Below are 109,596 nucleotides of genomic sequence, written 5' to 3'. Positions count from 1 at the left end.
CTATCTTTGCCTTCGACTTCACCTATTTCCAGCGGCCGCGCCGCCGAGTCCTACGCCTTTCGCTGAGTGCCGGACGTCCTACGCGCTTTCTCGCGAGCGCGACACACCTGCGCGCCACGCCGCGGGCGCAAAAAGCTTGGCCGAGAGCAGAATGAAGTTATTGAGTGTCGGAGGCGCGAGCGAGTGGCAGAGGAGAAGCGTTGGCGGGCCAAGAATAAGAAGAAAGAAAAACAACTGGCTGGTGGGTTGCCGCCGTCGCCGTCGCCGCCGCCGGTGTCACGAGACCGGAAGTAGTTTACCCCTTCCACGCGGCCGCAGCCGCCTGCTCTTCAGTGCCATCCGCGGTCGTCGCCACAGCTGCTCTCCGCGCACGGTTTCCCGCGAGCGTGCTCGAGAACGAGGCGACGACGATCAGCCCGCGAGATTGGGGAAGTGGGTCGCGCGACGCCGCCCCTTATCGCTGCGCGATCGCGGTATCTACGGCGCTGCGCAGACTGGAGCGCGAGGCGGCCGGACGAGCATGTGAATTGGCCGATGACGTCGCACGGGCCTTATCAAGCCAGTCTCGGGCCTTTATCGTAGACTTTCTCCGCCGGCGTGTCGTGCACAACATATTTCCAAATAGGCGCTTCATCCCAAAATGCGCGCGGCGATACAGCGAGAGTGTATGGCGCGGTTACTCAATCGGCCAAGAGCGAGTCGCTCGGTATCTCCGCGGCAGCTCACCAGCGCCCGGCGCAATCGGCCGCGGCGCGTCGCGGTGCGTCGCGTCGCGCGAGGAAGTGTCGGCGTCCGCAATGGCCGAGCGCCGCGCCGATGGCCTTGCCACGCCCGTTATCAGGGGTCAGCTTCCTCGCGGCGACGCGAGCCGATCATCGGCCGGATAGCGGCCGACGGCGAGCCAGCGAGCGGCCTATCTCCGGTCACAAGTCCGCGGTGAGGAGCCGCGGTATCGCGCTGGTGGAGCGCGCCGAGCCGATGTTTTCGCCTCGTGCTCTCCGCCGCGCGCGCGTCTCTCGCTCGCTCCGTCTCTAACCGGCGGCGCGCTCGCGTTCTATATTAAACCCGGCGAAGAACCAAACAGTCGGCCGATTGCGAAACCAGCGCTGATATTTTCGTGCGCCGCCACCGCTACCCGAGACAGCGCCGCTCGCTCGCGCTCGCCGCTCGCACGCGCGCGAATATATATATAACGCGCCTAGAGAGACGCCCCGACTAACTGCTTCCGGTCCGATGCGCGGAAACTCCGCGAGCCATGTGCGAGGCGGGCGCACGGACGCCGCGCTCGCGGCTCTCTCTCTCTCTCTCTCTCTCTCTGCTCTCGCTCGCTGCCGTTCGTAGACCAAGCCAGTGACGCAGCCTCGCGCCGACGATTCCATGCTTCACGGCGCCGCCCCGACAGCCCGTTCAGCCGCTGTGTTGCCGCCAGTCCAACTCGATCGCGCGTTGAACGGATGAAAAAATGCGGAAAAGGCGGGTCGTTATTCTGGAAATTGGGAATTTATCAGCGCCAACTCCGCATAGGTACCGCTTTCCTCGGTGAGTTTGAGAAGTCGACGATTTCGCCGGCAAATAGTCAGCGAGCACTGGAAATTCGCATGAACGTTTACTCAAGACTTCAGACAGTATACGCGTCGTCGCTAGAGAAGAACAATCTCCATTCAGCATTATTACATCTTTTTCTCTCTTTTTCCCAGCTCTCTCTCTCTCTCTCTCTCTCTCCTCTCTCCACCGAGAAAGGTCATCAAAGTGTGCACAATTTGCGCTTCGTATATTGATCCAGCCGCATCTGGATCACTGCTTGGTGGTGTCTCTAGATGCGTCTCGGGAGCGGAGTCTTTAACTCATGCGCTCGTTATATTTTTGGCGTTAGCAGGGCTGAGCACATCATCCCCTACAGGAAGCAGCTAGCTAGGTTGGCTTCGCTCTGACTCTCGCAACAGCATATTTCGTTGCCCCGCTGATGTGCGAAATAATTCGTACGAGAGAGCCTAAGTATTTAGCAGAGTTCTCTGCGCGCAAACCCGGCTTCTCTGGCAGAGGGGGAACGGCCGGAGCTCAACATTCCCAATGTGAGAACTGAGACTGGATCTAGTTCCTTTCAAGTCTCTGGTACTCGCCTATGCAGCTCTCTCCCTTCCTCTCCTCGGCATCTGCCATCGCTTGCTACTTTCAAGGATGGGGTGCGAAAATACTTCTTGCCCTGGACCCTTAAGTCTGACTATTGAGAACGGCCCGCTCTCCTTGTTCTTATTGCGTGTTACGCGTGTATTTATTTATTTTATATTGTTAATGATTGCACAACTGGTCTCTATTTCAAGCAAATCATACTAGTTTTGCTCAACTGTCATAGAGTACCTAGTCTTCATTTTCTCCGTTTTTGTCTTCGCGACTTTTTAATTAACTTACTGACTGACGAAATCACTACGCAATACTTTAATTTTTTATGTGACATGTCCTTCACCAAAATTTTATTTTATTACGTACACGTATCTATTTTGCCGTAAAGTAAATCAATCGTCAATCGATCGATCGATCTCACACGTTGTCCGGGCAACGATGATGCATCAAAGTCTCCTTTTATAACCATCTGCGACACGAATCAATCGTTATTCACAAAATTGACAAAAAACATTTGCGCTTCCGTTCTTTCGAGGAAAAAGCCTCTAATACACTCATTCGTCATCTCCGCGCATGTTAAACGACTTGTTTACTTATCATTCAATATATCTCTTTTCCTCTCCTTAACAAAATTGTTCATTCTTTTTTTAAATCGCTACTTCCGGTTTCCGCCCCCCCCCCCTCTGTTTTCTCCCGCGACGATGCCGAGATGAGCTTATCTCTTCCTTTTCTCTATTACGCTTTTGAAAGCGGCTCGTTCAACGTCTCTGTCTTTTTTCTCTCTGCACGTCCGATTTATCGCTGCGCAAGGCTTTCGATTAGCGATTTTTAGAGACGTGCAAAGAAGACTAATCTCGGGAAATCGTACAGCCAGTGAAAATAGGAAAGAAATAAAAATTAAAACAAAAAACTGTGCATTAAACGATGGGATACGCCGATTCGCGGAAATTCATTTCTCGCGCCGAGCACTCGTTTTTTCGTTCATACTGAGCAGTCAGCTTGGTCTCGATGCTCGTAAAACTAGCAAAACAATCGAAGAAAAAAAATAAAAAACAGAAAAAAAAATATGGCTGACAGAGCGCTGGAAGCACAGAATTTTATCTGCAAGCTGAACTAGTTCGTGCAAATGGCTTCTAAAATCGTCGAAAGATTTACATGCGTAGGCCAAATTCCGCTGACTTGCGATCTTGCGCGAGCGTCGACGAGCGCACGGGGTGGGGTGGGTAGAGGCAATTTTTGAGCTTTTTTTCGTCCGACCACACGTGCTTCGCGTCCACTCGTACTCCCGCAACAACAATGTCGTCGGACACGCATACGCGTTGAAAAGGAAAAAGTCGGTCGTTATGCAATTCGGTTTTATTTTTTTTTGTTTGTTGTGCCTCGTAGGCGTGGTGGACGTATCTCGCACAATTATTTATACAGTAGCGATAATTTTCGAAACGTACCTCCGTGTTTCAATATTCAAAGGAAGTATAAAAGTTACAACAGCTTCTCTCTCTCTCTCTCTCTCTCTTTCATTCAGTATCCGTCAGAAGGCAAGTTTATGCTAATAATCTTGCGCGGTGGAATTGGGGGGGGGGGGGGGGGGTCGTTGCACAAACGCCAGTGTATTCGCGCGCAGAATTTTCCTTTCCTCGCGCGCTCAACGTAGCCCACACTCCACCGGAAATACGTGTTCGCACGCACACCCACTCGCCCAATAACCGTTTAAGCGCGCAAGCGACAAATCCATTCCAAAAAATCTCGAACGCGCGTTCTCGATGCGGATACGTGCCGCGTGGGCGTCACGATCACGAGTTGTAGCTTTTTTGGAAACTCCGCGCATCCAGATAACGCTTTAGCTATGAGAAATATCGCTGGCCTCTCTCTCTCTCTCTCTCTCTCTCTCTCTCTCTCTCTCTCTCTCTCTCTCTCTCTCATTGCTAATTTATCAAAAGTGTGTTGACAAAAGGGGAAAAAAAATATTTAACGATAGTGCGCGAGAGCGATTATGATTATTTCTTTTTTTTATTGACGGACCGATAAAAACGTATGATGTGCGCTCGAGACGAGATGCGAAAGGAGGAAAAAAAAATTAGTTTGTAGATATACGATTGATTTGGAATCCGTCAAACATTTCTTCATTTCGTTTATTCGTTAGCAAACGTATTTTCGGATTCTCGGCGTCGTTCGTGCGCGCGAGGATCTCGCTGGCGAAATGCCGCCTCTGCGGCGCGTCTGCGCTTCGACTGCACTCGGACTTGTCAGAAGCTCCGAGCGCGAATCAGATTATTCGGAAATGAAATCCAGCAGCACGTGTAGCTCGTTATGAAACCGCAACAAAGTCGAGGAAAAAGAAGGGGGAAAAAAAAAAGACTCGAGGAATTCAATCTTGACGACTCGTTTACAGAATGATCAATCTTTAACACTATCTGCGCGTCGATATATAGCGCGTCTCGTCTAAATTTAGTCGGACAAAGCTTCTTTTAACAAACAGATAAACGGCGTATTTGCACACAGTCGAAAATCAATCTCTCGGATTCGACCGCGGCGCGTTTCGAGCAATTGTTCGCGCGCAGCGGACGCCATCGGCAGACGAGTCTTCCGGGCGGACGACGACGGCGGCGGTGGCGGCGCTACGGAGGAAGGGAGCAGACCGCGGCGCCGCGAACGATCGGCGTGGCGCGCGAAGCTCCTCTCCGGCTGCTGCGTCCGTCCGCGGGTGCACATTGCTATTCCGCGCCAGGCGCTGGCCTTCAAGACGGCCTCGCGCCGTGTTCCGCGTGAGGATTTTCCCGCCTGAATAAAACATCCTCCGGCGATGGAATACGCGAATATTCGCATTCCGCGCGAGCGCCCGCGGAGGATGTTGGGATACCGTTAGTCGCGATCGCCAATTTTTTTTTTTTTTTTTTTTTTGACGCCGCTTTCGCTTAATATTGCCCGCTTGGCGCCGCAAACTAAACGCCAAAGAGAGAGAGAGAGAGAGAGAGAGAGAGAGAGAGAGAGAGAGAGAGAGAGAGAGAGAGAGAGAGAGAGAGAGAGAGAGAGAGAGAGAGAGAGAGAGAGAGAGAGAGAGAGAGAGTAAGGAGGAGGCGCTGCACCTACGCTGGCGCGTCGCAGGAAATCGTAGGCGAGCTTTTATAACGCTATCGCGCGCCGCGTAGGTGCGCTCGCGATTGTTTTCCCGAGAAAACCAGTTTCACCCGGCCACGACTTCTTCGCGGAGAGATGCGCCTCGTTCGTCGGTGCCTCGACTCGGTATCTCCCTGGCCTTTCGGCCGCTTTATTGCTCGAAACTCCATTGTCGATCCTGAACGAAACCGCGTCGTGGCGGAAATAACGTGCATTTTTAATCCCCACAACCATATGTATGCCCCCCCCCCCCTCGCGCCGACGTAGAGTCTTGAAAGCCTTGCGCGCAGAGAGTGAGAGGAGAGTCGTCGTTGCTTCGCGGCGTGCCAAGAAGCCAGGAATTCCAATTCCGGTCTGCCGTGCAGCGAACGCGCAGACTCAACGCAATGCCCTCATCTCGTCTCTCTCTCTCTCTCTCTCTCTCTCTCTCTCTCTCTCGCAGACGCGCTTCGCGCGAGAAATGCAAGCGCGCGTTGTCGCGAGCCCTGTTTGCTGGAGGCCGAGGCAGAGGTCGCGGAGAGTTTGACAAGCGAAAGTCGAGGGACCGGGGACAGCTGACGATATCGATCACCAAGTCGGTGACGCAAAGGCCCCCTTGTTGACGCGCGCCCGGACAACCCGCGTTTTTGCGTGGCGGGCCGTCGCGACGCGAGCGCAGGGCTGAGACGACGAGGCGACGCTATTCGCCAACGAGGTTTTCGCTCGTCGCGCGCGCTTGGCTTCCGCCTTGTTGCTGCCTCGACACAAGTGTGCTTCCTCACGCGGTAACGCGGAAATAGAGATAAAGAGAGAGAGAGAGAGAGGCGCGTTGCTAGGGCCGAAGATGTCACGTATCCGGCCAAGTGGCCTGGGTGAACACGCCCGCGATACGGGGGATCAGCAGCGCTCGACGAGATCATCGGCGAGGCCACAGAGCCCCCGACAATGGTCCTCGTTCAGCCGAGCCAGACGCGAAAAAAGAAAGGGCCGCAAGCTCGCGAGAAAGTTGTGCAAGCGGTGCGGGGCAGACCGGGCGCGAGTCGCACTGAATAATGCTCTTTGAGCGGGGGGGGGGGGGGGGGTGCGGAGACGCAGATTTGAATCGCATTCTCGGAGATGAGATGCACCGCGCCGAGGCGAGCGGCAGCAACAACCGACGTGGTCGGCCGTAAGTAGTCTGCGTTCCCATTTCTTTCTCTCGGGAGGCGCGCTTTTTTCCTCTCTCTCTCTCTCTCTCTCCCTCGCTTTGCGCGCAACGCACTGGAGACGCGCGAGACCTCGTCTCTCTCTACGTCTGTCTCTTTCCTCGTCATTTGCATCTCCGACGGCCGATTTTTTCCTTTGGCGAAAAATTCAAACGAGCAGGCTTCCTCGAGACCATTAAAAATCTCGGATTACACCAAGTCGGACACGTCCCGGCGGATAATATATTTGGATGTTAACGATTTCTTTTGAAGAGAAACACTGCATAATGGCTTTATGGCTGTTCGATGATAATCGCGCGTCCGCGCATAATCGACGAATAAATAAGGCGCGAGGGAGAGCGAACGAGCCGAAAGTGGCAAAATAATTAACTTATGATCGGCTCGCCTATTTGTTATTCTCTGCGAGAGTTATATATAGACTGTCTCGCGCGCGGAGACGCCGCGGATAATTATCAGTTTCCGGTTTCGGACGCCACACTCGCCACGGGGAAAATCAGTCCGAACGCTCTCGGCTGGCAGAGGATGAGTTATCCGATAGTTTACGTACGCACCGCGCGCCGACGTTTGAAGTCAGTGAACTTCGCCTGCAGTGTAATACAAAACGACCATTCCTCGTCTTCCTTTTTCGCCACCTCCCGGTGGCCACGGTATGATGTTTCCGATGTTTATTATTGCCGTGCTGCTTGCGCGACAGAGCGGATTGCAATTACATCGAAGACACCAAGTACGCGGAAGACTGGCGTGGCAGCGATGGAAATTAGCTGTCCCTTTGCTCCTGATCGCAGCGCGAAAACTGCTGTGTGGCTTCGCGCGAACTGCGCCCGTAGTCGTCGACAACGATTTGCCACTTTGCTCGGCCAGCGAAAAGAAAAGCATTCGTCCAGTCGCCAGCCCTTTCCCAAAACAATCAAACGGCCAAGCGGGTCGCGAGAGTGGAGAAAAAAGAAGCCACATCCTCCTAAGAAAAATCAAACTTCCCATCTGCCATGAAAGGCTTCTGCGCCTTTTGGTCTCCGAGGCGCGACGGTTTCCTGGGCAATTTTTTTTCTCCTCTTTCTTTGCCTCCTTCCTCTCTCTCTCTCTCTCTCTCTCTCTCCCCACTCTCTCTCTCTCTCTCTACCTGAGTTCCCCGACGTATAACCTTGGCAAGGTCAGCCTTTAAGAACAATGCCCAGGTGCAACAAACTTTGCCCGGCGCACACACGCGCTAATGCGTCCTCCTTGCTGCTGCTAATCGGAGCCTCCTTCTTTTTACCTTTCTCTCTCTTTGAATTTCGATGCTGGTGTGCGCCTGCTTGCCTTCTCTTAATTTATGCTCGTCGAATGCCTGCCTACGGTGTCTTCTAAACAACTGAAAGAATCGGCGTAAGGTGCCCGACGAGATTTTCTTTTCGACCGGTGGCTGGGACTTTTTACGACTTTCGTTATACCTTTGTGTGGCTCGACAGGCTCGCGAGTTTACGCGGATGGAACTGCACGGCCCGTTGCCGTGCTCGCACACTGAAATCCCAATCGAACGGCACTTTTTTTTTAACAACGCCGAACGTTCTGGAAATGGACGCGCGAACGCGCACTTCCAACTTTCCGAGCGATCGTCAAGAGTTCTGTCTGAAGGAAAAAAAAATAAATAAAAGGAGCCAGCGGAATAACTCGCGGAACGGAACGAGTCCTGGAACTAAAATCAAAGGCAAACACAATTTTTGCGAGTGGTCCTTTTTAGCCCGTCCTACGCGCGCTCGTCCTATCTGACGCATCTCTCAACTCCTTCACTTTCTTTTTTATTGCTTGTTCGTTGACTTCTTTTCGTCTTTTTTCTTTCCCCCCCGGGCCTTCTCCCCAGGCCGCGAACGCGACCGAGGCGGTTGCAACTTCTTATATTTATTTTTCTCCAGTCGCTCACTCGCTCGCTCTCTCTCTCTCTCTCTCTCTCTTGCGCGCGCGCGCGCGCGCGGGTCATAGAAAGGCCGCCTTCAGTGCTTCGCCCTCGAGACTAATTTGTTTAGAAGCTTTTGCCGACGCCTGGAGTTTATAGCTACGACGAAACCGAAAAACTTTCCAAGCAACAAAACCACGGGCTACTTTGGCTTTTGAAAATCATTAATGATATCACACCGTTGGCGTTATCTTGCAATTGAAATGTACAATTTGAGACGCCGACCGACTCAATCGCTTGCAAATGATCGCTCAAATATCGCTCGCTGCATTTGCCATTCTCTTTGTTCGCTGAATTAGCAGAACGACGGTAGCTATTTTTTTCGAAAACGAATATTTCAGTCCGACGCACGTGTTACGATGCTCGACAAAACTCATGACACTTGTATTATTTGAATGCTGCTTCATCAGTTTTTATTATTTTTTTTTATAAATAGACTGATCGTAATTCTTTCGGAAATAGACGGAAAAAGATAATGATAAATCTTTTTTTCGTCGAATTCGAACGGACGGGTTTCGATCGATATAATTATCAATTTCCCAGTAAACGTTTGGCAACGCACATTTAAATTTATCAAAAAGTTGTAATCGAGCAAATTAAACATAGAAGCCTGAAAGTTTGTTACAACAGTGACCAATGCCTGCTCGAAAAAAAGTAATAATGATTTTCATAAGCATTATAATGTTGAAGCCCACGTGACAGGCGACTTCTGTGGTAATAAGGCTGATGAGATTTTTAAAATATCAATGAATTAGTTCAGTGATACGTTTTTCCTGACAGCTGGTGTTCCTCCTTTTTATCGTAGATTTTTACCAGTATTTGAGCTTAATGCCGGCAGCGTATTGTGTAAATAGTGACAAGTGAGCGAAATGCTATTCGATGGGAAAAAAAATCACGAGCCGAAACTCAATGTTGAAAAGCGGAAGTCTAAAAATGAATAAATATCACGCCGAACGGACAAAAGTCTTGAGAGTCATCGGCAGTAAGTTTTCAAGTCTCGACAGCGAAGTCACTCGACGAGCAGCCCAGTTGCGAGAGCCGACGAGAATCGCGAGCTCGTTGATCGCACGTACAAGTCAATAACTGCAGAGCGGCTGCAAACTTTCTCCCCGGGGAGAAAGAAAAAAAGAAAGAAGAAAAAAGAAAATCCGCACCGCGTGCTCTATCGCGGTATCAGTGTGTACGCGCGTTGCATAAGTCGAGCTCGCGAACGGCGAACGAGAGAAAGGGAAACGAAGACGGGATCGATCTGGAGCCGAGGCGCACCACGCGAGCGGCAACGAGAAGAGGCGCTCTCGAGGTGGATTATTTTCTGCGCGGCTCTATTAATATTTGTTTGGGCTTGGGATGTGCGAGCGCGGCGCGGCGGCTCGCGCGCGAGCGAGCTCGTTATCATCGCGCCGGCCGTCCGTTACATATCGAGGCGATCTTTTATGTAAGAAACGGGAGTAAGCGACGATAACCTTGAGCGGCCCGCGCGACAAAGTGTGAATGGAACCGCTCGGCGCGCGCGGCGCTCGCGTCGTAAGCGCGCTCATCGATTTATGCGCTCGCGGCCGCTCCTCGCTCGTACATGGCGACGCGGGCCTTTGATTTTCCGGTGATCGCGCGTCGGCGTTCGTCGAAAGCTACTTCTTAGCGAGAGCGAAGCAACAGAAAGTTGAAATGAAGAAAAAACCAACGGCGCTTCGACGATTTTCACGCCGCGCGCAACGACTTTCCGCGAAAAGCAAATCACTTTTTACGAGCTTCAATTCTCGCTGCTTCTAACTGATGATTCGTCAAGTTCTTCGTGTTCGAGAGTGCAATTGCCCGTGGACGCGTGTCAACGTACGGCCAATCGTCATCAATTCCCGTGAAAATTAAGCTAATGCGCCAAGTGGACGCGAGGAAAAGTCACCGACACAGAAATCCTCGTTGAGATTCAGTCTCGATGCCATTTGCGATCTACGTTCGGAAAAGCAAAAGGAAAGCTCCAAAACTGTATCACGCCGTTACACGTACAGCGCATAATAGACTTGCTCTCTGGCTCTGGCAGTGGAGAGGATGTGGCATAAATGGCGCGGATCGCGTGCTCCTATGAATGACCAGCAGATGTTTAATGAATGAACGAGCGAGTGAGAGAGAGATTGCGTGCGATTTTATTTAATTAGCATGCGCTCGGGCGTGAGCTCGTTATTCAGACGTAGAAGCAGAGGAGGAGTCGAGAAGGGAGCAGCGCGAGAGCGACGAAAACAACATCGCTCCCGCGGAAGGTTACGCAGCCTGCGTCGTCCGCCTATTGTGCGCCTCGCTGTCGACCGAGCGAGCGACTCGCGCGAGCTTTCGATCGAAGCTCGTTGCGCGAGGCCGAGCGAGCGAAGTGTGCGCGCAACGTCGACGAGCTGCGCCGAGAGGCAGCTCGCCCCGGCTCGAGTGAAAAAAAGATGCTGTGCATTCGATAAGGCGGAAGAAATAACGGGAGCCGTTCCACGTATAGGCCACGCATACGAAACGACACGTACACGAATACCTACATGTGCTACACACGTGCGAACTCCGCGAGACAGAGAGAGAGAGAGAGAGAGAGCGCGCACACGCTCGAAAAATGTAGAGGACGCGCGAGCCTATTTACAGTTCACTTTCGGGGACAGTCTGCGAGATCGACACGCAGAATTTCCCAAATGAAATCGCGCGCCGCCCGGACGTCGCGAACGGGCTGTCGCTAGAGCGTGGCGGGCGTGCTCTTCGATCGAGAGCTTGCGCAACTGCGCGCAGCTTTGGCTTTCTTCGGCGTGTGAAAGGGACGAAACGCGGGCGAGATCGGCCGATCGGCGCGAAAAGCCGGCCGGCGCAAGGCGCGCGATTAGCATATTCGTCCGCGGAGGCGCCCACGTCGTCGATGGAGGGAAGGTTGCTCAAGCCATTCCAACGACCACGCGCTTTCGCGGACGGCAGGAGAGAGCCCGCGGACCGGAAATCGCGCCCCCGCGCGCGCCATGTGGGCCCGCGTCGCCGGACGGAAGCGATTTCGTTTTCGCGCGAGCTCTCGTACCTCTTCCGCTTTCGGAGCTGGTTTCGCCACCTGGATGAGCATTCCTTTGTGCGTCCGAGATGGCAAGCGGGCTCGAAAGTCAACTTCACGCTTGCCTCTTGCGCCTCCGATTTGTCCTCTGCAAGTGCTCAATGGTTGTTACTCGGGCGCTGGATCGGCCGCTGCGCAGTGATTACAATCTGGCGAGATTGCATTCTGCAGGAATTAACGACGTTTCAGTGGCTCGTACAATCCGCAACTTGTAAAACCGCTGCGTGCCATCGCCACAAATCTAAAGCTCACTCGTTTGGCATTCGTAATTGACCGAAACTGCAGATAACAACTTGAAGTTGGTGTGGAAAACGATCAAGAGATTTGCGATATTAGCCTTCGCTTCGTTCGAAAAAGAAAGAAAGATCTCTCGCTGGCACATTCGACGGGGAATAAAAAGAAGAAAAAAGAAAATGTCATCGCAACGGCAATCTTCGGTACCCGAGGGCCGCCGAATGACGCAAAAATAGCCGGAGAGTATAAAGAGCGCATCGCGAGTGCACAGGACAATCAGCGCGCAGCAAGAAAAAGAAGAGAGCTGCCAGCATTGAAAAGATCAAGCCCTTTATGGTCTCGCGCGAGCACACGTAAACTTCCTTTTTAACGCTCATCACCGCGCCGTCGTGCCAGCAACACTTCCTTATCACAGCCAACTTTCGCCTCGCCATTATTCCTGCGTCGCTCTCTTTTTGTTATTTCCCTCCGCTATTGACCGCTTCGCCCGCGATCTCCATCGGATCGACGCTCTCTCGCTCCCAATCGTAATTCCGACGCGAAAACAACCAAACTACTGGCTCGACTCTCGCTCGTAGTCTCGGTCGCCTTGCCGGCCTCTGTAATACGCAATATTTCTCCGGTATCGTCGTCGCAGTAGTACAGGCGACGTATTGTGCGCGCGCGTGCGAGGCATGAGTGCAGCCAATTGTTGATGCGATGCGCTACCTCGGTCGCGCAAGATATTTCATTATTGCGCTCGATAGCGCGCGAAACTCTTCTTCCCCGTCCTCTTCCTCGTTCGTCGAGGCGAGTGATTGCGCGCGTGCTCTTGCTTTACCGCGGCTAATAACCAGACGATTCGCGCGCAAGGCGGAATCAAGGGATAAAGGAGAAACAGAAACAAGCGAAAAATATCGCCTCCGAAAATCGAATCCAAGCCGCCAAGTTTCAACGCGGCATTCCGATCTTTAATCCTTCCATCGCGAGCGCTTCAATGCCTCGTTACTTGTCCTATTCTCTAGCGCGTACGAAACACATGTGCACGCGCGCGACTTGACGAAAATTCTTCGGACTTGGGAAGAAGAAAAAGAAGGAAAAAAAAAGTAACTCGTTTGTAAAAACCTGTTTCGCCGGCTACCGGAATTTTATCCCATTAAACGCGATCGATGAAAAATTGTTTTATTATACCCGCGCGCATACGTACAAGAGTGAAAAAAAAAAAACAAAATTGGCTTTGTGAAATAACGCGAAATTCAGTCTTATCAAAGAAATGGCTTTTTCTTTTTCGCTCGCGTCCTTTCGCCGTCGCGCGCGATCATCGTTTATAACTCGTCGGCGGCTTTTAACGCGTTCGCGGAAAAAAAAACACCTGAGTCGACGATTAAAGAGACTCTCCGTCACAGCCATGGAATTGCTGCTGCTGCTATCGTCGAATGTCTGAAAAGCTTGGGATTCTAATAGCACTTGCTCACGCGCAAAATGAAGTGGAATGAAATAAAATAAATAAAAGGTGACAGGTGCGAGTGTTGGCGAGGAAGACTTGCGCGCGAAAAAAAACTTAGTCGGCGGGCAGTGTGACCTGGAAAAGAATGGAAAAGCGACGAGGATGGACAATATAATTGACTCGAAGATAAGCTCGAAGCCAGAGCCATTCGTGTGGTACGCGTGAAAATGTTTCGGCCGACGGTCCTACGAAGCGCGATGCCTCGTCTCTTCTTCTCTTCCCAATGTGCCCCACCCGAAACCGCACGTCCTCGGCGCGGAGCCTCTCTCGCTCTGTGCGTAACACAAGCAGCATCCAGCAGCTTCGCGCGCGTGTGATCCCGCCTCTCTGTGTGCGTGCGCGTGCACGCGCGGACGCTGTCGCTTGCTCGCGATGCCCGCAGATGCGCCACTCTCTTCGGGGATAGATTTGGCTTTGTTTTCCTCGCCTACATCATTCAGCTTGGAATTTCGCTTTTGGGCGCGAGGCGAACGCTTAAATGCTTGGCCGCGTTACGCGTCCTATACGTATGATGGGACGTCGCTTTTCCTCGCTGCGGAATATTTATCAACGATCGCGCGATTTTAAATCGTTTCGCAATCCGATTGCAATTGCAAAGGATGCGTAATACGTGACAATATTTTCGCTCAGGTGAACGGAATAAAACGCACGCGAGACTTTAATTAGTGAATTCTTATGGACAAAGAAATCGTCGTTGATTAGTCGCGACCGATGAATCAGTTTTTTAGTGGAATAATTGTACGATTCCAGAAATCCAGGAAATTAATTGTGATATCATACCACATAATGTAAAAAAGACACAGGGTCTGACGGATATTGACATAATCTGTTTTCAGTTTTTAGAATCACAGTTATAAAAATAACCGGTTATTAGTATCGGATGAGTTTTATAACATGCGTAACAACTTGAATTACCTATGTGTAAAGCACCATGAATCTTTAATAAACAGTTCAGATCCCAATTTTGACTAGGAAATCGTCATTAAAACATATTTTTGCCATACAACTGATTTATACTTTAAATTACAAACTGTTTTTGAAGAATGATTTTTGAAAAATGAAACCAAAAAGACGTGGAATGCAAAATTGTCGAGTAGCACCGTGTTAATTAACAAAAGTATATTAATTTTTTTGCGAAAATATATCTTTATCCTTTACATTCCACTACGAATAAGTAAATAGATTAAAATCCAATCGTAGTAATACACATTACGATAAAAAACAAATGTTTAATTCTAAAGCTGAAAATTTCTAATATGTACTAGTATTGTTAGTTCATCTACGCGTTTTATTAGTATGAAAGTGTATGAAATAATTGTTGAAACGAAAAAATAATTCAACCTTACCGTTGAATAACTTTTAATTTCCCGCTTTACATCCACGACTACCTTCTCGTGGCGTCTACGAAATATCCGGAGATATCGGAGCATGCGCATGTTTCGAAAATCTTACAGTCTTTCACGCTTGAACCAAGATGGTGAGTCTCCGGCATGTAATTTCTTTCTTGCGAAAATCCATTAAATTACCGGTCATCTTAATTTTAATCACGTGAAAAATGATTTCTCGACGTTCATTTAGTATGTCAAATGAATTTCCACGAATGATTTTTCGCATTTTCCTCGTAATAACGGTGGTGACAGTATTTGTTTTCCTAACCTCTAAGCAGATTTACTGTTTATTGTACATCAAATAACGTTTCCGATCGTGTTCGCTCAAATTTTTATTATATCTTGTAAGTTTGATTTCACGGTGTGTCGAGTATCAGCCGAAATAAATCTACAATTTCACAACATCGTTTACTTTTTTTTTTCACATTTGAGGTTAGATACTTATAGTTTATAATTTCTTTTTAATTTTTACACAGTCCACACATAAGAAGAAGACAAGGAAGCTCCGTGGACATGTGAGCCATGGACATGGACGTATTGGTAAGCATTTTACAATTTTTCTAAAGCCTTCTATTTAATTTTTTACCTTTAAGTCTGCATGTTTTATGTCAAATTACTGTATGGTTTTCTTTCTACATAAAAATTGAAATCATTAATGACATTGTTTATCAACAGTATTGCTCAGTACGAATTTTTACAATAATGATGATTATGTTATTTTACAGGCAAACACAGAAAGCATCCTGGTGGTCGTGGTAACGCTGGTGGTATGCACCACCATCGTATCAACTTTGACAAATACCATCCTGGTTACTTTGGAAAAGTAAAAACTAATTTTATATATATAGATATTTAATAAGTGAAGTAGATTTTGATCAAACAATTTTATATTGATAGGATGAGATAAAATGCTTTCACCGGCGAGCTGAATTATAATTGAATGCATTATTTATTAATCTGATAATTATTACTTTAAATATTATAGGTTGAGTTAATTTATATACTTATATAATAAATATAATATTTTACAGCTTGGTATGAGGAATTACCATTTACGCAGGAATAGCAAGTGGTGTCCAACCCTCAACCTCGACAAACTTTGGACCTTGGTTTCAGAGCAAACTAGGCTAAAATACAAAGATGCCAAGCCTGATGCTAAAGTACCAGTCATCGATCTTGTTAAGGCTGTGAGTATGTTTTATAATATTACACACTAGTCTCATTGTTATAATAAATAATTTCCTTAAGCTATAAACTAACATATGCTTGAGTAACTTAATATAGTTTCTACAAAGTCATTATACTTAATACATAATTACTTTTTCAGGGATACTACAAGCTTTTGGGTAAAGGGAGGTTACCGAAGCAACCAGTTATTGTTAAGGCCAAGTTCTTTAGCAAATCAGCAGAAGACAAGATCAAGGCTGTTGGTGGAACTTGTGTGTTGAGCGCATAAATATTTAGGTATGTATCTTTATTAATGATTTCAAATAAAATTAATATTTTTAAATGTGATGATATTGAACGGGCGGACTGAAGAGTACGTACAATACTCTTTTTCCCTTGTTGAATGTTCATTCTGATGAAATATATTCTTTCTTTTGATGTTGTTTACATTTTTCTAATGTCATTTAAAAAAATTTATTTTTGTTTGTTGCAGGTAATTTTTATTGCTGTTTTATTTTGTATACGTATTTGTAGAGAATAAATTTGATCAAATATAGTTTTCAAAATTTGGTCTCTAAAAGTTTATTTTATGTGATGATATAGAACGGGCGGACTTAATAGTGCGTACAACACTTCAAACCGTGTAGATTGTTCTTTTCTGATAATCCATTTATTACATTTTTTATTATTATGAAAAGATTTACTTAAAGTTAAAACAAATGATTTTCATTTCTTTTCAGAGAACTATATCTTTCCCAAGCTGGATGTACAAACAATACCACTGTACAATTTTTAATAATAAAAAGGACGAAAAAAATCTCAAACTGCATACAAGTTACTTGTTTTCCTTTTATTAAGTATCAAACTTGATAGTAGATAAAATTGCTAGAGTTACAAAATTGAACACTTTCTTGATTCATTTAAGATATATAAATATACAAATTATAAGCTCTAGTGCATATTTTTGTAAAAATGAAGTAGCATAGGACATTTTTTTTTAAATCAAAATATTTGCAATATTTTTTTGTCGAGAATCATTAAAATAATCAAAAATATTAATAAAACTTTTATAAATGTACATATATTGATTTAATTTTATGCAAGATGTTATCTTGTATTGGAAGTAATTGTATTATACTAATATATTTTTACATTTATAAAACTAATAAATAATAAACCAATTTGAATCTAATAATAAATAATCAAATTTGAATCTTCGTTAATTTATTATGTTTTTTCACACATATTAAATAAATCATTTAATTAAAAAGTAGTCATTTTTATAACTTTAAAATTTAATGGATTTGAGGAGGAGGGGGAGGGATAGGCATTCCAGGTGCTATAATTGGGGGTGGTGGTGGTACTGGATTGAACATCGGCGGTCTTGGAGGTGGTGGAGGTACGGGCATCATTGTTGGAGGTAATCCTGGTCGAATAAGCGGGACTGGTGGAGGTGGAACTTTGCCAATAGATGGTTTCTCGTTTTTGAACGCAAATTGAAGGAAAAATTGTTTTGTGTCCTTATTCCAATGTGTCCAGAACTTTCCTTCTGCTTTTTCTACCTCTCTACTTGGTACCTGAAAAATAGATATATATTTAATTTACATCGAAAATTGATAGAACTTTACTAATTTTTAAAAAAATAAAAGGAATATACCTTGAAAGCTATAGTTTCATAAGGCTCAGCAGCAAATAACAAATACTGCCATTTACGGTCAGGAGGTTCAACTCTCTGCTCGTAAGCAGACATGAATCTATGTCGTGGAATAACATTATCTGCAACTTCTGGGTAATCTACTTGAAAGAGTAAACTCTGTTGACCAGTTTCAGGATCCCTCTGTTTAGTTACTCTGTAGCCAGGACGACCAATCTTGACAAATTTCTTAGGCTCTACTTTGGGTTTTTCTGGTGCTAATGTCTGTGGAGCTTCTTTAGCTTCCTTAGCTGCTCGCCTAGCTAAATTAGCTTGATGTTTCTTACCCTGCGTATGAGCAAGATAACTCCCTTCATTGTTGTGTAGAGTTAGGCACAATTTACACTCGTAAGAACCCAAATGATTTTTCATAAAATAAGGATCTTTGTTTAGATCGATAGTTTCCAGAGCCAACTGTCGAAGACGCTCTCTTCTATCTTTGTTGCTCTCTGACCAAGAGGCTACACCTCCACCTCCAGTCTTTCCTCCAGGTCGATTTTGGTAATCCATCTTTGTCTTTGATTATTCTACAAAGAAATAAAGAAACAATGTTGAATTAATAGACAGTTTTAAATAACTAAAATTTTGTTTACAATAATCATAAACTCTTTCACTTTAAAAAACTTTCTAAATGAAGTATAACTTAATTTTAAATTCAGCTCTTGCAATACTCAATATTTGTAGCGTTTAATAACAATAGATTCAATTTGTTACTGTTACAATCGTGTTCCGATATTCGCTTCAAATTTTAGTCAATTAATATCGTTTCCCTTGTAATCTAACTACAGTACATGCAATTTTAACTGTTAACTAAACATATAAAATAGATCATTTTATTAATCAAACACAACACAATTGAAGATTGCACTACAGTAAAATTAATAATAAAAACTATCTAATTAAAAAAGAAAGTAAAAGAGGTTATGCGATTTAAAAAACTCACCGGTAAGTTTTGTTTCCGTATTGCCCAAATTGCGTTTTATTTACGCATAATATTGAATACTATCAAGCTCTAGGATCTACTTAATAAAAATTGCAATAAAAATTCTTGATTTTCCAGCAATAAACAACTTATCACGTCAATAACAAGTTATCACGTCAAGATGCGTCCAGCATCACAATACAACTAGTCTACAGTGGACGTTACTTAATTCGCGACGCGGGAAATTTAAAATTGGAAATAAGCTACGTCGTTTGAGCACCACTGTACCCGACCGAGGTTAGATCACAGTTTTTACCTATGAAGATGCAAGGTTTATGCTTCAAGTATAAATGGCTATTCACGAGTTTTGGTTGGCAAGAATTAAGACAAATTTGGCGCATAGATTAAAAGAGAAGCAGCAGACAGTGCAGGGCAGCAAAGGACCAAAGAAGAATTCAACAGTTAGATAAGTATCATTAATTCACATTATTACAAAGTTTCCAAATAAGATAAATTTACTTTGTGTAACTTTGCAGGTCTCGAACGGAGAGAGTATTTAGAAAATATAGAGCACTTGGTACCAGCAATTTCTGGCAACAGATCGATTCTCTTATTAAGACTAATCAGAGTCATTCAAGAAAGCCTAGCTATATATCAAAAAACTGTCAGTGGTAGTAGCAGAGAGAGAAGCAAATAATGCAGAAGATAATGAATATTTGTTATAAAAATGTACGACTATATTGTGTGGTTAGTGAAAGTATGAGTGACAAGTTAGTGATAAAAAATGTATCATTTAAATTACGTTATTTATTTCTTAGCTACCTTTTATATGAAATAATAGAATACATTTTGAATGCATGGACAATGAAATCTTGTTACATTTAGAGTGATCTATCTTTGATGTTGTAGAATTCTTGTCCATGCATTCAAAATGAATTCTATTATTTCATATAAAAGGTAGCTAAGAAATAAATAACGTAATTTAAATGATACATTTTTTATCACTAACTTATCACTCATACTTTCACTAACCACACAATATAGTCGTACATTTTTATAACAAATACACTGCATAATAATTATGCTTGACACGAATCCCTCTACAGTCTATGAACAAATTCAATTATTTCTTCTGAAGCACTGCTGTTGTTTAGAAAGTCTTGAAGCACAGCATTCTCCAATGATTCACTGTCTTCTTCATTATCTTCTGCATTATTTGCTTCTCTCTCTGCTACTACCACTGACAGTTTTTTGATATATGGCTAGGCTTTCTTGAATGACTCTGATTAGTCTTAATAAGAGAATCGATCTGTTGCCAGAAATTGCTGGTACCAAGTGCTCTATATTTTCTAAATACTCTCTCCGTTCGAGACCTGCAAAGTTACACAAAGTAAATTTATCTTATTTGGAAACTTTGTAATAATGTGAATTAATGATACTTATTTAACTGTTGAATTCTTCTTTGATCCTTTGCTGCCCTGCACTGTCTGCTGCTTCTCTTTTATTCTATGCGCCAAATTTGTCTTAATTCTTGCCAACCAAAACTCGTGAATAGCCATTTATACTTGAAGCATAAACCTTGCATCTTCATAGGTAAAAACTGTGATCTAACCTCGGTCGGGTACAGTGGTGCTCAAACGACGTAGCTTATTTCCAATTTTAAATTTCCCGCGTCGCGAATTAAGTAACGTCCATGTTGGACGTCTTAGAGGGTGTCTTTCGTGTTTCTAGTGCATTTGTGTAACTTAACCTATTCTGAAATTTTCCTGTCTCTGTCAATACAAGCTACTATCCAAGCCAATCTTCATGATTCCATTATCCAATGACCAATCCAACTGCAGAGTGCATACGGATACGGCTATGCCAATAATTTGCGCGGTCGTTAATTTTGACATTTTTTTCGATTATAAGAACATTACTTTGGTTATTATAATAGTATTTAGGTTGAAGTGCACTATAATGAATAAAAATTTATCTTATTTTCTATTAATAATGCAGGTCGTTTAAATAATTTCTAGATGTGATGAATTTTTATAACAAATGAAATTTCTGTTTAATTCATTGCTGGTGCTCTTGAGAATTCATTAGCATATAGCCAAGTTAGTTTAACAAAAATATATGTAACGTAATATTTTATTCAATAAAAGAAAGAAATAATTATATATTTTCACCGAGGGTACAGCTGTGCTGTCAAGCAACCTGTGCACCATCAGGAATGTTTATTTAGTTAATTTATAATGTTCTAGTGGTTATATTTGCAATTTCAAAAATTCACACAATCGCAAAGAAAAGATCATTTGGCACACACATGGGATCCATCATCATATTGAGGAAAATATATTGGAGTTGCTTAAACAATGATATTCTATGCAATTATGAGCATTTCTTTGTTAGTAAATTTGTTCTATATTCTAAATGATCGTACATTGGTCTTATAATAGAAAACCATACGACTTGAATTGCTTACAAAAACTGTAAGTTTCGTTGCGCGGTTCAATAATTAATGTTAATAATAATTGCGGTGACTGTTCCCAACTCTGTCTTAAAATTCAAAATGAGAATATTAACATATATTAAAAACATCAAAGTGTTTCCATAAACATACATCGGCTAAGGAAATATTTCTGATTCCAAATTTAGTATTTCCGAATTCATTAATTCTTTATTCCATAAAAGACTATATATAAACCTATAAAAGTCCCTAACTTTAAAATGAAATATCTCTATATTTACCATGGTTACAAGGACAAATAATGATATTGTTGGATTCACCACATTTTGATCTATAGAAATAAACTAGGTAATCTCAGAACTATCAGCGCTGGAGTCCCCGTAAATATGTTAAAAAAATTTATAATAACCATTAAATTTTTATTACAAGAAAAGTTTATATGATTTTTACTCAGACCAGTTAAAAAATAAATTATATTTCAGTAAATTCTAAAATAACAATAGTAAAAAGTAAAAATTAAAATGAACTTCAAAGTTTGGATCAGTGTTGCCGCTCGAAAAATTTTTCTTAGGATCCCTAGAAATTATTGCATTATGTTAAATGACATAATTTTTAGGGACCCTGGAAAAAATTTTCCAGCGGCAACGCTGGTTTGGATGATGCACTCTGACGCGGACGTAAGTGCTACCACAATTAGTATTTTGTAAGTCACTTGGAATTGCAGGGACATTTATAATTTCACTGCGATTCGTGAAACTTTTATACTAGCACAACACGTGGTGTGAAAACTTTTACTGATGTAAACGAGCATTAGCCTACATTATATTTTGATTTGAGCAATAAAATGTGCTGTCAGTCTTTGGTAAAATCATTCCATAAACAGGAGGTAACATATGTTATAAAAATTGAGAGAAGGTAAAAATTAGAATTGAGTACGAAATGAATGTACAATTTGTACTATCATTTTTCAAGGCGTAATTGTATGATGAATGTGAAGCCGATTCCACATGGCCATGAGGTTATGTTAAATTTCTTCTGACATAATAGATTGTCCGAGTCTAGATCATTCAAAAAACTACATGTGGCATTAAGCTTTTTGTATATACTTTCAATTAAAAATGACAACTGTCAAGGCAAGTGAATTAGATTTAGATGATCCGCGATTTAGGATCAGACCATATCAACAAATGATTGCTTCCTGCACTGGAGCTCTTGTCACTTCAATCTTTGGTAAGAATATTATTATTTTGTTTTTTTGATCATCTTTGTGTTGACTCATAAGTGAAATATTTTATTTTTCTATAATAAAATAAATTGTTACAGTTACTCCATTGGATGTTGTTAAAATTCGATTACAAGCTCAACAAAAAGCAATGCTGTCCAACAAGTGCTTTTTGTACTGCAATGGATTGATGGATCATATTTGTTGTTGTGCGAATGGAAAAAGTGGAATGAGTCAAGCAGCTTGGATCAAAGCTAATGGTCATTTTAACGGCACACTGGTACAAAAAGAATCTAAATGTATTTCAAATTACCTTTAATTTCAAGTAAAATGTGAGTTATGTAAATAATTTCAGGATGCCATGATTAAAATAAGTCAGAAGGAAGGAATAATATCACTTTGGAGTGGACTGAGTCCTACTCTAATTTTGGCAGTACCTGCTACTATTGCATATTTTGTTTCTTATGAACAACTAAGGATATATTTAAAAGTATATTTATTTCTTTTTTTATTATGATTTATAATGTATGAAAAGTATTAATCTGTGCAAAAGGAATAAGAACAACACCAAAACAACAGATTTTGTACATTTAGTATCAATAAATCTTTTTTTTATAGGATAAATATAACAAAAGAATAAATAATGTTAATCACAAGGAGCAACCTTTTTGGATTCCTATGGTAGCTGGAAGTACAGCTAGGATATGGGCAGCCACTCTTGTTAGTCCGTTAGAGCTCATAAGAACAAAAATGCAATCTCAAAAGCTTAGTTATGCAGGTATGTTCAAAACTAGTAAAAACAATAAAATTAATTATAGAATGGTTAAAGTAATTGAATAATTTTTCAGAAATTACACAAGCATTAAAGACAGTTATAGAACAAAATGGTGCAAGAGGATTGTGGATGGGATTAAGTGCTACATTATTAAGAGATGTACCATTCAGTGCAATTTATTGGTTTAATTATGAAGGTATCAAGAAAATGTTTCCAGAATCTCAGCAAAATTTTGCCTTTAATTTTGTATCAGGAGCTTTATCTGGTTCTGTAAGTTGATTTTTTCTATTAACTATTCAACTTTTTAAGACGATAAACTTATTATTATGAAGTAATCTATTTGAATTACAGATAGCAGCATTTATAACAATTCCATTTGATGTTGTTAAAACTCATAGACAAATTGAGATGGGGGAAAAACAAATTTATTCAGGTAATTTAGAAACACAAAGTTTTAATAATACTTCATTCTTTAAAACACATCAATCAAACAATATCAATGTTCTATTATTTTAGATACTCCAAAAAAAGCAAGTAGCACACTAAGCACTATAAAGAGGATATATAACCAAAGCGGAGTTAAAGGATTATTCACCGGCTTGACACCTAGATTAGTAAAAGTTGCACCAGCCTGTGCAATTATGATATCTACATTCGAGTACGGAAAGCGTTTCTTCCAAAGTCATAATGCCAATCGCGCTGTGATCGAGATGAACAGAGAAATTCAATGGTTAAACCAGAAGCACGATGGCGTTTAACTTTTTTTTCTGTTGTCCGATATCTATATTGTAAATAAATATATTTAAATTCTTACCCATTGTTTATATTGAAAATAAAATGATATTTTAAAAGAAACATTTACACAAAAATTCGGAAATTCAAAGCCCCATGCGCTTTTCTGACGTCACAAATGCCATGCGCAGACGCAAAATACGCTATTCTATGAAGTTATGAATAGAAAGCAAACTGCAAAACTGAAAAAACTCGAGAAGTGGGAGACTGAGGGCCACATTGCGTTAGGTTTGTATTCACTTTCTGGCGTCCGCATCAAAAACTTTCATTTTGACGTCGGACGTGGCATCAGATCGATTATTTGAAAAATTATTTGTCAACATGGAATATTGCGGGAGAAATTATAATCAAGAATATGCAAAAATTAGTTGTCCGTAAAGAAAAAAATAAAATACTGAGGTCGCATTCAAAATACAAGTGTGAGCGTCAAATGCAGTAGCACTCTTGTTGGTTGCACCTCGTTTAGTGTGCATGACAGAGTTCCGCAAGAAGAGAAGAGTGTAGTTGTAGTGGAGACTTGGGTTGCTCCCCCACCGCGCAATGACAATGAAAATTGGCAGTGCCCGTCGTCTCCATGGCCGCGGCAGTAGCAGCAGCATGGCTTGAGTGAGACAGAGAAGGCTGCTGTTGTACGCACGCGAAGCGCAACAATTCGAGTATATTTGTCATTTTTTTCTCTTGGGAGTCTGTAGGCATCAACGACCTCTCGGAAGTATTGGACAACCCATGCGCAGCATACAACACGTATCCATCAAGAGAGTGATAAAAAGAAAGATATAGAGAACGGAGAGAAGAGTTGACCGTCATAAAGAAAGAGTGGGCGTGAGAGTGTGTGCGTGTGTGCGAAAAATTAAATCGAGTCAGACGAAAACTTTATTTTTCATTTTTGACGAGTGTTGATACATAGAGAAGAGACTGATATAGGAGAGAAGGCAAATTAATAACGATGGATGTGGACGAGCTGGACCAGCATTTGCTGCACCAGTTTAGCTGCCTCGGCACCACGGACAAAGATGACCTGGTGAAACAATTGCAAAAAGTCTTGGCTGGTAATCAGCTCAATGAAACTGCAGCAGCATTCTTCCTGGACATGAACAACTGGTAGGTCGTAATGTCCTCGCGGAAGTTTGTGTTGTGTGTGCGCTTTGTTTTTTTTGTCGCGCTCTCTGCTTATGTATGCGTGTTCTAAGTAAGTCAGTGTGAAGCTGACATAACCTACATATTCTCTCGATTTTCTCTTTTGCTCGCCTTTGATGTCTGCACACTCTGTAGAGTGTAGCCTTTTCCCACGACTTTTCTTTGTATTATGACGTGTCTACTAGCCTATCGTTTCGAGAATTGTTTTTCGCGGATACCTCTTTTTTTTTATTCTTTATTGCTGGAAAGCACTATCATTCAGTTTCTGTTATTGTCTATTTTGTTTACATCACTAAGGGTGTCTGAACACTATCTTTAGCATTTTTTTTACAAATCGCAATGTTTGTTAAAGATGCTGCTGCTGTTTTTTTACTTAATTGAGTTATTATATTTGTACTATTTTTTTTATAAACTAAATTTTCTCTGCATGCTTTGATTAGGTTCTTTATTTGGCACTTTTAATGATGAAATAATTGGGATGTTTGATTGATATAATATATAGCAGATTAATTTCATATTATCTAATCAATAAGTTTGCAATAAACAAAATTCTATTTGTTAATATAATAGTTACATGTTAATATTGAAGTAATCTAAAAATTGATTTTTTAAGCAGTTTGATATACTATAAATAATATAAACTTAAAATGCAAACACATGACATAAGAAAAGCAAATCTATTACATTCTAACAACACATTTGCAGCTTTAAATACAATTTTGGTAGCATTAACTAACTGATAATTGTACTTTTTTTGTTGTGTAATAAAGCTATTATTAGTACATTTAGTAGTTGCTTTATATGTTTTGCCATTTTGAGCAAGTTGAAGCTTGCAAGTTGCTATAAACATTGGTGTGATTCATTTCCTTGTTCTTATAGAGTATGAGTATTTAGTTGACGTTTTTCTCTTTCTTCCTGCCCTAGGAATCTACAAGCGGCAATATGTAGTTATTTTGATTTCGAATCAACATACAAACTTCCATGTATGACATTAATATGTGACTCAACAATTGGAGAAGGAGAAGCTGTACCACCCAATACAAAATTTAGAAAATCATGGCGTGTACAAAATAGTGGAACAGAGCCATGGCCTGAAGGTGTTTGCTTAAGTTACACAGGTGGTGTACCAATGGGAGAATGCATAAGAGTGTCTGTGCCCTGTTTGCCACCCAAAGACACGATTGAGCTAAGTGTTGATTTAACAAGTCCTGCGACAACAGGTACCTTCCAGAGTAAATGGAGGATGATGACACAAAATGGTTCCTATTTTGGGGGTAATGCAAACAATATTTTTATTTTATTATTGTGATGGGACACTAGTTCTAAAGGGCTATCACAATTTCTTTCTAATAGGAATTGAAATTAATTTTCAATATTTGTTCCAGACATAATATGGGTGATAATATCAGTAAGTGAAAGTGGTACCTTGGCCCTTACCCAACAGCTCAACCTACTAAGTACTTCACAATCAAATGATGATCAAATGTGCTAGCCTTGGATTTTATAACATGCAGCGTGTCAGAAAACGTCCTTGAATTTCTTTTTCTTTTAGTACTGCATTGAGAAAAAAGATTTTCTTTTGTTTCTCATTAGACACAAATCGTTTTCGTCTATTTGCTCAGCTTTATTATACAAGGATTAATTTTCTCAAAGTGTAACTACATCAAAGAAACCTTTTTTTCTTTTATTTTAAATTATTTAGAGATTTTATAAAGAGTCTATTTTAAGATTGAATAATAGTTGTGAACTATATTGCTACAACAACAAAGAAGCAAATGTGTAAAAAATTATAATTGTTTCATTCTTTTTTTACTACGAAAAGCTTTGATTGAAGCTATAATTTTAGAAGTAAATGTTTGGCCTATAAGTGATGTTTTACTAAAGTTTAGGATTTTCGAATGCGGTAGATGAAACTGATTCTTTTGTAAATTACGCTCACTTGAACCATAAATCGAAGCAGATTTAGGCTATACATGTAGTCAAAATGCAACATCATTGTCATGGTGGAGATTTTTCTTCTGTTTTGTTTGAACGTAAAAATCTCTGTGATGTAATATTTTGACTGCTGGTTTGTAAACAATATTTAAGAAGTCATAAATATAAATAAATATTAAGATATGAGTTTATTAAGAATATAATTTTTATTAGAGAATAAAAGTATAGTTATTACTAGAACATTTCTGCAATGTTTAAGTCTTTTTCCACATTTTGAAATCATCAAATTTTACTTATATTTACTTATGTATAATAATTAATTGGCATGTAAATGTTAGGAACGATAAAAAAAGAAAAACAATTTGCATTCAAGTTTATGAAAAATAACTATTCTTATCAAATAATATAATACACATTTATTACACAAACATTGTTCACAAAATCTTTTAATTTGAGATAAAGTTACACAGCCATGGGCATCTCAATCTTTGGATGTGGTTTGTAACCCTCTAGTTCAAAATCACTTGACTTGAAATCATCAATGTCTTTAACGTCTCTTGTTATTTTAAGATTAGGGAAAGGCTTTGGTGTGCGAGTAATTTGCTCTTTTAAGGCTGGTATGTGATTAAGATACACATGGCAATCACCCATTGAATGAACAAAGTCTCCAGGCTAAAAATATTATAAGAATCCACTCAGTTTTGAATAATTTGCAGTTTATTAAAATAAAATGTATTAAGAATTACCTTCAAATTTGCAATGTGAGCAATCATGTATGTCATTAAAGAATAAGATGCGATATTGAAAGGCACACCTAGTCCCATATCAGCACTTCTTTGGTATAATTGACAGGATAATTCTCCATTGGCAACATAGAATTGTACAAGTGCATGACAAGGAGGAAGAGCCATTATTGGAATGTCCACTGGGTTCCAAGCACACATGATCATCCGTCTGTCGTCAGGCTTATTTTTGATCTTATCAATTACATCTTTTAACTGATCAACCCCTACAAATATTAAAAACGTTTTTAAACCCAACTTTTAAAGTACTTTTAAGCAAAAATATGACTAAATGCATATTTACCTTGGCCAGTATAGTTAGTGTGCATGTCAATATACTTAGCTCCAAAATGCCTCCATTGGAAACCATAAACAGGTCCCAAGTCACCCTCGTCGCGGTCTTTGAATCCACAAGAATCGAGAAATTGACGAGAGCTATTGGCATCCCAAATATGCACATTTTTGTCAGCTAATTCTTTCGCGTTGGTCGAACCCTTGATAAACCATAAAAGTTCTTCAACGACTCCTCTCCAAAATACTCTCTTGGTCGTCAGCAATGGAAAAACTCCTATGAGCACAATGACGAAGTTAACTGCATCGAATCGATGAATTCCAAATAAACAATAAAGCTATTTTCCATACCATCGCGCAAACTGAACCGCATTTGCGTGCCAAAAATAGAGCGAGTTCCAGTGCCGGTGCGATCTGTCTTAACGTTTCCTTTCTCGATGATTCTTTTAATAAGATTCAAGTATTGATACTCTTCATGCTCCTCGTTCTCCGTTGAATAACCATTCTTCAATTTATCCGCACTCTGGTCGTTTTGCACGATACTCGACATGTTGACTAACGAAATAGCAGTGTGGTCAGCAGCAACTTTTTCCCGCCTTCGCTACACTATTACCAGCTGACAGAAGCGCGCGTCGTGCGTTTTTCGTATCGCACGTTTATACTCCAACGAGTGTGCGCGCAGAGGATCATCACACTCCATTTTCTTCTTCTCGCAACTAGCACAACAATGCATTTTGTCGATTCTCGAGTAATTGCTTTTATAATTGCCGTAATCGAGAGGTTCCCACTTCCTTTCGCGTGATGTGCATTATAAATAATAAATGCTGGTCGATGATTAATTTGGAGTTGCTTGCTGTCGAGTTTTTATACTTCTACGGAAATTCCAAATCAGAAATGTAGATGTAAATAAAGACTGTCGTTGATTGTTAACCTTTTATTAAGGAGAGCTTTAACGAAAGCCGAGGAAAGGAATTTTGAGCGAACTGTTATTGAAATATGTCCGCTATAATATTTTTAGCGAAATAAGTAACACGAGAATTTGATATCACAGTCAATTTTTATATTGCTCGCGAACATATAAGCTGGTTCCTCGTGGTATATTTTAACTCGCGTAAGTAATATTGAATGTTGAAACTTGAGAAACATATTTAAGATAAGAATCTGCAATTAAAATACCGATTTTAATCATGGCGTAGCTTCAGGGATCATTATTACGTTGATGAAAAAGTGTCGGCGAAGATAGCATAGATACGCTTTCACAGTCTCACATCTGACCTCGAATAAGTACCATAAGCGTAATGGTCAAATGAAATGCCGAATTTCGACACGATAATCTAGATTGTTTGAATTTTTCTCATTATCATCTGGATAAAATTGTATTTTACAATTCCATTCGTTTCTTTCTCTTAGTATTGGTATTTTGATAGCCACGCAGTACTCGTGCGTGCACCGGTAAAAGTAACGCAAAGTCAAATTATTGTCAAGTAGCTGAAGCTTCGTACAAAGCATTTTTTATTAAACTCTCGGAAGATCAGTATATCTACACTTAGTAAATCTTAGTATATAATCTTAGAAGCTAAACATTGAAAATCACAAAGTGTTTACATTCCAAACGCACGCATGCATACGTCAATTGTCAATGAAAAAAGGTAAGCCTACGAGAACTACAATTTATATACACAGGCGCGATGGAAACCAGCACCCTAATCGAAAGAAAGCTCAAAGTGCCATGGGCATCGAGAGCTTGGGATGTGGGTTGTATCCCTCGAGCATGAAATCGGTGAACTTGAAATCCTCGATGTCGGTCACCCGGCGCACAATTTTCAATTTGGGAAATGGTCGCGGCTCGCGTAATACTTGCTCCCTCACGGCATCCACGTGGTTGCGATAGACGTGCGTGTCGCCCATCGTGTGCACGAAGTCCCCGGGCTGAAACGGAAACGAGTTAATCGTCGACGATCGAGTCTGCCGTTATTTGGACTCTGCGCGGCATCGACAGCGTCTCACCTTCAAATTCGTGACGTGGGCGAGCATGCAGGTGAGCAGAGAGTAGGATGCGATGTTGAAGGGCACGCCCAGGCCCATGTCGCCGGCGCGCTGGTACAGCTGGCACGATAGCTCACCGTCGTGGACGTAAAACTGGGCAAGCGAGTGACAAGGCGGCAGTGCCATCTTGGGTATGTCCACGGGATTCCAGGAGCTCATGATTATTCGCCTGTCGTCCGGATTGTTTCGGATCTTGTGGATGACGTCCATCAGCTGATCGAAGCCTGCTCGGCAAATCGCGCTTGTTGATCATTTCCTCGATTTTTCTTTTAGCCGCAACGACGGTCGATGAGCGACAGCACGCCGCGAGCGCATGGCACCGCTATGCTGCCGCGGATGTGGTTGTGCCACCGACGCCCGTCGAGCCTCGGCCTACCTTTGCCGGTGTAGTCCGCGTGCATGTCCACGTATTCGGCGCCGAAGTGCCTCCACTGGAAGCCGTAGACCGGGCCCAAATCGCCCTCTTCCCGGTCCTTGAAGCCGCAAACGTCGAGGAACTGGCGGGACGCGTTGGCGTCCCATATTTTAATACCTTTGTCGGACAGTTCTTTGGCGTTGGTCGAGCCACGGATGAACCAAAGCAGCTCCTCGACGACCGCGCGCCAGAATACTCGTTTCGTCGTCAGCAGCGGGAAATTGCCTGCGGAAAGCGAGATAAGATTGATCGGTCGAACGACGCCGAGACTTTGGAAGCCGGTTCGTCTTTTCTTTTCTTTCGAGTGGGGAGCTCCCTTGGACTCACCGTCGCGAAGATTGAAGCGCATCTGCGTACCGAAGACCGAGTGGGTGCCGACGCCGGTACGGTCGTTCTTAACGGCACCCTTATCCAGAATCAATTTGATGTAGTTTAGATACTGGTGCTCTTCGTGCTCCTCGCTGTACACTTTGCCATTCTGGAACTTGCTCCTCTCGTTGTTATTGTTGTCGTCGACGCCGCTCTGATACGCTGCCACCTTCGTTGCCATCTTCCGTTGGGCTACTTTCACGCTCGACAATTGTCTAAAGCCACTGTTGCGCTGTGAACAACGGTCGATCGCGACTTTTCGTCATCTATTTTTCGATCGCGCATCGTTTATCGGTTAATTGACCGAGAAAAACGGAACGCAATTTTCGACTTACCAGCAGTGAAAGCTTGGTTCGCATGCGAGTTCGATGCCAACTCGGCGAGGTACGAGAACCTCGGACTCTTATTCTCGAAAGCCAATAAAATTCGCCAAAGCGAACCGAGACCAAGTAACTCGTCCGAGCGCAAGTGATCGAAGAAGATATTGATCGCTTGCGCTTGGGCTTTATATGCAAATCAGCCGAGCGCCCGGGCACGTGGAGTGCAGAGTACTTCACAATATAGCCGACATGTTTCGATGCATACCCGAGCCATTTCCGCTTGAATGTTTTTTTTTATTTTGCCATACGACAAGCTAGGGAGAGGCGCGTTAATTTCCTTCCTTTTTTTTAACGTCGATGCGAACGTAATGCGTAGAAAGTTGTTTATCGTAGGAGACTTTGCTTTTGGCAGATCGGATTCAATTTGCACGGGGTGCGATAGAAGTTTATTATAAATCACTGCAACTGTTCGATTCTTTCGCGAAGCCGAGTGTGCAGCCGTTTATCTCGGATCGGAACTACTTGAAGAAAAATTTTATTCGTATTCCGCAACAGCGCGATGCATATTCAGCTAAATTTCCCATAGATTCCAATCTGTCCAGAATTTTCACGGCAATCTGCGTTTGTGCGTGCCGTGCTATTCGGAAAGTCGAAACTATATAAACCGTCTGTTTACAAACACGAAGAGCATATCAGTGGTACGTCGAGCACGTGGTCGTGCAATAATTAAAAATTCGCACGGCGCTCCGGACCAATCGTTTCGTTCGCAAAGTACGCAGACGATAACTTATTTTGCGAAGGTTAATACGAGCTTCAACAACTAACGACCGGCAAAGTTCAAATAGTTATCGTCTATTGAGAATAGAAAAAAGAAAACGGAAGTGCCGACTTCGCAAAGGTTTCACAAAGCTACTTTTGTTTGACTTGACGGGGAAGGGGGGCGGGGAGGGGGGGGTCGCGATTGCAATTGCGACAAACGCGCATGCATTTACGCTCGGTTCGCTTGTTGTACGAGAGATAGTTACCCTCTGGGATCCACGATTTCAATGTCGAGAATGGCAATCGGGATTTCGATAAAGAACGAAAAATCCAAAGCTTATCAATCGGGACAGGCGCGCAAAACGTGATCGCCTCGTCACAACGCGCTCGCGCGAGTACATCGAGCACGCGTCGTGCGCCGCCCGAGATTCCTCCCTCCATATGCCTCCGATTTTTAATTTTTTTCCCCCAACTTCTGCCGAAAGCAAATCCATTTTTTACGCTTCCCGGGGCTACGTATATACATTCAAACCTATTGGCATCGCCCATTTTTATTGGTTGAATTGCTTCGTTACATTGATGTCGGCATGCAACCGATAAGGCTATACGATAATTTTCAAATCTCAAACTACCATGACTTGGAACGGAAGCCGTGAATGGCATTTAAATTTAGCGCATCACTTAGTGTGTCATTAATATGACTATCGCGCGAATTTAAAAATTTCTTTAAAAATTTAAAAATTTTTCTGAAACCTCCGACGGGTGCTTTGGCAGTTGCAAATGGGTGCGTTCTTGCGAAGGCCTGCTCAAACCGGGATCTCGGTCGGCAGTGACGTCCTTACGAGAAAAATGCAATATGAAAACGTTGCACGCGAGATAAGCAGCTTTTCTGCGCCTCCGGCCTTGCGAAACTCGATCTAAATATACGAGCGCACTCTTTGACAATTTTTCCTTGTTCACGCAAACGATCGCGATCTAGCCGTTAGATACGAACCGCCGCGAGATCAATAGATCTTCCGAGAAATTGCGATGAGGTCAAGTCACACACGGGCAATGTCAGTCGATGGGCATGATCGCGAATCATGATCGGTTCGCTATCGCTGCTCTATTGCAATGCGCTCTGCGCGCGGAAGAAAGTAGCGAGATTGCGTGGCTTTTTTTTTCTCTCTCTCTCTCTCTCTCCCTCTCTCTATCCTTTTTTCCTTCTAATGTCGCGGGTGCAATTGCGAGCTTGGATTTGCGAGTCAGTGCGCTTACTCGGAATTGTCAACAGCTCGGATTCAACTTGATCATTTTTAGCAATACATTTCGCCGTAATATCCTCGGCGCCGATTCGTATGCAAAAGAAATGCCGATGCGATTAGCTTCGGCCGATCGATCCTATCCGTTTCCTCGATTATTTTCTAGATAACGAAGATAGCGAAAGTTAATGACTGCTGATGAAAAAAAAAGAAGTTGTCAGTCGTCATAAATGACGCGCGTAGTTCAGTTTTGCGTAATCGATCGATTCCTTTCGCATCATTGGGTAATTTCGTATTCGTATTTCCATTTTTGATCCACGAATTCTCGGCTTCAAGGTAAAGGTTCAGCCGGCCCTCTTAGCCATTTTCCCTAGCTAGAAAAATACAAAATTAATCAACGGCCGACACGAGGGGAAGCTCCAATTATTATCATTGTTATTTTGGTTCAACAGTGGCTGCGCGGGATGAACGGCCTACTCCAAACAATGACAGTTACAGTCTAGATTCCACGAAAAATGTCTCGCTTAACTTTCAGGACGAGCAGTCGTTCACAAAGAAAGTAAAATACTGATTGCAAGCGCACCGCCGCAGATAAGGCGCTAAGTCTGATGGTTTTTCTAAGAACACGCGGTGCGATGTTCTTTAACAGATAGGTCAGCTCGCGAGAACGCGTCGGTGGGTGGTCGCGATCGCCGATCACTGCCGTATGCTACAGCCGCTGAATTGCAATGCACTCTGCGCCGTGTGCACTGCCAAAAGAAAGTCTTTCAAGTTTACCCCGCTTTTCAATTTATCTGATAAAATCATGGATGTGCAGAATGCATTCGGCTTGGTATTCAGAATTCCGAAAAGCTATTGCTCTGAAAGACATCGCGCTTTTAAATAGCTTAACGATTTTTATCCAACCGCGACGAGCAAACGAAGCTCAATCGACGTACAAGACACTTGATAATTGTTAAAATCTCAATAAAAACGCAATTTTTGTGAAAAATTCTCCGGTTATTTAAGCTCGACTATCCAACATTTAGAGTTTTTCAAATTATTGGCAGCTGGTCCATTCTAAGGCAAATCCATTCATTGGATATATCAGAATATAATAAAATATTCATTCGATGATTTGATTGATCTTATTATCCTATATATTCTACTTCAGATACCGTTTAAATCAATCAAATTAAGACTGTCGGTGAATAAAGTAGCGACTATCATAAAATCACGTAAGTCGTTCCGATTGATATCGATTGAATTTTTATTAAAACGAATACAGCATTAGCGTTGTTCGCTTCGCAATTTCCACGACTAAATCCATTCGAGTTAAAAATAATCGATGATAGAATTAAAATAAATAAAGAGTAATTTTGTTCAGATAAACTTCCCTAATAGCTAAGTACCAAATTAACGTTTTCCGCCAAACTGCCAGTAGACTTGATTGAAAGAAAGCTTATCAACAGAAGATTACTATGAGAAGTACATGAACACTTTCTTTTATGAAAATTTGCAACGTGATCGCTTATACTCGACATTTCAGTTTATCAGCCTTTATATCTGCGAAAAAATTATAGGATAGGTATGATAGAAAAAATGTTATGTTGAAATGAGTTAGAAAAATATTTATTTTCTAGATATTGCCATAGAAAAAAATAATTTTAATTCTAATTTCATTGTCTTTGCTGAAAAATACTTACAACTAAAACTAGACGATAAAAAAACTAGAAATAAAAACAAATTGCATGAAAATAGTTCAACAGTAAACAGAGAAGAATATAACATTGTTTGTTAATATATGTCGTATTAAATAAATAACTCTTCTAAATCTTTCTTTTCAGATATGTCATAAAAGTTAACGTAGTATTAATTCCATATAAACATTAATGATGGACGTAATACCCTACGTATAAACGCTTTACGCATATATAAAGTATTTGGTAAAATATCATTGGTAATAGGTAAATTTTTAAACTATTATTCGGAAAAAGAACTGTCAAATAGCGATTTCATTAACAAATTATTCGATTAATCTATTTTGTATTACATTTTTATAATTACATAGAGGATTTATTTACATTAAAAAATGTGACTTCATTCTCATATCACGAAGCGACTCTTTGCTATTGGAAAGTCTTCAGCTACCAAGTTTTAAACATCGATTAATTGAAATACAGTTTGCAAAGGTTAAAATCACATATTGCTTATTGATGACAAGATTAACGTATAGAATAGATAATAAGTGTTAAAAGGATGTCAGATCTTTACATTCGTATATTTTTTCACATTTTTTTCGATTTAATTGAACATAGAACTTGAAATCAGGGCTTTTCCTATGATAGTAGATTACAATAAAATCGTATGTTTTTCTAAATAACGTTTTGAACATCGTTCAATGTTGCAGGTGTAGCCCTATCTGATAAAATAGCTTATACTCTTCCTGAAACTTTATAGTTTTATCTTAAATTAGCTTGTTCGTATTATACTAAATATGTTAAAAAATATCCCATTCAATGGTTACATTTATTTTAATACATGCTATCCTATACGTTTTATTGTGTTTATATTCGATCTATAATTTCAAGTTTTTTGCATCTTCCATGTTCTATTAAAATTATATTCAATATGACAAATTAATTCAAAATCTCCGACATCCTCATTTAAGTTACAAAAATAACTAAAACTGGCTGAGAGGAATAAAAACTAAGATAAAATAAATAAAATAGTCCACCAACCAAAAATCTCGGTAGCCAAATCGCACGAATCACAATTTATAAAACGAGGTAGACAAGTCTACGCTATAACATCCTTGCTACCACCAGCGGGTGGCTCATTAGTAGTCACTACATCAATGCACTCGCTCGAACTTGAAGTTTCAGCTGCGTAATATCCTGATTGAGCAACCGGCGTACTCTTATCAGGACCCATGGCATCTGGTAATAAAGACGTTCGCTCAGTCACAATACCCCAAGCTCGTTGATAAACGCTACGTCCACGTATACGACGGCTTAGAGATGAGCCGACTACTCCTAGGTGTTCTTTTATATCGTTGTGTACGTCCGAAACGTCCCACATTTGTCTGCAATTGAAATTTTTTCTTAATTGCATTATTGTAGTTAATTTTAATTTAAGGAACATTTATTTTCAGTAGAAAATAAGCAATATTATTAGATGAATCCTTACCTGAATGCATCCCACCAAGCTTGGTTTTGAGCCAAATTAACAAATGGTTTATGACTGAAACAGTAATGATGTGCTACTGCTGCTAGGAACATTTCTATACAAATCAGGAAATCCTGAATCTTAGCCGATATGTGTCTAACATCAGTCGAATTTTCTGTGTCAAATATACTGGATATGATTCCAAAGTATACAAGCATAGCTATCGCTACTCCTTGGCTAAAATAATATTGCATCGATTAAATGCTGATTTTGATTGTACGGTACATTTTATGTACAAGTGCAAAAAATATACTTACAAAAATGAAAAAAATACAACTGCTTTGATGCATAAAAACTTTCCTATTGGTTTCATAGGTTTCAGAGCTTCGGAATTGGCACGATAAAACATGACTAAACAATACATGGCAATAAATTGCGAAAAATTGTTTAGCCCTATAATGTATAGAAATGCTGCATCTCCCCTAAATTCACCTTCTTTATATACATTATTAACTGCACATATACTAAAATAAGAAAATTAATTCATTAAATTAGTCGTTTAATAAAAAATATATTTAGTGAGTAGCATTCATAGAGTACTAACAAAGAGATGAGCGTCGATATAGGTCGCACAACAGTGTATTGCAAAATTCCGTGCTTACACATGTGAATGAAATCGTGACCCATTTCCCAATCAGGAAGGCAACACAGTGGAAATATGTGATGGACTTGAGGCGCAATTTCCAGTCTATGTTCTAACTGATGGTCAGCATTGAGATAGGCAAATAAATACATCATAAAATTGTAAATGACATAGGCTTCATAACATTCTCTTAAACTGTCCACATAAATACTGACTTCTGGGTACACTAGGCCAAGCCACTGTAATGATTAAAATAAAATACAATTGAAATGAGAACAGTAGTTTTTATAAACAAATAGTCTTCAGTCAAGTACTTACTGCATTTACAGCATAAATAGGTACCATCCACAATATCCTAAAATATACAATGCAAAACTATTAAATTGATAACAGTAATAAAATGTTTCAATTATTACATTGTAAATAATATTTGTTTACCTGATAATATATTTCTGTAGTCTTGGTTGGGTGTAATAAATCATATGTTGAACGATTTCATAAAAAGACATAGGAATGGCCAGAAGAACAAATGCCCCTCCAACTAAAGCACCTTGATCTTGCTTTCTGAAGCCATTCTTAATGGAGTTTGATATCAAAATTGGAACAAGAATAATAATAAGAAGTGTATAAAGGCATGTTAATACTGGCAATATCCAAAGACGCCAGTGTCGACAGAAACCACCAGCCATCGTAACTAGATTTTAGTTTTGCCACATTCTTTTGTCTTTTTTAGGTAACTGTATTTTACTGTGGGAAAAATGTTTTAATTAGTTTGCTAACTAAACAAGAATTAAATGGTAAGAAATAAATCACTTTCACATGTTACAGCACAAATGAAAATTATAGTACCAGTGCTTGTAAAAAAGTTTGTTTTGATTTTGAAGATATACATGTAGTAGGGTATGTAAAGACGAAATATTATTTTCCAAACGTTTTAGTTATACATTATTGAATAAAAACTCTTATCAAGTAGTACTTGCACTTTTCATTCTAAAAAAACCGCAGTTACGTGCTGTCACGGTAATTATTGCGGCAATCAATTAATAAAAAGTATTTTCAATAGCAAGAATACTTTTGACCTATGTATTTTCTACGCGTTAAACAAGTTTTCATTTCATCTATATCACTTGAATAAATGTAAGTTATGCTACAAAGAAAATGAAGTATAAGCCGCATAAGAAACCAGAATGAAATATAATAGCACCTTACACAACTATAATCTAACCTATGGTCAAGCAACTACATCGATAACTAATTAGACACTCGAATGAATAATAAAACTGACACTGCGCAATAACAACGTAATTTTTTACACACTAAACTATCCACCCATAAAAACGACAAACTATGAAAATACAACTTTGCAGTGACACACACATAAAAACCAAGGTCTTTTGTAAGATTCACAGTTATTTATTTGTTATTCACGACAGATAAGCTCATTATCGTCAAGGATTTTCGCGCAATGACTCGGTGGTCGTGAATCAGCTGATGATATCGATACAAGATATTTTTCGTGTGTAAATTGAAATTTGGAAGATTCGTTTTACCCATCTGTTATTTCTTCTAGCAAATGTTGCTTAGTGCCATGTCGTTGACGATTTATTGTCGGTCACTACCGACTTTGCTAATTACAAACATGACATGCACACAGATTGAATAAAGCAATTAAAGGCAAATATTGCCGCTACGGATCGGCCATTAGTCGCCGATTTACTCTCTAGGGACAAAACTGCTTTTACTTTGATTGTTTTGACGTTCTTTCGGATCATGCGTTAGAAGTGGGGGCGTAGTACTATATGGATACAGTTTCATTACGATCTTAAGAGCGGATGTTATAGCACTGCGCGCAATGAAAGTCCCTAGATTAGTTTACTAAAAAGATTATCTATGTGATATAAATTATTTTTTCTGTATAATTTCTGTACAATTTAATTTTCTTGATAATTTCATTTACATGAATATTATTACTAATAAAGATAAGTAGAATAAAAATATATCTAATGCACTAAATCATTTCCTTTCAAAAATGAATTGAAATACAGCGCCACTCCAAAAGTTACTAGACACGAAATTCCTTTCATTGCTCTTCAAGTCGCAGTTACTAGTCAGTGGGGCGCATCCGGCTGAATGGCGTCGAGAGTTTCATGCACTGTTGTCACGTTTTGCCGTACAGTGTTTCATCAAGGTGCTTTGTTTATATCTGTTCGAGCCTCGACGACTGCTCAGCTCGGGTGCACCTGAACGGTAAACGCCGGTTCCACCTGAGCAAATAGCCTCATCAGAACGACTTGTAACATCACCTGGAAATCAACGTGAAGCCTCAAGCTGTATGACCTTGGAGCCGCTGTCATCGGGACGATCAGTGTTAACCGGGAAATTTGAATTTCCCTCCGTCTGAGAGGTCAGTATTTTATTGTTATTATTATTTAGAAATATACACTGTCGTTGGCTAGTAATGTATACTTTACTGTGTTCTTACAGATGTATGAACAGTGAAGACTTGCAGTGTTGGTTTGAAAGTTCTGTACATCTGTGTGGATTGGTAAACACAAAGATGGAGGTAACAACAGAAGAAGAAGAAGCTCATTCTGTTCTATTGGAACAAATGAATGGAGCTCAGTACATCACAATACAAAGAAGTGATGGAGATAATATTGGCAAAGGAGTTCCAGTATTTACGTTCCAAGGGGAAATGGGAGAATGGAATGGAGAAAATTTGGTGGTCGATATGATCAGTGGTGTTACAAGTGACTACAGTTCTGGGACACAATATTATGAGACTGATGGATTTGGAAATACTAATATTGACATTTTGAATGAGGTACTTTTTTTGTTAGACACATTTATACTTAATTCTTAATTAGACATTTTTATAAAATAATTTGTATCTTCACAGGAGGATCGAAGACTGGCAGCTGCCCTTGTGGCAGTACAGCTTCAACAACAGCAAAAACAGCTTCAAAATCATCTCAATCATGTAGATGCTTCAACTATACAAGATGTAACACACTTAGAAAGTTTACCTTCAGTCAATTCTTATGCGATAGAAACTATCCAAGAGCCTAATCCACCACCTGTATATGAGTCAGTTCAAGCTTTCAAAAAAGGAAACCAAGTAGTTAAGCCAGAGTTTGTTAATGTTAAGTGTGAGGATGATGTAGATATTTCTGCTGAAAGTAGCGAGGATACAGTGCCCACAACTCCTGGTCTCAAGAGAACACTGCCGCACAAAAAGAGAATACCTAGAAAACTAAAACATCAAAGCAAAAAAAATGTGATTAAAAAAGAAAGTCCTCGTTCTAATCAAAGTGCAACATCAGATACAGTGAACAAAAATCAAATGTTGACATTTAAATGTGAACTTTGCGGTGTTAAATTAAATGGACAATTTAAGTTTTTTGAACATTTGAAGGTAAATATTGCACACATTAATCTAAACCCAATTTTAGTAATGCATTTTTCTTCAACATAAATTTTTCATAATGATAGAATATTAATATATCTATCAATTTGTATTTTTCTTAAAATAATTTTTATTTGTTATTGGAATAAATTAGATAGCAAATAATAGCAATGTTACAAAGCACCTACATTTTTTTATTTCATCTTTTATATTGCAGTCACATTATGAACCTCTGAAGGAAGAAACAAAACTTGTAAATGCAACAATAAGTAAAAGTATCATACCTTTACCCAGCTTGCAAGATTCAACAGGAGTTGAAACAGTGATTGAAGAATTTAGTGAGCCTGAAGATATCATGGAAGGAATAAGGGGTGTTGGTAAGTCTTTAGACGGTAGATCATAATGAAATTTTGCATTAAAAATATTGACAATGTTAATGTACACTGTAGTTGAAGAAACTGGAGCACAAATAGATGATGATGATGAGGATGATGATCAGTTGCCTGATTCAAATACAAGTTCATCAATATGGACAATATCGGAAGTTCCAGAGCCACTTGAACAAGTTGATGTAAACGAACCAATTTCCAGAACTGAAGAAGAAACGATCACCCAAAAACCAAAAGCCAAAGCTGAGCCAACAAAGAAAAAAAAATCAAAATCTAAAAAGTCTAGTAAGGATCTTAATCCTAATTTGTCTAGTGCCAATTTGCAAAGTGATAAACTAATCTAAAATTTTTTTCATTTTAAAGCTGATGAATTAACGTGCCCACAATGTGACCGATCGTTCCATCACAAAAATAGTCTAGTATATCACATGCGCTCTCACAGTGGAGAAAGGCCTCATCAATGCGAAATTTGCGGAAAGAGTTTCTTTGCTGGTAGTGCATTAAAGGTATATTGGTATTCCATTTGATAACTGTTTCCTAATCCTTATGCTTAATCACTTCCAGCTTATTCACAAACCTTCCAAGCTTTTTAATACGTCCTTACAGCATCAAGTATCAAACTAATCTCTCCTAATCCATAAAAACAATCACTTCAATCATGTAAAAGTATATTTCGCTCTAGGTTCACAAACGACTCCATAGCGGTGATAAGCCCTACAAATGCGATGTATGCGGCCGTTCTTTCCGTCAATGGGGTGATCTTAAGTATCATTCGACGAGCCTACACTCAGAACAACGTCAATTCCAATGCGAATACTGTGGCAAAGATTTTGCACGCAAGTACTCGTTGATCGTCCACCGACGTATTCACACTGGAGAAAAAAATTACAAATGCGAATTCTGCAACAAGACCTTCCGTGCCAGTAGTTACTTGCAAAATCATCGTAAAATTCACACAGGAGAGAAACCCCATCGTTGTGACGTATGTGGCAAACCATTCCGTGTGAGAAGTGATATGAAACGACACTTGCTCACTCACTCTAGAAGTGCTAGGCAAGTTACAAAGAATTCACCGGCTCAGAAGACTAATGGTAAGGAGTAGCTGCTATATTGATTTACCAACAATTCATTAGTAACGCGAAATTAATTATTATTGAACCTAATTTTGAAGAAAATGAAGAAAACGCCGAAGAAAGTGATGATAAGTCGACCAGAGCGATCAACGAGATAGTGCACGAGCTGAAATATGAAACTGCAGATCCCAATTCAGCAGTTATTAAGCTAATTAGAGCATCCGACTTAGAAGATGGAAGCAACATTTTGCCGCATGTCAGTGTACAAACATTAGATTATGCTACAGTCACGGCACTGACTGGTGATGGTGCCACTACTGTAGAAGTGGTGAACGACAAAGACCCCCTTGAAAACGTTAGAAACGGCGATAGTTTGTAAGTTACGAAAAGCTTTCGTATTATTAAATCCTCTTGACTATTTTATGACCAATGTTTTGTTATGTTTCAGAAATTTTGCAGATTTACAACTATACCCTATCAACTTGTTAAACCAGTAAGGTCACATATTTTAGCAATAAGCTTACGATTACTTGTTTAAATTCAATGAATCGAGTACTCGTTGACATTTTGTTAATTCTCTGCTATTCCTTTCATATTTGATAAATGAGATATATTTTTTAATTTATAATTATAAAGAAGACTGCTTAGAGCATTAATTAAAAAGATGCTGAAGTAGATTATGTATAAAACATATACGCAGATATCGGTCTAAGTTTTTATATAATATTAATAATCCTAGTGAATTTTAGAGTCGATTTAATTTTTTTAACGAACGTCGAATGATTCGTTTTATTATAATTATTTTTTTTGCATCAATGAATACGCATAAAAAGATATATAATAGTTATTTGTATACAATTTTTACAACCGTATTGTATAAAAAAAATAATAAGTACCGTGTACTGTAAAAAAAATCAGGTTTCTTGCCAACTGTTGCCGTCATGTATTAAAAAAAAAAGGAATCAACAAATTCATCAACTTTTTTCAATTATAAAGTTAACGGTAAAAAAAGTGAAGCATCGCCTATTTCGCACGATCGACTTGTAAATACACTATAATCTCGTATAAATGAATATATATATAAATCTGGTGAGCATATTTTGCGTACGCATCTCAATACAAATAGAAAAAACATTTGCAATTACAGTGTATGTTATTTATGTTTTAGAAAGTGTATATCTATGTAGCAATTTATATGCGCCAAATCAGCGTTAAAAATATATTTTTTATTACATGGAAACGTTTACATAAACATAGTTTATTGTTCTATTGTCTCGTTTCTGATATACCTTACTGTCACAATAACACAGGTACGGAGACAGCGACAGGTTCGGAAATGTCTTTCTGGACGAAAACTTGTTGAATAGTTGATATGTCCATTGAGGCTAATGCGTCTTTTAATTTTTCCGATGCTTGCCTAATTGAAATTCTAAAAACATCAGAATTGTCGTAAGTGATATCATCTATTAAAATTTAATTTTATGTTGTTGATGTACTTTACCTTCGAGAACCTCTAGCACGTTCCCAGTCAACGTACAAATCAATGATGACTGCATGTAATCGTTGTAAAATTTCTGCATCCTTTGTCATTTGCATTCGTAGCTCGGCTTCCTTGCTTATTAATTCCTGATATTCAGTACATAATTCCGCAGGAGTCGCTTTCATTTCCCACGTATCAAGTGCGTCCAAAATCTTGATTTTTTCCATCAATTCATGCGCTTCTTTCAGTCGTGGAAGAATTAACTCGAGTACTCTGGTTATACTTGCCTCGGTAATATCTAACACAATAACTCAATTTAATGAGTTTCATTACTGAACCTTATTTAATGAAAGTAACCTTACCGCAGAATACATCAAGTTTAATTTTACGTTTCGTGGCTTCTTTGGTCAAAATGTCGCGTAAGATGATTATCGTAGAAACGTTTTCACTCATAAATGACGCGCTACCTTTTCTGAAATTAAATTTCAAATTGAGTAATTTAAAATGAAATGACGTTCAATTATACGATTCGAGACCTTTAAAGCTGCCGGATATTTAAAGTCACTTACTTATATTTACATTTTAAAATAGTGCCGATGAAAGTTGAAGTGTAAATCATGCTAGCTTCCGAGTCATTCTCTTGTATTGGTCTTTCAGGTACGTCAGGTAGTGCAAGCGCCAGCCATGCGTGAATCTACAATCAATTACAATAATCGTCGCGTAATCGCTCAACAAAAGGAATGACATAAAGTGCTTTATCGCACCTCAGCCATAGAAAAACTTCCAGTCAGTCGCAGCTCGTTGAACGGACCACCCTTAATCGATTCCTTATCGTCCACGAACAATCTCGTATGGAGTGACAAGGCACAAATCGGCACTCCGATTTTTCGACAACATTTTGGCTGTATCTATAAATAAATGACCTTCATTTCCAGTACTTTTAGGAGGCAGCTCCAAACGTTTACCTGCGAAGTAACGTAAACTTGCAGGGTGCCTGGTTGACCTTCGTTGCTCCTCAGTCTCATCTCTAATCTATTGGTATTATCCTTGAAAACAATTACAGTCGAAGGCATTAAAATTAGCAAGTTGCGTTAGTCGATCAGTCGGATAGAAAGATCATACTATATATTACTTGGCACCGATAAGTCACCAGGGCAAAATTGCCCTCATTAGGATCGCAGCTCGAACGGCTCATCACTGCATTGTTGCCCTCCACGTCGAGCATGTCGATCGGTGTATCCGATTGTATTAAAATATTGTCGATCGATCTGTCCAATTCTATTACTAATGAGTACGAAGCGTCTTCTTTGTTTAGCGTCATCCTACGAGGAGACAAGACGGATCTATGTTGTCGAACAACGCGGAGGGCTAACTCGCGATATTTACCGGTGATTCACCGACAGTATCATCGGCGTCAAGGTATCCCCGGAGAACGGTGTCGTGTATTCCTTCTTGAGCTCCTCCTCGAGTTGTTGTATCTCAGTTTTAAGTTTTAAAATAGCAACATTCCCTTGAGCTGCTTCTAGTAAACCTGGCGGCTTCGTGGTCAATCCAAAAATTTTACCAGAGTAAGTTGACACGAGAAGTTCAGGGTAATCGACCGAGCCTATCGTGCCACCGATCACTGTACTGATACTTTCACCTGCACTCTGTAATTTGTTTGAATTCGGCGTAGCTACGCACTGAGCAAAAAAAGCCAAGGAGAACAAGTCAACTTACGTATTGAAATCTGAGCAATGGCATAGCATCCTCGTCGGGTGGTAAGCTATGGATCTCAACCGAACCATCTTGTCTACCGACGATTAAATCAATGCCCTCGGCGATTTCGAATGTGTCCAAGGATGTGATTTCCGAAGCGGTCTTGTTGAGTAACCAGCTGACGCGTACGTTTTTGTCGCTGTCCAGCATTAATAAACCGACTCTGCCATCCATTGTGCCCATCATAACTCGATCGATCGATTCGACGTATCCTTCCCTATAGTAGATTAAGAAGGATGTATAGATATAGAGTTCCAGCAATCAACGAATGGTACAAACCTGTATGGTACGAGTATCGTTGGAACACTCGCAAGTCTCAATACGGCAGGGCTTTTCGTACCGTAAAGTACTCGAATCTGTAAGACAATATTTCTCCTTTACAAAACCACATATCTTCAATCGGTCATACGGATAAATGAAGCATAACTAACAGCGCAATCTCCGCACGCGAGTACGGCTACTATCGCAGTGGTGCCGACGGGTAAAAGAACCACGTCGAGAAGTCTCTCGCCAGCCAAATACGAATCGGCATCCTTGCAATCGCGGTACCTATGATAAAGATCGCGAGCGCACGCTGCCAAATCCGCTCCCAATACATACCTTTTGAAAATCAAATGAATTTGAAAGAAAAAGAAAGCAGACTTTTTATGGTGACTGATGAAGAAAGATGTACTTACATGGCGGTGATCGGCTCGATTAAACTTGTATCGAACTCGAGGAATAGCTTACCCTTTCTCGTATAACCCATCACGGTATTGCCGTGAGCGAGAAAAATTTTGTCACGTGGTTGAGACGTCGAGCCACCTAGTACCAATTTTTCGATTTTCGGACCAGGGAGAGATTTGAAAAGTACTTGCATCTCGTTCCTCTTGAAACCTGTCGAGTGTTTTTTTTTAATTTGCAAATCAATGATGCCGAGATTTAAGTTATCGATTAATCAATAGAGATTAATAGAATACCACCAGGATAAGAATTTAATGTGCATGTGAAAAGGAAAAGAAATAGTATGCGTAAGTCGTCTTAAAAACGATAAGTTATTGATATATTGGCGTTCGAATTATTGATTAATCGACGAAGATTGACACAAGTAATTAACTGCAATAAAATTATACCCATTTGAAAAAAGAAATAGCATAGAGCGCGCAACAATTACCAAAAATATGTAAAACCCCATCGTGATCGCCAACGGCGAAGCGTTGATATTGTTTAGGCTCTGAAGTAGGTAGAAGCCGCATGGTACTGCGCGACGTGACACCCACACTCGCGTAATCCACTCTCGTTAGTACTAGCGTCATATTCTAATCACGCAAGCACTCTTGTTCTTTATATTTTTTTATCACAATCTTCTTCTTTTTTGCCTTAGCGTCATTATTGAATACCTGAACTCTGTCAGTCGCCTAGCTGAGTGGCACCGATCGATCATTACCCATGGCAACGAGAAATCGTAACAACCCGTCTGGTGATTGCCCACTTTTATTGGAAGGGCGATGAAGTGAAAAAAATGACCAAGCCAAATTAATAGTTTAATTGTATTTATTTTATAAATCCAGCTCTCGATAATATTTTGTTTGCTTTTTTACAACTTAAGTCGTAACTTCTTTATTTTTTGGAATAATTATTACAACTCGTGTGGAAATGATTTTCATTAATTTTTTTACAGAAGCGAGAATATTACATATATTATGCGATGTTAACGTTCATTCACAAGTACATATTTGCATATATATAACTATTCGAAGAGAATGTCTTCACGCTTAACGATAACTTTTTGCAACGAACGAATAGTACGTTTTTTGCCTATGAGATGATTAAAACTTGAATTTTTTTTTTTTGTAAGAAAGGAACTGTGCTATTAATCGGTCAGAATAAAAAAAAATGAAGAAGAAATTCAGTAGATTGTCACGTTTGATACTTCGTGTTCAGCGGATGTATATTATTTTAACAGAAAAAGGAAAGATCATTCAACTGGAGTCATAACATATGCACGCGCGCGTGTACACACACACATACACACATATAACTTTGCAAATACAATTATATACAAAATTCATCAAATATCAATCATTCGAATATCAGAAAGTAGACACCATAAATGCTTTACCATACATTTTTTCTCGATCAGCAAATGTTTCAAATGTATATAATGTGAAGACTAAAATGGCAATTGTGACTTGCACACATTTTTAATTCTCTGATTGGAATATATATTGTGTTTTTTTTCTTTTTACAATAAATTATTATAAACATGAGAAATGTCTGCTCTCTATCGTACAAATGTCGACGTAATGGTAATGCGTTAAAACTTTTTCAACAGTTCAACGTTGTTTTACAAATAAGCCTGATACACATGAACGATTTGAGTTTGATGAGCAGTCAAGTATAAAATATGTGGAAAAATTATGCTGCAACTAGAAAGCATATTCATTACGACATATTTCTAACTGCTTTTTGTCATTGGTCGTTTGAATAGGCGATAAAAATTTTGTAGATCATTTGTTTTATTCGGTATTCGAATCGACTTTCATTTTTGTTTTACGAACGTTAAGTTGTAATTTCTTGGTAAACGCATTTTAAATTAATCTGCTAGAAGTTTTAAGACTTCATCATAATATACAAGAATAAATAAGTAAGTTAGAGAGGATATACGCTTGTCATAATTATCAGTACATATGTGAACGTTTTTTAAGATATAACAGAATTGAGCTAACTACCATACAAATATTCTCTTTAGTACTAGTTGACTTTTTTATAAAATTGTGTAATTATAAAACTGCATATAAGTGGAACTTTTTTAAATTTGAATATTTTAATATATTTTTTTTAATCTCATTGTTGTCCTGTTGCCTCCTGAAGCAACATTCTAGAAACTATTTTCATATTTTTTTCGATGAAGATAAAAAATTGCATTTTCACTCTTAAACACGATTAAATATTTTATACTTATTTGATTTCATACGTAAATATTCTATTTTCATACGTTATATAGCATCAACATCAACCACGACTACGATGACAGCAATCGCAGTGAGCGATAATACAATTCAATACCGTTAACTGTTTCATTTTGTTAATACAAATAATAACAATAGTAAATTAAGGAGGTATTTTATGACTAGCATCAATAGCCACTCGCAGACTTCCATAATACCATTTTCTCGTACAGTTTTCATTTATATATACAGTGTCCGACACGTACTTTTGCCCACCCTGAGGCGAAATTTGCCAAACTTTAAAGTTTTATATCTCAGCGAAAAAGAGTCGTAGAATAAAAAATTTGACGCTAGTTTAAAGGTAATAGCAAAAGCTTTAAGTACCGTGAAGATAATATTGTTTGTACTAGAATTAAGTTTTTTATGCTTAAAAAATGAATATAAAAAATTTCTTTTGTTTGCCCATATACAAATTTATTTATTTGCTACGCAAATCAGCGGATCATTAAAAATCCAAGCAAAATTAAAAGGTGGAATGTTCTTTTTTAAAATAAGAGCGACAGAACTCATTTCTGATTTTTTTTATACAGAGATGTAGCATTTTGGATTAAAAAATCGGTATTTTTTTTTTAGACAAAAGACAAAAGTTGTTTCTTTTTTGGTAAATAATACAAAAATAAAGTGAAAACCAAGATCTGGAACAAATTTTTTTTCATTTTTTTACACTAACCATTTTTTTATTTTTCATATTCTTTATTTTTTTATATTTAATTATGATCAAAAGTCTAAAACAAATTTTCAATAATAAATTTTTAGTTAAGTTTACCAATAAATAAATAAATTAATAAATAATTTCTAGACACTTTTATAAAGTAATACTTACTTATTATTTATTATAATATTATTATTATGTAAATATAATTGAACTTTTTTTTTGTAATAAAACATAATTTTACAAAAATAATATACTTTCAAAGTAACGAAAATATAATATTTTATAACATTAATGGCTAGCGTGCAAAAATGAAAAAAAAAACAAAAAAAAACAATTTGTTCCAGATCTCAGTTTTCACTTTATTTTTGTATTCTCGACCAAAAAAGAAACAACTTTTATCTTTAAAGTTTTTTTATTTAATGCATAGTAATCGAGATATGAGTCGATGAAAAAAACAATTTTTTTTTAATAAATATATATTTATATATTAGCTATATCTCTGTATAAAAAAATCAGAGATGAGTTTTGTCACTCTTATTTAAAATTCCACTTTCTAATTTTACTTGGATTTTTAATGATCCGCTGATTTGCGTAGCAAATAAATAAATTTGTATATGGGCAAAAAAAAGAAATTTTTTATGTTCATTTTTTAAGCATAAAAAACTTAATTCTAGTACAAACAATATTATCTTCACGTTACTTAAAGCTTTTGCTATTACCTTTAAAATGGCTTCAAGTTTTTTTATTCTACGACTCTTTTTCGTTGAGATATAAAACTTTCAAGTTTGGCAAATTTCGGCTCAGGGTGGGTAAAAGTACGTGTCGGGCACTGTATACGTATACATATATATATATATATATATATATATTGTAGAAGGCGTATACTCTTATTTATTTTACCACTTTTTTTATTTTGCAGTGAAATCTGGCCAGTAATTTATGTAATAACGTTGCGTTGAACCTTCAAATAGCCTGTCAAGCCACATTGATAGACCGTCCAGTAATTTGTCCTGATATATCACGTCGCTCTGAATCTGAAACATAAATTTACAGAATTAGTTTTATAACCGTTTGAGTTAAGGAATTTTTTTCAAGGATCTAAATAATTCCACCTCATCCTGTGAAAACTCAGAATCACTTGAATCATCGAAACCAATGAAGGCTCCAGCTTCGGCATCTTCGGGCTGAGATAATCGTTTGGTCATCCTTTCCATACGCTGCGACAGAATACATATAATATATTATTATCTATGATTATACAAACTCGGGGAACAAAATATTTGAAATTATTGCAACACATACTCTGGAACTTTTTCCTTTCTTCGACTCTGGGTGTTTGGCATGGTACATGCAGAAATACTTGCGATGTCCATTCAATGATAAAACGGTGCCAACGCAATTTTTCGCGTTGATATTCAATTCTCTAGGTTCCGGTAAGCTTAGTGTTAAAATCTTCTTATACCACTCAAGTCCTCGTTCCAGTGATAAGTGGCAAAACATTAAAGTTTTGTTTTTCCTACAAATAATAAAATTTATGTAAGCGTTCCATTCAAAATACTATATTTTTAAAATAAGATATTTTATATTTACCTATATGGCCAAACGGCTTTATGGAAAGATGGCAACAATTTCAATTTAGTTTGATTATCGACTAATAGAACGATCGTTCGACATCCTGGCTTGAGAAGTCGAACGAGTCCATTAAATGTCTCGGCTCTCATCTCATGGAGCCGCAGTTGCGGTTGCGGTGAAACAGCCTTTGAATTCTCTTTGAATTGACCGTATTTGGCTTGTACACTAGCCTCCTCTAATTTCCTATAGTTTATATGAAAGGTTTATTTTGGACATGAATTACAATCAACTATATTTGCATTGGTACTTACACTAAATACGACATTCCATAGCCGACTGCTCCGATTAATAACAGCGTGGCAAAGACAGACAATAATGGAAGAATTTGTTCTTTTGTAAGATTCTCAGATAGATAATCGACCGCATTTATCGCTCTATTAATAATCTTTTCAACAGTACTCTGAAAGTATTCATGAAAAAACGTAATGAATGTCTTCCAAAACCATACATCAAAGCAATTAGTAAAAGCTTTTACCAGAGCATGTTCATCCGTCAGGTCTTGTACATTAGCAGCATACGGCAACGCTTCAGAAGAACGTAAAAGTCTTTGTATAGTTTGATCTAAACTTAGACGAGTCTCATTCCACCGATTATCATTGGCCGTTGTATCAGCCCAATTAGCGAAAAACCACTCGTACTTAACATGACTAGAATCTCGCCTCCAAATAATCACAATATGATTTAGCGGGTCTGATGGGCTGGCTTCGCCAGTTAGAAGAGCGGATATGAAATTCGATTGAGCATCTTTGAAGACGTACGTGTATTTAACTTTTTCAGTTCTAAAAAGAGAAATTTTATTATAAATTCCTACAAACAACAGTGTATTCTCAGTTTTAATGACGTACTTGTACGGAGCAACCAAAGCTGCTTGTCTAAACTTATCTCTAACAACATCAGAGTCTGGATTATTTTGCGAAACTAAAATCGCGCACAAACGCTTCTGCAACTTCTGCCACACTTGTGGACATATGGAATCCAGCATGGCTTGATTCGAAAGTCTTGGTAATATTAGAAATTTATGACTTTCAATTAGCTTATGCATCATATCACTTGGAATATCTTGCATGGTCACTCTTGCAACTGGCTTATCAAAGTTTTCATTGAACAATAATAATGTATCCATGTCTTCTGAAACGTTATATCTCGTCGTGATGGCTTCTGTTTCGGGAATGCCAGTCTGAAATAACGTGGAAAATTGATTGGTTCTCAAGAGCTGATAAATTTAGAATAATGTCTTGCAGAGTATCAAATATTACCTGCACAAAGCCAAAAACAACTCTATCTTGGTGATGTAAGGCAACAAGCAAATATCTCAGCCTTGGACTTGCTCTATTTTCAAATATAAGTGCTCTTATTCTATTATCTACCCATCCAGATAGAAAGCTTTCTATATTGTTACTGTTCACATTGTATAGTAATCTATACGGAAATTTACTCCTGAGAAAATCTGAAAGAAGACATTGGAAAGTATAAAAATACTATGCTTTCCAAGGAAAAGCTCACTTATTTTCACTAAAAAAAATACATACCAACTACTTTTTGAACACTTAACATTGATTCTTTATAAATACTGGTCCGACCATCAACAGTAACAGCAAGGCAGGGCAAACTATGGATGCTGAGTTTTCTTGCTAAACCAGATTCTCTTTCAGCATGAACAGTGACTAGATTGACTCCTAGTGGCTCAAGCTCTTCTATTAATCTCCGCCAAATAGGTTCAACTTGCAAGCAAGCAAAACACCAGTCTGAATATACAAGTATTAAATGCGGAGTCTTATGACTCTTCGGTAACACATTATTTTCATAAGCTCTGAAAAGAAATTGTGATTTGTTAGCCATAGTATTCATGATTTCACATGTTTAAGTTAAAAAACTTACCTATACGTTATACTCATTTTGTGGAAAAGAGAAATATCTCTACTCTGGTAATGGAATTGGAAGTTTCCAGAGAAAAATTTATCAGAGGGATCTTTCATATTGAAGTCACTATTATCTCTCCTGTGTCTTGGTAGACCTTCTTCTGTTATTCCATGATTATCAAATCTCCTGCGCCTCTCAGGATCAGACAATAGCTGCAACGATTGAGGCATTATTATTATCTTGTATCAGAAAAATCATGACTGGAAATAGCAATGAAATACCTCATAAGCTCTTGTAATTTCCACAAATTTGGTTTCTGCTGCTGGGTGATCAGTTTTATCCGGATGCCTGTAAAATGTTACAACCTTAAAATTATTCTATAATTTTAAGTATTTTAGTGAATAGAAAGAATCAACAACTTACCATTCTTTAACTAAATTCTTATATGATTTACGTATTTCTTTCAGAGTTGCATGTCGTGAAACTCCTAAAATGTGATATGGATTTCCTAATGGTTCTGATGCATTAGTTGTTGGTATTAATTGTAGAATGAGGAATAGGGACAAGAACACAATACATATTCTGATTGGAAAACTTGTATACATTATATTCAATTTCATATTTTCTTTTTTCTCCTCTCTTGAAAGACTATTAGAAAAGTATTGCAGTAGATTGATGTACAGCCTGGGCACAGTTGAAAATTTGCATATAAAACTTGACAATTTATCTTCAGAATCACCAATGGAGTTGACAGGAAAAATTTGTCTAATTATAGTGGGACTCCATTCTTTTGATTGATAACTCGTAGATATTTGACTACTGTCATCAACACGAATCTGATCCATGTGGTACTTTTCAGCTACAGGCAACTTTGTAGCAGCACCATGATTCAGAAAATTACACACATCACGATGCAAATCATCAAAGCCATCCAAAGTACTCATTTCATTAATCATAAAAACGTGCAACTTTGGATCAGCTCCAAAACAGGTGTCCCATCAGCTTGCAAAACACTCAGCATCCATCTATAATATCTTGAAAACTTTTGCTGTTGCTCTCACATAACTCTTTCAAGAACCACTGCAGTACAACAGCAAGATGAAAAAAATTGACCGATCCACTGGCGACGGCGAGGGTATAACCATTTCACATTGCCTCTCTTGCTCTCTGAAAATGCTCGAGAGGTTAAAAATATCTTGAGATAGTAAATTTTAGCCACGTGTATCGATATTAATCAAAATTCGGTGCGAATAACAGTTGACAATCAGAAGCCCTATTCTTGGCGTATTCGCGAACGAAAATTTCCGAAAAAATAATGCGACCAGCGAACGAGTGAAGAAACTAACGGCGAACGTTTGTAGGTCAGTCACTAGTGATCTAGTAACTTTTTAAGCTCGCGTACGTAACTCGAAAATTCAAATTTGTAAATAAATACGAAATGGGAAAATTATGTTTTATATAAGGCAATGAAACATATTTCTAATGGTGGATTCGGATTAATTTTGTGTAGTATATTTTTTAGCAATATGTACATGAGTATATTCTTTATGATTTTCTGATATATTTATTACAGTATTTCATTATCTGATACGCAACATCAAATATAATGCTTGCATTCATGGAAAATCACACACATTTTGTTCGTAAACAAATAAAAAAATTAAATAGGAATTTGTAGAGTAGATACGTATAAATTTATGTGACAACGCTTATCTCGAAATATAAATTATATTGATCCTGCTATAAAAACTGCAAACCAATGGGAAAACGTAAATATATACAATGTCTTTTTTAACAAATGAATTTTTTGTAAAACATTTTCTAATTATATTCAAGCAATTTATTTAGTTAATACATATACGTGTAATACATTGTAATTTATAATTATTATTTTTTTCAACAGCTCCTTTAATGAATATGCAATTATTCTATGAAAATTCTCTCGAAAGTAAATCTGATTAAAATTCATTATATTACAAAATTTTTGTTATAAATCTGTATGTATCTAAGTTAATATATTTTGTTAAAGGGAAGAATATACAAGCGAGTGTTTGAGGATCGTACCTTTTTAATTAGGAAATATATAAATCTGATAGAGTCTACTTGGGTGCAAATCTAGATGTCCAATTGTAAGATTATTATCATTAGTAAATACATGAATGATTCTTACATAAATTTTGTAGAAATTCTTTTTTAACAACAAAAATAATTTTTTTAACAAATATTCAACTTTTAATTCAACTTTTAAGTCAATTGAGTATTTATTTAATACATATGTACTATTTGAGAACTCGGTGTCTCCATCAAAAGCGATTGAACTAGACTGAGGGCTTTGTACAAGTTTCGTAAGTAGATGAGAGATAAAATTACCGGGTATACAATGTGTTCTGTATGTATACCCGGTTCTTAATCCTTGACTTTGAGAACTGTTTGTCAATACATCATTTTAAGAAAGTCGATATTTAGATCAATGCTCTATTGCTATTAAAAGTGAAACATGAATATTAGATACATACTTTACTTTGAACAGATTTTATTAATTAATGTATTCTTTCAATTATAAGAAATTTAATTATATTTATTTATAACTATAATCACACAGTGGCATTTGTTTAAACAACTTTGTTTGTTGTTTCAAACATATTTTCATTCAATCTTTAATTTTGTTTGTCCTTTACAATCAATCTAAACTATCATTTATTACACTTGTTTAATAATCCGGACTATGGTATTATGGCATCTACCTCTGCAAACCTCGATATACTAAAAGCTACCCTGGAGTAGTTGAGATACATAGCTGCTTACTATGAAGTTAAGGACGATGGCATGACGCTTGCAGATCGGGATCATCTGACACAAAATCCTATGCTGGAAACATACAATTGCACTGGAGAATGGTGGCGTCAGGTATGGCATAGTATTTTTAATTACACTCTTGTCATTGAGTTCAGTTAGCTGGTTTTTAGCACATTTATAAAAGATATTATGTGTATTCTTAAATATATTTTTTTACAGGTATTTGAAATGAAAGTTGCAAAAGCTTTGAAAAAGCATTTTCATTTATTTAAATCTAGGAACGACATTAATTTATCGAAGACTGAAAGGGTTTTAGTTAAAGCGGTACTCGAGAGAAACTGTATAAATTATCCAATCATAATGACGAGGTAGAGCCAAAGCACGATTTTGAAGAAGCTTTTTCTCAATCTATACTACTATTATAGAGGCTTTTTATGTCAGCAACAACATTTACAGAAATTAGTATTTTGGATTAGACGTTTGGCGAAAGGAGAAATAAGGGATGTTTAGGTGCGTAGGGTGAAATAAATAATTATATCACACTGGTAATATATAAATATTACTATAATGTTGAGTTGGAATGGGTGTGCTTTGCGCAGACAAGCACTACAGAGTACCGCGAGTGATGCGCGCGCGTACAAAAAGAGTGTAGCGAGACGAGGAGCTGGCAACGCTCACTCGATGAGACGTTGCGTCCCTCTGGTCATTCGCGGAGGTGCAAGGATGCACCACCGAGCCAGGCTTTTGCTTTTCACTTTCTCCGAGAACACTCATTGCTTTTGCTCGTCGGAGAGGGAAAAGAAAAAGCGAAAATATGATGGAAAAAAGTACGCGCGCGGGCCTGCTACTGAACTGAGAAGTTGATTTACGACTTATCGGAAAAACTGAGAGGAAGGTTGAGGAACATGTGCGGTGCAGATTTTGGAAAAGTCTGCGACCTCATAAGTATTTCAACTAAAGAAAGATGTAACATCCTCCTCAATCCTCTTCTATCTACACTTCTACAATGGTTTTAAAAAATGAATATGCTTGTCCTAACCAAGCTGCTTATTTAGCACCTGTAATCTTAGGCAAACAACCCATTCCTTTAATAACAACTTCAGGCTGTACTGACCCAAAAAAGTCCAGAATGACTGGTGAGCATCACTTCTACAACTACTATTGATGAAAGCATTAAAGTTGAATAATTTGCAAATATCATACAAAATGAAATTCTTTAATTTGTAGGTTTGAAATCACAGCTCAATGGTGTTGAGTCTATACCGGATGGTAATTAGATTATCTCTCTCCTTGTAAACTTGCTTGTGGATTGTTGCCACAAGCACATAGCTTATTTGAAGATTTAACATTGGCTTTAAGAAATAGCTTTGAAAAATTGAATAAAAGGTTGCAGGAACTTGTTGAGTAAGTAAGATTTTCTTTCTTGAATGGACAAATAGAGGATCAAGCATTTGGAGAAAATTAACCTGATGGATCTCATCCTAATCAACAAGCTGAAAGTGATGTAATTATTTATGAAGATGAGTGTCCTATTTTTGAACAGTAATATTATTGTTCTAATTTTTTAATGTTTATTTATTAATATTGTTTTATTTATTATACAAGTTATAAATTCATAATTTAAACTAAAATATATAATTGACAAAATTTTAGTTGATGATATGTACTATTAATTTAAAAATCTTAACTTAATTGCTTCAATAAAGCTTTTTTTATATAATTATGCTAATAAGTTTTAGAATTTTAGTATGAGGTACGCTTGATGCTATAACTGTATTAATATACAAATTGAGTTAATTTCATTTTATTATCCATATAATTAATACAATGTAATTAATAGTACATTACGATACAAGTGCGAGAAAGAGAAACTCTTTCCCGAACATGTGCCGTACCGTATTTTTTGATACGACGTGTGGAAAGTGCGATTTTCAACGCACGTTTTCTGCCGAGCGTGTGGGAAAGACGCACTTTGCTCACGGAGTGTCGAAAAAAATTTTTCAACTTCGATAAAGTGAACATTTTCATAATTTGCATCGTATTTTTTTATAAAAAATATACTACACGAAATTAACCCATCATTAGAAATATATGTTTCTTTGCCTTACTTAAAACATAATTTTCCCATTTCGTATTTATTTACAAATTTGAATTTTCAAGGTTACGCACACGACCTTAAAAAGTTACTAGATCACTAGTAACCGACCTACAAACATTCGCCGTTAGTTTCTTTGCTTGTTCGCTGGTCGCATTATTTTTTCGGAAATTTTCGTTCGCGAATGCGCCAAGAATAGGGCTCCAGGTTATTGTCGCGAAACGGAGCGAAGCTAAAAAGCTAAGGGATAGCAGACGTACCGAAAATAGACTGCGACAGATATCAACACACGCGCATTGTGTCTGTGCAGACATGCACACTACACATACCACTTAGGCCGCGGAAACTAACTTTTTTTTTTCTCGTATAAAGTAGTCAGCTTTCACTCTCTACTTGCTCTGTAAAAATGTTTCCATCCCCGCCAATTGATGACTTGATAGGGAAATAAGCGATAAACTTTCACGGAGAGCCCTCGAGTAACAGCAGTAGTAGCCTCATAGTGCAAGGCTGACTTTTCTTATTTATTCTTTCTCGCCCCAAAGAGAGAGAGAGAGAGAGAGAGAGAGAGAGAGAGAGAGAGAGAGAGAGAGAGAGAGAGAGAGACTAACACAGGATTGCTCAGCCACACGTTCCACCCACATTCGAAGCTTGTGAAATGTGTGTAGTAGTATGCGCGCGCGCACAGAGCTGCAAAGCACAAGGGAACTTCTCGCAGTGTTCTATACAAGAAATGAAGTCCCTGCGAGGTTGAAGGTACACTACTACTATGAAGATTACGTCAATAAATGATTGTAAAAGCTCATACCCCGCAATATAGGACTGATGTGCTTTCGGTGGCACAATAGTTTGAAAAATTTTGTTAGTAAAATTTGATTTGATACTTGCTAAAAGAATGTGATCATGAAAATTAAAATATTAATAGTAAATTCACGCGTATGATTTTCTTATGCAAATAAACGTATAATTAAGCGTGTTGTACAAATAAATATCCAGAAATCCTTTTTACTAGCTAATTACTTTACACACAAATACACACACACACACACACACATACACACACACACATATATATATATACTTTACTGGATGGCATTGGCGCGGTGGCTTTCGTTATTGTTACCTGGCTCGAACACTAATTCGCTATCCGCGAAGTCAAAATTCGAATTATTTTCAACGATTGAGCATTAATGACGTAAAACGAGGTTATTTCCAGGGGTTTCTTTTGTCATGTTGGCCTCCGCGAATTGCTAGAAAAAATCCATTTTATTCCATCAATGCTCAATCATCGAAAATAATTCGAATTTTATACTTTGCAAGTCGTAAATTAATGTCCGGGTAGAGTATACAACTGATTACGGCACAGCACACGCATGCTCCTTTTACACATGCGGCGCTCCTAGCGCTATGCGTGTAGCGCAAATTTTGCTGGTAGTAAATGGTTGATACTGTTTCGAATTTTGTTTTATAAACTTTTAATCAAAATTGTTCATAAAATGAGTTAATCTTTATATTTTTAGCCAAGACTAGTGTTGGTATGAAGTTTAACGCGTAAAAGTGTCGATGACATCAGATTTCAGAGTTTATTTTAAAGTGCCGATTCTAACCTCACTTTTAAGGAAAAAACTTAAAGTTTATTAATAAAGTATCAGATTTACATAAATAAAAAATTACAAAATGAGCATTAATCTGTTCAGAACTCGACCGATCTTATTGAGTCAGCAACTGTTGAAAAACTTTTCAAAACATTGTTACACAACGACTTCCAAAGGTAGCATTGTTAGTGAACTTGAAGTTGAGGAAGTACCAATCTATGAGGTAGAACCTTTGCACGATGAAGAGAAACTCCAAAAGATGTGTGACATATCGAGACTTGCTCCACATCATCTCAATATAATACATGGTCGAAAACCTTATAATCAATCTTATGAAAGTTATCATGACAGTGTGTGGTACAGAAAGAGAATGCTAGGGAGATATGGTATAGAAGCTGCAGAGTTTCATCCAGGAATATGTTGGCCAACCAAAGAGGCAATTGAGGAATCTCTGGAATTTGAGAGATTGGCTTATCCAAAGTCTATCCAAGAGGTTTGGAAGGAAATAGAGGAAAAGAAAAAGATAGCTGCAGAAAAAATAAGGGCTAGGTAATATTTCTGATAAAATTTGTTTTCATTCTTTTTGTTTACTGAAAACAATCTATTCAATGCAACTTTTTTTTTAAATTACTTAAACTATTCATCATAAAATATTTTAAAATTATTTTAAAATTCACTGCATTGTCTAATAACAAAAATAAACATTGAATTTTATATTATTGATTTATGAATAAAAGCTATATTTATGAAATCAACTCCATCTGAAAAAAAAAAATGCTTCATGAAATAAGTGCTGCTTGTAAATTCAAATTTTTTATAGTTTGAAAAGCTGAACTTTTTTAAATTAAGTAATATATGATTTCAAAATAAAAATATTACCTTAAACTACTAGATTTTTATCGCTTGACAATATATTTAGATACAAAGCTTATAATTAATCATGACATGAATTTTAGGGAGGAATACATTGATAAAACTGTGGCAAAATTCGATGAATGGAGGGCAGCTCTTGATGCTAAAATCGCAAAAAAGGAGGCTGAAGTGCAAGCAGCTAAGGAAAAGAAAGAACGCCTAATGGCAGAAATCCGTGAACAATTTGGTTACAATATCGACCCACGCGACGAAAGATTTAAGGAAATATTGGCACTGAAGGAAAAAGAAGACAAGAAGAAAAAGAAAGAAGAAAAGAAGAAGAAAAAAGAAGCAAAATTGTTATCTTGGTTGAATTCTCAAGTTAATGAAATGAATGATAAGAAAGATTCGCAACCGAATGAAGAAAAAGCTGAAGAGGCATCAAGTAAACCTACACAGGATGCACAGACTAACATTAAAACAGATTAGCCTTGTAAAATAATATTGTACAGTTATCCAAAAATACATATAAAAAAATAAAATAAGTTTTAATTTATCTTGTTAATTTCACTTAAAAGCAAAATATGACGTTTACCGAGAGGATAAGGAATTCTGTAAACAATCAACAAATCCATAATAACGTCTATGAAATTGCAAATATTGTATTTGATAATCCCTTGGCTAATACAAAAAAGAAAAATGGATAAAACGTTAGACGGACGGCAAGGGGGAGAAAAGTCGCGATTACATTGCAGGACTAGAGGGCTCGGTCTTGGTTAGGCACTGTGCAAAAGTTCGCAGCACTCGTCGGGTAGTATGTACTCGGTTTCATTGCGATGGCAATGAGGATGACGATGATCGACGAGAACAAAATGGATCTGTCAGGCGGACTGCAGTTGTGAAGCTGCAGCGAACTCGTAGAACTGGAAGCTCAGCTCTTCACCGAATAGATTGTCCGTAGTCACAATTTCCGACTCGGCCATGTTCAGTCCAAGCGAAGAAGGATTCAGATCGGTCACCAGGTAGCCTTCACCAATCAAACCGCATTCCTCGGCCACCACTTCTTTGGACACTGGATTGAGGAAGTCTGCAAGGGGTTGAAAATCACTTTTATTACGAGAGGTCGCGAAACATTGCCACTTGGTTTGCGAAGTGCGGTACCTGTTTCTCTGAGTGGACACAGCGGATCCGTCGCATTACTTTGCTGGCTCTGCTGATTGTGCGCAACCTCGCCGTTACCGGAAACCATCATCGGCACAAGATACTGCACTTCGACTTCTCTCTTGATGCCGCTCAGGATTTGCTCGGCGCAGTGCTCCAGCGTTATCGAGTCGACGATGTTCTCCTCTTCGGGTGGCTGAGCGATGCTCGCGGTCGCAGCAGCGACCTCGTCTATCACCGCGCTGTGCCTGTAAAGTCGTTCGGCAAGCGATTAGCTTGGCGCGAGCGCGATTTACCGGACAAGCACACTCACGCGTTGTTCTTCATAGCCTCCTCCTTCTGCAGAGCTTGCCTGATCGACGCGATATTGAACAACTGGCGCGACTTGCCCTCGTCTTGACTAGCGATGGCCCACAAGTGACCAGCTCCGTGCGGCGCTTTCGAGCCCTTGCGGAAGTGCGGGTTGATCGACAGATTGTGCCGTACCGAGTTCTTCCATCGGTCGTCGTTGCTCTTGTAGTAAGGGAAGTGTTCTCTGCAAGTCAGACGCGACAGTGAGGAGGACAGGGCGCGACCTTCGTTGCGCTACGCGAACAAGGAGAGAGCGACGATGACGCGGCGAGATATGCAAAGGAGGCATTTGCCAGCGGAGAGCTTTGACGATAAGTGGCGCGCGCGGGAGGAGAGAGAGAGAGAGAGATGGAATACGGGTATACGAAGGCGACGACAAGCCTGCAGTGACAGGTACGCCAAGGCACCGCGCTCTGACGACGAATTTTTTTTATCTATACAGCGCCTAAACACCCCGTTCGGACGACTTGATACCCCAAAACTTTTCTATTCTACGCCCTTCTGCCTGTGGCTGCGTGTGTGTTTCTTTGTGTGACGTTTTTGATGGAGAACGGTTGCGTGCGTTTAGTGAAGTATAACTTGAATGAGATTGTACGGAAAATTGCTTTAAAACTATTACATTTACAATCTGTATGCTGATACGAAACTTGCATAAATGGATTCTATTAGGAGTCTGATTTAATGAGAAGATTTTAGATTGTCGGTTAAGCTATAAAAATTTATTTCAAGGCCTGACAAAGAAAAGCTACAATGAATTTGAATACCACAATGCAAAGAATTTTGAACAGACCATCGAATTCCTATACCTGTTCAATTTCCTTAACGTTTTTCTTTTAACGAAGGCCGATGCAATTCGAACGACAGAACTCTCTCGAAATCTAAGATTGGAAATCGTATGCGTCTACGCACAGTAGAAAATTCAAGATGTGAAAGCTCGAAAGTCAGAGCGAAATCGCGGCTCGACGCGCATATCGACTCCGAGTATACAGCCGGAGCGCATAAATCTCCGGGAAAACACACGCGAATGCTGCGGGAAAAAGGCCGCCGCGGCATACGGCAAAAGCCCAATCGGAAGCGCACTTCCGCGACGCGAACGGTAGGGGAGGATGGCGATCACCTGCCTCGGGCTGTTTCTCCGTCCGCGACCGTGGCGTGTAAAGCACGATGTACGCGGCACGCGGCCGCGTCACGGCACGTTAACCACCACCCCCGCGCCCGATAATCGTTTCGGGCTAAGCGCGCGCTTTCGCGCTCGCGTATATCGAGTGCGCGACCGACCCGCCGTCGCTGCCACCTCGATGCATCAACGCTTTTCCGGAATTTCACGCTTCGACGCACGCCGCCGCCGCCGCCGCCATTCGCCTTTGCCGCGACGATCTCGCTGTCTTGTCGCGCATAATGTACCATTGCACGACGCGCCAACGAGGCGCTCGCTTTTTAAACGAGACGCATAAATGTTCGTTCGCTCTCGTGTCAAAGCGGTCGAGTCGTCTTTGATTCGTGTATATTGCTTTTCGGCGGCAAGCGCTCATGAAAAAATCGATGGCTCGAGAATTACACGAAGAGGCCAGCTATGCACTATACCGACTAGACGAAGAAAATTGAAAGTAGAATGTAAACGTGACGCGTTTTCTAAGTATTTGTGCGATGAAAATACGGCGTCGAAAGAAGCCGACTTGCCCGAGCGACAGAAAGATTGCTTCCCGCGACGGCTCTTGCGAAATGTTTAGCGATCCATTGACCTAATCCGTTATTTCTCGGAGAGAGCTCAATCGGATCTTGGTCAAGTTTTAATATTGCCCAGAACCAGAATATAGGAATATTACGGAAAACCGATTGCGAAAGTCTACGGAATAGATCACCAAAAACGAGACGCTGCAAAGACAGGGAAGAGAGCGGCCGATCTCGCGAGGCGCAGGTGAAGATCGGCCGGCCATCGCTGGTTGCGCGCAAGGACGCAGAAGTGGAGGAGGAGGCCGCTGCCGCGAGAGCGATGGATGGACGCGGGCGCGAGCAAGCGAAAAGTGGGGGACTGCCTGCGGGCATACGGGGAGGCGGTGCCGGTCCGTGCCGTGCCACGAGGCCACCACTACGCGGTACCAGCGCGTGCCACCTCCTCCTCCTCCTCCTGCTCCTCCTTCTCCTCCCGCAAATCCATCCTCCTCGCGCGCGGTCTGTACTTCTCTATCTCGCTGCTCTTCCGCTTTTGCTTTCGACGGGCCTTCGCCTGAGACACTTTTCTTTTTCGCGCGCGCGCAAGTGTCCTTTGCCGGTGCTTCATTGGTGTTTAATCGAGGGCAGGGGGATGCGTTGGGAAAACGGTCGTGGAATCGCGCTGTCGATTGCCTAGTCTGGCGCGATCGAACGGTTGGCCAGGCTTGTTCTTTGGCTGCCGGCGTTTATCTGCTGACATTTACACGACGCGTCTTAATTGCAAAATCGAAAGGGCCCGAACTCTTATCGATGAAGTAGACAGCAATTTGATGTACAAAAGAAAGAGAGAAATTTCGTTTGTTGCGGTGGCGGAAAATTCAGTAATAAAAGAAACTAAAAAGTCGAGCAATCGTGCTCGCGCGTACGATCGAGGGTCGTAAAACTTATCCTCCCAGAGATAAGTTCGACAGCGTTCTCGTGGGTTGCTCGAGAGCTTGTCTAGTCATCCGTGACCAGTGAATACAGAGACAACTCACGAGATCCACTGGTAGATTGCGGAGACGGTGAGCTCGCCGCGCTCCTGCAGCGCGTGCTCGATGAGCTCGGTGTAGGTGAACGGCGGCTTCTTCGGGCCCGCCGCTCGCGTGCCGCGGATCTCCGGTGGGAGCGGGCCGCCGTACGCCGACGGCTCCGCGTTAAACGTGGACTTTCTCGCCCCATCGCTAAACGGGTAAAGGCCGTTCGGCGATTTGCCACTCGCGCTGCTGCTACTGCTACTGCTGCTGCTACTGCTGCTGCTGCTGCTGCTGCTGCTGCTGCTGCTGCTGCTGTTGCTACCGCCGCCACCGCCGCCACCGCTGTAGTTATTGTTGCCGCCGCTGCTGCCGTTGAACTTGCCCTTGATACCTGAGATTTCGCGGGTCGAACGGCAATGCGTTAGAAGCTAGCTTGGAAAATTCTTTTGCGAATCGAATGCAATTGGAGCGTTTCGCGCATTCTGAACAAATCAACATATTTCAGAATATGCTTTGGACTGAGAAAAATGTAAGGCAAACATCGATCCTTGCCGTGTAAACCGCTCTACCAGCGCGAGACATGGAAAGTCTGTTGATTTAAACACGTGGTCGAATTTCAACACGTGGTCGAATTTCAACTCACCCTGCACGTCCCTGGGCAACAGAGTCGTGCTCCTCTCCTCGGGCGCTTCGATCAGTGAGTCCAGCTTGAAATCTAGCAGCCACGACAAGTTACCGTTCTCCTGGTCCTCGTAAGTGGGTGGCGCGCCGAGGCCATTGATCGCTCTAGATCTGACGCTTTCGGTGTGATGGTGATAATGGTGATGATGGTTCGTTGACCTTGGCATCGTTGTCGTTGACTGCTGCTGCTGCTGCTGCTGCTGCTGCTGCTGCTGCTGCTGTTGATTCCAGAAGACCTCGGGAAAGTCGCAACTCGCCAGTGGATCGTGCTGTGGTTGCTGCTGCATCGACGGCTGCGTCGACGACGTCAGCTCCGTCAGTGGCGCAACTCCGCAGGCTTGCCCCGCCGCCGCCACTGCTCGCGTTTTTGCCAAGAGAGCGAGAGAGAGAGCGAGAGAGAGAGCGAGAGAGAGAGAGAGAGAGAGAGAGAGAGAGAGAGAGAGAGAGAGAGCGAGAGAGAGAGAGAGAGCGAGAGAGAGAGAGAGAGAGAGAGAGAGAGAGAGAGAGAGAGAATTGTTTTTAAAGCGAAACCATCGATTTTTTACTTTCCACGGAAAGCAAGAGCGCGTTCTTACGATCACCCTGACTTGCGTTTCTTTTATGATGCTTCGGTCGCGGTGCTAAGGCCGCTCTTAGCTTCAATGGAGCCACGACCGGTAAGAGAACGTGAACTGTTTTGGTTAGTTTGATTAGCCTCAGCTTCGAGATTTTGTTCGATTGAATTATTTGGATTTTTTACGAGCAATTAACCTCGCGATCCATTCGCTTCGTAAGAGTGCTGATGAATTCTCGCTTTTCTCCTCATTGAGAGCTCAGCGATAATTCTTCAAGCTTCGCGCACACAATCAACAGTTCGGAATCGCACTATTCACGTTTGTCGCCCCTAGTCATTTCGACTACAGTGAGAGACCAAGAGCTATTCGGCTAGAATCAAACTTCTCTGTTGTCGTGACTCTAATGTTGGTTATGCAAGAATGCGACTATATTATTCGACGGAAAAACAAAAGCGGAGCAAAAATTGTACGATCGGCTTCTCTCCGATAATGGCGCTCTCGCAGTGAACAATGGCAGTTTTTTGAAATTTAATGTACAAACAGCAGCCCCGGAAAACAAAGACGCAATGGCGATCGTCAAGAACCTTAGATTTACGTAACTCACCAGCCTCGAAGCTTTCCAGCGCCTCATCCCAAGTACCGTCCACCACCAAGACCTCGAGCCTCGCTACCGGAGCTTCTTGATCCTTGTGACTCACTTGATCGTGCCAGTGATAGTTGTAATGATGCGCATTCTCGAACGGCTCGTATTGCAAATTGGCTAAATCATGCTCGAGAAGTTGCAAGTCGGCCAGACGCGGTCTTTTGGCCAAGGGCTGTCGATTGTGTTGATGACCGCACACTTCGTCGCAAAGCTCCTCCAAAGCGCGACGCTTCAAATGCTGCTGCTGCTGCTGCTGCTGTTGCTCCTGCTGCTGCTCGTCGTTGCTGGTCGACTGGCCAATCATCGCGATTCACTTGTTTCTCGTATTGCACTTTGCCGACGGTCGAGGATTCCTTCGGAGGCAATCGATCTCGTTGTGCTTCACTTGTCGACTGTCACATTTCTTCCCAGCGACGATATATCTGCACTGGCGTACGTGTCTCGCTGCTCGTCTGCGTGACCAACGTCAGCCGTGACTATCGAAAGTTATCGAGGGCGCGCCGAGGGAAAGAGAGAGAGAGAGAGAGAGAGAAAGAGCTGCCGATCTCGCAGCAAAACGCGTCTCTTCCTTGACCAAAGTGTCGAGTATCTGCTCGAGCCCAGCGCGCAGCCCGACTGCGTTACAATTCGAACTGGGAAGCGTGAGACGCGCGCCCTGGTACCGGATACACGTTGCGCGCGCAACCGATACGCCTGCAGCAACCCTCCGCCCTGTCTGCCGTTCCAGCCGCCCCGTTTATGTGTACTTCTGTATATATCTGCCTGTACGCAAGTGTGGGCACGCGTTTATATAGCTTTCTCTCTGTAATTGCAGGCCGCGCGCTCGCGCTTGCACGCGGACCAAGCGAATAAGCTCATTATTGCGCGGCAGGAAAACAGGCTGGACTCGCAATTTCTTTTTTATTCATCAACGACAGAGATTTCGCTTTCATTAAGCATTACTTTCTCACATGTTTTTAGTGACTTTGGGTCGCATAACTCGTCGAGCTGAAAAACCTTTTCCTCGTTTTTCAACGAGTTTTCAACTATAATTTGAGCTAGTGTACAATGGCTTTACAAGCAAACGCTCAACGCACAATTGAAATATTTATACAAGTCTTCTGTTAATCTTCGTCTTCGTATTGTTACACACTGGATCTATGGAAACGTTCTAAGAATTGTAAATTGTCGGTCTTATCGTCGATTCTTTATTCTAACTATATATTTATATTTTCAATCAAACTAAGCTATTTTCCTCAAATGAAATGTCGAGAGTTGATACTACGTACATAAATTTTCATTTTTTTTTATTTTACTGCATATTATTTTCTTATTTTATGTAGATCCATTAATTCTTATATACTGGTCAGTATTGCAAGAATGTTGTCGGCTTTTATTATTACAGAAACAATTTATTTGACATAAGGAGATAACATTTTCAAAGAAAAAAGTTTTAAGACCAATTAGGTTAATCCGTAAAAACAAGTATGAAACATAGTTTTTGTGAATACAACTGTCAATAATTACATCAACTAGGAAAACAATTTTTTCTCGTAGCTGTTTTTTATCAGTCTTAAAAAACACTATATACGCTATTTTTTTAGTTTGTAAAATAATATTTAATTATTCCAACAATAAAAAAATCAAATATGTTGAAATTTGTTACGTACTATTTGTCAATAAAATATAAATTGGAGTATAAATAAAAAAAATAAGCTACTATATTCCCTTTCGAAACCTGTATCAATTATTGCCCCAAAAAAAAAAACAAAGTATCTCAGTCAGCCACAGGCCACAGCTGCTTGCCACACGTATAACGTAATTGTGCAACCATATGATTTCAAATCCCCAGCTGGCAACAATGTTTACAGGTGGCGCCACCATCCAAAGAAGAAGACGAAACGAGAGAGACAGAGAGAGAGAGAGAGAGAGAAACAGACTCGCGCGAATTGCTTTCGGCTGTGCGAGTAAAAGTTTGCACTGTTAGTTGGTAGAATCCAGTCACAACAAGTCAGAGCTGGGCGCAATTGGTGCGTGTGTGCGTGACACGCGTTTGGGCTTCTCTCTCTTTCCCTCTCACTCTCGCACAATATATACATACATGTATACATCGTAGAACGCCTGAAATGTCACAGAGGCAGTCCGCGAACTGCGCGACGATAAACAAAGAGAATTAAGAGCGCGTGCACCTCTCGATGCTGCCAAAGCCTCGTGGACGATGTCGGCCGCCAAGGGGATCCTCGGGCTTCGATTCAACCAGGATCAAGGTAGCGTCAACATTTCTACGCAGTACCATGCTCTTTTCATTTTCTCATTCTTTGCTAATCAACTTTTCACTCGCTCTCACCTGACGCGTGCGCTCGCTCGCTTCGCACGGCGTACACACAATATCCCTGAATATTCATTTGACCGTGTTCTTCGTTTTGACAAAAACAGGATGCTTTACGAGCTGCATGGAGTCCGGATTGCGGGTCTACAATATCGAGCCACTGGTCGAACAGGCACACTTCGATAATGAGCTCATGGGTAGCATTGGCATAGCCGAAATGTTATGGAGGTCCAATCTCATCGCTGTTGTTGGCGGTGGCACGAGACCTAAGTTCGCGGACAATACCGTCCTCATTTACGATGATCTCGCCAAAAAGTTCATCATGGAGATCACTTTTGCCAGTCCTATCAAGGCTCTTAGACTCAGGAGGGACAAGTATGTATTTTTTCTTTTATTTCTCTTGGTCTTTTATTTTCATTTTCGCATTCGTTATTGATATTTGTAATATTAATATTTCGTGATTCATCTTCGCAAATGTCAGATAAAGGACAATGATAATATTTTATTTTATTTAGAAAAACTAACACTGTTTAAAATCAATATTAAGTATTTTTTATTAAAATGTATTTAATGACTTTCAGACTTGTAGTTGCACTCCAAAGAGAAATACATGTATTCTCTTTTCCTGTGCCAACTCGTAGATTACTCACACTAGAGACTAGAGATAATCCTATGGGACTCATGGAAATTGCAACATTAGCTACTGCAAAAAAGCAGCTACTTGCTTTTCCAGGTCACAAACTTGGCAGTGTTCAACTAGTCGATCTTGGAGCTACCGAAGCTGGTACCTCTAGTGCACCAACTACTTTAGCTGCTCATCAGGTAAAACTTAGTCTATTTGATAGATTTTCAGTGAAAGAGTTTAGTTTTATTCATATATCATTGTAAAAGAAAAGAATTTTTAAGTATTTATAAAATGTGTTTGTTGTCAGGGAGCAATAGCTTGTATTGCAGTCAATCCCGAAGGAACAATGGTAGCAACAGCGTCAACACAGGGTACCCTTGTTAGAGTATGGGATAGCTTACGTAAGCAGTTATTAATTGAATTACGTAGAGGTGCTGATCCAGCTACAGTATACTGGTAAGTATTCTATATTTGAACTGCTAAATATCACTTGGAGATGAATTGAGACTAGAACATTAAAAATATTTTTTATATTATTTTAATTGTAATGTATCATTTTTTTAAGCATTACATTTAGTAAAGATTCAGAATTTTTATGCGCGTCAAGTGACAAAGGAACTGTTCATATATTTGCATTGAAAGATACTCGTCTTAATCGAAGATCAACGTGAGTAATTACAATTTGTTATAGTATTGGTTGAAATATAAAAATGTTGAAAATTCAAATATCTAATTTGCAGGTTTTCAAATATAGGATTTTTGGGAAACTATGTTGATAGCCAGTGGGCTCTTGCTACTTTTACTGTACCTCCAGAATGTGCCTGTGTTTGTGCTTTTGGCAAAGGAAGTTCCGTGATAGGTATATTATTACTTTGCACACTTTGAAAAATCTAAATTTGTTTATTTCTAGTACTTTAAGTTATCAAATTTACTGAAAATTTCATTTACAGCTGTTTGCATGGATGGTACATTTCATAAATATGTTTTTACATCTGATGGCAACTGCAATCGTGAAGCATTTGATGTCTTTCTTGATATATGTGATGACGATGAATTCTAGAGTTAGATTATATAGATAAACACTGTACAGTTTTATTCATACAAAAAGTTTAATTATTTTGTACACAATAATTATTTGATGTCAGATTGTAAATAAACTAAAACAGTTTTTTCCAACATAATTAGAACTTTATTATTTATTATTTACAATTAAACAATAATTTCATACCATTGCAAGTTTGTATTAATTTAATTTTGGCCTGAGTTTAGGTTCAACTTCTTCTCGAAATAGTTCTACAAAAGAAATAAATTTCTCAATCTCAATATGACGATTTTCTAAATATAAACATTAAATGTACATACTATAAGCTTCTGGATTAATCATTGGTTTCACTGCAGTGAAGTACAAAGGCGTTGATATTGCACCTACTAATGTTCCGATAAAAACTCCGAATCTCCAACCTTTGAGTCTAAATGCCATTGTTGATTTTTAAAACATTTCTATAAATTATTTCATGCAGCTAAGGTTATTTTTAATAAGTCTAACGTTTTTTTTATCGCGATATGATTTATAAAGTATTGAATACGAATATTATACAAGGTTATATAAAATTCTATTAGTAATTTATCGTCATGGCTAGTGCAGCATACTAATAGTGAAAATTAGTGAAAATACTAACAGCCCATGTAACAACGATCTGTGGAGAACTTAACCTAAAAATATGTGTGGTAGCTGCCTGCATTATGTATCATGTTGAGAACACTCACAAATCGTCACGGATTTAGTGTGAATTAATTCAATCAATGTAAAAAAAGTATAAGCTGTAAATCAACAAAAGAACAAAACGGTTGATTAAAATTTAATAGATAGAATAATATGAAGCATAAATGAAAGTTTTACGTGAAAGTTCAATTAAAATTTTCTACTCTTAATTGTCATTAATTTGTATTTATTGGTAAAAATGAAGAATCACATCGTCTACTACGCTCTAGCCGGTGTTTTAAGATTGCTACTAATGCACTCTGATTATCAAAATGTTATTGCTGATAGAGTGGAAGTGTCTACAGCATTAAATTCGTGGAAAAGAAGTAAGTTTAAAAAAATAACTTCATAATATTCAATAAATGACATCCTAATGAATCATTGGTCTTTCAGTTACAGAAGGTGTCTATCTAAAAAATGTAGGAGTAGATCCATACAGTGGAGATTTATTTCATGAAACTCCATTAGGTCTAATTATATTTGATTTAATTCAAAAGTATTTATCTTATTATGGAATATGGTTGTTATTCGTTGTCACTGATCTTACAACTGCTGTGTTACTTGGTATTGCAGCTACAGGTTATATCAAAGAAACAGTGAGTTCAAATTATGTACATACAATTTATTTATTCACTCGCAATAAATAGAAGTTTCTTCCAAATAATTGTTATAGATTGTTCGTGATAAAGAAGAGGAAGCACTAAGTGACAAGAAGGACAATCAAGGAAATAAAAATACATCCATAACATCCCCGAGTACATCTTCTATTTTCTATGTTTCAGCTGCTTATTTGTTCAATCCTTACATTGTCTTAAATTGTGTAGGGCTTACCACTACAGTATTCACAAATTTCTTAATATCAGTGACATTACTTGCAATGATAAAGAAATCTACTTGGAGTTTCTGTTTATCTATAGCATTTTTAACTTTACAAGGGCTTTATCCTGTTTGCCTCATTGTGCCTGCTATTATTTCTGTTGTCAAAGATCATAAAGAAAGTGAGGTGCCAATGAAAATTACCAAAATTGTAGGCCTATTTTTATCTGTTTTAATAGTTTTGCTGCTCACTTCTTACTATATCATGGGAAGTTGGTCATTTTTAAAGAATACTCTTGGTTTCATCTTGTTAGTTCCTGACTTACGACCAAACATTGGCCTTTACTGGTATTTCTTTACAGAAATGTTTGAGCATTTTAGATCTCTTTTTATTGCATCCTTCCAAATCAATGTCAGTTTGTTGTTTATCATTCCTTTAGCTTTGAAGCTCAGAAAAGATCCTATGTTATTAGCCTTTTCTTATCTGGCTATTGATGCAATTTTCAAATCTTATCCTTGTATAGGAGATGTAGGATTTTATCTTAGTCTTTTGCCTCTGTGGAGACATTTATTTAGACGTGAGTATAAATAAAAGTTATTCATTTACAACTACAAAAAATGATATTTCTAAAAATTACATTTCTTTTCAGATATGCAGCAAGGATTCATTGTTGGATGTTTTGTTTTGTTCTGCACAATATTCGCTCCAACTGTTTGGCATCAATGGATATATTCAAGATCGGCGAATGCCAATTTCTACTTTGGAGTTACATTGGCATTTGCCATAGCACAAATATTCTTGTTGACAGACATTTTGTTTGCTAACGTAAAGCGTGAGTTTGCTCTACGCCACGGCCTAGCTAGTCAAGTGAATGGAAATCAAGCCAGACTTTTACTCGAGTAAGATAAAAAAAGTTCTAAAACAGATATTTATCTGCTGAGAATATGCAATTTTTCATTAACATAAGTGTTCAACTTTTATGAAAGACAGTCATTCAGTTTTAATAATTATTATAAATATTGATACTGTTTTACTTAACATATTTCTGTACAAATGCGAAATACTTTCTCACTTTTGTATTTTTAATTATGCCAAACAGAATAAATCTAAGTTCAATATTTTTCTACTATTTCAATGAATTAAACTACGATTCTTTGCTGCTTAAAAAGGCTAAAATTTTTACCACACGATACTTTTCTTAAATCTGTTGTAAAAATCACGTTCATTCAATAAACTACTACTTACTAATTTTTATAAGGAAATTGCATAAAGTTTCATTGAAAAAAAAAATTTAATAATACTGCTGTAAAATCTAATGCTTAAGTAATTTGCAAATCTGGCAAACAAAAAAGCCTAATATACGGATTAGTAAGAATATCTATATTCTACAGTCTAAAAATTTGACTTTCTAGATTATTCTTATCTGAACGATTTAATAAACAATTTTGTGAGTAGATCACAAATAATTAAAGCTCTGATTCTTCAGCCTCACGACGTCTCGTAAACTATTCATACTCATTTTCAAATTATTAAGTAAACAAAAGTCTCATGTGAGCAATGTTAGTTATCATCTTCATATAACGAGAAATAAATTCACAGATAGGATGAAAAGAGCTAAGCTATCCAATTTCCAATCTCCAACTAATTAATTTCGACGAGCAGTATATCTTTAATCCAATAATTATTAGATTGAATTAAGTAAATTCAACGAAGATAATGGTTGCTCCAAAATAGGACAGTGATCCCACGTGTATCATGTTTTCAGCTTTCATTTCGAATTATACTTTGTTTGAATTCTTATAAATTTGACAAATATCAGAGGCTAATGACATTGACAGCTTTAAATACTATTGAAATGCACATTTTATGAAAAAATGACACTGTCCGAGTACAGCTGGATTGGTTACCTTGTTGCACGAGTTCATTTTTCTATTTATTTTTTAAATCGTTTATAAATGTTTGATTAACAAAAACAATAAGTTGTTTGTATATTCTTTATCATATCTCATTACTCTTTTGCTTATTTGAATGTTCCGAAAAGATTTCTAAACTGATTAATTTTTTTCCGAGTAAAAAAAATTCTTCGGAATAAAACTGCCTCTGTACACCCACCAGTTATTTAAAATTTGAAATAGACACTTTATACAATAGTTATTCCAAAAAAATTTTAAAACAATTTTGCAGTAAATGAATATAGTTTTATTACACTAAACGTATTTTACCTACGTCATTGTCGTATAGATTATAGGAAAGACATTAGTAACCGATCAATTACTAATAGTTGTCCATGTCTTTATTATCTTTAATAAATAATCATTAAGTTGATGAACATTGGTGGCCAACTGACAGACTACTAGCGAAATGTGAATTATTATTTTCCAAACTTCAAGTATTCTTTTCAAACAGCGAGTAAAATTAAATATAAAACTGTATTTTGAAGATAAAATATTATTGATTTGAGTTTCCATTTCCATTTTTATGTAATAGATTCAAAGATGGAAAATTACCTAAAGGTGGCCGACTACCTTTAATGACGATTTTCACTTTAAACTGATACAAAAAATATGTTTAAATTGATAACAAATAAAAAGGAAATGGAAATATTTACAGCATAAATGTTTCATCTTTCAGATAAAATTTTTATTTTATTTGTACTCAGTGTAGGAAAAAAATGATTGAAGTTTAAAACAGAAAAGCGATATTTCGCTAATAATCGGTTATTCCGGCTGGGCTTTGCGATAGCATTCGGTCACTAATATTTTAACTAAAATTTTTAATGATTTTGATGAAAAAAAAAATTAAGATTCGATTAAATCGTTAATTATCTTAATTTAAGGTGGACGGCTACTGGCACGTGGTCTGTTACTATTGTTATTACCCTATATAATAAATATGAAATAAAAATCATAAAAAGCATGAAATATTGCATGCTAAAATTCGTTATTTTCTATAAATACCTAAAAAACAAATATAAAATCGGAAAATTAAAAAATTACAGTCTTCTTTTGGTACATTCTCACAGGTTCATGTACAAGGATCAATGTGCTGCTTATGATAGAGAGTGCAGCATCGAAGGAAGAGAATTTCGAGTCGCGTCTCGAAACATCTCTGAATTTATCTCTGCGAAAGTGCAGAACTCAATTTTCGATCTCGTTGCCGATACTCATTTTTTACGTCATTATCGAGCCGAGTCCTCGACGCATGCGAAGTGGTTTACTTAGCGATCGATTCCTTGGAATGTTCTTTGAACCAGCGGATAAAGTCATTCAAGCGATCGAATCGACGACCACCAAACGTCAAACCGGCCGGGCTTATGGTAATGATGCTATGTCGGCACTGGTCACGAGGAAGATACGACAGCATGAATTTGCCAGGTTGGTTCTGTTGGCAATCAAGCAGAAATTCACTTCTGTGAAGAATAAAGGAAACAATCGTCAAAGATTAGAATTACCTTGATTGCAGAAATGATGTAAGGAATTCCCTGGGGATTCTTTCTCTTCTGATTCTTAAGTATCTCTTCAGCTTTGCCCTGCACGCCCAGAACTTGTGGCTTGTAGTGCTTGAAGCTCATCAGTTCGCAAGCGTAAACAGCCATGGGACCGACATGCCTAGCGATAATTGCGTCGACATTCGGAAATTCTTGTTCACCAATCCACAAACACTTGCCGTCGTCGCGCACCGCGGTATGATGATTCACGCCCTCGGACATTTTCCACGTGAGACAAAGCTGTCCTTCACCCTTGCTCGACGGTCGAATTATCACCTCGCCCGGTCGCATCGCTTGCATCAGTATCTCGGCGTCCTTGAAGTTGACGTTTCTGAAGCAGCAATGAGCACTCGTGCGCGTCGCATCCCCCCGCCGTTGCCTCGCGTTTCGCGTTCTCTCGTCCAATAATTCGTCTCTAGCTTCGGCTATGTGGTCGTAGTATTTGTCTTTCGGCAATCTATCCGCAAAATACGAAATAACGAAATGAAGCTCTAAAAATTCGTTATCAAGAATGAAGGTTTTCAGATCACCTCCACTCGTCGTTCCTATCGGCTAGATCGCTGTGTTTGCTGCTCGCTTCGACGCGAAATTCGGCCGCCTCGATCTGCACTATACGACAGTGAATGCGATCGCCCACGCGAATTTTTTCTTCGGGATTGGCCACACTTTCGTCCGACAAATTGTCTATGCGAATGAACCCGGATATAGAGTTATCCAAACGCAGCCAAACGACTTCGTTAGCCAGTGCTACGATCGTGGCCTCCACAAGTTTACCAACGTAGAAGTTTTCCGCATCTTGCTTGGCAAATATTCCGAAGAGTTGGTCGACTGTCGGAGACTGATACGGGATTCGCAGGTCCTTGTATCTGTGAAAAAAGAGCGCGCCGTCTCGACACGTGGTGCACAGGATCTCGCAGCGAGCAGAGGAGAAGAAGCGCGCACCTGTGAGTGAGTTCCGAGCGAATGTCGTGTAGCGTGATGCATTGATTGGGGAATCCACGCCTCACGAGTTCCTCGGCGTACGCGTCGAGGTCCAGTTCCTGCAATCTCTCCGGGACCTGGACGATGTCTCTGAGCGCCAGCGGCGCAGCGCTCGCCTCTTGGCAATCGTAGTCAAGCGCGTCGGCCGCTATTCTGCCGACCCAGTCGTAGTTCTCGGGATGCACGCGCGAGCCGTCGAGCACCTGGACGCGCGCCCTCGCGGCCGTGTGCAAGCTGCTCGCGTCGATCTTGATGAAGCCCGCGCAATTGGCGTACATCTTGGGGCCCAGGCGGCACAGAGTCATCAGCTGAAACGGAAACGGAGGAGCGCGGGTGCATTCAGGCTGGAATCGATGGCGAGGAGGCCGAGGAGCTGCTACTTGCCTGTCGGCGATCTTCCAATTGTTGGCTCGCCCTGCCCAGAGTGTCCAGGAGGTGGCGTGCCTTGCGCGGCCCGAAGCCGCACACGAACTGCAGCAGGCTGCCAAAGTAGGGCGTAAGCAGGGCTCTGTTGACGTCGACGCCGACCTCGTTCACTCGATTGACGAACTCCAAATAGATATCATCGCGTAAGTCTTCCCGGGCCACCTGGTCTTGGAGATCATGGAGCTCGAGACGGAGAATCTCGTGGTCGGCGTTGCACAGCTGCGATAACTCGCCGAGGGGATCCTGCAGGCGACGCGCCAGCGAGATCGCCTGGCGCAAGACGGCCGGATGCTCCGGGAACTCGGCGACACCCTGACTATTGGTGGAGTAGACGAGCGCGGCTCCGTTCTCGACGATCTCCACCGCGATCCTTGGAAAATTGGCCTCGGCCGCGAGTCTCGCGATCGCCTCGCGGAAGGCTCGCGCGATCGCGGGCGCTCGGCATGACGCGCCCGAGATAGCCACCACGTGGGGTCTGCTCGCCGCGATCGCGCGCTCAATCGCCCCGTCGCTCGTTGTTCCGGCGTCGGGCAGCTCGTACGAGTCCGCGCACGCGGCGCTGGGCGCGACCGTGCAGGCAAACGCCGCCGTCGCCGCAGGATCGTCGTCGTACGCCACGCCCATGACCCGCAAACCTGTCGACGCGTCCCAACAGTCCTCGTGCTCGGCAGAACAGGCGGCACGGTACGGGGCCGTCTTTATCCAGTCGTATATCTTGCGAGCGCAGCAGCGCGTCACGCACTCCTTGGCCTCGGCCAGCAGCGTCGAGTGCAGCTCTCGCTTCAGCTCGGGCACGAGCATCTCGGCGACGGCTGCTTCCACGCTGCCGGCGCGGAGCCGGTCCCACTCTCGGACGTGTTTACTCGACTCGCTCCTGCGAATGACAGCTAGCGTGAACGCGTTTCGCTCGCGTGCAAGCGCTATACACTGTCGATGCGCACCTGCACCAAAGCCGTTTCGCGCGCTCCGCGTAGTTCGCCTCGACTTGATCGGAAAAGCCAATCGTGATCAATCGGTCATCCTGCGCCATGGACAGCTTCAGGTACTGGTCGCCGGCCAGGTCCTTGACGGGCTTGCCTTTGAGGTATTTCATGGTGTAGACGGGATGGTTTTCGCCGATCGCTGCGATCCCCTTGCTCGTCGGTCGCACCGACATTTTTGCCTGCTCGAGGTATAGCTTCCTCACCGATTTTCTGACCATTGGTTCTTTGGAAATTTGTATCGCTACCATACGCTGCGCGGCCTTTAGTACCTAAAATTCCAGATTCGTCGTATCGTTGCGGCATGTTCGCAGATTAGAAAAACGTAAGCAAACTACCTCCTCGCTGGTTTTGAACGTCTTGTTGATGTAACTCAAAGCAAGAACGCTGGGTAGAACTGCCTCTTGCTCGACTTTGTGTACCTGGCATTGTCGATCGAGATTGTTGGCGAACTGCTTGGGCGACAAGCCAAACTTTCTAGCCAAACTGCTCAGGCCAGCCTCGCGATAAATTGAGTAAGATTCGTTACGATCGTCGACGCGCTCTTCTTTGAAAATCTCAGGAGCGTAGTGCAAGAAAAACAGCTGATAGAAATCGTTCAGCTCCTCGATTGTCCTCGCGGCTCTCAGCTGCTCAATGTCGTCGCTCTCTATCGGTCTGCTGTGCCGCGACGCGTCGCTATCCTGATGATATTTCATCAGTTGGAAAACGTCCAACAGAGCTTTTTTACGTCGACTCAGCTGGCACCACTTGGCGTCGAATTTGTAAATCCTCCAGAGATCGTTGATGCCGAGCTCCGGCAAGACGCACTCTTTGCGATAGAAGGCGATGAAGGGCACCTCGAGATGCTGATTTTTCAAGAGATCTAAGGCGACTGCGATCTTGTCCACTGCTTCCGGGCCTTTGCGCGCGCGGCCCTTAGCTTCCGCCGTCAAGTGAGAGTCTTGAATGGAAATGGTTCTGCAGTCGAAGGCTTGCTCGTAAATCCACCGAGCTTCTCTCGCGAGCTCCTTTTTCGAAGCTGCGGTCACGGGAACGACTCGGAGCTGCATTCGCTCGGGAACGTCGCTTGCGCATATCTCAGCATCCAAGTCATCGGCAGTTCGTTGCTCGCCGGCGCTGCTCTCGGAACCAGCGCCACGTTTGCTCGACTTATCGTCATTGAAAATGTCCCGGACTTTCTGCAGAGCAGAACGAATCAACGAGACGACTTCTTCGACGCTCTCCTGTTCAAATCGAAAGATGCAATGACCTAATGAGCTTGTTGCGTTACGGCAAGTCGTCGTCAATGAGTCGAGAAATACTCACGTCGTTCGATTCTTCGCCAAACAATTCTGACGCGACTGCTTTCGATCGTCTCTTTCTGAAACCTTCGTCATCGTTCCCTTTGAAACGTTTCAATGCTCTCTGCGAATATCACGGTGTAAGCGAAGACGCATCAAACATTGATCAACCATCAAGCCCAATAGAAGTCCCTCGTTCGTTATTTTCGGAGAACTTACTCTTTCGCTTTTCGTAGTCTCACAGTCCAAACAATCATTGAAACCCTCATCGTCGCTTACGCTACTTCTCTTCACACCTAGACTCCTATTCACCACGGCACCGACACTTGAAATGCCGGTCATATCGCCCCGAGGATTTTTCGCAGCTATTACGAGCTCGAATGTTGAGCTGAAACTTGTTGAGAAATAAACAAGCATAGAAGCAAAATTTGGTTTTGAAAAGTAAATAACGCTTATTTACCTTTTTCAAATCGTTACTATATTCTATTAATAAAAGGCACTAGCGCGCGAAAACGAAAAAACCGTATACGTCGGTACAAATGAAACGTTTGAATACTGAAACTCTGCTGCAAACAATTATAAAAACAGTGCGACATCTTTCTCAGATATGCCGAAACCATAGGCATACACTAGTGGATAGCGTTCGAATTACAGCAGATATCCACTACCGTCAGCGCATTCCCTTCCACTCAATAAATACGCTCCGCCATTAACATGTCGAATCTACAAATTTTTATTAGCGCTCGTTCTAGTAGATGCTGAACTCATTCGCTAAAACAGCTGGTAATCGTGATACTCGACATATCTAAATAAAGACATCTTATCATTTACCAATTTGAATGAATGGACAAATCTATAGGTCAAATGTAAATTATCATTTTACATGATGAAATGACGTCGTTTAAAAAATTATTCATTTATTAATATAATTTCACAAGTTAGTATAATAATAAGTATACTCTATAAGACATGAACAATACATTTATAAACCAAAAAGCACCTAATTCAAATATTCAGGTACCACTGGTTTACTTTATTACATCAACTAAAATTTCACAAAGTGAAACCTACAATTAAGTAATGATTATTTTGTCAATTCTTCGCTCATGTGTTGTTTTTTCTTTTTTCTCTTTTCTTTTTTCATAGCCTGTTTCTCTAATTTTATATCAGCCATGCTTTTGATCTGAATGTCACTCAATTTAACTTTCGTACGAGGAGCAATAGCTTGTGGGCAACCGTTGAATGTTTTAAAAGATGATTGTTTACGAACTGATTTCGGATACTCGTTCTCGTCTACAACGCTTTCTGGAGGACTTACTTCTACACCATCATCTGCAGAGAATACATTCATGAATTGATAACTCGTATAAAAGAAAATCACTAATTGAATAATATTTTATTTACCAAGGTCGACGACATCGATGGTACTGAAATTATCCAAAACAGATGGTACAACAATTTTCGGCTGTTTATGTGGCTTGCCGCATTCTCCACGAGAATCGTTTTTTATATCGAAGGGATTACCGCGACATGCATTGTTGTTTTTGCAAAATTGAAGAAAATATTTCCAATTTTTATCAATCTGGAGTACCTTTTGATTTCCCACAACTATCAAAAGTGCTTTTGTTCTCGTTAGCGCAACATTAAATCTCTTTGGGTTTGACAGAAATCCTATGTGTTTCTCATCATCGTGTTTAAACGTCTTACTTCTCACTGTAGATAAAATAATTACATCTTTTTCTTGACCTTGAAATAACTCAACTGTTCCGACGTCCACGTTGAGGTAATTATCTTCTTGAAGAACTCTTTTAATTTTGAGCTTTTGTGCGGTAAAAGGAGTTACAATACCAATTTCATTTTCAGGCAATGGTTTCTTCATAGGATTTCTCATTAAATGTTTCACATAATACCTCACAACCTTTATTTCTTCGATATTATAAGAGCTGAACAAAATTAATGTATGAATGAATAAATAATACGATTTTATAATTGAATAGAATTTTAATAGCAAACAGAGGTATACCTGGTAGATCTATTAGCTTTTACTTCAGTTCCTTCTACATTATGGAAAATGATTGGAAATTTTTTGTTAACAAGATATGGCCAGTCTATAGCTTTATATATATTGTCGTTTCCACAAGCTTTTAATTCAGATTCATAAAAAATTTCATTTGATACTTTGATAATTTCTGGATGACTTCTATAATTTTGAAGTAATTTCGTAATGTAACCTGGATGATATTGACCATGCTCATTTCTTTTGTAAGGCTCACAATCCATAAGTCTTTCTAACATCGAGCGTCCTATAACAAAATAGTATAAGTAGTAAAAATTGTGATTTTTATATAGATTTAATTATTGCAAATATGAATATATAAATGCAAAATTAACCTAATATAGATTCAGCAAGTTTTGATTGTATTCCAGGACCTAATTGATAAGGATCACCTGCAATAATTACTTGACTATGTAGTCTTCCAATTCGTCCCTCTTTTATGCTACTCAATAAATTAAAAGGTATCAATGCCTCTGGTTCAGTTGCTTGTCCAGCTTCATCAATGAACACATAAGAAAAGTGTTTTTCTTTAAAGTTGAGGAATAGCAATCTAAAATTAATTTACTAATAAATTAAATTTGTTCAAATTTGTAGGCAAATAATTTTCTTTTATATAATACTGACCTCATACATGTACATAACGTAGTAATGACAATTTTTTTATTTTTAATTAGTTCTTTTGGTAACATCATAACTTGTCCTTCAATAAAATTAGAGCATCCTAAAATTTCTTCATCAATTTTCGATCCTTCATTGGATACACTGTACATTCTATATAAATCCCTTTCAGGAATGTAATCTTTATAAGCTAATAATTTTTTGGTTATAACATCTGCTGCAGTATTAGATGGTGTACATACCAGAATGTTGTCAGATGGATTAGCTTGCCAAATCTATTTCAAAAAAATTTCATATTTTGGTATCAACTGAAAGATATATTTATTTTTTTAAATAATACTTGTAAAAATGTGTACCTGACAAATGGCTTCGACTATGGTAGAAGTTTTACCAGTACCTGGAGGTCCATACAAAATGTAGGGATAAGGTTGAGATGATTTGGATTTTATGTTTAGCACAGCCTGCTTTTGCTCTGGATTACTTTCTATATTCTTATTATACCAAAATATACTAAATAACATTATTTTTATAAGTTTCATTGTTTCATTTTAAGAAAAAGCAAATACAAAATACTTACTTGCTACCCTCTTCAATAAATGTAGAATGTTTAATTGGAAAAAATAATGGAGTTAATTCATACAAATTAATTAAGCACAAAGTATAATGACAACACCTGATTGGATAATTATGAAATATAAATCTGATGTCATAGAATTTTTCTGAACTATATGCTGTACAGAACCTAGAAAATCAATAATAGTGCATGTTTCTGATAAAGTCTTAAAACACAAATTTATATGTAAATATTTTACTTTTTTGTAGCAATAGCAATTATATGATCATCCATAACATTAGTAACATCAAACCGATAAAGAAGCTTTGTTTGCAAATCACAGATTTCCAGTACATCAGGTCTTATAGATGGTAGTTCTTCTATTAGTTCTTCAACATTAATTTTGAAATGCTTAGAACTATCCATTAATCTTGTAATTTTTTTTTTGTGTAGATCATATCTTTTCATGTCTAAATTATTTTGAATTTCTTCAACATAAAGCATGAGTTTGAAAAGTTTTAGATAGTTTGAAACTTTCAATTCTATACCCTCATTGTTTTGTATCTGCTTTAATATTTGCATGAATTGCACATTTTTGTCAGTCATACCAACGAATGGTTTCAAATTGTTTATTACTACAGGTATTAAATCTTTAGGTATTGGATATTCTGGGATTACTGGTCTAGATGGTGGCAGAAAATAGCTGTTTTTCCGACTGTAATAAACATGTAGAAATATATTAGTTCACTGTAATTTTAAGCAACAAATAAAGTTTCAGAGATCACTTAGATACTTACTCATTTTTTGTCTGCTTAAGGTTTCGTTGTTTACTATACATGATTGCTACTTCAGAAAATATATGAAACATTAAGTAAGATGTAATTTATTTAATCATATAAATAAAGTAGGAAAAAATGCTTTTATTACTTGGAAAGTAACAACAACGAGTAAAAAATAATATCTTATTTTTATCTGACCTGTAATTATTTTCAGCGTTGCCGTTGTAATTCTTGACTGTTATTTAATCCTCCCTTAGCAAAATCAGCAAAATTTGTCTTCAATTGATTTTAATTATTCAACAGTCTTCGCTAAGTGAAAAAAACGTTGGCCGCGAACGAGAATGCTTTTCTAAACAATGGAACACGATACCGAATAAACGATCGCAAAGATGTGCAACTGGCGAACGTAAAACAGCATTCTCTAAATGACATCATCCACAAGACTGTCAACTTGTTTACACAAACTGTACTGCAAACACTGTATTAATTACACATTGACTCATGATAGCTAATGGTACTGTTAAATCTAACCTAGCACTTGCCAATCGCATATATACGTGTGCGTGTACAATTGCAAGGTCAATAAACTGAACTATTGCAGCTGAAAGCTTGGAGAAATTACATAACGAAGTAAAATAAAAATATAACTATCGATGAGCATAAACATAGCAAAACAGAGAGAATAATCGAAAGTTTGACAAACAATACGAACTGACAGTTGACTCAGTTGTAGCTGGCCATCGCTATTCGTCTTCTTTTATGACTGACTTTATCTACTGTCACAATACAGCTTGACTTAAGCCAAAACCATATCAAACTTGAATAATGACATTTTGATGTTGAGCAAAACTTTTTATCTTGATGATTTTCTAACCAGAATACACTTATAAGACGGGCAGAAAGGAAAGGAAAACAAAAGGAGAAAAAGGAAAAGTAGTGATGAGAAGGATAAATAAAAGGAAATAGGATAGCCTAAAACAAAAGATTCATTAAATTGTTAATGTACAAGATTGTAAAAAGTGAAATGTAAGTTTAATACATACTATTAATATATTTAATATATACTATTAGGTTTTTTTTTAAATCTTTCAACTTCTTGGCTTCACCAAGAGGAATATTAAATATCTTATTGTTATTTTCTGCAAATACATTGAGAATCAGTTGGTTTATGTTCTTTATCATAGTTAGAACAAATAGGAGAAAACTAAAGGTATAGTAGTAGAGGGAAGGTATTTAATTTGATTTTGTCTTTCAATTTTTCTATTAAATCTGCGAGCTGATAAAATATTACAATTACCCTTAGCTATTGCAACTTGAACTATCTCATTTGTATCAATATTTAGAGGTATATTTTTAATAAGAGCTTGTCTTTTGTACTAATGAAAAGGGATAAAACTTTTAAGGTTATTTTCTTTCAAAATTGTATTATCTAGTAATTTATCAGCAATAATTCTATCTTTAATCTCTAGAAACTTTATTTCTATGAATATTAACAGCATCTGTAATTTAATTTGAATAACTTTTAATAATTATTTTCATAATATGAGATGGGTTCAAGTATTCAGGATTAGTATCGATTCTTGAAATATGAACAATATATGGAATACTAATTATTGGAGAAAAATGTTTAAATCTAACATCCTGTTTCGAAAGAATAATTTGATTTAACAGATCTACTATCGTCATCACCATCAAAACCTTAAAAATACAAAGCAGACGTAAACGTCACAGCCATATCTTCTTTCTGCTGCGCTTGCTCCCTCTACTCCGCCATTAAAATATCACCACCACCATTAACAAACACCATTTTTGAATTTGTATTAATTTTTTGTTCAATAATTATTTTTTTGAGAATAAATGATTCATGATTAGAATCCAATTCTAATGATCTTTCATTAAATTTAGATTTTAACAAATCACTCGGAGAAGAAAAATCACTCAAATTTTATCAATACAAACATTTGAAAACTCTGGCATGCCTGTCTGAATGTCATTGAGACAGGCATACCTAATTGAAAATAAAAAATAAAATGTATATATATATATATATATATATATATAATGTTAAAAAGGAAGAAGAATAAAGATAAGAAAAGTATTAAGAATAGAAAAGGAAAGATGTGAGAATAGAACGAACACCCTCCAAACCTTTTATAATCAGTCAACTTAGATTGAAATGCAGAAAGTCGTGAAGAGCGATTTCGTTTCGGCTTTTGCTCCGTCCCTATTCGCTATGAGGAGGCAGTGCACGCCCGAGGGACAAGGAGAAGTGGTATAAGTGTCCAACGAGAGAAAGGAGGCGAACACTTTGCCCCGTTCACAAGAGAATGAACGAGAGAGGTAGTAGTTGAGGCATCGAAGATCCAAAACTTTTACCTGATGGTGGAGGGCCAAGAAATACAGTTTTAATTGGATTTATTTTTCTCGTTCGAATAAGATGTACAGTGCTCGCGACGTGGAAAAGAATCATCTATTCATTCGAGAAATTATTTTGTGATCTATGTATATACTTTTTATTTATAGTGATATTATTCGGTAACTCGTCTCTTCAGAAAACATTAAATTGAAAATCCTTGCGAAATGAATCAACGAATTAGCACATAGCAACTAGAAGATCAAAATGGAAAATAAATATTCTAAAAGGTCTTTGGAGAGATGGGCTTCATTTGTTGCATTACTCGATCCAATCAAACTTATACGCACTAAATTTTAACAAAATAACTCAAAAATGATGAAAGGACCAGACAGGTGACACAAATATATAAAAATAATAATGATCGACATGTGGGTATGAAATTTTTGGGCCCACCAACTAGCGTTCTCAAACAACTGGTGACAGACCTATGACCATGAGAATAATCATAAATATAGCCTTCCGTTTAATTTTCTATGCGCTCACGAATAATTGCTATTGTTCTTTAATGATCTTTTTCCAATATTATTTTTCTTGCTTATTCAGCATAGGTACTATTCTCACATTTGTGTATCATTCCAACAGCTCCATATATATTTTATACCAATCGTAAATAGACTAATCGACTATTTTGTATACTGCGCCTTTTCTATGTCATTGATATAAAAACAAAAGAAAAGATATATCTTGAAGGGTATTTCAATATAATTACTGATGTTACGAATTGGAAAAAATACTTTATTTAATAAAACATACTTTGAATAAGCATACATTTAAATGGCAATCTATATATAAAAAACTAAGTTCACGCATCCTTGCGCGTAACGAACAAAACATAACATCCGCATAAAAGCACATGATAAAATATATAAAACAACTAATTAGCGTTCGATGCAAATGTATCAATGAATAAAAACTTAGGCATATCATGCGATAAAATTTCGACATGCCGGTGCGACACATCTCTCAAAGTATACTACAGTTCTGGTTCCGCGCAGCAGAGAATAGAAACCTGTTGAAATGATTGCCTTTCTGCCTATTTATTCCGTCACCTGAAGCGCAAACATCCCGTTAGCTCTGAATTCAAGCAGATTTTCACAAAAAGAGTCTTACCAAGTCGCAATACATTGAGCGTCTCCGAGAACAGATCTGCCGACGTTGCGCAACTCTTTTTTGCGACAGCATCCTTCGCGTCGTTGCCATCCATTAGATCGAACGCCTCTCCGCGACAAGCATTGTTGTTCTGACAAAACCGTAGGAAGTGTCGCCAATTGACATCCGTCTGCAGAACTGTAGGATTACCAATCACCACGAGGACGGCTTTGGCTCTGGTGAGCGCGACGTTGAATCTGCGCGCGTTGGAGAGGAAACCGATGTGCTCGCGTTGCTCATGAACGAAGGTCCTCGAGCGAACCGTCGACACGATGATCACATCTTTCTCTTGACCTTGGAAGATCTCAACGGTGCCAGCTGTGACGTTGGTGAGATTATGAGCTTTCAGACACCTTCGCAGATGGTTGCTCTGGGCGGCGAAGGGAGTCACGATACCGATGTCCTTCATCGCGATGGCCTTGTCACCGACTTTCTCACCGAGCAGCAAGCGAACGTACTTCAAGACTGCGGCTGCTTCGGCCTCGTTGTACGAACTGCAATAATAAATTTGCCGATACGCTGAAAAGTGTCGCGCGTATTGACGTTGCTGATATAACTGTTACCTCGTGGAGTTGTTCTCCCTCAGCTCCTGGCCATAAACCGCGTGGAAGATGACGGGAAACCCGACAGGAAACTTGTTGCTGGCGAAGGTGCACTTATCGTTGCAGGCGAGCAGCTCGTTATCGTAGTAAAGTTCATTCGGTACGTGAATGATGATCGGGTGGCTTCGATAATTCCGCAACAGCTTGGTAATGTAACGAAAATTGTAATTATTGTCGTTGCTCTTCTTGTACAGCTCGAGTTTCATCAAGCGCTCGAGTATCGATTGACCTATATGTAAAAAAGAAGGATCACTCGTCGACTATGCTCGATTCGTCCATCTGTTTCCAATCTCACCTAGAATCGGAGCAGCGTACTTGGATCGAATAGCAGGTCCCAACTGCTGTGGATCGCCTGAGATGACAATCTGACATCGCGGACTACCGTGAAGATTGATGGCGGTGAAGGCTATCAATGACTCGGGCTCTGTCGATTGGCCAGCCTCGTCGATGAACACGTAGCCGAACTTGATCGGCAAATTCAGGAATAGTAACCTGCACATTTGCCGGGAAAACCAATTGGACTTTTGAAATGTGGAGGTGCACTGTTTTGCGCGCTCACGGTGTACCTTGTGCACGTGCAGAGCGTGCATATTACGACTCGCTTTGAACGAACGAGCGTGCAGTTTAGTTGTATTATTTTGCCATAGTCGTCCAAGTTCGAGCACACCTTCACCTCGGTTTCGATGAGATTTCTGAAATTGAAAAATTTGGTCCTTCTTTGATTACCTTCCGACGACGATAGAAACGACGCGGCTCACGTGTCTCTCGACGGGCTGAACATTCGTCCAAGCACCATGGACGGGAGATACTTCAGTAGCCGCTGCGTTATCACATCGGCAGCTGCGTTCGACGGTGCACATACCAAAACATTCTCGCTCGTCGATTGGTATATCTGCGAACGATATTTCCGATATTGTCTTCACTTCGAGTAAAGCCGATGAGAACGAATTCACCTGACAAATCGCTTCGACCAAAGTCGCTGTCTTTCCCGTTCCTGGAGGTCCGTAGATAATGTAAGGAGTGGGAAACGACGACTTCCCGATGATGTTTAATACTCCCTGCTTCTGCTCAGGGTTTTCAGCGATCTGCTCGTTGAACCACGTTTCTCTAGAAAACAAAACTGAAATCATTGAGTTTCGTCGACGATGTAAACGTTGCAGGACGTGTTACCTGTCAGCGGGTAAAACCTTTTGTGAGTCAGTGTTTTCAGTTTTGGATGGAAACAGGTAAGGGGTCATTTTGTAAAAACTGGTCAACGAGAGCGCATAGTGTCCGCAGCGAAACGGATAGCTGTTTGATCTGAATCTGATGTTGAAAACCTGGCTCGATTGGTAGCTCTCGCAAAAGCTGAAACGAGCGGAAAGCGTCAATGGACGCGCGCCAAAGATCTCGCCTCCATTCAGTCAGTTTTGCTTCCTTACAGCGGATAGCCGACGACAACGACGTGATCGTTCATCACGCTCTTCACTTTCAGTACGCACTTGGTCTTGCTGGTGTCCTTGCAATCGATGAGCTCGACGAGGTAGCAACCGTTGTGCAGCGGATGATCCTTCTCAATATCTCTGATGTAAATCTTGTATAACTTGTCGTGCACGAATTGGATCTTCTGACCGTACATGTTGTACTTGCGCGAGTCGACGTTGCGTTGATACTCCTCCAAGTAGAGGCCGAGTTTCAGCAGTTGAAGGTAGTGGCATTGCGACAGCTCTAGCCGATCGACGCTGCTCAACCTTTGCAGGATATTCAAAAACTTCTGGCTCTTCTCCGTCATCTCGTCGTACGGCTCGACTTTGTTCAGCAAAACTGCTTTCAAGTCTTGAGGACACCAATATTGTGGCAGTTTATTGGCTCTCGCGCAGTGCCACATTTTTCATCGGTAATTGACGAAGTAAAAAGAGAGAAAGTACAGTCTCCGGCTTGATTTAGAGAAGGCCAAATGAAAACAATGTTGATGCGTTAAATTTTTACTTCAAAATCGTGCCTCGCTTCACGATTTCTAGAAATTTCGATCCTACTGTGTCGACTACAACTACGCTTTACTGTCTTCAAGTCGCTTGGATTTATCATAAAATGAAAGCTTTCAACGAAATTGTATCCCCGTAGACGTTGTTTACGCTATAACAGCTGATTTATTTTAGGTTAAACGGCAAGCATTCAGCAAATAAAATTTCAGCCCGAGTTTTTTTGCACTTACGAGGTGTTGTAATGATATATCATAGATGGGACTCGTAACTGATATGCTTCATGAAAATCACTTTGTTACTTTACAAGCGCGATTCGTGGACGTACGAAGAAAAGCGCTACTATCTTATATTCCTTCTTGCGAACATTCAAAATTACGTCGAGAATATAAAGGCGCGTATGTTGAAAATAAGGGATACCATACATTTAATCGACGTCAAGTAAACTAATCTTCTGAGCTGAATGGCTCGAGAGAACTGTACGCGTACCAAAGCGTTTGATTGGCAATGCAATCAATAACAGGATATAAGCGTACTGTAGCCTCGAATCGAAGAGCAACAACAACAGACCGTGTACTCAGACGCGCAAACGTTTCACGAAGAGAAAACATACGGAAGCCACAAGCAGTTCGTCAATTCACGCCTCGCCGTTTGACAATTATAAAAAACGCGCACAAAGTTCTCATCGAGAACGCGCATACTCATCTTCTCGTCGGCTTACCGTGGTTTGCCGCTCGATTTGCACTACGTGTACTTGTCAAACTTTGACCCCCCGCCCCCCCTATCCTTATCCGTCGTCTACAATACACGCACTACCTTTTCTTAACTCAAAGCCGAAGTTTCTCGTGGAAATTCGGCTGCAGGGACAGTGAATTTTGGCGCGGTAAAACCAAGATTTTACGCTGGACAACAATCTCAACGACTGATACGTCCCTCTTTCACTTTACGAAATTAAAATTTTCCCGCTAATGCTGGCCAGGTAAGTCGAGGAATTCATCATTACTGCTGCGTTATGTTTCAGAAATTCTTGATTGTGCACACAATCAAAGGACAGCTCTAAACAATAAATAAATGTAAATAAATAAAAATGTTACGTACAAATAAATATTGTTTAAATGTGCATCAAATTTCAAATAACATCATTATATCATGAAATACAAGAGTTACACGCCATATGATTGTATATTTTAAAGGCTCACATTTTATTAAAGTGAATACTAGATTGATAGTTCATTTTTTATCGTATAATATGAAATTGCAACAAAGATTTTAATAACTACAATCACTGTTGCGACTTGTTACTCTCGAGCCCCTCGAGTACACTTATGGATTACCTTTTTAGTTTTAGTTGCGAATACAGGCGGACGAATCTTTTGGCGGGAGGGGCCTAAAATTATCCGTCCCTCGCGCGCTCTATCTTTTCTGATGTCCATACCGGTTCTCTGTCTCATCGAACGTAAAATCCCTTTTGATTTACAATAGATATTCTACTTATTGTTTTATATATCTGGACCTATTGTTAACTTCCATGTACGACAATATTTTACGCGTAAATATTGCAAGCAGCGTAGAGGTTAAAAAAAAAAAGATTTGGAAATTTTCGCGTTCCTGAAAGACACAGTGTCTCTGTCTAGGTTTAGCAAATTACAGCCATTCAGTTCGCTTGACCAACGTAAAATATACACTTTTTTTGAACGGTGCATAATTCGCATGCAGCATTCTAAGTAAATTTTCACGTTGAAGAAAAAACGTCGAGGAAAACGCGTATCATGGTCGGGAATAAATGTTACAATAATGAAAAGATGTATCGGCTCAATGAGAATGATGTTCATCGCAAAAGACCTCAAAATATTACAGGATGTGCATTATAATTTTACGATAAAATGTAACAATGATGTTGTTCTTCATCGCGAAAACTTGTTACGGCAGAGTATAATTAAATTAGAACAGTCCTAGACCACCTGTAGTCAATGTGCAGCATCTGCAGCAGAGATGGGAACAGAGAGAGCACCGCCCAGTTTGGTGGGAGGCACGTACGGCTTCGCACTCCCAAAGTTCAAGTTATCAAAAGCAGAGATTAATCTTTGCCAAAAAACTATTTAAAAAAAAGTTGAATAGGAATGAAAAGAAGCGAGAAGGGGAGGGGAGAAGTAAATGAAAACTGTACAGATCTATCTATTTCATAAGTGACTTAAGTTACGATCGGGTGCTCGTTGTTGCTGTAATTTATCATTTATTCGTCGTTAATGTCAATTACACATAATTTCCTCTATCACAAAACCTTGGCAGCTTAACTCTGACGAGTAGCGTAATTTGCGGTATTCGTCGGGTGATCGCTATGGAAAGTGGAATAATCTTTTAAATGCTACACACGCATGCGAATAATTCTTCCGCCTGATATATTTCAACGCCGAATGGCTTTGCCGGGACTTGGGGTTCTTCCCCATAGTTTCAGTAGTAGACAAGTAAAGGAATAGGTAGTGGATGTGGTTGGACTTGAAGCAGTTCAGCGTCCTTTTCAGTGCCAGACTCGCATATCTACTAGCCCTTGTCTTACCACCGATATTTTCGAGCCGCCGATTTTCTAGTGCATTTAAGCAAAAGTAGGCACCGCTTATTCGTCTGATTGACTGAAAATATAATACCAAACTTTTACGTAATTTTATAATATACATGTCGAATGCATCTGTGCTAATAAACTTTCAAAAGGAACACAAAAATTCTAAGCCATCAAATGACATAGAAACCCTACACAACAATATACAACAATATAATGATGTATGTAGTATAAATTCTGTATACATTTTATGTCATGAAAATAAGCTCATATAACTATATAAATTTTTACCACTTTAACTAATACCCAACTCGAAAAATGCTACTAAATAAATATATTTAAAAAATATAAATTTTATGAATGAAAACAATCTATCATTAAGATGAAGATACGAAAGTAAGACGTTAATGTGAAAGAATACTAGCTTGTGTACTTAAGCGAATCTCTTCACTTCGTGGTTGCAGATTGCTCATAATTTTTATGTAACATTCAAATATTTATCTGGTTAATGAATTGATATTGAAATATGTATCGATTGTGTACAATTATTTATTTTAACAATTTTATATATTAATAAATGCCGTAATACAATATTAATAAAATAATAATTATTATTGTATTTTATATTTAACAATTAAAAAATTTGTTAATTATAATTCAATTTGCATATTAATGACAGATTGATAAGTAATTTCACAATGCGGATATAGTTAAACGTACACGGAATTACAGTCAAATGCTAATACAGTATATTATACAACATGGGTAAATCATATTAAAAATAGATATCAATAATAAAATATAACATTAATATTAATATAATAATAATAATAATAATAATAATAATAATAATAATAATAATAATAATAATAATAATAATAAAAATAATAATAACACTACTTAGTCGGGAAAGGATGGTAAGAGAGATGATGATTCTCGTTCAGACCTACGAATGAGAATGACCCTTGACTTTTTCTTTTTAATGGGCGAGGGGAAATCTTCCAAAGATACCCAATAATGTGAAGTTAATAATGTTGGATTCATTTCAATGTTCTGGAATGCTTACCAACTAAAACCCCTCGTCGAGGTTACCAACCCGGAAGTTCTAAGCCTTGAGAAAAAGAAAGATACAGAAATTAGTACCCCGGGGTAGGGGTTTTGTGCGCTAAGTGGCGATGTCAAGGGATAAGTTTAGGGCGTGAGATTAAAAAACAAGGTCTTGGTAATTTTTCTCTCAGCTTGCTTTTGCATTCGGTTAGGTAATTGATGGAAAGGTTAGGGTGAGATTTGAACGATTCTCGGAAGTTAGAGGCGTAAAAGGCAGCGGCCATTGGGAGGTAAAGGAGGCTAGTTTCTTTTAGGATTTGGGTATTTCCTATATATCAGGGTATTTTTAAGACGTTGCGGAGGATACGCATGTAAGAGCCGATTAGTTTGTTAAGGGAGGAGGAAGTTCCCCATACCGGGATCGCGAGGAGCTAATACTATGAATGATAGCATTGAAGGCACGAATTTTTGTTTGTTGGGAGATAGATTTATTATTAAAGAAAGGTTTGAGGGAATCAAAAACACCGTATACTTCGTTCCGGACGGCAGTCGTTTGCTTATTTCAGGAAAGTTCCCTATCGAAAATGACACCTAGTTATTCAGCAGTCACTCCATAGGATTTTGTGGCCACCGACGATCAAGTTATCCAAGGGGATGTTTCAGTGTGAAAATAAAATCGTCTCTGACTTGGTCTCATTAAGGTTGGAGTCTCATTTCTGATACCAGTTATGACGCTTGACGGCGCCACGACCATTTATATGAACTATAGTGCTGAAGGTCGTGCCATCGCTCGGGCTCTCGACTCATATAGAAGTATCCGGCTAAATTCTAATGACATCTGGTTTCAATGTTAGTGAATTGTGTTCTGAATGTTCGCCATTGGACAACTTTTTATTCACATATTTTTATATGAATAAAAATATTATGTAATTAAAATAATAAAACAATATCAAATATTTAGGGTCTTTCTATATAAAAGCCATCGGGCATCGGACACTAAGATGTAAAAATGAATTATTTATTTAACACTTAAATTAGTAAAATAAAAAAAACGTTGCACATGATTTTTTCAGACTAGGCACAAATCTTTGGTAAGATAATGACAAATACTCAATTTGTTTTTTGACCTGAGTATTCGTCCAACATCCGATGTCCGATGTCTAATGGATCCTTATATTGAAAGTCCCTCAGTTAAGAAATAAATTATTCCAGTACCGCTATTAATATTTCTAATTTAAGATTGTAGTATTATTATGAAGCTATTAAATATCATTAATTAAAACAATTTATTTATTGCATAAATATGTTCATACATTATAAATTTATATGCATATCAGTGAAATATTGATGGTGGATAAAATAAATTTGTATAAGTTTCTCTAAAAGAAAAAGTAAATTTTTATCAAAATATCAAAACGTTCTAGTTTTAAATGATGTATATAGAACACATACATATATCAATTATTCGCATAAAACGCGTCTTGCATCATAAGTACGACCATTCTGAATACTGTGAATATGAAAAAATAATTTAATGGAACTTAAGTAATGAAATTAAATTAAATTCAAATAGAATAATTAACCATGTTTGATGATTGAGATAACTAAATTTAGATGTAAGCGCTGGGTACACTAACTTGCTAGTTGCTATATGGCAACGAAAAGCAGATATTTATGAATGGCGCAAATATAGCGTTATTTTTTAATGGACATGGAATTTATGTAATTTGTAAAAATATTCATTTTTAATAATGTCTTTTATTGAAGCCTAAAATTATTTATGCGAACATGGTTATCCCATGAATAAATTAATTTAATGAATTATATTTAATAACTTCACAATAATATTACAATATTATTCTTTAATAATATTAATTACAGTAATAGAATAATTTATTTCATAACCAAATATTGCATATTTTCTATTAATTAAATTACAAAAAATTATAATTCAAATAAAAATGTGTAAATAAAAAGGTTAGTACTGGAACATTCGGAACGCAAATCACTAAAATTGAAACCGTATGTCACTAGAATTTAAGCAAAACTTCTATGTCAATCGGACCCATGGATACTGTTAAAGTTGGTGCGCACTAGCAACTACACGTTGCGCAGTTACAGCATACAGAGCTTCTGCGCAGCGCATGTTCTCGACTTCGGTCAGACCCAGCCTCTGGTTCTGAGCTCTGCCTTTTTCGCGAGTAGTGCGCGGGAAAATGGAAACTCTTTGAAAGCCTGCACGAGCACTCAAAAGCATCCACGTTTATGGTCTTTTTTGGCATACGAGCCTGTCCATTTTCCTTTCACTCTAGATCGATTTCTTTTAATTTTGCAATGGAGATAGTTATTGAAACGATTTATATGCAAAAATTAATATATGTTTATTACCCGTTAGACAATAGAAAAAAAAAAACGATTACGTTCGCGATGTTTTCACAAGGCGTTGAGTGAACGTAGAAATGTCAAGAACAAAAGTTTAAATATTCAAAACTTTCGATAAAAAGTAAAGCATGCGGCCGATACTTGTCGACAATGATAATATCGTACTAATCGGAATACAATAAAAATTACGTAACAAAAAAAGGACTAGACTTTTTAAAAAGAGAACTGAGAACTGTGGCGGACGCATAAGACGATCAGTCAAAAGCGTGTAAATTGTCCATGAGGTCTACCATCTCAACGCTACACGAGTGCACCGACAGCAGCGACTGGTTGTCAAAAAGAACCGAAGATTTTAGAAAATTGAAATCAGACGCGCACTTCTTGTTTTTAAAATTTTTCAAATCGACAGTCGCGCCTATGCAGGAGTTGTTGGCGATACAGAACTTGATTAAGTAGCGCCAGTTGTTATCGATCTGAAGTACGTTTGGGTTGCCGATGACGACGAGTAATTGCTTTGCTCTTGTAATGGCAACGTTAAATCTTTTGGGACTGGAGAGGAAGCCAACGTGTTCTATACCTTCGTGAACGAACGTTTTGGATCTGACCGTCGACATTATTATCACATCTCGCTCTTGTCCCTGGAATAACTCGACGGTTCCCACGCTGATGTCTTTCAGTCTTCTTAGCTCTAGCTCTTTTTTTATCTGCTTGCTCTGCAACGTAAATGGCGTCACGATACCGATATTTTTGGGTACGAATCGGCCAAAACCCAGCCCGTTTTTCAATAAAGCATCCACGTAATCCAACACTAAAGACAGTTCTTTGTTATTGCAGCGGCTGAAAGCATATTTGGTTGTGAAAGATCGGTGTAGTGGGAGCATCGTCATACGTTATAAAATGTGATCTTGCCTAGAAGAAATCGGACACTTGTCTTCTTCGCCTTCGACGCCATGAAAAATAATTGGAAACTTTATACTTCCTTGACGTTTAGCGATCAATTCAGAATTGTAAAATAGGTGGTTCGAGACGTGCAGGATAGCTGGATCGTTTCTATAATTTTGTAATAACTTTGTAATATACTTTGGATTGTACTTATTATTACAATCCTTCTGATATAAGTTGTAAGACATGAGCCTTTCTAGAATCGATCGACCTAATTCGAAAATTCAATAACGTGTTACGAGTTGCTAAAAATTAACATTTTTTCAAGTCTGAAGCAGACGTAATATCCTAATCAATATTTTTACCCAAAATACTTTTTGCCAGTTTCGACATAATTACTGGGCCCAATTGCTCTGGATCGCCAGCAAACACGATTTGGCTGTGCAGCTTTCCACATTCGCTCACCAAACTTATAGGGATCAACATATCGCACTCCGTACCTTGGCCAGCTTCATCGATAAAAACGTGCGAGAAATGATTACACGGAATCCTCATCATTATTAACCTGTAAATATTATCCAGAAATTTATGTCTGTCAAGAGCCAGATTCACTTTGATAATAGAAAATTTCAAGATAATTTGCAAGACGATTGTCGAGCAAACAACAAGTTACACTTCCAAACTAAAGGGAATTCGTAAGCTGTCAACGAACCTGGCTGAAAGACATAAAGTTGTGATAACTATTCTTTTGGTGAGAAAATGCTCGATGTTTGGTAATACCACAGCATTTTTCTCAACATTTGAACAGAATTTGAAATCTTCATTGACAGTTGAGCTAAAACCAAATGAAGTTTAAATTAAGTAGCATTCGCGCTCGATGGCGTTTCGTTGCAAATTAGCGATAGATATCGATACGTACAAGAGCTTAGACATGCTATACATTCGATAAATCATACCAGGTGGAACAAAGTTTAGCAGTCTTCGAGCAATTTCATCTCCTGCAGCATTTGACGGGGTACATACTAATATGTTGTTACAACTATTCTTGAGTATCTAAAAAGAAAATGATGTAATGAAAAAACTCTTAGCGATGAATAAAAGTTATAAAGCGACCTACTTGGCACATCGCTTCGACTAGAGTTGCTGTTTTGCCCGTACCAGGTGGCCCGTATAAAATATAAGGTATCGGAAACGAGGATAAATTAACGATATGCCAAATGGCTTGCAATTGTTCGGGATTACTTGCGATATTAGGGTTGACCGTTTGAAAAGAACTGTAAATTAACGGAAATTATTCAGTCGGCATTTCTAGCGCACAATATTTCAGAATTTCGAATTTGAACATTCAGTAAAATACGCACTCGATGTGACAGTTGTCATTTTCAACGTGCCATTGCTTGTTCTCTGGGAAAAGGTAGGAAACTGTTTTATGTGAGTCCATCAACGTTATAGCATAGTGAGAACATCTCATCTGATAGTTGTGAAAACGAAAGTCGATATCGTAAAGCTTACTTGGCACATGAGTATCACACAATCTAGACAAAATTGAATTTGCAAGATTAAATTGGAAATATTGTATAGTGCTTTTTTGCAACTGTCACTATTACCTTTTGGAGAAGTCACCGATGATAATTTGATTTTCGATTATTTTTGTAATTCGCAACGTGTATACATTATTGTCATAGATATCGATCACGTCGACCAAATCATTCGGTCTTATCCAAGGTCTCTCTTCATCTACCACATTGTCAACAATTATTTGAAATAATGCTAGTCTCAGGTCCCCTGTCGGATCTATTATCCTTCTTAAAGGCTGTCTAAACAATCGATACTTTTTTACTTCTTCGGTGTTCTGGTGCTCCTCCAAGTAGAGAGCGAACTTCAACAATTGAAGATAATGCTTCTCTTGAATGTCTATGCACTTAGCACTCCTCAAAGCTGCTATAATTTTTGCATATTTGTAAGATATCGATTGTAATGAATAACTTTTAGTTCGGAGCACAGATTTCAATTCCTCTGGGATTGGATATTCCGGCAAAATTATTCGATCGGACATGATTCAAGGTTTCTCTGAAACTTCAATTAATTTTTAATCATCCTAGTGTTGAAATGCAAAAGGCAAATTTTTAAAGTCAACCGTAACTCCATCAATTACGAAACAAGTTTTCATTGACTATTCAAAAATTATATCTCGCCGACCGCTCTCGATCGAACAAAATTATATAGGTGACGTAACATTTTGTTGTCGCGGTGAATATCCCGCGCTTTCGACTGTATCACAACAGTGTAGATATGAGAACTCATACGCGTCGCGGGCTCGCTACGCATTTGTCGGTATGCGAAAACTATAGCATCGACGCGCCGTTCGGAACTTCCACGTGTTTTCTACGTAAACGCTTGTATCTGACTCAACTATCTGAAAATAGAATTGGCCCTCAGTAAAAAAGGAAAACATTTGTAGTATTTTCACGGTATCTTTTTTAATGGTTTCCAAAACGAAAATCCCCACCCACTGTTGCTCCTTGGCGATAAAATCAAAGAAATATACCAACCTTGATTTATCACCTCGGCGAAAATTACTGTTCGCTGTCACGATTTTGAGAGCATTCGACGCGACGTTGCTTCAAGGCGGATACCAATCGACTGGCCGGATTGAACTCAGGTTAACTCGTATCACGACGTGTTACAAAATTAACGGGATTTGCTGATTTTTCTTCATTCATGGTTTGCAACGTTAAGCAATATACGATAGCAATATAAGATAACGAAATTTGACAGGTATGTTGGTATTGATAATCCCGTAAGTTATATATTTATTAATAAATAGTCATCGGGTAATTCTACAGTGGCCTATCGTCAAATCAATTTGTTTTAATCGGTCATGATAAATATTAAAATAAGCAATCACGCCATGATTTCATTTCAAAATGTTTCACTGTGGGATCGATTATTAGCCTGAAAAGATACGTAACGACTCTCCTCTATTCCAGTACAAAAATTGATCATTTTTAAGCTTAATGATCATATGAGTTTGAATTAGCTTACTTGTTTGATACAAAAAATTAATTTCATAACTTCCTCTGTAAGTTGCCACTGACGAATCAATCGATGATATATTGATAACACATAAGATTCAATGGCTTCTCGTCCGTCAAATTTTATCCATTTCGAGGGAAAGTATATCGATAAGATTTTTTGAGTACCTGATAATTTACTTTAGTTAACGTTGTAGCTGTTCCCCTCGTTTCTGTTGATAATATTGAAAACAGCCTTATTCAGGCTTATTTTCTATGTCAGGAGTAATGACGTGAACATCCACACCGCTGAAAAAATAAACAAGTTTTTAATTACATATCGGACGCAGTGATTCAGCTACTTAGAAAATAAAAAATACTATACCAAGGATCGACTGGAGTGTCACGCTCGACAAAGTGGCTTGCTTTTGAATGGAAAAAGGTAAGTCAGACTACTTTTTTCATACATAAGACACGAACCGTAATGAGCACATCTCATGGGATAATTATAAAGTCGAAATTTAACGAGGATGAAAGCTTTTCTCAATGGAAAAATCTTATCAAACCTAAATGAAAAGTCAATTAATATATGCGGGCTGCTATAGAAACAAATATGGTTCTTCTAATTACATTTTACAATCATCATAAAGAATGATACGAGTTCGAGTTGTTTCAGTCACCTTCGGAGTACACAACGTGGCCTTATCAATAATATTAACGACATCATTAGCTTTTATAAATTGTTTGTCTTTTATCTCCTCGCCGCAGTTTGCTTGCTGACTATTCTGTCGAACGTCTTGATAGTCAATGTATGTTTTTTCATAGATCTAACACTTTCAGTTTCAAGAGTGGTAGGTAATGACTCTCAACGAGGTCGTCGCTATATCTGTACAATTTAGAGTTTCCGAAATTTCTGAAAAGAAGAGAAATTAATTTCTGCATTCATATTCAGCATACATACGAATTCCTTTAGATTCTTGGGGATAGAGTATTCTGGCAAATTTTGATCAAATCTCTCGCATTGAAAGCAGTAAAATTTGCCCTAAAATGCATTATTTTCTTAATTAAACACGAAAGTTGAAAAGTAACAATCGAAAAAATTCCACGTACATGGTACACAAATTTTGATATACGTACGTATAGGTACAGTAGGAGTTTCAAAGCTTCGCGCGCGTCCTCATTGACTCTTGGTATGAAATAATTGCAGCTGCGCAATTCGACACGTCTCACTAAAGTAAGTTGACTGCATAAGGCACTGTGAAACACAACAACTTAGTAAATGTCTCTATTACGGCCGACACTGGACGCCATTACACGCTAAAACCAAGCCATGGAATTCCTGTGCATTACACAAGCTGAACATCCAAGTTGCAGGAGTGGAACAAGTGGCATACTCCCTGCTATCCCCACCCTCGCCAAGCTTTTCATCTTCTCCTTCCATGCTTTTCCCTCTCCCTTCATTTTCGTCTTTCTCTCTTTCAAAAGTACAGCTACGTCCTACTATAGACGAAACTATACGGTTAAGGGCAAACAAGAAAATCGATATTCAACTTGGAAAACTCGGGGAAGATAAAAGAACTAATTGTAGGTATTTTATTTTTTTAACTTACAATTAGTAATCTTATCATGTCAAAATACACTTTATTATAAAAAGTCATATTAAAATGTGAAACAATTAATAATACTAAAAAAAATAAAATGATTAAATACTATGAAACTACGAAGTAATATTACTAAAATTTGAAAAAGATAAAATCTATGTCAGACTCAATTTTCTGAAGCTCTCGCAAAGTTTCGATTGGGCTGGCTCTTTATATTTACATCTTCTAGACTTTGCAAGTACATCAGCAGTCATTTTTTTTGATTCAATAGCATCTGTAGCATAAAATCGTCGATTCATTAGTGCATATTGCAAACGCCTGTATACGTAATTTATAAAATGAAAAATACCCAATGGGAAGAATTTGAATGGTTTTCCTTTGAATAATTTTGCTGAAGTAGTAATTCTTTGCGATCCGGACAGCACGGGTTTTGGGTTATTACTATGTGATTCCGACAGAGCGAATTTGTATCCACGGTACGAGCCGTTGTCTATGCAATATTTCAAGAAATATCGCCACATTTCGTCCTCTTGCAGAATTCTGGGATTTCCAATGACGATGAGGGCTGCTTGAGCGCGCGTCATGGCAACATTGAATCGCTTTGGATTTGACAAGAAGCCAAGGTGCTGTTTGCCATCGTGCAAGAGCAGTTTACTTCTGACCGTAGTCATTATTATAATTTTTCTTTCCTGCCCTTGAAAGAGTTCTACAGTTCCAACATTGATGTTTTTCAAATTTCTGCACTTAATCTCATTCACATCATTAGCTGCTTGACATTTGGCGTTCTTTATTTTTTGCACCTTCACTTTCGTTTTTCCATCCTTTCCTACTTCATTTATAAGTTTCTCTTTGTCGTCTTTTATTTTGATATTCGTTTCTTTTGTATTTTTATTTTGGATTACTTCATCCGATTTGAGCTCGTTCTTTTCGCCCTTTTTATACTTTTCGAAAACATGGACTGTATTTTCAGTATCAACGTTATCTTTGATCTTTTTTTTCTCTTTAGCGTCTTCCTGCTGTAATATTTTCTTGATTCTCATACTTTGCTCCTTAAACGGCGTAACAATACCTATATCTTCAGCAGTAACTTGGCCGAATTCGGTTTTATTATTTATTAAATCGTAAACGTATTTCAAAACTACATTTATCTCTTTGACGTTGAACGTGCTTAAAACAAATATTAAAATTAATTGATAATTTTTTAGCTTTGTATACACTTGACATAACATAACAAAAAAAAAAACATGAAAGTTACCTCGGAGAGTAGGAGCTTTTTTCTTCGAGACCGTCAACTGCATGAAAAATTACGGGGAATTGGACCTTTTGATTATTATCAATTGACAATTGCGGTAATAATTGATTGTCATAAAATAATTCATTCGAAATGTGAAGGATTTTTGGATGGCTACGATAGTTACGAAGCAACTTGGTAATGTACTTGGGATTGTAATTACCATGATAGTTTTTTTGGTAAATGTTGTAAGATATAAGCCTTTCTAAGATCGATCTCCCTTAAGACATAGACATATAGAATTAATTTACTGGAAATCCAATCACAACCAAATGTACCTTGTTTAAGAAGATGTGAGCAGCTTACCAAGAATGACCTCAGCTAGCTTCGATGTGACAGTCGGCCCTAGTTGCTGAGGGTCACCGGCTACAACAATTTGACTGTAAAGTTTGCGATTTTTACTTGCTATACTTATCGGAATTAACACATCTGGTTCGATGCCTTGACCAGTCTCATCAATAAAAATATGCGAAAAATATGAAGCTCTCAGTCCCATTAGTACAAATCTAAAAAGATAGAAATATGGATATGACAAGCGATTATTGTTATAGTTATTCTTTCGATTTTTAAGTGAATGCCTTCCACAGAGAAGTAAAAAATTCACCTCATCGCATAGCATAAAGTTGAAACGAGAATGGCTTTCTTATTAATAAACTCGTCAGTTTGCTTGTTTGCTGTCCCTCCACCATAAGAACAGCTCTTCAATTCTTCATCTATAGTCGATCTAAAAAATAATTAATTGGCATAAAATTCACTGCACTTCAAGCAAATTTGGTTTTGTCAAAGCGCATGATATCATTCGCGCAAATATTAATAGAAGCTTACGGATCTTTAGACGGACTGTAGATTCTACACACTTCAGACGTCTCAATGAATTTTAGCAATCGTCTTGCTATCTCGTCTGCGGCAGTGTTGGATGGCGTGCACACCAAAATACAATTAAGCGGGAAGGCTTTGTGTATCTGCAAATTGTGTACTTGATGAAGTTTGCTTTTCATATAAAATGTAAATGAAAATAAGCTCTTTTACTTGAACTATGGCTTCCACCAACGTGGCAGTTTTCCCCGTTCCAGGCGGTCCGTATAAAATATACGGAGCGGGGAACGACGACTTGTTGACGATGTGCAGCACCGCCTGCTTCTGCTGCGGATTTGCTTCAATATTTGGATTGAACATTTTCAATGGGCTGGAGAAAAACGTTACATGTTGCAGCGCCAAGTGCTTTTCTTTTTTCGTCATGTATTTTAATTCGAGATTATTGAGAGTAATGCATTTTTCGTAATGAATAAGCAAACCGTGTCTTTTTATTGGAATGTTACAATGAGAAATACCTATTACTTAAAGCGCAATTTGATATCGTGGCATTAATGACCATCTGCGGGGTGACCGATCAAATGACAGATTCAAAGATATGCTCGCTGCGACCTTATCGCGTGTGGATAGATGAGTTTCAAGAGTTTAAGACTGTCGTTGAGTGGCTTATATTTCTTTAAATTGCTCATACGCGTAGATGTTACGCATATTTTTTAATGATATTTATAAGGAACTTGTTTACTCGATGCTCCACTTGATGGGATTACTTTATTCTTCGTGTGTGTGTGTACGTGTGTGCGCGCGAATGCGAGGGGTTGTGGGCTTATCGAGATTGTTGCGCGAAGAAAAGCGTCGGCGAAAGGGAAACGCCAGCTTCTCTTTAAAGGAGCTACTATTGGCCGCCACTCAATGAGCGCGGCTCAAACGCGTCTGTCTGTCGCGTGCTTTCTTTGCGCTTAAGAGTAAAACACTCGCACAACAACGCACAAGCCGGGCGTCGTTGCCTTACTCTCATCTAATGTGCAATCGATTGCGCACCACCGTCAAGGACTGTCATTTTCGAACGAACCAACAAACGTAATTTATAATATCGGCAAGTCGATCGGCTGACCGATGAACGTCAGAAAGCAAATACCTAAAAGAGTTTGGAAGCTGACGCTAATCGATAGCCGCGGCAATAAGTCTACTTACTCGTAAGTTTTATTTTTCACGGTAACGAACGGCTTTGATGTGGACGGAAACAAATAAGTAATTGTTTTATGGCTGTACATCAACCGCAGGGCGTAGTGAGCGCACCTGAACGTGTAATTTTGAAAGCGGAAGCTTATGTTGTACAAGCGCCTCGGCTCGAACTCTTGGTAAAAACTAGAATAGAAAGATTGGAAATTACAGCTAACGATCATCTCGAGTTTGTTCAATAGCCAATCGGTTCGTTTACCTTCTGGAGTCGGTGCTAGCGAAGATATAATTTTTCTTTAAGTACGTGACTTTAAGAGTATACGATCTATAGGTTTTTGTATCCGTTACGTCGACGATATTGTTTTCTCGGACCCACGGGTCCTCATTGTCCAAATGCGGCGCATGTATCTTGAATAAAAGTTTACATTTACTATTGATAGGTTGTCGATAAATCACCTGCTTGAATAATTTTCGCTTTTCCATTTCCTCACGGCACTGATATTCCTCCAAATAGAGAGCCAGCTTTACCATTTCCACGTAATGGTTTTCCAACAAATCCATGTACTTCATAGCCTTCAACGATTTCAAAACTTTCAAGTACATCTGAGAATTCACCGAGAACGCCGATTTTTTTTTGACATCGAGAACTTTTTTTAAGTCTTCGGGGATGGGGTATTCCGGCGGAGTTGTTTCACCTCTGCGCGTTTTCTGGGTCATGTTCACCAATCAGTGTGCGATTTTTTTGTTAATCTGAAAGAAACGTTCAACATTTTCTGTATCCACACGCAGCATATCTTATCAATATTATTTGAATTTTGAAGTTTTGAAGTTATGAATTGATACGACAAGATATAATGTAATAATTGATAGTATGTTAAGATTAATATGACTAAAGTTCATTGTTGTAATGTGAACGCCACAGCGCTTGCGTGTTGTATACCTTACTTGAAATCAAGGGGATTCACTGTCTGGACATCAATTTGTGGCCCGCCAAGTTGAAAGTCCAAATTATTTTCGAGAATTGAGCATCGATGGCATCGAATGCGGGGACACTAAATAATATTATATATTTTATAACTTGCCAAAATGAACCCTTGACCTAACCTTCGTTGGTGTCATCGATGCTTAATAGCCAAAAATAATTTGGATTCTGAATAAATGTCCAGGCAGAGTACGCGAATGATCACCGGCGATTAGAGAATTTCTAAACGAAGCGAAACGATATATAGTCTACGGATTGTTCAAAATTTTTACGATTTCTTTCTATACTATCAATCTCTGTATGGTTTCATACTTTGAATACGTATTGTAAGATGCTGCATTGAACTGAACAATTACGATTACTTCTCATTGCAATATGCAACAAATGTGGCTGTTGCTTATGTAATTTTACAAACACTAAAGTAATATTAAGTGAAATTCTTAAAACCACGTTAAAGAAAATAATTGTTACACTACGAACTTCAAAATTACCTATCACTTATGTCCACTCGAACACTTTCACGATTTCTAAATTTATTTAAACTAAATTAACACTCCTGCATCACATTTTTATTTGTGGATAATTAGTACACGGCGCATACTCAAAATAACCTTTCTATATTCTTAATTTTACGACCACTCTTTAATTCAACGCTCTAAGGGTTTCAATAAATTTTTTAAGTTTGCAGCCAAAGCCAACTAAATATTTTATCAACGTAATTTATTTAACTGAAACTTACTTTTAATCAATCGCAGAGTACCAATAACGTTCGCGCAGACTAAAAAATCTTATACATTACTTGTAATCACATCAGCGTCGTAGTGATAACTGTAGCCGCAGGAGTAGGGTTAGGTATATAGATCCTATAAAGAGCTATATACGTGGGTGGTCCGATAAGTACTTAGCCTACAAAAGAAACACGAAAATTTTGGAAAAGTGGAGTTTTATTTTTTAACACAGTCTCATTTAGGTGCAATACACTTGGCCCAGCGATGCTCCAACTTCTTTAACCCGTCTAAAAAATTCGTTATGCTACTGATGCATAAATAACTATTAAGTACCGAGACATAAGCTAACACTAGAGATTAATTGAATATTGACCAAGTAATGAATATAACTAATTGTATCAAATAAGTACACAACACTTTCATGTTAATGCGATTAATATCTGATCTAAAATCTTTTGTTTTTAAATTTGGTTTACTAAAATTTTTAATTGACTTTGAAGATAATTGTATTAATTTGAAGATCTTCTTAAATACTCATTTGTATTTTTCATGATATTTACCCAATAACCAATTCCATTCAATAGAAATATGGTCTGAAATTTATTTATGTAGATTTGTTTTGCCATAATTAGAGACTATCTACATAAGACATTGGATATTAGACATTGGACAGCAGACATCGCACGTATACCAAGATTATCAAATTAAAAATCAATTGGTTTATTTAACATCTACTAGGTGTGTTCATGATTGCGCAGGATGCGAGCAATAATAAAAAATATAGACCTACTATATTAACATTATTAGTGCAATAATATATCATAGGCAATTTTTTTCACCATGGTCAACGTCTGATGACTGATGTTCAACCTCCGATGTCTTCTTATATAAAAATTCCCTTATAGATTTATTGTCTTTGATTGATTATAGATGTAATTTTTTTATTGATATTAAGATGCAATATAAAATTTAATTTTTACATAATAATTATTTATATAAAATAAACTAATCAGATGGTGTAACCGTCGTCGTGGTACAGGCATCATGTTACAAAACAAACATATTAGACTAGTCTAATGATAATTGAGAAAAATCCTTATACATCTTTTTTGGAGTGTTCTTGTTAGCTGTATTTTTTTTAAGACCTCCGAATAAATCGATAGTTCTGCATATTTCAGTTGTATCAAAGTCTTGATCATCTACAAATAAAACAATGAAATTTCAATTTATTTCAATTCATTGATTGAACTTACGATTAGAGTGCGTGTGCAAATTACTCAGTTGAAACAACTTAAACGGCTGTGCAGCGAATAAACTGAGGGAAGTAGCAATATTGTCCTGCAGGATTGGGTTTTTAATGCACGAAATTTTCAGGTCGAACTTTAATCCACGGTAAGATCCGTTGTCTATGCAGTACTTCAACAATAATGCCACATAAAGTCCTTTTGAAGAATACCAGGATTTCCTATGACGATGAGGGCTGCTTGAGCGCGCGTCATAGCGACGTTGAAACGCTTTGGATGTGACAAGAAACCGATGTTCTCTTTCCCGTTGCAAATGAAAGTTTTGCTTCTGACAGCTGTCATTATCATTATTTTGCGTTCCTGACCCTGGAATAAGTCCACCGTTCCGACGTTGATATCTTTAAGATTTCGGTATTTATATTGATCATCGGGTATGACATCTGCTCCACTTTGCATTTTAAGCTTTTTTATATCCTCTTCGGTACCCTTTACGATATATTCTTCGATAGCCTCTTCGATATCCTCTTCGTTTTCCATTTCACTTTCAATGATATCTCTGTCATCGTCAGAAAGTTTGATGTTCTTCCCAAATAATTTATAAAGAAACTTTCGTTCTTGAAGATCCTTCTTTTTCAATATTTTTTTGATTCGTTTGCTTTGAAGTTTAAACGGCGTAACTATGTCGATGTCTTTAGCAGCAACTTCACCAAATGCCGTTTTATTGTCTATTAAGTTGTAAACGTATCGCAAAACTAAGCGTATTTCTTCATAATTGAATTTGCTACCAGCAAATGGTAAAATTAATTACAAATTTTTCACCTTTTAAATTAAGTTTAGTTTGCCTTTTCTGTAGACGAATAAATCGAGATCGTAAGTTTTACCTTGGAGAAAACGAGTACTGTTCTTCTTCACCCGCAACTCCGTTGAAAATTATGGGAAAATTTACTTTCTCGTTACCGTTTGAATACTTGGAAATCAACTCATTGTCGTAAAATAATTTGTTGGAAATTTGAATGATTTTTGGATGATTACGATAATTATGCAGGAGCTTAGTTATGTACTTGGGATTATAATTATTGTAATGGTCTTTTTGATAAATATCGTACTGCATTATTCTTTCCAAAATAGACCTACCTAAAATAATAAATAATGATTAGTATGATCAAACGAGTACTGTCAAAAAAGTTGTAGAAAAATAACCTATTTACCAAGGATTTTATCAGCAAGCTTCGATATTATTGTAGGCCCTAGCTGCTTAGGATCACCCGCCAATATAATTTGACTATGTAGTTTGCCATCTTTACTTGCTACACTTATAGGAATCAAAACATTAGCTTCAGTTCCTTGACCTGCTTCGTCGATAAAGATATGGGAAAAATAATCCGCGTTTAGCTTCATCAATGAAAATCTAATAAATATAAAAATAATGTCATCATTCACTCCTGGACTTGAAATAGATCAATACAATTAAAATATATACCTCATTGCAGTGCATAATGTTGATATAAGTATTTTTTTTCCAATAATATCTTCGCGCCTTAATGGAATTCTTTTATTCTTTCCAAAAAAAGAACAGTTTTGCAATTCTTTATCGATAGTTGATCTGTAATATTTTATGTTTAAAGTAATGCATGAAAAAGTTTATTTCAATTCGGAACGACAAGTAGATTAATTGGAAGTCATTATAAATATTGATGAATAATTATTTACTTGTCTCTAGATTGGCTGTAAATTCTGTACAAGTAGGACGAATTCACATATTTCAGCAATCGTCTTGCTATCTCGTCGGCGGAAGTGTTAGATGGCGTGCACACTAAAATACAATTAAGCGGGAAGGCTTCGTGTATCTGCAAATTGTGTACTTGATGAGGTTTGCTTTTCATATAAAATGTAAATGAAAATAAGCTCTTTTACTTGAACTATGGCTTCCACCAACGTGGCAGTTTTCCCCGTTCCAGGCGGTCCGTATAAAATATACGGAGCGGGGAACGACGACTTGTTGACGATGTGCAGCACCGCCTGTTTCTGCTGCGGATTTGATTCAATAGCTGGATTGATCATCGTCATTGTGCTGTAAATCATTTAGTTACGTTGAGTTGAATAGATCATCTAGAGTTCAAAGAATTCGAGATATGTTGATTCAATTTGAAATACGTTTGATGAATGCTGGAATTAAAAGCGTGATAAGTATTATCAAATTTACCCGTAAGTTTGACTTTTCTTATTTATAAAAGGCTTGGCCTTTTCTGGAAAAAGATAAGTGATAGTATTTTCTTTGTAAGTGAGCCATATAGCATGGTGATCGCATCTCAGCGGATAGTTTTGAAAACGGAAGTTGATATTATATAAATTTGTCGGTACAAAGGCCTTGGATAATCTGAAATGAAAATAAGTACGAATTACGGATTGTCAATTAATAGCTCAATGAAAATTGAATTAAATTACTTTGCTGCATCATCACTCGCTATGATATATGTCTGCGTTACTCTCGCAACTCGAAGTGTGTATATCTCTTTATACATTTTCGTATCAATGACATCGACGAAATCACCTTCTCGTATCCACGCATGCTCTTCATCCAGTTCTTCCACCCGTATTGAGAATAATATTTCATTTGGATCTTTGACAGGTAATTTTTTAATTGTTTGATTGAACAATTTTCGTTTTTTCATCTCTTCGTTAGTTTGATACTCTTCTAAGAAGAGACCGAGCGTCAGTAGTTGTGCATAATGGCACTCTGACAAATCGACATGTTTCAGAGGGTCGATGATTTGGAGAACTTCCGAATACATCTCTGACTTTCTGCACAACTCCGATTGAGCATTGATATCCAACACCGTTTGCAACTCGACTGGAATGGGATACGGCGGCATCGGCGAACATGTTTGATGCGCCTGTTTGTTCAGCCCTTCTTTCGTTCGAAACATGATTAACAGTCAGCACACAATTCATATACACTTCTGAAAAAGAATTATGAGCAAGTCATATAGCTTACATGCACCGGCATTGCAACGTGTGCTATTTTATCGTTGCAGTTATTAATTATTGTTAATTATAATAACGATAAAAAATCTTAGAATTGAATATGGAATGTCATTATTAATGGATTTGTTAAGGCTCCTTCCTCCACCAACATCTAAAGCATGCTACGAGTAGATACGGATATTATATCAATGACATTCTTTTCATGTACCAATAATTACCTTGCTTGCGGGAAAACAATCGCAGGGATTTGATCAGTCTTACTATACTGAAAACGTGAATGGAATTCGTCTTTTATCCAAATCACACGTTTCTTATCGTTTTGTTATCGTTTTATTTTATTCTATTCCATGCCAATGTATACCCCAACGCATGCGTGTGCCGGCTCAAATTACGGGCATTGACTGAAAATTGCACTGTGTCAACGTTCCATGCAAACAAATGAGTCAGAGAAGAAAATAACGATAAGCTCAATGCTAACAATGTTATAATATTTTTCCTGTTTTACTCTCGTTTGTAGTAAAAATAACATCCGATGCGAGAAGCCCCGAAATTTAATAAAATTTATTGCAAAATTAGACAACTGTGAAACATACTACGCGAACTCGCGAAAGAAAAAATTCAAGTTACATTCTATAAGAGCGCTAAGCAGCGATCCTGTGAACGCTTAGCGACAAGGCTTTACGTCTCTCGCATTTTATTAATAAAAAATGTTCACTACACTCGGATGAGCGGTTTCGCCACAGAGAGTCGCGATTAAGATTTGCGTACAAAAAATTATAGGGTGCCGCAGGTTGAATTCCAACGCAAACACTGTGGCGC

At 38.7% G+C, this 109,596-nt stretch overlaps 20 protein-coding genes and 1 long non-coding RNA gene across 34 annotated transcripts; 8 read left to right on the top strand and 13 right to left on the bottom strand.

The window, feature by feature from the left end:
- The first annotated feature begins 14,560 nt into the window (after positions 1 to 14,560).
- LOC131673257 (large ribosomal subunit protein uL15) lies at positions 14,561 to 16,515 on the top strand. The gene is made up of 6 exons (XM_058951115.1): positions 14,561 to 14,613; positions 15,001 to 15,064; positions 15,250 to 15,347; positions 15,556 to 15,711; positions 15,852 to 15,988; positions 16,432 to 16,515. Exons 1-5 carry the CDS (start codon positions 14,611 to 14,613, stop codon positions 15,978 to 15,980), a joined length of 450 nt encoding a protein of 149 aa, XP_058807098.1. The 5' UTR covers positions 14,561 to 14,610; the 3' UTR covers positions 15,981 to 15,988; positions 16,432 to 16,515.
- Positions 16,516 to 16,632: 117 nt separating this feature from the next.
- Positions 16,633 to 18,492, bottom strand: LOC131673256 (splicing factor 3A subunit 2). The gene is made up of 3 exons (XM_058951114.1): positions 18,328 to 18,492; positions 17,349 to 17,911; positions 16,633 to 17,268 (listed from the first exon to the last, which is right to left on the bottom strand). The coding sequence occupies exons 2-3, from the start codon at positions 17,892 to 17,894 to the stop codon at positions 16,987 to 16,989; spliced, it is 828 nt and encodes a 275-aa protein (XP_058807097.1). The 5' UTR covers positions 17,895 to 17,911; positions 18,328 to 18,492; the 3' UTR covers positions 16,633 to 16,986.
- Positions 18,493 to 21,568: 3,076 nt separating this feature from the next.
- Positions 21,569 to 23,580, top strand: LOC131673281 (probable mitochondrial glutathione transporter SLC25A40). Its single transcript, XM_058951162.1, has 7 exons — positions 21,569 to 21,988; positions 22,082 to 22,260; positions 22,336 to 22,470; positions 22,599 to 22,758; positions 22,829 to 23,025; positions 23,107 to 23,188; positions 23,272 to 23,580. The coding sequence occupies exons 1-7, from the start codon at positions 21,877 to 21,879 to the stop codon at positions 23,511 to 23,513; spliced, it is 1,107 nt and encodes a 368-aa protein (XP_058807145.1). The 5' UTR covers positions 21,569 to 21,876; the 3' UTR covers positions 23,514 to 23,580.
- Positions 23,581 to 23,786: 206 nt separating this feature from the next.
- On the top strand, positions 23,787 to 26,822 carry LOC131673255 (protein ILRUN). Its single transcript, XM_058951113.1, has 3 exons — positions 23,787 to 24,648; positions 25,609 to 25,958; positions 26,070 to 26,822. The coding sequence occupies exons 1-3, from the start codon at positions 24,494 to 24,496 to the stop codon at positions 26,174 to 26,176; spliced, it is 612 nt and encodes a 203-aa protein (XP_058807096.1). The 5' UTR covers positions 23,787 to 24,493; the 3' UTR covers positions 26,177 to 26,822.
- A 126-nt stretch (positions 26,823 to 26,948) lies between these two features.
- LOC131673254 (thymidylate synthase-like) lies at positions 26,949 to 28,312 on the bottom strand. Its single transcript, XM_058951111.1, has 4 exons — positions 28,044 to 28,312; positions 27,706 to 27,969; positions 27,366 to 27,628; positions 26,949 to 27,291 (listed from the first exon to the last, which is right to left on the bottom strand). Exons 1-4 carry the CDS (start codon positions 28,240 to 28,242, stop codon positions 27,082 to 27,084), a joined length of 936 nt encoding a protein of 311 aa, XP_058807094.1. The 5' UTR covers positions 28,243 to 28,312; the 3' UTR covers positions 26,949 to 27,081.
- An 840-nt stretch (positions 28,313 to 29,152) lies between these two features.
- Positions 29,153 to 31,010, bottom strand: LOC131673253 (thymidylate synthase-like). 2 transcript variants are annotated; one of them, XM_058951109.1, is made up of 5 exons: positions 30,858 to 31,010; positions 30,481 to 30,754; positions 30,115 to 30,378; positions 29,700 to 29,962; positions 29,153 to 29,621 (listed from the first exon to the last, which is right to left on the bottom strand). In XM_058951109.1, exons 1-5 carry the CDS (start codon positions 30,879 to 30,881, stop codon positions 29,412 to 29,414), a joined length of 1,035 nt encoding a protein of 344 aa, XP_058807092.1. In that variant the 5' UTR covers positions 30,882 to 31,010; the 3' UTR covers positions 29,153 to 29,411. The 2 variants fall into 2 exon arrangements, with proteins under 2 accessions (XP_058807092.1, XP_058807093.1); XM_058951110.1 differs by having other exon boundaries at positions 29,154 to 29,621; positions 30,481 to 30,788; positions 30,858 to 30,997.
- A 3,462-nt stretch (positions 31,011 to 34,472) lies between these two features.
- Positions 34,473 to 38,349, bottom strand: LOC131673251 (transmembrane protein 184C). Of its 5 annotated transcripts, none has more exons than XM_058951104.1 (7): positions 38,183 to 38,349; positions 37,071 to 37,379; positions 36,951 to 36,987; positions 36,594 to 36,871; positions 36,307 to 36,513; positions 36,011 to 36,226; positions 34,473 to 35,906 (listed from the first exon to the last, which is right to left on the bottom strand). In XM_058951104.1, exons 2-7 carry the CDS (start codon positions 37,319 to 37,321, stop codon positions 35,621 to 35,623), a joined length of 1,275 nt encoding a protein of 424 aa, XP_058807087.1. In that variant the 5' UTR covers positions 37,322 to 37,379; positions 38,183 to 38,349; the 3' UTR covers positions 34,473 to 35,620. The 5 variants fall into 5 exon arrangements, with proteins under 5 accessions (XP_058807087.1, XP_058807090.1, XP_058807088.1 ...); XM_058951107.1 differs by lacking the exon at positions 38,183 to 38,349 and adding an exon at positions 38,010 to 38,155; XM_058951105.1 differs by lacking the exon at positions 38,183 to 38,349 and adding an exon at positions 37,842 to 37,992.
- Positions 38,350 to 38,669: 320 nt separating this feature from the next.
- On the top strand, positions 38,670 to 42,745 carry LOC131673250 (GDNF-inducible zinc finger protein 1-like). The gene is made up of 9 exons (XM_058951103.1): positions 38,670 to 39,036; positions 39,117 to 39,456; positions 39,532 to 40,047; positions 40,256 to 40,415; positions 40,488 to 40,712; positions 40,791 to 40,933; positions 41,110 to 41,518; positions 41,599 to 41,875; positions 41,949 to 42,745. The coding sequence occupies exons 2-9, from the start codon at positions 39,121 to 39,123 to the stop codon at positions 41,995 to 41,997; spliced, it is 2,115 nt and encodes a 704-aa protein (XP_058807086.1). The 5' UTR covers positions 38,670 to 39,036; positions 39,117 to 39,120; the 3' UTR covers positions 41,998 to 42,745.
- LOC131673249 (Bardet-Biedl syndrome 7 protein homolog) lies at positions 42,743 to 46,106 on the bottom strand. Its single transcript, XM_058951102.1, has 13 exons — positions 45,892 to 46,106; positions 45,416 to 45,614; positions 45,170 to 45,338; positions 45,018 to 45,094; positions 44,700 to 44,955; positions 44,367 to 44,629; positions 44,113 to 44,302; positions 43,946 to 44,026; positions 43,745 to 43,888; positions 43,550 to 43,674; positions 43,343 to 43,452; positions 43,002 to 43,278; positions 42,743 to 42,929 (listed from the first exon to the last, which is right to left on the bottom strand). The coding sequence occupies exons 1-13, from the start codon at positions 46,031 to 46,033 to the stop codon at positions 42,797 to 42,799; spliced, it is 2,166 nt and encodes a 721-aa protein (XP_058807085.1). The 5' UTR covers positions 46,034 to 46,106; the 3' UTR covers positions 42,743 to 42,796.
- Positions 46,107 to 48,735: 2,629 nt separating this feature from the next.
- On the bottom strand, positions 48,736 to 53,215 carry LOC131673269 (dnaJ homolog subfamily C member 16). The gene is made up of 12 exons (XM_058951144.1): positions 52,299 to 53,215; positions 52,157 to 52,223; positions 51,894 to 52,087; positions 51,545 to 51,825; positions 51,272 to 51,462; positions 50,861 to 51,192; positions 50,491 to 50,794; positions 50,267 to 50,415; positions 49,974 to 50,198; positions 49,686 to 49,899; positions 49,496 to 49,600; positions 48,736 to 49,417 (listed from the first exon to the last, which is right to left on the bottom strand). Exons 1-12 carry the CDS (start codon positions 52,829 to 52,831, stop codon positions 49,292 to 49,294), a joined length of 2,721 nt encoding a protein of 906 aa, XP_058807127.1. The 5' UTR covers positions 52,832 to 53,215; the 3' UTR covers positions 48,736 to 49,291.
- Positions 53,216 to 57,428: 4,213 nt separating this feature from the next.
- LOC131673271 (large ribosomal subunit protein mL64) lies at positions 57,429 to 59,766 on the top strand. 2 transcript variants are annotated; one of them, XM_058951146.1, is made up of 3 exons: positions 57,429 to 57,519; positions 58,284 to 58,907; positions 59,315 to 59,766. In XM_058951146.1, the coding sequence occupies exons 2-3, from the start codon at positions 58,441 to 58,443 to the stop codon at positions 59,697 to 59,699; spliced, it is 852 nt and encodes a 283-aa protein (XP_058807129.1). In that variant the 5' UTR covers positions 57,429 to 57,519; positions 58,284 to 58,440; the 3' UTR covers positions 59,700 to 59,766. The 2 variants fall into 2 exon arrangements, with proteins under 2 accessions (XP_058807129.1, XP_058807130.1); XM_058951147.1 differs by lacking the exon at positions 57,429 to 57,519 and adding an exon at positions 57,683 to 58,204.
- A 103-nt stretch (positions 59,767 to 59,869) lies between these two features.
- On the bottom strand, positions 59,870 to 66,445 carry LOC131673270 (uncharacterized). The gene is made up of 6 exons (XM_058951145.1): positions 65,231 to 66,445; positions 64,035 to 64,427; positions 63,413 to 63,782; positions 60,685 to 60,906; positions 60,372 to 60,619; positions 59,870 to 60,297 (listed from the first exon to the last, which is right to left on the bottom strand). The coding sequence occupies exons 1-6, from the start codon at positions 65,571 to 65,573 to the stop codon at positions 60,092 to 60,094; spliced, it is 1,782 nt and encodes a 593-aa protein (XP_058807128.1). The 5' UTR covers positions 65,574 to 66,445; the 3' UTR covers positions 59,870 to 60,091.
- Positions 66,446 to 67,209: 764 nt separating this feature from the next.
- On the top strand, positions 67,210 to 69,396 carry LOC131673268 (WD repeat domain phosphoinositide-interacting protein 4-like). Its single transcript, XM_058951143.1, has 7 exons — positions 67,210 to 67,515; positions 67,685 to 67,952; positions 68,159 to 68,399; positions 68,510 to 68,658; positions 68,768 to 68,869; positions 68,943 to 69,061; positions 69,153 to 69,396. The coding sequence occupies exons 1-7, from the start codon at positions 67,467 to 67,469 to the stop codon at positions 69,260 to 69,262; spliced, it is 1,038 nt and encodes a 345-aa protein (XP_058807126.1). The 5' UTR covers positions 67,210 to 67,466; the 3' UTR covers positions 69,263 to 69,396.
- A 536-nt stretch (positions 69,397 to 69,932) lies between these two features.
- Positions 69,933 to 71,907, top strand: LOC131673267 (phosphatidylinositol glycan anchor biosynthesis class U protein). The gene is made up of 4 exons (XM_058951142.1): positions 69,933 to 70,290; positions 70,358 to 70,560; positions 70,638 to 71,358; positions 71,431 to 71,907. Exons 1-4 carry the CDS (start codon positions 70,164 to 70,166, stop codon positions 71,682 to 71,684), a joined length of 1,305 nt encoding a protein of 434 aa, XP_058807125.1. The 5' UTR covers positions 69,933 to 70,163; the 3' UTR covers positions 71,685 to 71,907.
- A 970-nt stretch (positions 71,908 to 72,877) lies between these two features.
- Positions 72,878 to 78,510, bottom strand: LOC131673266 (transcription elongation factor SPT6-like). Of its 2 annotated transcripts, none has more exons than XM_058951140.1 (10): positions 78,399 to 78,510; positions 78,158 to 78,332; positions 77,964 to 78,062; positions 76,994 to 77,881; positions 76,617 to 76,927; positions 75,634 to 76,549; positions 75,211 to 75,557; positions 74,799 to 75,134; positions 74,233 to 74,725; positions 72,878 to 74,162 (listed from the first exon to the last, which is right to left on the bottom strand). In XM_058951140.1, the coding sequence occupies exons 2-10, from the start codon at positions 78,278 to 78,280 to the stop codon at positions 73,995 to 73,997; spliced, it is 3,681 nt and encodes a 1,226-aa protein (XP_058807123.1). In that variant the 5' UTR covers positions 78,281 to 78,332; positions 78,399 to 78,510; the 3' UTR covers positions 72,878 to 73,994. The 2 variants fall into 2 exon arrangements, with proteins under 2 accessions (XP_058807123.1, XP_058807124.1); XM_058951141.1 differs by having other exon boundaries at positions 78,158 to 78,326; positions 78,399 to 78,500.
- Positions 78,511 to 78,841: 331 nt separating this feature from the next.
- LOC131673275 (putative helicase MOV-10) lies at positions 78,842 to 82,690 on the bottom strand. 2 transcript variants are annotated; one of them, XM_058951156.1, is made up of 11 exons: positions 82,476 to 82,492; positions 82,143 to 82,408; positions 81,963 to 82,008; positions 81,425 to 81,880; positions 81,190 to 81,354; positions 80,969 to 81,122; positions 80,619 to 80,887; positions 80,330 to 80,544; positions 79,962 to 80,241; positions 79,343 to 79,881; positions 78,842 to 79,270 (listed from the first exon to the last, which is right to left on the bottom strand). In XM_058951156.1, exons 3-11 carry the CDS (start codon positions 82,001 to 82,003, stop codon positions 79,023 to 79,025), a joined length of 2,367 nt encoding a protein of 788 aa, XP_058807139.1. In that variant the 5' UTR covers positions 82,004 to 82,008; positions 82,143 to 82,408; positions 82,476 to 82,492; the 3' UTR covers positions 78,842 to 79,022. The 2 variants fall into 2 exon arrangements, with proteins under 2 accessions (XP_058807139.1, XP_058807140.1); XM_058951157.1 differs by having other exon boundaries at positions 81,963 to 82,011; positions 82,143 to 82,690.
- Positions 82,691 to 85,081: 2,391 nt separating this feature from the next.
- On the bottom strand, positions 85,082 to 88,877 carry LOC131673274 (putative helicase MOV-10). 6 transcript variants are annotated; one of them, XM_058951152.1, is made up of 10 exons: positions 88,794 to 88,877; positions 87,533 to 88,027; positions 87,282 to 87,458; positions 87,065 to 87,218; positions 86,870 to 87,003; positions 86,678 to 86,803; positions 86,407 to 86,603; positions 86,073 to 86,340; positions 85,471 to 86,003; positions 85,082 to 85,409 (listed from the first exon to the last, which is right to left on the bottom strand). In XM_058951152.1, the coding sequence occupies exons 2-10, from the start codon at positions 87,976 to 87,978 to the stop codon at positions 85,324 to 85,326; spliced, it is 2,121 nt and encodes a 706-aa protein (XP_058807135.1). In that variant the 5' UTR covers positions 87,979 to 88,027; positions 88,794 to 88,877; the 3' UTR covers positions 85,082 to 85,323. The 6 variants fall into 6 exon arrangements, with proteins under 6 accessions (XP_058807135.1, XP_058807137.1, XP_058807133.1 ...); XM_058951154.1 differs by lacking the exon at positions 88,794 to 88,877 and adding an exon at positions 88,686 to 88,789; XM_058951150.1 differs by lacking the exon at positions 88,794 to 88,877 and adding an exon at positions 88,306 to 88,782 and having other exon boundaries at positions 87,533 to 88,235.
- A 4,561-nt stretch (positions 88,878 to 93,438) lies between these two features.
- Positions 93,439 to 97,630, bottom strand: LOC131673276 (putative helicase MOV-10). Its single transcript, XM_058951158.1, has 9 exons — positions 97,493 to 97,630; positions 96,548 to 97,016; positions 96,302 to 96,475; positions 96,058 to 96,214; positions 95,860 to 95,993; positions 95,653 to 95,775; positions 95,306 to 95,505; positions 94,968 to 95,211; positions 93,439 to 94,895 (listed from the first exon to the last, which is right to left on the bottom strand). The coding sequence occupies exons 2-9, from the start codon at positions 96,994 to 96,996 to the stop codon at positions 94,313 to 94,315; spliced, it is 2,064 nt and encodes a 687-aa protein (XP_058807141.1). The 5' UTR covers positions 96,997 to 97,016; positions 97,493 to 97,630; the 3' UTR covers positions 93,439 to 94,312.
- Positions 97,579 to 99,295, top strand: LOC131673277 (uncharacterized). Its single transcript, XR_009302695.1, has 3 exons — positions 97,579 to 97,718; positions 98,305 to 98,396; positions 99,162 to 99,295. It is a non-coding gene; the product is annotated as an uncharacterized LOC131673277 (long non-coding RNA).
- A 415-nt stretch (positions 99,296 to 99,710) lies between these two features.
- Positions 99,711 to 102,085, bottom strand: LOC131673294 (putative helicase mov-10-B.1). Its single transcript, XM_058951188.1, has 7 exons — positions 101,876 to 102,085; positions 101,672 to 101,808; positions 101,451 to 101,570; positions 101,153 to 101,352; positions 100,811 to 101,066; positions 99,905 to 100,722; positions 99,711 to 99,829 (listed from the first exon to the last, which is right to left on the bottom strand). Exons 1-7 carry the CDS (start codon positions 102,083 to 102,085, stop codon positions 99,711 to 99,713), a joined length of 1,860 nt encoding a protein of 619 aa, XP_058807171.1.
- A 3,531-nt stretch (positions 102,086 to 105,616) lies between these two features.
- Positions 105,617 to 108,719, bottom strand: LOC131673293 (putative helicase mov-10-B.1). The gene is made up of 9 exons (XM_058951187.1): positions 108,238 to 108,719; positions 107,996 to 108,169; positions 107,707 to 107,863; positions 107,503 to 107,639; positions 107,273 to 107,395; positions 107,001 to 107,200; positions 106,674 to 106,926; positions 106,005 to 106,573; positions 105,617 to 105,747 (listed from the first exon to the last, which is right to left on the bottom strand). Exons 1-9 carry the CDS (start codon positions 108,717 to 108,719, stop codon positions 105,617 to 105,619), a joined length of 2,226 nt encoding a protein of 741 aa, XP_058807170.1.
- Between the last annotated feature and the right edge of the window lie 877 nt (positions 108,720 to 109,596).

The sequence above is a fragment of the Phymastichus coffea genome, unplaced genomic scaffold, assembly GCF_024137745.1.
Source record: "Phymastichus coffea isolate CEN01 unplaced genomic scaffold, Cenicafe_Pcof_1.1 PCOF00171, whole genome shotgun sequence".
Taxonomy (NCBI): Eukaryota; Metazoa; Arthropoda; class Insecta; order Hymenoptera; family Eulophidae; genus Phymastichus; species Phymastichus coffea.
This window is presented reverse-complemented; position numbering and strand designations above follow the sequence as displayed.

Bases quoted from the DNA above. Each gene is read 5' to 3' on its own strand.
- LOC131673274 (XM_058951152.1), bottom strand. From the start codon at position 87,978: ATGTGGCACTGCGCGAGAGCCAATAAACTGCCACAATATTGGTGTCCT. The intron at 87,219-87,281 runs GTAACACGTCCT...TTTGTTTTCTAG, and splicing joins AAGGTTTTACCCGCTGACAG to AGAAACGTGGTTCAACGAGC. The intron at 85,410-85,470 runs GTAAGACTCTTT...TTTGCGCTTCAG, and splicing joins GCTCAATGTATTGCGACTTG to GTGACGGAATAAATAGGCAG.
- LOC131673255 (XM_058951113.1), top strand. From the start codon at position 24,494: ATGGATGTGGACGAGCTGGACCAGCATTTGCTGCACCAGTTTAGCTGC. The intron at 24,649-25,608 runs GTAGGTCGTAAT...TTCCTGCCCTAG, and splicing joins TTCCTGGACATGAACAACTG to GAATCTACAAGCGGCAATAT. The intron at 25,959-26,069 runs GTAATGCAAACA...TATTTGTTCCAG, and splicing joins AAATGGTTCCTATTTTGGGG to ACATAATATGGGTGATAATA.
- LOC131673254 (XM_058951111.1), bottom strand. From the start codon at position 28,242: ATGTCGAGTATCGTGCAAAACGACCAGAGTGCGGATAAATTGAAGAAT. The intron at 27,970-28,043 runs GTATGGAAAATA...TTGTGCTCATAG, and splicing joins GCGGTTCAGTTTGCGCGATG to GAGTTTTTCCATTGCTGACG. The intron at 27,629-27,705 runs GTAAATATGCAT...TAATATTTGTAG, and splicing joins CACTAACTATACTGGCCAAG to GGGTTGATCAGTTAAAAGAT.
- LOC131673275 (XM_058951157.1), bottom strand. From the start codon at position 82,003: ATGTATAGTAAACAACGAAACCTTAAGCAGACAAAAAATGA. The intron at 81,123-81,189 runs GTAAGTATTTTG...AATGTTATTTAG, and splicing joins TTTATTGAAGAGGGTAGCAA to TATATTTTGGTATAATAAGA. The intron at 79,271-79,342 runs GTAAATAAAATA...TATTCTCTGCAG, and splicing joins CATCGATGTCGTCGACCTTG to ATGATGGTGTAGAAGTAAGT.
- LOC131673267 (XM_058951142.1), top strand. From the start codon at position 70,164: ATGAAGAATCACATCGTCTACTACGCTCTAGCCGGTGTTTTAAGATTG. The intron at 70,291-70,357 runs GTAAGTTTAAAA...TTGGTCTTTCAG, and splicing joins ATTAAATTCGTGGAAAAGAA to TTACAGAAGGTGTCTATCTA. The intron at 70,561-70,637 runs GTGAGTTCAAAT...TAATTGTTATAG, and splicing joins CAGGTTATATCAAAGAAACA to ATTGTTCGTGATAAAGAAGA.
- LOC131673271 (XM_058951146.1), top strand. From the start codon at position 58,441: ATGAGCATTAATCTGTTCAGAACTCGACCGATCTTATTGAGTCAGCAA. The intron at 58,908-59,314 runs GTAATATTTCTG...CATGAATTTTAG, and splicing joins GCAGAAAAAATAAGGGCTAG to GGAGGAATACATTGATAAAA.
- LOC131673266 (XM_058951140.1), bottom strand. From the start codon at position 78,280: ATGACCGGCATTTCAAGTGTCGGTGCCGTGGTGAATAGGAGTCTAGGT. The intron at 77,882-77,963 runs GTGAGTATTTCT...CGATTTGAACAG, and splicing joins TTGGCGAAGAATCGAACGAC to GAGAGCGTCGAAGAAGTCGT. The intron at 76,550-76,616 runs GTGCGCATCGAC...TGTCATTCGCAG, and splicing joins GCGAAACGGCTTTGGTGCAG to GAGCGAGTCGAGTAAACACG.
- LOC131673276 (XM_058951158.1), bottom strand. From the start codon at position 96,996: ATGTCCGATCGAATAATTTTGCCGGAATATCCAATCCCAGAGGAATTG. The intron at 95,994-96,057 runs GTAGGTCGCTTT...TTTTCTTTTTAG, and splicing joins TAGTCGAAGCGATGTGCCAA to ATACTCAAGAATAGTTGTAA. The intron at 95,776-95,859 runs GTACGTATCGAT...ATTTGGTTTTAG, and splicing joins TATAGCATGTCTAAGCTCTT to CTCAACTGTCAATGAAGATT.
- LOC131673294 (XM_058951188.1), bottom strand. From the start codon at position 102,085: ATGACGAAAAAAGAAAAGCACTTGGCGCTGCAACATGTAACGTTTTTC. The intron at 100,723-100,810 runs GTAACTTTCATG...ATTTGTTTTAAG, and splicing joins AAAAGCTCCTACTCTCCGAG to CACGTTCAACGTCAAAGAGA. The intron at 99,830-99,904 runs GTATTTTTCATT...TTTATGCTACAG, and splicing joins ATTCAAATTCTTCCCATTGG to ATGCTATTGAATCAAAAAAA.
- LOC131673269 (XM_058951144.1), bottom strand. From the start codon at position 52,831: ATGATTAATGAAATGAGTACTTTGGATGGCTTTGATGATTTGCATCGT. The intron at 52,088-52,156 runs GTATTTCATTGC...CAATCGTTGCAG, and splicing joins AAATTACAAGAGCTTATGAG to CTATTGTCTGATCCTGAGAG. The intron at 51,193-51,271 runs GTAATATTTGAT...ACGTTATTTCAG, and splicing joins TTGTTTTTGGCTTTGTGCAG to ACTGGCATTCCCGAAACAGA.
- LOC131673257 (XM_058951115.1), top strand. The intron at 15,348-15,555 runs GTAAAAACTAAT...AATATTTTACAG, and splicing joins ATCCTGGTTACTTTGGAAAA to CTTGGTATGAGGAATTACCA. The intron at 15,712-15,851 runs GTGAGTATGTTT...TTACTTTTTCAG, and splicing joins TCATCGATCTTGTTAAGGCT to GGATACTACAAGCTTTTGGG.
- LOC131673268 (XM_058951143.1), top strand. From the start codon at position 67,467: ATGTCGGCCGCCAAGGGGATCCTCGGGCTTCGATTCAACCAGGATCAA. The intron at 67,953-68,158 runs GTATGTATTTTT...AATGACTTTCAG, and splicing joins CTTAGACTCAGGAGGGACAA to ACTTGTAGTTGCACTCCAAA. The intron at 68,870-68,942 runs GTGAGTAATTAC...TCTAATTTGCAG, and splicing joins CGTCTTAATCGAAGATCAAC to GTTTTCAAATATAGGATTTT.
- LOC131673293 (XM_058951187.1), bottom strand. From the start codon at position 108,719: ATGTTTCGAACGAAAGAAGGGCTGAACAAACAGGCGCATCAAACATGT. The intron at 107,640-107,706 runs GTAAAAGAGCTT...CACAATTTGCAG, and splicing joins TGGTGGAAGCCATAGTTCAA to ATACACGAAGCCTTCCCGCT. The intron at 107,396-107,502 runs GTAAATAATTAT...AAAATATTACAG, and splicing joins TACAGCCAATCTAGAGACAA to ATCAACTATCGATAAAGAAT.
- LOC131673250 (XM_058951103.1), top strand. From the start codon at position 39,121: ATGAACAGTGAAGACTTGCAGTGTTGGTTTGAAAGTTCTGTACATCTG. The intron at 40,934-41,109 runs GTATATTGGTAT...ATTTCGCTCTAG, and splicing joins TTGCTGGTAGTGCATTAAAG to GTTCACAAACGACTCCATAG. The intron at 41,519-41,598 runs GTAAGGAGTAGC...CTAATTTTGAAG, and splicing joins ACCGGCTCAGAAGACTAATG to AAAATGAAGAAAACGCCGAA.
- LOC131673281 (XM_058951162.1), top strand. From the start codon at position 21,877: ATGACAACTGTCAAGGCAAGTGAATTAGATTTAGATGATCCGCGATTT. The intron at 22,261-22,335 runs GTACAAAAAGAA...AAATAATTTCAG, and splicing joins GTCATTTTAACGGCACACTG to GATGCCATGATTAAAATAAG. The intron at 22,471-22,598 runs GTATATTTATTT...TTTTTTTTATAG, and splicing joins AACTAAGGATATATTTAAAA to GATAAATATAACAAAAGAAT.
- LOC131673251 (XM_058951104.1), bottom strand. From the start codon at position 37,321: ATGGCTGGTGGTTTCTGTCGACACTGGCGTCTTTGGATATTGCCAGTA. The intron at 36,872-36,950 runs GTAAGTACTTGA...TAATCATTACAG, and splicing joins CTATTTATGCTGTAAATGCA to TGGCTTGGCCTAGTGTACCC. The intron at 36,227-36,306 runs GTAAGTATATTT...ATATTATTTTAG, and splicing joins GTTGTATTTTTTTCATTTTT to CCAAGGAGTAGCGATAGCTA.
- LOC131673270 (XM_058951145.1), bottom strand. From the start codon at position 65,573: ATGATTGGCCAGTCGACCAGCAACGACGAGCAGCAGCAGGAGCAACAG. The intron at 63,783-64,034 runs GTGAGTTGAAAT...GCGAAATCTCAG, and splicing joins GTTGCCCAGGGACGTGCAGG to GTATCAAGGGCAAGTTCAAC. The intron at 60,620-60,684 runs GTGAGTGTGCTT...ACGACTTTACAG, and splicing joins GAGGCTATGAAGAACAACGC to GCACAGCGCGGTGATAGACG.
- LOC131673256 (XM_058951114.1), bottom strand. From the start codon at position 17,894: ATGGATTACCAAAATCGACCTGGAGGAAAGACTGGAGGTGGAGGTGTA. The intron at 17,269-17,348 runs GTATATTCCTTT...TCTATTTTTCAG, and splicing joins ATGAAACTATAGCTTTCAAG to GTACCAAGTAGAGAGGTAGA.
- LOC131673253 (XM_058951109.1), bottom strand. From the start codon at position 30,881: ATGCGAACCAAGCTTTCACTGCTG. The intron at 30,379-30,480 runs GTGAGTCCAAGG...CGCTTTCCGCAG, and splicing joins GCGCTTCAATCTTCGCGACG to GCAATTTCCCGCTGCTGACG. The intron at 29,622-29,699 runs GTGAGACGCTGT...TTTCCGTTTCAG, and splicing joins CCCACGTCACGAATTTGAAG to CCCGGGGACTTCGTGCACAC.
- LOC131673249 (XM_058951102.1), bottom strand. From the start codon at position 46,033: ATGACGCTAGTACTAACGAGAGTGGATTACGCGAGTGTGGGTGTCACG. The intron at 45,615-45,891 runs GTAATTGTTGCG...AACACTCGACAG, and splicing joins TGGGGTTTTACATATTTTTG to GTTTCAAGAGGAACGAGATG. The intron at 43,675-43,744 runs GTGCGATAAAGC...AATTGATTGTAG, and splicing joins GAAGTTTTTCTATGGCTGAG to ATTCACGCATGGCTGGCGCT.